General features: G+C 44.2%; 1 protein-coding gene across 6 annotated transcripts; it reads right to left on the bottom strand.

Moving 5' to 3' along the window:
* Window positions 1–2520: 2520 nt before the first annotated feature.
* On the bottom strand, window positions 2521–45919 carry LOC308471022 (glycoprotein-N-acetylgalactosamine 3-beta-galactosyltransferase 1-A-like). Of its 6 annotated transcripts, none has more exons than XM_080994884.1 (5): window positions 45627–45919; window positions 29937–30035; window positions 11085–11348; window positions 8708–9372; window positions 2521–2868 (listed from the first exon to the last, which is right to left on the bottom strand). In XM_080994884.1, the coding sequence occupies exons 3-5, from the start codon at window positions 11287–11289 to the stop codon at window positions 2647–2649; spliced, it is 1092 nt and encodes a 363-aa protein (XP_080851010.1). In that variant the 5' UTR covers window positions 11290–11348; window positions 29937–30035; window positions 45627–45919; the 3' UTR covers window positions 2521–2646. The 6 variants fall into 6 exon arrangements, with proteins under 6 accessions (XP_080851010.1, XP_080851011.1, XP_080851012.1 ...); XM_080994885.1 differs by having other exon boundaries at window positions 29941–30035; XM_080994886.1 differs by lacking the exon at window positions 29937–30035.
* Window positions 45920–121896: the final 75977 nt, after the last annotated feature.

Raw genomic sequence — 121896 nt, 5'->3', positions numbered from 1 at the left:
AAGATGGCTGTGACTCTTAACCATTCTATCCCCAGATTAAACCACAACCAGCTCCTTCAATCTTTCCACCATGGAATTGGTCTCCTGCCATGCTCCTCATCTTTGTTGCCCTCTTCTGGACAAAAAAGCAAGCAAAACAAAACGTCTGGAAGGAGGACAGTCAGATAGTCAACATACAAGCCAGCAAAACTCTTATCAGCAAGTGAGCACAGTATGTCTTGGCAACTGCTCACCCCTTAAGGTTCAGGATTTGGTCACCATCGAATCCCCAACGTGCTGCCTTCCAGATGCTGGAAGTCCCATTATCCTTGACCACTGGCCATGATGGCTGGGGATGATCTGAGATAAAGGCAAACAACATCTGCAAGCTACCTCTACTCCAAGCTTTTGCAACAGACCACAAAAAGGATGCTTAGCTGTTTCTTTCACCCAGCTATGCTGTTTTATGGAGGCAGATCGTTGTGAACTGCACAAGTGCTTTGGCTTTAACTCTTGATCAAAACAAAGGCTGTACTTTCGGTTATTAAATTGGGCCTCTCTTTCCTCTCCTCATAAACTGAAAATGCATCTGCCTTTCCATTCCATCTGGCAAAGAGCTCTGAACAATTCAAAGGTCTGCCTACATCTTCAACAAATTACCGTATTTTTTGCTCTATAAGACTCACTTTTCCCCTCCTAAAAAGTAAGGGGAAATGTGTGTGCGTCTTATGGAGCAAATGCAGGCTGCGCAGCTATTCCAGAAGCCAGAACAGCAAGAGGGATTGCTGCTATCATTGCACAGCGATCCCTCTTGCTGTTCTGGCTTCTGAGATTCAGAATTTTTTTTTTTCTTGTTTTCCTCCTCCAAAAATTAGGTGCGTCTTGTGGTCTGGTGCATCTTATAGAGCGAAAAATACAGTAGATTGGTTCGGTAAAAAGTCTTACCGTAACTATAAAATGGCATGTAATAGCCACCAGGGGGCACTTGGGACCATCAAATGATTAAGAGACTAACCCACCAGGCAAAAAACACAAGAACGTTCAAATCCAGTGACACAGCAAGGAGCAATAACGCTTTCAGGCTTTCTCACACTGCCTGACTTTTGCTTGTTCTTCTGCCTGCAAACCAGGGCTGTCCTGTCCTGTTTCACCCACCAACCCACACAGAGGCAAAATGGGAAGGTGCCACCCACCTCACAGCTGCTGTCCCTCCACCGAAGTCTCGTTCACTGAGGTTGAGCGGCTGCTTCTGGCAAGATCTCGTGAGAAGTCCACAAGATCTCACCAGAACTCAGAAGCTGAGGCCACTTCTCCTTGCTTCTCTGGCAGTCGCAGCAGCGGACAGTCCTGCCAAGATTTTCCCACCTGATACAACTGCCTCAGTCCAACTCATGGGCGGGCAAGCCCTGCCCCAAACCTATTGGTTCTGGCACAAAACATCACTTTTTGACTGCAAAATGGCCATAATACAACAGCATCTTTATTCATGTGAATGTTGAGGACCATGCACAGTTAGGGTGTCTCATACAAGGAGTGGTGAAGCTGTTGCGTTCCAGATGTTGCAGAACCACAACTCCCATCTGCACCAGCCAGCACGGCCAATGGTCAAGGATGATGGGAGGTGCAGTTGAGAAACAACTGCAGGCTCACAGGTCTTTAGCCTTTCCGGATTTGGGACCTGCCTTAAGCCACAAACTGCCACTTTAAAAAACCCACAAACATTCCCCTACCATTTTAATTGCTTACCTGCCAGCTCTCTGTTCTTCCTATTCTCTCCTTCTCTTTCCCTTAAACAACAAGGCTATGTTGGCTGGGACTGATGGGACTCGTGGTCCAACAACATCTGGGGACCCAAGGATGAAGAACCCCGACTTGGAACGTGTTGACATTAAAGGCAGATGGCCTAATTATTAGGCTCTGGTATCAAGAAACCTAATAATGGGGGAAATTGCAGGCACAGGAGATACAAGCACTTCATCCTATAATATCAACTGTGAGACCCCAAACACAGCTTGCAAGGGTGCAAACAGACCGCGTGTCCCCCTCTTGTAGTGCTGGGTCCCTCTTACCACAATGGCACCAACCACTGACCAGCCAGGACTTTCTCCAGTGGTAAAACCCTAGCCCTACTCTGTGGTGCTCTCCTTGCTCAGTCTATGGCCATGCAGTTGTGCATCATTCTTGTGATGGCAGCAGGCACACACACACACCCCTTGTGAGTTCGGCTCTCCCTTCCGGGTCCCATAAGAGCCCCTCTATCCCCTCCTCTTCCCCACCACCCAGGGACCAGTCTCCCCACCCCAGTGCATCAAGAGCACTTACTAAGCATTAAACCGCTTCACAGCACATGGAAGGCTTGGGCCTCTCCAGTTTGCAGTAGGAAAACGAGCGAGCATAGGATAGGCCAAGTGGGGCCATAGTAGGCCAGGCATTTGCTTCTCAGCACACAAGTAAGAATGGCTCCTCTGCCATGTGCAAGACCCCTTGTGTGGCAAGTAGGCGTGCACACACACCTTTAGGAATTAAAAGAAATCTCTCGGCTTGTGGCCTGCTCAGCTCTTGTTGCTTTTTCCTGCGTAGATGGCCCCATAACAGGGGCACTGGTCTTGTCCAAGGATGGCTGGGCCGGGCCGCTCTGCTCAAGGGTCACGTGCCAAGGATCCGCCCCTACACCTTCTTCTCGGTCTGCAGTGTAGTACTATTGGTCCTCTCTGGGGCTTCCCCCCGAGGGCGGGGCTGGAGATGAGCAGCATTCTCAGGCAAAGGCGGGTGGTAGCGATACCTGTAGCCGTAAGCGCGAAGGTGGTAGCACAGGTATTCTAAGGTGTACATCAACTCTGAGCTCACGTAGTGAAAGGAGACGGCCAAGTCGGAGCAACACTGGGGACCCTAGGAGGAGCAAAGGAAAACCAGGGTTAACTGTGGACCACGAAGCATGCGAGGAAAGCCATTCCCTTCACTATTGCTTCACTAGCTGAACAGCTGTCCTTTTTCCATAAAGGCAAAGGTAAAGGGCCCCTGGAAAAGGGACGCGGGTGGCGCTGTGGGTTAAACCACAGAGCCTAGGACTTGCCGATCAGAAGGTCGGCGGTTCGAATCCCCGTGATAGGGTGAGCTCCCGTTGCTCGGTCCCTGCTCCTGCCCACCTAGCAGTTCGAAAGAACGTTAAAGTGCAAGTAGATAAATACAGTGGTGCCCCGCAAGACGAATGCCTCGCAAGATGAAAAACCCGCTAGACGAAAGGGTTTTCCGTTTTTTGATGCGCTTCGCAAGACGAATTTCCCTATGGGCTTGCTTCGCAAAACGAAAAAGTCTTGCGATTTTTTTCGCTCCCCCCATTTTTCTAAGCCGCTAAGCCGCTAATAGCCTTTTAGCCGCTAAGCCGCTAAGCCTTTAATAGCCGCTAAACCGCTAATAGTGCTAATCCGCTAAGCCGCTAATAGAGTTGCTTCGCAAGCCAAAAAACCCGCTAGACGAAGAGACTCGCGGAACGGATTATTTTCGTCTTGCGAGGCACCACTGTAGGTACCGCTCCGGCGGGAAGGTAAACGGCGTTTCTGTGCGCTGCTCTGGTTCGCCGGAAGCGGCTTAGTCATGCTGGCCACATGACCCGGAAGCTGTATGCCGGCTCCCTCAGCCAATAAAGCGAGATGAGTGCCGCAACCCCAGAGTCGGTCATGACTGGACCTAACAGTCAGGGGTCCCTTTACCTTTAAAGGACCCCTGGATGGATAAGTCCTGTCAAAGGCGACTATGGGGTTGCGGCGCTCATCTTGCTTTCAGGCTGAGGTAGCCAGCATTTGTCCACAGGCAGCTTTCCAGGTCATGGGGCTAGCAGGACTAAACCACAACAGAACATTGTGACGGAAGCCAGAGCACACAAAAATGCCATTTACCTTCCAGCCACAGCGGTACCTATTTATCTACTTGCACTGGCGTGCTTTCAAACTGCTAGGTTGGTAGAAGCTGGGGCAGAGCAACGTGAGCTCACCCCATTGTGGGGATTGAAACCGCCGACCTTCTGATCCCCAAGTCCAAGAGGCTCAGTGGTTTAGACCACAGCGCCACCCACATCCTTTTTCTTTCCATATGCCACAAGAAGCAGAAGTGACAACCACAGAGAACGGCAGAAGCCGCAGACAAATCTGAGGATGCTCTCACCGGAAAACTTGTGGTGCAATGGAGGACCCTGCCTGCTTACCTATCCATCAGGGCAGCCTACAATATTGGTTTGTGACACAGCCACAGATGTAACAAAGCTGCCAATCTGATTGCTGCTTGCCCAGTTCATCCTCCCTGCAATAACTCTGGAACAACCTGCACGTTGATCAAGAATCCGGTTTTGCGATCAAACTACGCATCCTTGATTCTAAGCTGCAGTTTTGTTATCCGAGGACCGATTACACAATGGGTAAAGGGCTAATCCCCCTGTGCTGAATCAGGACTCCAAGTTCATCCCACGTGTTGGTCGAGCACACAGGCTGGTTTGCAGGTCAGGTGTGGTCGAGGACATGGGGTGACATGAGTCCTTCTGCTGAGACAGGTCTAGTGTTCCAATGGCCTGCTCCTTCCTCTTTCCCTTACATCCATCTCAGCAAGCATAGCCTTTTGTTTTGCTGTGCACTCCTACCATCTATGTATGTCGCAAGAAACCTTCATCCCATTACAGACTAAAGCAACAGCCTTAGTTGGATTAAGGAAAAGGGGCATAATAAGCTTCAGGAAACATGAGGTTGGGGGTTGGGTGGAACTGGTAAACGGCCTCCCAAAAGGGTCAGGCAACGCAAAGCTCAGTACCAATCATTCCTTTATAAGAACCCCACATGCAGAAATGCATGCTTATCAGAAATGCCAGGCATTCTCTAAGTCAGGAATGGAGAAGCTGAGGCCCTCTAGATTTTGTGGGGCTCCAGCTCCCATCACCCTTAGCCAACATGGTCAACCGTCAGGGGTAATGGGAATTTGAATCCATCATCCACGACCCCCGGCCATGCCAGCTGCACGATCCAATGAGAATAGGGCTGGGTGTGCACTCTGTATAATCAAGAAAGAAGTAAAAATTGTGATTCTGCAACATTTAGCAAGCTGAACTAATTATGCAAATAAATAAGTACATACCGTATTTTTCACTCCATAGGGCGCACCGGACCATAGGGCGCACCTAGTTTTTAGGGGGGGGGAATCAAGGGGGAAAAATCTTATTTCCCCCCCAGCCCCTAAGAGCAGCGTACAGGCTGCGCGCAACCTCTCCCTGCCGGAGGATGGATCCCGCTGGCTGTTTTGGCTTCCTCTTTAGCCCCACGCAACCTCTCCTTCCCAGGAGAAGCTGCGCGGGGCTAAAGAAGCCATAGCCACGTGCAGCCTCTCCCTGTTGGAGGGGCTGCGCACGGCTATCCCTGAAGCCTGGAGAGCGAGAGGGGTCGGTGCGCACCGACGTCTCTCGCACTCCAGGCTTCAGCGAAAGCAATGCGAAGCCTTTGGAGCACGGAGGGAGTGCTCCCTCTGCCCTTCGGAGGCTTAGCGTTGCTATGGCTGAAGCCAAGGAGCCTGCATTCGCTCCATAGGACGCACACACATTTCCCCTCAATTTTAGGAGGGGGAAAAGTGCGTCCTATAGAGCGAAAAATACGGTACTTGCTTATTTTGCAGAAGGTATTCTGCACCGGACAGCAACTCTCCAAAGAATCTGGGTGTGTTTGGCAATGGACTCGGGAATTAAAAAAAATTTAATTCATTTATTAAATCAGGATTGGGGAAGCTGTGGCCCTCTAGATGCTGTTAGACTGCAACTCTCATCTTCCCTGACCACTGACCATGCTTTCTGGGGATGATCGGAGTTGTGGCGATCACACACAGGGCCCCCGGACGTTTGACGGTCTATTGACCCTGTGCCGCCACTGCGATTGCTTTTTTCGCTGCCACCACCCCGTATCTCACGGGGACACACGGAGTCCAGTCAGTTGTTAACATAAACAAATAAGCAAGTTTATTTTAAAATGCAGGAACAAGCTTATGGTTTCAGTTAATTTTTCTCTTGTCAGTTTCTTATTCTTAGTTCCTAACAACTCCAAACTGATTATTCCAACTATCTATCTGACTCCACCTAACAATTCCTCTCACTCTCACAATACAAGTCTACCAACCCACACCTAAACCTCCCTCTTCCTTCTTCAACTCCCAAACCTCAACCCTCAACTCCCAAACCTCAACTGACTTTCAAAACCTCCCACTCTAACTTTTATTCCCCCCTTGCATTCTCACTGGCCAATCACATCACACCTATTTTAACCCTTTCCTTACGACCCATCCTAGGAGGCAACCGCCACAAGAGTTGTAGTCTACCAATATCTGGGTTGCATTTATGTCCTCCCAACTTTCTTCCACGATGGAGCTCAAGGTTCCACGTGTTCTCCCATTCAGCTATTGGCCAGTCCTAGGTCTGCTTAGTTTCAGCAGAGCAGCCACTTCACGCCCCTTCCATTTGGTCTATGAAAAATGGAAGATGGTGAAAGACAGGCTAGAACAGGCTTCCTCAACCTTGGCCCTCCAGATGTTTTTGGCCTACAACTCCCATGATCCCTAGCTAGCAGGACCAGTGGTCAGGGATGATGGGAATTGTAGTCTCAAAAACATCTGGAGGGCCAAGGTTGAGGAAACCTGGGCTAGAAAAACAGAATGATGTCAGGTGACTGGCAGGTGGGTGGCCACACCCACCTGTAAAACTTGGCCCACAGTGCGCCATGGAGATAAGGACCCCACCCACTGGTCAGATCCAGTTCCTTATCCCTGGTATTGGGGCCTGTCTGCCATGAGGTGGGCTGAGGTAGCTACCTCAGGCAGCAGAAGCCTTAGGGTAGCATCTCTGAGGGCAACCTGCCTACCCCAGCACCACTGGTGAAGAAGCAGTGCTGGTTTCCAGTGAGATCTTGCAAGAACGTGCCGCCCCTGACTGCCTGGTATAAATGAAGTTTCCAGAGAACAAACAGCCCAGACTCACACTAGGCAAAAAAACAAAAAAACAAAAAAGGTCTCCCTGAAGCAGAGCAATCCTGTTGGCTCTCTTTCATGCATCTCACAGCTAAACACAAGTTAACCTAATTACTTAATCCCCTCGGTCTTCTCAGTTCTCAGGCCACTCATATTTCGGGCAACTTTACCTTCCGTATTCCGAACATTCCCCTTTTCTGACTAAGTACCTGTTAGTACCCAGTATATATGCCACTCAGATTAAAAAAAGGAAAACCAAAGGTGGGATGGGGTGCCTCTTTGCTTCTTCCCTTGCTACATCCTCCTGCATGAAGCAGGGCAAAGTGCCTAATGCTATTAACTCTATCACCTTATCCACAGGGGTGCCACAAATTGCTGCCGTCACAGAGAAACTTCCAACTGCTGAAAGCTCAGGGTGGAAAAACACGCCTCAGGAAAGGAATGAAACCAGGTTTCCTGAAGAAGTGAGCACCACTCACTGGGTAAAATCCACACATCACCGATAGCTGGAGGGAAATGCTTTGGGAATGGCTGGAGGACACAGACCTCTTGCCTCTGTTAGAAAACCACATGAATCTGGGATCATACCTCCAGAATCTTTCATCAATGAAAGGCAAAGACACTCTCCCTAACCAAAGAGCAAAGTCTCACCCCTGTCCCTATTGTTGAAGGTGCTTCTCCTAGCCATGGCATGCACAGAATTTATCAGAGGAGACTTCTGATTTGGGAAACGTAAGGCCAGCTGCCTGCCAGGAACTACCATGCCCCACTAAGGACAACAGGCACCAGGATTGAATGCAAGTCCTGCACTGATGTAGCAAAGAGGATGTTTGTTGTTCTGGTTAAATAAATACCGGGAGTAGGTGAGAGCAGCAAATATTGCCCTATTAAAACGTTATCAGCTCTGACAGCTGCAATGCGTGAAGGAGCAGGCTGGGCCTTGATTATAGGTCACTTTGGCCTATTGCCATACACACACTTAAAAAGGTAAAGGGACCCCTGACCATTAGGTCCAGTTGTGGCTGACTGGGGTTGCGGCGCTCATCTCGCTTTATTGGCCGAGGGAGCCAGCGTACAGCTTCCGGGCCATGTGGCCAGCATGACTAAGCTGCTTCTGGCGAACCAGAGCAGTGCATGAAAACGCCGTTTACCTTTCCTCCACAGTGGTACCTATTTATCTACTTGCACTTTGACGTGCTTTCGAACTGCTAGGTTGGCAGGAGCTGGGACCGAGCAACGGGAGCCCACCCTGTCGCGGGGATTCGAACCAGCAGCCTTCTGATCGGCAAGTCCTAGGCTCTGTGGTTTAACCCACAGCGCCACCCGCATCCCCATACACGCACTTACTTGGGGTAAAACCCATTGAAGTTGGACGGGACTTAACCTCAGAGCTAACATGAATAGGAGCTCAGGCTGTTTCAGGTAGATAAACTCTCATCCATGCACACGAACTAAAGCTGAGAGGCAGCTGCTGCCTGTTTGGAGGTCTAACTTCAACTCTCTTCAGTCCTAGCCAGCACAGCACTGTGTTTTTCTCTGATTACTGACCTACTCCCTGACTCCAGCTCCTGACAGTTCAGCACTGTGAGACAGGGCTGTGAAAGATGATTTTCTTCCTGATACACTGCCCCAGAGCACAGGGCTTGGTCCCAGGTTCAACCCCAGCATCTCTCCTTTCCAAAACCCAGGAGAGCCACTCCACCTTCCCTGCCCCTTCCCAAAACAGGATACGGCCACCTACCTCCACAATGGGGTAATAGCAATAGTTCCAGTACCAGAAGCTTTTCGAGAACTTCTCCGTCAGGTGAGATTCCGGCACGAAAGGATGGAAGGTCTCTCTCCCCTCTGTGTCCCGCGAGTCCCCAGCCTCCACGCCCATCTTCTCCATGCACTGGCCCAGGGCAAGGTCCTCCACCGAAGTCGTGTGGCTGCACACCTTGGATTCAAAGCCAGCCACAAAGCGCCGCAGGGCCTCTTTGCTGAGGACGTAGCCGGCTCCCCCGCTCATGTAGCCTTGCTTGGCAAAGGGCCGGAAGCGCTTGCCAAAGTAGATGGGTCTGTCGGCGGTGTAGTTGGAGAGCAGCCACCGGAGGTTGTCCACCACCACAAAGGTGTCGTCGTCGGCCTTGAGGAACCAGTCCGCCTGCTCCAAGTGGTGCTGATGCACGTACTGGAAAGCCCGGATGGTTTTCCAGTAGAGCTGGTCCCGGCCTTCCTTGGTTCCCAGCCCGACAGTGGGGAAGTTGTCGTCCTGCACAGAGCTCATGAAGAGGACCACGTTGCAGTGGCGCGACCAGGTGGCCTTGACGTGGCGAGCCTTCATCTCCAAGTTACTGGGGCCTGTCATCACCCAGCACAGGATCCGCACCTTGTCATACAGTTCGTCAGCCACGCTGCTCTCCTCACCTGAGAAAGAGGAGGCCACAGAGTTAGCATATTCCACAGTAGACGCTTCCGGTTATTGGGCTTGTACCACGCACTTTGTTTATTTATTAAAGTATTTATAGACTTCCCACTCACAAAACATCAGGGCTTCATATATCAACACAAAATTGTTAATTGAAAGTGGAGACAGTAGAGGAACCTTCCCTGTTTATCTGTCTGTTTGGCCACTCCTTGCAAGGCCCTTTCTACCTGGCCTGGGAAGCGGGGCCCAGGACATTGCCCCGCTGTGAGTCCTGAAGAGCCCAGACTCACTGGAACAAACTCTGGGGTTGGGGCAAATGTTGAAAATGCTTTTAAATGTTTTTAAATAGTTTTTAATCTGTGGCTTTTGAAATTTTGGTTTTTTGTTTTGTTTTTGCTCTGTTGGGGCTGGGGATTAGTTTAACTTTAGTATAATTGTCATTTTTTAATTATTATTAGTTTCTACTGTTTTATTGGTTTATTGTATAGTTTGCATTCTGTTCTGAAGGGAAGAAGATCAGGCTCCCTGGGAGTGAGCCCCAGCCAACAGAATGGCTGGGGCAGGTTCCACGGGGGAGTGGGGAGGGGATGAACTGGGACACCTGATCTCAGTTATCATGGGTAGGAGGCCCTCGAAGATGGACCTCAGTGCCCAGGCTGAACGATGGGAGCGGAGACACTCCTTCAGGTATACAGGACCGAGGCCATTTAGGGCTTTAAAGGTCAGAACCAACACGTTGAATTCTGTTCAGAAAGGTACTGGGAGCCAATGCAGATCTCTCAAGACCGGTGTTATATGGTCCCGGTGGCTACTCCCATGCAGCCGCATTCTGAATTAGTTGTAGTTTCTGAGTCACCTTCAAAGGTAACCCCAAACAGAGTGGAAGACATACTTCCAGCCAGTGCTTTTTTCTGGGGGTATGCAGGGGTACACATACCCTTAAATGTTTTGTGAATCTTTGTACTTTTGTCCATTTACTGTGTTTATTTTTCCCAATTTGAACTATAAAATGGTGATTTTCTTGAGTCAAAATGAGAGGACCCCTAAACATTTTTGTTTAGAAAAAAAGCACTGCTCCTACCTAAAGGCCCCTATTTAGATTTCTCTGTTGCACCGCTAAGGAACCTGCATCCTTCCTGACATTGTTGCATTCCCAGCTCCCATCAACCCCATTCAACGTGGCCAGTGACTGGAGACCAATGGAGTGGTAGTCCAACAGAGATTCCTCCCACCCTTTTGTTATAGGAATTCTAAGGCCATATACACACGTGTGTGTGTGTGTGTGTGTGTGTGTGTGTGTGTTCATAAATGTACAAGGCAAACACATACATAAGTATATAAATATAAGTATATAAACCACGTGCCTGAAAATAGTACAGGAGAACAATCCTGAAGCCATTCTTAAGGAAATCAGCCCTGAGTCCTCACTGGAAGGACAGATCCTGAAGCTGAGGCTCCAATACTTTGGCCACCTCATGAGAAGAGAAGACTCCCTGGAAAAGACCCTGATGTTGGGAAAGATGGAGGGCGCAAGGAGAAGGGGACAACAGAGGACGAGATGGTTGGACGGTGTTCTCGAAGCTACCAGCATGAGTTTGACCAAACTGCGGGAGGCAGTGGAAGACAGGAGTGCCTGGCGTGCTCTGGTCCAGGGGGTCACGAAGAGTCAGACACGACTAAACGACTAAACAACAACCCCTCCAGCCCTTACCTTCCTGGTGCGGGTGTGCCACGCTAAAGAGAGCTGATCTATCAACAATCCACTCCGGGTCCTTGTAGCCACGCGGCAGCTGGGAGCCAAGGCGTGGGGGCCCTTCCCACGTCAGGTTGCCCATGAGGTAGAAGGTGCTGACAAAGCCAGCGATGAGGCCCAGGTGGAACGCCAACAAGGAGCTCTTGGAGCCTAGGAACCCCATGGCCACCTGTGGCCGGTGTCAGGGGTGGAGGGCGGGAAGAGCAGAGTGCTTCATGTGGCCTGTAGCGGAGGGAAGGGAAGACAGAAGAATAAGAGTGAGGGACCTTGCCTATAGATATGGCCACTCTGCTCCCAGTGACAGCCAAGGAGTTAATAGATAAAGTCTGGTCTAGCGGCTCAGATCCTCATAGAAACCACATTGGCTGGAAACTATTTATTTATTGGATTTTGCTGTTACCTGGTGCTCTCAGAGGCCTCCCTATCTAAGGGAAAGGTCAGGTCCACATCAGCTTAGCTTTAGCAATGCTGTAGAACCAGTGTGCAGAGGGTCTCAGGTTCAATCCCTGGTATCTTCAGGTATGGCAGGGAGAGACTGTAATCTAAAAATTCTAGAGAGAGCGCTGGCAGCGATGGCACCTTAAACCTGGGCTGCAGTCACCACAATGGGCTGTCTAGCTCTGTTCCACCCCCTCCAGGAATAAAATAATAAATAATAATAATAATAATACCTATACTGTTTTATATATTTTAAAAAAAAAACCTCAAAGCAGTTTAAGGTAAAGGTAAAGGGACCCCTGACCATTAGATCCAGTCGTGGCCAACTCAGGGGTTGTGGCACTCATCTCGCTTTATTGGCCGAGCGAGCTGCTAGGTTGACAGGAGCAGGGACCGAACAACGGGAGCTCACCCTGTTGAGGGGATTCGAACCGCCGACCTTCTGATCGGCAAGTCCTAGGCTCTGTGGTTTACAGCACATTAAAACATCACATAAAGCAATCCAGAATTTAACTGATTCAGGCTTTAAGGAAAATATTTCAGATCCTTCTCTAAGTGACATTTTGCTTTCCCCAGCCGCCAACCTGGCATCCTGGCCGCTGCCCGTCAGTGTAAACAGTACTGAGCTAGACTACTGCTTTGGCTGCTGTGGGTTAAACCACTGAGCCTACGGCTTGCCAATCAGAAGGTCGGCGGTTCAAATCCCTGCGACGGGGTGTGCTCCCGTTGCTCGGTCCCAGCTCCTGTCAACCTAGCAGTTTGAAAGCACATCAAAGTGCAAGTAGATAAATAGGTACCACTCTGGCAGGAAGGTAAACGGCGTTTCCGTGTGCTGCTCTGGTTCGCCAGAAGCAGCTTAGTCTTGCTGGCCACATGACCCGGAAGCTGTACGCCGGCTCCCTCGGCCAATAAAGTGAGATGAGCGCCGCAACCCCAGTCGTCTGTGACTGGACCTAATGGTCAGAGGCCCCTTTACCTTTATGTTCCTAAGAGAGCACGTCTATTGATTTATTTTAATTTCCTGCATTGATAGCCACCTGTGTTCTCCAAGGAGCTCAAAGTGGCAGACGTGCTTCTCTCTCTACCCCCTCCTCATTTAATCCCCACAACAAGCCTGTGAGGTAGATCAGGCTGAGAGGCAGTGACATGTCCAAGGTCATCCAGAGAGCTTCACGGTTGTGTGGGGATTCGAACCCTGGTCTCCCGGGTCCTTGTGCAACACTCTAACGTAACCACTATGCGACATGCACCTCGTTCTTTTCCCCTTTTATTTTGACTTGCTTAGCCACGCTCCACGCTCCACTCCAGGAGGCCTGCAGGATGCACTGCACCAAGGGTTGCTGTTTTAATGAATTGCTTAGTAGCTGGCTGCTGGCAGCGGTTACAAACCCAGCTCCATCTATTATTAATCAGTTCAAAGTGACTGCTAATTAATCCCTTGGCCCCAGAGGACTTAACGAACTAATTGCCCAAAGAGTTGGCAGAAGCGGCGGCCCTCGAGGCAGGAAAAGGCAGATGGCACCATGGAAAACTCTTGTACGCTGGGGGATAAATATTAGGGCTGGAGGCTAGATTCCAGGGAGGGTTTTGCCAAACTGGGGCCCTCCAGATATTTTGGACTACAATTGGACTACAATTTGGACTACAATCAGCCACCACAGCTGGGCCCAGATATTTTGGACTACAATTCCCATCAGCCACCACAGCTGGGCCCAGATTTTTGGACTACAACTCCCATCAGCCACCACAGCTGTCCTAGTTTGTTATGTGCCACGTATAGTTGAGGGAGTATTATTATTATTATTATTTGAATTTATATACCGCCCTATGCCCGGAGGTCTCAGGGCAGTTCACAATGTAAAACCACAAAATATATAATCAAAATTAAAAACAACAACCCAATTAACCCCCCTTGTAGCAGGCTTGCAAGGGGTGGCCGAGAAGAACAATTTAGGAAAGCAGCCTCAATAGACAAAATGTGACAGATTCTTCTTTTACTCCTCCTGATCTCATTAAAAAATGGAATGCAGGAGGGGGGACATGAAAAAATGAAAGGGGTGGGGGATTTGTTACAAGCGCTGGGCAGAAGTCAAGCACACCAGAAGGAAAATGTTCCCTTCGTGCTTCCCTGGGTCAAAATATGGGTCAGACTCCCAAATTTATTTTATACCCTGGCACATGAGCGTAGCTGGGAGGGCAGGGTGCCAGCTGCCACCCCCCCCAATCAAGTAAATAAATAAAAATACTTAACTGACTAATTGTGTTGCAGATAGCTTGGTTCTGCTCCCCCCACATAAAGCCTGCTCGGCCCAAAAATAAATCCTGGCTGTGGCCATGCCCTGACATATCGGCCTCAAACCCAACAGTTTCCAGGGCAGTATTGTTCCAGTATAACACGAACAATTTTTTAAAAATCATTTTTATCACTTATTTTATGTTTTTATATTGCGATTTTTATCTTGTGAACCGTCCCAAGACCTGCAGGCATAGGGCGGTATACAAATTTAATAAATAATAATAATAATAACAAATCACCTTACAATCGTTACAATGGCATCAAATAGGAAATGTGCCCTAGTTAGAAGGAAACTGAGCCAATACGAGCAAGGGATTTTATTTATTATTTATAATTATTATTAATATTATTATTATGGGGGGAGAACACCTCATGAAATGATTTGTCTCTGTCTGCAGACAGGGCCACAGGTCTTCATGACCAAAGCTCATCTGTCTGGAACCTGAAGCCTCTTCCCCACCAGACATTTAAAGCACTGTTATATTGCTTTATGGCTTCCTCCAAAGAATCCTGGAATGGTAGTTTGTTAAGGCTGCCAAGATTTGTTAGAAGACCCCAGTCCGCTTCTTGGAGCTACAATTCTCAAAGTGGCTTAACCCCTCTTCCCAGGGAACTCTGGGGAATGAGGGCCTTCTCATGACACTCCGCACCCTTAATGAACTACACTTCCCAGAATGCTTTGGGGGAAGCCATGATTGTTCAAGTGGTATAACAGTGTGACGGGGTGAGTTCCCATTGCTCTGTCCCAGCCTTCTGCCAACCCAGCAGTTCGAAAGCACGCCAGTGCAAGTAGATAAATAGGTACCACTGCAGCGGGAAGGTAAATGGCGTTTCTGTGCGCTCTGGTTTCCGTCACAGTGCTCCATTGCGCCAGAAGCGGTTTAGTCATGCTGGCCACATGACCCGGAAAGCTGTCTGTGGACAAACACCGGCTCCCTCGGCCTTAAAAGCGAGATGAGCGTTACAACCCCATAGTTGCTTTTGACTGGATTTAACCGTCCAGGGGTCCTTTACCTTTTAGCCCTAATAGTGCTTTAAATGTCTGGTGCAGATGTGGCCTGAATTTATTCTCCCCTGCTGTCCAAGGTGACCTATAGGTTGGTTGCTAGGTGGACAATGCAAGAATCAAGCCAAGTGGCCATTTTCCCCCATGGTCAGTACAGTGTTTTTGGCTGAAAGCCCAGTAATGTATTTAGTGGGAGCACAATCAGTTATATGGCAGTGAAATGGGGAGATAATCTGACACCTTTCTCTCTCTCTCTCTCTCTCTCTCTCACACACACACACACACACACACACATTTTACCCTTGTCTTACACATGAGATAGATTCTCCTCAAAACCATCACTAACCGAAAGGGAGAAACATCTGATCAGACCCAAACATCCTCTTGTTGGGGGTAGGGAGGAGAGTGTGAATGTTTAGTAACAATCTAGGTTTTATCCACACCCCCAAACTGCTTCTCCCCAGCCCCCAGCTACTGAAATTCTACGGAGAGCCAGTGGTTTGCCAAAACACATCACTGGGAGAGGTTTCCATAGCAACAGAAGGGACATCTCTCAGCCCAACGGAAAGCCAGGCCCAAGCGACAGAGGATGGAGAGGAGCCCCCTCTTCTGCATGCTAAAAGGACACTTTATGCAGACTAATCACTCTTTCATATCTCTACCACCTTATAGAACAGCCATCAGGGACAGATAAAAGGACAGATCGTTTTCTCTTTCTCCATTCTTTCAATGCATCCACGCTTAAGAACAGAGTAAAAATTGGATTCCATGTTCATGGCTGAAGGACCGTCAGTCCAGATGAAGGCTGCAATCCTAAACATACTTTATTTAAGAACCTAAGAAGAGCCCTGCTGGGTCATCTTGTCCAGCATTCTGTTTTTACTGTGGCCACCCAGATGCCTATGGAAAACCTCAAGCAGGACCTCACTCCTGCCCCTTTCTAGATATTGCTGGACTACAATTGCCTTTGTCTCTAACCAATAAGCATGTTGGATGAGACTGATGGGACTTGGAGGCCCACAACATCTGAAGAGCCACAGGCTTCCCAGCCTAGCCCAAGGACCTTCAACCTAACATGCCCCATGTGGGTGCCTAAAATTCATACCTACAAACCTCAGCAAGATACCTCAACTCTTGGAAGGTGAACTTGTGGGTGCCTCCCAAAGTCCTGCCCAGCTCTTCATGTGGGTCCATGAGTACCTCAGGCCAGGAATGGACTAGAATAGTTTTGCTTAACCGGCCCACTCCCATTTCCATGGTATTTGACAAAGGATAACCCAGCTGAGGGGATGCGGGTGGCGCTGTGGGTTAAACCACAGAGCCTAGGACTTGCCGATCAGAAGGTCGGTGGTTCGAATCCCCGCAATGGGGTGAGCTCCTGCCAACCTAGCAGTTCGAAAGCATGTCAAAGTGCAAGTAGATAAATAGGTACCGCTCCGGCTGGAAGGTAAATGGCGTTTCCGTGCGCTGCTCTGGTTGGCCAGAAGCGGCTTAGTCATGCTGGCCACATGACCCGGAAGCTGCACGCCGGCTCCCTCGGCCAATAAAGCGAGATGAGCGCCGCAACCCCAGAGTCGGCCACGACTAGACCTAATGGTCAGGGGTCCCTTTACCTTTACCCAGCTGAGGTCTATACACAAACACACACACATGCTTGAAACCACTTTCAAATCACAATACATAAAACCAAAAGAGGTAGCAGTTCAGTCAGTTGTCAGGACAGATTCAATGCCCAACATGAATTGGCTTTCGAGTTTATCACCATTCACCTAGCCCATGTCAACCTGCCGGCAACAGGACACAGGTCATGTTAGTGGCCAGTCTACAAAGACTGGCTTCAACAAGTCTCCCAGCATTGGAGTGACCATGCCTGGCTCCATTTACGCACTCGGCAATTGCATGGATAACATTTTGAAATCAAATAGAGCTTGTTGGGCTTTAACCCTTCACCACTGCTGTGCTCCTGGGATTTCAGGTGGAAGACACTCCTAGTCCTACCTGGAAATGCCAGAGATTGAATCTGAGACCTTCTGCTTGCAAACCAGAGGCTCAACCACTGAAGGCAAGCAGGCCCTGGGACAGCAGCTCCACAGTAGACTGCTGTGTACGTTGTGTGTGGCAAACTGGTATACAACCAATGTTAAACCCATCCGGGTGCCCAATTCAGCATTCTAGCACATCGACACTGGGACTAGGAAGGCCAACTCAAGGTTGCCTTTGGCTCTTCCAATGTGTAAAAGTACTTGCTGCATTGTGCATTCAACATTGCTTTATGCTTTCATTGCATCACCGTTATAATGTTAAAATAGTTTCCATTTAACTTCTTATGCATGACTTAGAGAAGTTCTTTTATGGGTTGAAAGGTAAATAACTAAGCCAAGTTCCTTGCATTCACCGTGGAAAGCCAATGAGCACATAGCAAAGGTTGCTCCTCAACAGCTGCCAGGGGTCAGTGGAACCAGACCCACCCTGTCCTTGCATATCGCAGAGCCCAGGATCAGTTGCCCCAAAGCAGCACATTCAACCCCATTTTATAGTTTTACAGGGCCAGTGCAAGGAATAAGCCGCTATTGGCAGTGGATAGGCTCACTCAGGGAGCTTGTGCTACACACCACAGGTGTGGCAAGTAGCTGTGATCAAAAGGGATCTCTTAGTAATCCAGGGATCTAGGGGGAAAAAACAGCTCTCTAGAATTAAAGGGACTAACATATTGTTTTCTGCCCACCGTCCCTGTTGCTAGGACCAGAAGGAACTGTGAAGAAGGAACAAGGGTTGCAAAGACAGAACTAATTTTGATTCTCACGGCCCCCCCAAAAGCAGGTATCTGGGAGGGAGGGAGATAGAGAAGTGGAGCTTCTTTCTCCCCCACCTAAGCAACAATGAGAATGGAAAAGGGGGAGGGAGAGTTACAGTGCAGCTGATGGCATGCCTGCTCAGAAGTCTGCACCCTTGAGATCAATGGGACTTACTTCCATGTAAGTGCGTATAGGTTGCAGCCTTACAACAGACACACAAGCCTTGCACCCTTGATCCACCCAGCTCACCACTCTGACCCGCAGCGCCTCTCCGGGGTATTTTTTGCTTTAGGAGAGGGGGGCGTCATTCCCTGCCCTGGCGAAGCCGGGGGTCTAACCTGAGACCATCTGCATGCCTGGCAGTCGGCGCTCCCCGACGCTGAGCTAGGCTCCTCCAGAGGGATTACAGGAGATAAGAGGGGAGTGATGGGAGCCGATTGGGAAGGCTATGGGGACTGGAAATACAAAAGGCGGAGGCACGAAGAGGAATAGGGTGCTGCAAGAGGGTTTGCTGCACCTCTGAGCATCTCCGATTGGGAGCTACAAGGTTAAGGGGGGCGGGGGATGAATTAGGATGCTGAGATGGGCGGCGTGGGAAACCCTGGAGCATGCAGGAAATTGCTCGGCGTTACCTTTTTTTGCACCCCCCAGATGCACCGATTAGGAGAGGGTGGAAATCAGCCGACAACTCCGGCTACGCTCTTTCTTCACGATGCCTCTGCGCGGTCATTGAGGAGCCACGGCGCTTCTGCCCTGGGCTACCCGAGCCGGCCTCCGGGTTCGCCCATTGGCTGACAGGTCGCAACTCCTCACCCGATTGGCGCGCTTGCTCCTCCCAAGAAAGCATGCAGACGCTAAAGCGGCCGAGCCCGGGGAGGGGAGGGGAGGGGAGGGGAGGGGGCGTGGCTACGGCTGCTTTGCCCGCTTGTCTGGAGATGACGCGCTGCCTGGGGGGTGGTCCGGGGTGGGGGTGGGGGGCCAGGTTTGGGGATTGCAAGCCAGGATGGACGCAAGGCCCCTTGCCCTCTGTTATGTACTGAGTTGAATAGGATCCAAACTGTAGCAGTCTGATTGGTCCTAGAACAATAGGATCCAAAAGGCAGCAGTCTGATTGGTCCTAGAACAATAGGATTCAGAATGCAGCAGTCTGATTGGTCCTAGAACAATGCAGCAGTATGATTGGTTGGCAGGAACCACCCAATCCTGCTCCAGATAGAAGTGAATCCACAACCTGATTGGCTTACAGTAGAATTCCAGAATTAGCCAATCATGTGCAGCCCATTGTGTAAATAATGTATATAAAGCAGATACTGTGAGGGGACATTTATTCATTCCTCCTCACCACTATGAGCTGAATAAAGAGCATGAAATCACTTTGCGACTCTGAGTATATTTCACTGGCGACGAGGATGGGATCCCGCTGAGCTGACTGCCACACACAGCACCGCAGCACCGCCAACTGCCGCACCGCTGCCTCGCACCGTGTATCCAGGCTTCAGCTCCGGGGCACAAGGAACTCAGAATGGCAGCCAACAGCAGCTTCTCGCCATTCAACCCAGCATCTGGAGACTGGGAAGCGTACGCCTCCCGTTTCACCTTCCTCCTAGAAGCCAAAGGGGTCACCGACGAAGAAGACGCCAAGAAGAGGGCGATATTCTTCAGCGTCTGCGGAGAGGAGACGTTTGAAATCGCCCGGGCTCTCCTTGCGCCTGAAGACGTCGCTACTGTTCCATACAAAACAATAATGGAACAGCTGAAGGGGCACTTTTCGCCACAGCCCTCAGTGGTGGCTCGTCGAAATGCCTTCTACGCAAAGCGGCAAGCCCCTGGGGAAACCATAACTGGGTTTGTGACCTCTCTCCGCCAAGCCGCCCGGTTCTGCAACTTCTCAGAGCTGGAGAACATGCTTCGTGACCGCCTCGTCGGTGGCCTGAAGGATGAGAAGCTGCAACGACGCCTCTACGCTAAGAAGGACCTAACGTTCCAGGTCGCTCTGGAGGAGGCCCTGGCAACAGAAGCTGCCGAGAGGTCGACCCAAGAGGCACGGCCGAGCCTGCCATCCCAACCGAGGGTCCACCATGAAGACCTCACCGACGACTCAGGATCCGACAGGGAGGAGGTGCACCGAGTACAGCAGCGCACTCAAGCAGCGCACAGACCACAGCTGCCTCGACGAGAAGGAGGGAACTGCGGGAACTGCGCAAGCTGCGGGGAGAGTCACGAGAGGAGGACCTGCCGTTTCCGCAACGCAGAGTGCAGGCAAGTGCAGAAAATCGGGACACATCGCCCGGGTGTGTCGGGCTCGGCCCACCCGACACCAGGCATCAGATGACCAATCCAAGAGCCCCAGGTCCCGGGGCCCAACGCACCAAGGCAACTCGACGGAGCTCACGGACTTCCAGGTATACCAGTTGCCCCACCCCAACGTAGAGAAAATTTATGTAGAGGTACAGATAGAGGGGGCCCCATGCCGCATGGAGCTTGACACGGGTTCAACTCTATCCATAATCTCGGCAAGGACCTTAAGGAAACTGTGTCCCACTGGGGGTCCCAAACTCAGGCCGGCCCCATTCACCCTCCGGGACTTCCAGAAACGTAAGGTCCCCACAATGGGGGTGGGGACCTTCAGGGTGCAATACCGAGGGCGGACGCGGCAACTGGACTTGCTTGTGGTCAAGGGCCCCTACATTAGCTTACTGGGATTGGCATGGTTTGGACCACTGGGGCTAGCTGTCACCGGGGTGAACCACACTAGCTTACAAGTGGACGTGGACGCCATATGCAAGGAATTTCCAGGGGTTTTCGATGGGAAATTGGGACAGTATACGGGCCCCCCCATTGCGCTACAGCTTGACCCCGCAGTACGACCGGTCAGGCTCAAGGCCCGCCGGGTCCCGTTCGCCTTGAAACCCCGTATAGACGAGGAATTGGACCGACTCGTAGAGCAAGGAGTGCTGGAGCCGGTGCCTAATGCTCCCTGGGAAACCCCAATCGTCACACCCGTCAAGCCTAATGGTTCGGTCCGCATCTGCGCAGACTACAAATGTACCATAAACAAGGCCCTCACGGCCCACGCATACCCAGTGCCAGTGGTCAGCCATGTCCTTGCCACCCTGGCTGGGTCGAAAATTTTTGGCAAGCTGGACTTGGCCCAAGCATATCAACAGCTGCCAGTAGATGAGGCCACAGCAGAGGCACAGACGATTGTGACGCACAGAGGAGCGTTCAGGGTAAAGCGGCTGCAATTCGGTGTCAGCGTGGCACCAGGCATATTCCAGAATATAATGGACTCTCTCCTTAAAGGGATTCCTGGCGTCACCCCCTTCTTCGATGATGTGTTGATTGCCGGCCCCACACCAGAGGAGTTTGAGGACCGCCTCCGCACCGTTCTGCACCGTTTCCAGACGGCGGGTCTCAAGGTGAAGCGGGAAAAATGTCTACTAGGAGTGCCTCAGGTGGACTTTCTGGGATTTATGGTGGACGCAGAAGGGGTCCACCCGACTGGGGACAAGGTACGGGCCATTTGTGATGCCCCAGCGCCCAAGAGCAAGACTGAACTTCAGGCCTTCTTGGGACTATTGAACTTTTACCATTCCTTCCTTCCCCACAAGGCGGCGGTAGCGGAGCCCCTACACAGACTCCTGGACAAGCGGGCCCCTTGGGTGTGGGGCCAGCGCCAGGAGGCCGCATTCCAGGCAGTCAAGGACTTGCTTGTCTCAAACTCGGTCTTGGCACACTTCGACGAGAGGCTGCCGGTGGTGCTAGCATGCGACGCCTCACCCTATGGCATTGGAGCTGTCCTGGGGCACCAACTCCCGGATGGAAGAGAGGTACCGGTGGCGTACTTTTCCCAGACACTCAACACAACCGAGCGGAACTACTCGCAAATCGACAAGGAGGGTCTGGCAATCGTAAAGGGAGTAAAAAAATTCCATGATTTCTTGTACGGGCGGCCCTTCACCGTGGTGACTGACCACAAGCCGTTGCTTGGCTTGTTTGCCCCCGAAAAGCAGACCCCCCAAGTGCTGTCTCCTCGCGTCCTCAGGTGGTCAATTTTCCTTGCCAGCTACCAGTATGCACTGATTCACCGACCTGGGAAGGCGATGGGCCATGCGGACGCCCTCAGCAGGCTACCACTACCGGAAACAGGCCCTGACCCAGCACCTGCACAAGAGGTTATGAGCCTGGAGCTGCTTCCCGACCGCCCCATTCAGGCACAAGAAGTTGCACACCATTCCAAGAAAGATAGGGTCATCTCCCGGGTCCTGGACTGGGTGTGGAGGGGATGGCCCAGCAGCAGCCCCGGGCCAGAATTTGCCGGCTACACAACCCGCAAACATGAACTGTCGGCCCACAAGGGGTGCCTGTTATGGGGAAGCAGAGTCGTTGTTCCCCAGCCCCTCTGCAAAAGGGTCCTCACAGCCCTACACGAGACACATCCAGGGGTAGTAAGAATGAAGGCCCTTGCCAGGAGTTATGTGTGGTGGCCGGGGATCGATGGAGAGATAGAGGCCTGGGTCAAACACTGCCAGGCCTGCCAAGAATCCCGCCCAGATCCCCCAAGGGCCCCAGTCCAGTCCTGGGAGTCCGCCCGAGCACCATGGTCACGCCTGCATGTGGATTTCGCTGGCCCCTTTCAGGGGAAAACATTCTTCATAGTGGTGGACTCCTACACCAAATGGCTGGAAGTCGCACTGGTACCGTCCACTTCCACGTCCGCAGCCATCCGGGTACTACGCAGGCTGTTTGCAACCCACGGGCTCCCTGACACTCTCGTCTCAGACAACGGGACTGCATTTACGTCAGGAGAATTCCAAACCTTCACAGCGCAGAACGCCATCCGCCACATCCGTTCGGCGCCGTTCCACCCTGCCACCAATGGCCAAGCAGAACGCATGGTGCGGACCACCAAGGACACCCTTCGCCGCATGACGCAAGGGGACTGGGAGTACCGCCTTGCCACATTCCTTCTAGCACAGCACAGCACCCCCAGCTCAACGACTGGCCGGAGCCCCGCTGAACTACTAATGGGTCGGCGCCTTGCAATCAGATTGGACCGCCTTCACCCCGATAGAGCTCAGGATGAGGTAGTGGTGGGGGAAGGCAGGAACCCCCGGACCTTCGAGGCCCAGGACCCAGTGTACGCAAAGAATTTTGGGGCAGGCCCAGCATGGGTACCCGCCACAATCACCAGGGTCACTGGCCCCGTGTCGTACGAGGTGCTAACGGATGGGGGGCAATGCTGGCGCCGCCACTGCGACCAGATACGGCGACGATTCCCGGGAGAAAACCAGGAGGAGGACAGGTCAGAGGAGTCCCAAGGGAACAGCGGGGCAGTGAGGCCCATAGAGCAGGAGGGGCCAGCAGGAGAGGCAGAATCAGTAAATACAGAGAGGACCCGTGAGGCCGAAAGGACACCGGAACCAGAACCACGACTGAGCGAGCCGGTTGCACCAGACCAAACAGCCGCATCACAGCCAGCATCCTTGGAACACGAGCCAGAACCCGGAGCCCGGACCAGGGAACACCCCAGGCCACAACGCACACGTAGGCCGCCGGCATACCTTGAGGACTATGAATGCGACCTCCCGGGCAGGACTGGAACTTAGAGGGGAGGGGTGTTATGTACTGAGTTGAATAGGATCCAAACTGTAGCAGTCTGATTGGTCCTAGAACAATAGGATCCAAAAGGCAGCAGTCTGATTGGTCCTAGAACAATAGGATTCAGAATGCAGCAGTCTGATTGGTCCTAGAACAATGCAGCAGTATGATTGGTTGGCAGGAACCACCCAATCCTGCTCCAGATAGAAGTGAATCCACAACCTGATTGGCTTACAGTAGAATTCCAGAATTAGCCAATCATGTGCAGCCCATTGTGTAAATAATGTATATAAAGCAGATACTGTGAGGGGACATTTATTCATTCCTCCTCACCACTATGAGCTGAATAAAGAGCATGAAATCACTTTGCGACTCTGAGTATATTTCACCCTCGATTTTTGCGCCTGTGCTTCTGTAGCTTTGTTGTTGTTGTTAGTCGTGTCCGACTCTTCGTGACCCCATGGACCAGAGCACGCCAGGCACTCCTGTCTTCCACTGCCTCCCGCAGTTTGGTCAAACTCATGCTGGTAGCTTCGAGAACACAGTCCAACCATCTCATCCTCTGTCGTCCCCTTCTCCTTGTGCCCTCCATCTTTCCCAACATCAGGGTCTTTTCCAGGGAGTCTTCTCTTCTCATGAGGTGGCCAAAGTATTGGAGCCTCAGTTTCAGGATCTGTCCTTCCAGTGAGCACTCAGGGCTGATTTCCTTCAGAATGGATAGGCTTGATCTTCTTGCAGTCCATGGGACTCTCAGGCGTCTCCTCCAGCACCATAATCCAAAAGCATCAATTCTTCAGCGATCAGCCTTCTTTATGGTCCAGCTCTCACTTCCATACATAATTACTGGGAAAACCATGGCTTTAACTATACGGACCTTTGTTGGCAAGGTGATGTCTCTGCTTTTTTCAGATGCTGTCTAGGTTTGCCATCGCCTTTCTCCCAAGAAGCAGGCGTCTTTTAGTTTCGTGACTGCTGTCACCATCTGCAGTGATCATGGAGCCCAAGAAAATAAAATCTCTCACTGCCTCCATTTCTTCCCCTTCTATTTGCCAGGAGGTGATGGGCCCAGTGGCCATGATCTTTGTTTTTTTGATGTTGAGCTTCAAACCATATTTTGCACTCTTCTCTTTCACCGTCTTTAAAAGGTTCTTTAATTCCTCCTCACTTTCTGCCATCAGTGTTGTGTCATCTGCAGCTTCTGTAGCTTAGTTCAACACAATGGCTCAGCCCTGTAGAATAATAATAATAATAATAATAGCAGAGAGCGCTCTTCCGATCATGTGCAGAGCGCTTTCCCCTGGACGCGGATGAGAATCCTGCAAGCACGTCGGCCTTTTCTTAACTTCAGTATCAGGCTCAATCCACAGTGAACGGGGGGGGGGGGGCATGTTTCGTTCTTGCATTTACATCCTGCCATTTCTCCAAAGAGATCAAGGTCACGCATCACCACCATTTTATCCTCTCAACAACACTGTATACAGTACACGGTGGCTGCGATCCATACCACACATTGAAAGCACATGACTTTCCCAAAAGAATCCTAGTTTGCCACTCGCAGATCTACCATTCCCAGCACCCTAAACCAGACATCCCCAGCCTTCAGCCCTCCAGATGTTTTGGACTACAATTCCCATCATCCCTGACCACTGGTCCTGTCAGCTAGGGATCATGGGAGTTGTAGGCCAGGGGTCGGAAAGGTTTACCTTGCTTGGGCCAGTTCACTCCAGCGGAGATCCCTTTGTGGGCTGGATCGCACGCATGCGATTTCTGGCATCTGCACAGATGCGATTTCTGGTGCCTGAGCATGTGCAGACGCGATTTCTGACACTGTGGAAGCGAGTCCCTGTGCTGGTTTAGCGCAGCGCATGGGGACTTGCCGAGTGTGCGGCTCGGTTCGGGGTTGGCTCGTGGGCTAGTTAAACAACCCCCATGAGCCGCTTATGGCCCATGGGCCTTAGGTTGCCTACCCCTGTTGTAGGCCAAAACATCTGAAGGGCCGCAGGTTGGGAGTGCCTGCCCTAAACCAACTACAGTTCCCATAATTCATTGGGAGAAGTCATGTGCTTTAAATGTATGAGTTGGAATTCAACATGGCACTAAGCGGGACACATGTGTGAGGTCGGCTTGCGCAATGGGACTTGCCCCATATCCTCCCCCAGCATGCCCCCCCCCGGCCTCCTAAACCTGTTCTGTGGTTTCCCTCAGTCTCCCCAGAGCAGATTTAGGGGGCACAGAGGTGTGCAGGGGAGAAGTCCCATTGCACCAGTGAACCTCAGTGTGCTCATGTAACAACTTACTTGAATCCCACTCATGATGTCTGTGCAGTCACTGGGAGACAGCAAACAGGCTGACAGATAAGTGACTCTCGCAAGTTCACTCAGTGAGTTTCACAGCTGAGTGGAAATTTGAACCCTGGTCCTAATCCAACACTCTCCTAACAACTACTGCGTACCTCCAACATTTCTCAGATGAAAACAGGGACATTCTGTTCTACAACCAGAAGCTTCTCCCATGCTTGATCTCCCTCACACATGCGAGGGAAGGGATCGCGTACAACACCTTCAACAGATAAATGGGATGAAATAAAATTTTAGCTGTAAGTTGCCTTGAGTCCCTGTCAGGGGGAAAAGGCAGGATATAGTAATACTAATAATAACGGAAACTGTGAGAATGACCAGGAACATACCAAAGAGTAAACTCAGTGGGTCTTAGTTTTGAGTAAAAATGCTTAGGATTGCAGTGTAAGGCTGTACAGTGGTACCTCGGGTTAAGAACTTAATTTGTTCTGGAGGTCTGTTCTTAACCTGAAACTGTTCTTAATCTGAGGTACCACTTTAGCTAATGGGGCCTCCCGCTGCCGCTGCGCCGCCACCGCGTGATTTCTGTTCTCATCCTGAAGCAAAGTTCTTAAGCCGAGGTACTGTTTCTGGGTTAGCAGAGTCTGTAACCTGAAGCATCTGTAACCCGAGTTACCACTGTACAGTCTTTACCCAGTTATCTGGGAGTAAGCTCCATTGAATATAGTGGGATTTACTTCTGAGTAGACATATAAGGGCTTGCGGTGTAAGGCTCAATTTACAATAAAGGAATAAACACACCATGTGTTCCCTAAAAAAAATAAATGGCTGGCTGCTGAAGCATTGCAATTAAATAATTTTAAATGGATTGGTGACATTTTCCTTCAAAATTACGTATAGGAAGGGCTTCGTATGCCAGCTTCACCTTTCCTTTATTTGGTGCACTTTATTTTCAGTATGAGGGATGCAGGTGGTGCTGTGGGTTAAACCACAGAGCCTAGGGCTTGCCGATCAGAAGGCTGGCGGTTCGAATCCCCACAACGGAGTGAGCTCCCATTGCTCGGTCCCTGCTGCTGCCAACCTAGCAGTTCGAAAGCACGTCAAAGTGCAAGTAGATAAATAGGCACCGCTCTGGTGGGAAGGTAAACGGCGTTTCCGTGCGCTGCTCTGGTTCGCCAGAAGCGGCTTAGTCATGCTGGCCACATGACCCGGAAGCTGTACGCCGGCTCCCTTCGCCTATAGAGTGAGATGAGCGCCGCAACCCCAGAGTTGTCCGCGACTGGACCTAATGGTCAGGGGTCCCTTTACCTTTACCTTATTTTCAGTATAATCAGGACTTCATTTTTGCACCACACACACACACAACCCCACACAGAGCAAAGGCTTCTGTTTCCAAAAAGAATGTGTGTGCATGTTTCTGATCTCTCCACCACTTTTGATTGTTCTCAGAGATATAGAAGGGAGGAAAAATGAAAACCAGGACATTCTGGGATCAAATCAGTAACCTGGATGGCTTCTGTCCCTGGAAAATCAGGACACTGCTGCTCCATACTGAACCAGGGTGCAAAAGGGAAAACAAATGAGCCTGCTTAGTTGGCGGAGTCTGTGGCAACATTTGCTCTGAGATGCCTGAATTCAGAATCTCTGCTTCCAGGCTTTCAGGCCTATAGAATGAGGAACTGTATCCTGGAGAGCAATGACGCAGAAAAAGGAAGCAGATATTTTATGGAACAAGTATGACATCAATATATTTGCTAAGTGTGGCAAGAAAAACTAGCTTTTCAGCTAGTTCAGGTACAGAGAGCAAATAACACAAGAATTTTCATCTCCTTCCCCCACCTCAACAAACGGGGAAACGGGGACATCTTAGGACTTGTAAAACTAAACAGTTACTCAAGAGTTAGAACAGAAGTAGCTTTAAGCACAGGGAAAGCATCTTTACATCTCATTATTTTGAGCTAGCATTGAAAGATATGGGACTGATTTGTAATGGATGAACTTACCAAAGCAAATAATTTTCTTCAGGGTAAAGCCAAAACACAAATATTTTCTAGGTTGCTCTGTATCTATTGTTGTAAACAAAAATTGCCGTTTTCCCTTATGGGGTATTCAAGAGCCCATATAGAGTCCTTACATAGGTTCCCTATTGGTAGGAGAGAATAACAGAGGCCAACCAGAGAATATTGAGAAGGAAAGCAGCTAGTAAGCTTGATCTTTATTGAACTGTTGCAACAGGGTGCTCCCCTCACCCGCAGGACGTTTTGGAACTTGAACGCCGTAAACCCAGAAGTAATTGCTTCGGTTTTCGAACGCGCCTTGGAAGTTCAACCAGAAACGCGACTTCTGTATTGAGTTTTCCGTATTGAGATTTCCGTTTTGAGTTTTCGGTTTACGAACGTTTCGGAACTCGAACAGTCTTCCGGAACGAATTACATTCGAAAACTGAGGTACCACCGTATATCTTTTTTGTTTGCTAAGCGACATTATATGTTGCTATGTATTCGTGAAAACTTCTCGGTATTGACGAAGAGTTTAAAAAAAGGAGTTAGGGCAACATGAGCTAGAAAGAGCATGGGAGGGGAGAGGAGAGAAGAGAAAGATAATGTTTTTGTTGCCATGGGAACAGCCAAAAATACACATGAGCCTTGAGCCTTATTCACTTATTTACTCCACACATAAGAGGAGCCTGCTGTTTCAGGCCAGTGGTCCATCTACTGCAGCATCCTGTTCTCACAGGGGCCAACAATATTCCTGTGGGAAGCCCTCAAGCATAGTGTTGCCATACATCAAGGAATTCCCAGACATGCCCTCTTTTGGGAGTCCTATGGTTTCTTTTTATTATTATTATTATTTTATTCAAAATTATAACAAGACACATTATCCAAAAACATATCATCCTTGTCCCCCCCCATTTTTCCTCCCTCCCCCCTCCCACACAAACCCCTCCCCCCGACTTCCCTCAGTTCCAGTCTTTGGTTTCTCTAAGAATGCTGTTTTCTGCATGTTACAAATTTCTATAGATCCTCAAACTATTTAGCTGGTTATTATCAATAAAAAGTTTGTGAATGTTTATTCAAAACCTGCCAAGGAGTCCAGTTCGCTTTGTTGTGTCTTCAGATACTTTGTAAAGGGTTCCCATTCATCCTTAAAGTCACAGTTATCCTTGTCCCGTAGCTTGTATGTCAGTTTTGCCAGTTCTGCATAGTCCATCAATTTTTCTTGCCATGATTCTTTATTTGGGGTTTCTTCAGTCTTCCATCCTTGTGCTACCAGAACTCTTGTGGCCGTTGTCGCATACATGAAGATGTTTTTCAACTTTTTTGGCAGGTCTTTCCCTACAATCCCCAACAAAAATGCCTCGGGTTTTTTAACAAATGTTAAATGGAACATTTTCTTCAATTCGTTGTATATCATTTCCCAATTTTTTAAAATTACCTTACAATCCCACCACATGTGATAAAATGTCCCCTCCTTTTCCTTCCACTTCCAACATATATTTGAACTATATATTCACTTCGGCAGCACATATACTAAAAAAAAAAATTGGAACGATACAGAGATTAGCATGGGAGTCCTACGGTTTCCATCAACTGGCATTCAGAATCATACTGCCAACAGTGAAGGACAGGCAGGGAGAGGAGGTGCAATATACTGCCAGCTCAAAAAGTTTGAAACTGGTATCGCAGCTGAACTTCAATTTAAATGCCGGCCAGCTCTAGTGGCAACTCCAACAAACACACTTAAATTCCTGATACTATTTGATCTACTTTCTGGGAAGAGTACATATGTGCCAGATATAGTGAGGTTGGTGCTGTGAGCTTTTACTGAATCCAGAAACTATGCGGCCCACAAGCATCGTTCAGGAAGCTGGCAGCTCACAAGGAAAAGATTAACAGCACTGGTAGCTCTCGGATATTAAATTATTTTACACCCAGATCCAGGGGAGTCTGTGGCACCAAGCCACACCTGGGACAGGTGTGTCATTTAATAATTTATAGATCCAGGAAATAGGATATGAAAAATTGATGGGGAAAGAAAAGAGGCCATGGGTCATACTTTACTGGTTTCAGAACCATTTCCTGCTTCTTCTTAAAAGAAGAAACAGCCACACCCACCCAAATCACTGAGTTAAACAAATCTCCCCCCCCCTTTATATATTTTTATTGAATTTAACATAATTATAAAATGTACCACAAAACTTATCACTTATACAATCTTTTTAGACTTCAATCAGCACCTCTGATGATCCACCGTTTTAACCACTTCTTATGCATTTCTTAACTTTATATTGCCTTTACATCTCTTAACAAATCATCCTTCCCCTTCTCCATTTGTGCAATACTTCCAATAATACTCCTCACAAAACTTCTTGCAAACCTACAAACGTTGTCTGATCTTCACAAATACTTTTCAAGTAGTCTGTAAATTTACTCCAGTCTTCCGTGAATTTCTGGTCCCGCCGGTTTCGAATCCTTCCTGTTAGTGAGTTAAACAAATCTTAATTGGCAGCATAAGTTGCACGGCTATGCTAGGCCAGATCGGGTGATGCTTCCTATGCAACTGGGCTCATCACAAAGAGCACAGCATGAGCAGACCTCCCAACTCCAGCGACAGAGCACACAACTGTCCTGATTTTCCCGAGACATTCCAGAATTACAGAAGCCATCCCACCTTCTGATTGGATTCCGGAATATCCCTTTCCCCCTCTCTACTGAGCTCAGCAGTGAGGATGAACTTGCAGCCGGCGCTGTTGCTTGCAGTGGTGCCCTGATTATGCAACTGGTTTCCGCAAGAGTGCGACACCAAACTATGTGCATCCCGATTTTGTTCAACGGAATATTGGAGGGTTTGCACAGGCTCTGCCTCTGCTTATCCCTACTGGAATGGAAAGCTGTGGATGTTCCACTATCTATTAAACCCAACATATACAGGCTGTAATGTATGTATTATCAATTAAATATCTACCATGTGGTCCTTTTAAGAGAAACAGGTTTGACCCAGCTCCTAGAGAGCCAACTCAGAGGTGTGGCATGGTTGGAGAGGTTAGTTTGTGCAGGCTTAATTTAACATTAGACTACAATACGGCTTAATTTACTGTTAGCTCAGCTTGTAGCGTGCTTATTCAAAACAGCAGAAAAGAAGACCCAGGCCAGAATTGCACACTCAAGTTACTTGATCAGTAAAACTGTACTTCACAATTTTGACCTACATGGGCTAGATGTAATTCACAGAGGTCATATGCAGGTATCTCAAGGTTCTGTGGAGAGAACAGCTGTCACGATTATGCCATGCCACAACTGAATGATTAAAATAAGTACCATATTACAGTGGTACCTCGGGTTAAGAACTTAATTCGTTCTGGAGGTCCGTTCTTAACCAGAAACTGTTCTTAACCTGAAGCACCACTTTAGCTAATGGGGCCTCCTGCTGCTGCCACGCTGCCAGAGCACAATTTCTTTTCTCGTCCTGAAGCAAAGTTCTTAACCCGAGGTACTATTTCTGGGTTAGTGGAGTCTGTAACCTGAAGCGTCTGTAACCCACTGTACTATTATTAATATATTTTCATTATCTCCGACGCAAGGGAGATAAACTTGGGAGATGTGAAACAGATATAGCAAACAGCCCTGGAGCCCAGTGATCCCTGTTTTGAAGAGAAACCCCTCCTTCAATATATAAGAAAATGGTAGCAACCCAAGCCAAACAATATAGTGTAAACTTTCCCAGACCATGAGCAGGGTGACTCACCTTGTGAGGTCCCATGTCGGGTACAAGTAGAGTGTAGAGTCCTGTTTGCTACAGGTCCGCCACTCCCAATAATTCCCTTGCATCAGACATAATGAAAATATATTATTAATTGTAATATTGTACTTATTTTGATGATTCTGGAGTACCACTTGCATGTGCTGCATGTCTTTTAATAGTGGGTACATTGTGACATTGGGATGTGGGTGGCACTGTGGGTTAAACCACTGAGCTGATCAGACTTGCTGATCAGAAGGTTGGCGGTTCGAATCCCCGTGACGGGGTGAGCTCCCGTTGCTCGGTCCCTGTTCCTGCCCACCTAGCAGTTCAAAAGCACGTCAAAGTGCAAATAGATAAATAGGTACCGCTCCAGCAGGAAGGTAAACGGTGTTTCCGTTCGCTGCTCTGGTTTTGCCAGAAGCGGCTTAGTCATGCTGGCCACACGACCCGGAAAGCCAGTAAAGTGAGATGAGCGCTGCAACCCCAGAGTCGGCCACGACTGGACCTAATGGTCGGGGTCCCTTTACCTTTACATTGCGACAAAAACATTCATTGCACTTTGCTTGCCATATATTGTGTCTTTGTCAAAAAGGTAAAGCACCCCTGGATGGTTAACTCCAGTCAAAGGTGGCTACAGTCGTACCTCGGAAGTTGAACGGAATCTGTTCCGGTTCCAAAACATTCGAAAACCAAGGCATGGCTTCCAATTGGTTGCCGATTGTGCAGGCGCGCTAGAAACAATAGTGGAAGCTGCGCTGGATGTTCAGCTTCCAAAAAAAGTTTTAAAACCGAACACTCACTTCCGGTTTTTGATCGTCCAGGAGCCATAACGTTCGACTTCCAAGGCATTTGGCAGCCGAGGTACGACTGTATGGGGTTGCGGCACTCATCTCGCTTTCAAGCCGAGGAAGCCGGCGTTTGTCCACAGACAGCTTTCCAGGTCATGTGGCCAGCATGACTAAACTGCTTCTGGCGCAACGGAACACCATGGCAGAAACCAGAGCACACGGAAACGCCTTTTGGACCACAGCACCACCCGCCACCCATTGAGCCTCTTGGGCTTGCCGATCAGGAGGTTGGTGGTTTGAATCCCTGCAACGGATTGAGCTCCTGTTGCTCTGTCCCAGCTCCTGCCATCCTAGCAGTTTGAAAGCACACCAGTGCAAGTAGATAAATAGATACCACTGCAGCAGGAAGGTATACAGCATTTCTGTGCACTCTGGTTTCCATCACAGTGTTCCATTGCACCAGAAGCAGTTTAGTCCTGCTGCCCACATGACCCGGAAAGCTGTCTGTGGACAAACACTGGCTCCTTCGGCCTGAAAGTGAGATGAGCACCGCAACCCCAGAGTCGCCTTTGACTGGACTTAACTGTCCAGGGGTCCTTTACCTTTTACTTGTGTCTTTCTATGCTGGCCTGTTTTTTCCTGTTGGTGTATGTTCCTATACAGTGGGTTCCTTATTTTTCTGTTTACAGCTGAATAATTGGGCAAAAGGTGTTGCCTGACGCATTTTCTCACACCACCCCATTCTGATTCTCAACATGGTATACCAAAATTGTTATTATTCATTAAATTGGTTAGCTGCTTTTTCTTGCCATGCCAACTCAAAGCGACTTTCAACCAAATTCAAACAGAACCATCTGGGAATTGCAATTACTTTAGTGAGGGAGTAAAGGCTTCTATCATAATTGTTCAGGGTTGCACAATAAGGTTTACGTACACTATAGGCAGTTCTCAATTGAACTTTAAATTCAACTCAGCCCACAGAGCAGCAAGGCTTTGACAATGACAAGGCCCCTAGGCCATGGCAACAGCACAGCATTGACTGGGACACAAGCCACATTTAAATTTCCATTCCATCGATTAATAATGTTGGAAATAGAAGCTTTCTTCCAAAGCTGAGGCAAAAGCCAGCCTAATACCCCTACAAACTGTTTTTGAATTTTACATTTGCTGCTTCAGATGAAAAACTAGTCTGCCTGAAGATTTACAATTTTATATGTTTTTCGGCATCTTTGGAAATATTAAGAATGATGGACCCAAACAAATATAGACAAGAATTTCAGAATAAGCTTAATAATAATAGTCATGGGCTCTACTTAGAACGGAACACAAATCATAGAATTGGAAGGGAGCAAAAGGATAATCTAGTTCAGGCATGGTCAAACTTGGCCCTCCAGCTGTTTTGGGACTACAACTCCCATCATCCCTAGCTAACTGGACCAGTCCAGTGGTCAGGGATGATGGGAATTGTAGTCCCAAAACAGCTGGAGGGCCAAGTTTGGCTATGCTTGATAATAATAATAATAATAATAATAATAATAATAATAATAATTTATTATTTGTACCCCGCCCATCTGGCTGGGTTTCCCCAGCCACTCTGGGCGGCTTCCATAGAAATATCACAGATTAAAAACTTCCCTGAACAGGGCTGCCTCAAGATGTCTTCTGAATGTCAGGTAGTTATTTATCGCTTTGACATCTGATGGGAGGGCGTTCCACAGGGCGGGCGCCACTACCGAGGAGGCCCTCTGCCTGGTTCCCTGTAGCTTTGCTTCTCGCAATGAGGGAACCGCCAGAAGGCCCTCGGCGCTGGACCTCAGTGTCCAGGCAGAATGATGGGGGTGGAGACGCTCCTTCAGGTATACTGGGCCGAGGCCGTTTAGGGCTTTAAAGGTCAACACCAGCACTTTGAATTGTGCTCAGAAACGTACTGGGAGCCAATGTAGGTCTTTCAAGACCGGTGTTATGTGGTCTCGGCGGCCGCCCCCAGTCACCAGTCTAGCTGCCACATTCTGGATTAGTTGTAGTTTCCGAGTCACCTTCAAAGGTAGCCCCACGTAGAGCGCATTGCAGTAGTCCAAGCGAGAGATAACCAGAGCATGCACCACTCTGGCGAGACAGTCCGTGGGCAGGTAGGGTCTCAGCCTGCGTACCAGGTGGAGTTGGTAGACAGCTGCCCTGGATACAGAATTGACCTGCGCCTCCATGGATAGCTGTGAGTCCAAAATGACTCCCAGGCTGCGCACCTGGTCCTTCAGGGGCACAGTTACCCTATTCAGGACCAGGGAGCCCTCTACACCACCCCCCCTGTCCCCCAAAAACAGTACTTCTGTCTTGTCAGGATTCAACTTCAATCCATTAGCCGCCATCCATCCTCCAACCACCTCCAGGCACTCACACAGGACCTTCACCGCCTTCACTGGTTCTGATTTGAAAGAGAGGTAGAGCTGGGTATCATCTGCATATTGATGGACACCCAGTCCAAACCCCCTGATGATCTCTCCCAGCGGCTTCATATAGATGTTAAAAAGCATGGGGGAGAGGACGGAACCCTGAGGCACCCCACAAGTGAGGGCCCAGGGGTCTGAACACTCATCCCCCCCCCACCACTTTCTGAACACGGCCCAGGAGGAAGGAGCGAAACCACTGTATAACAGTGCCCCCAGCTCCCAGCCCCTCTAGACGGTCCAGAAGGATGTTATGGTCGATTGTATCAAAGGCCGCTGAGAGATCCAGCAGAACTAGGAAACAATTCTCACCTTTGTCCCTAGCTCACCGGAGATCATCAACCAGCGCGACCAAGGCAGTTTCAGTCCCATGATGAGGCCTGAATCCCGATTGGAAGGGATCCAAATGGTCCGCATCCTCCAGGCGTGCCTGGAGTTGCTCAGCAACCACGCGCTCAATCACCTTGCCCAAGAATGGAAGATTTGAGACTGGGCGATAGTTGGCCATACTGGCCTGGTCTAAAGATGTTTTTTTAAGAAGCGGTTTAATGACCGCCTCTTTCAGCGGATCTGGGAATGTTCCCTCACAGAGGGAAGCATTCACCACCCCGCAGAGCCCATCGCCCAGCCCTTCCCGGCTTGCTTTTATTAGCCAGGATGGGCAAGGATCAAGGAGACAGGTGGTTGGTTTCACGCGTCCAAGCAGCCTGTCCACATCCTCGGGGGTAATGGATTGAAATTGATTCCATGCAACTTGACCAGACAGGGCTCTAGCACTCTCCCGCCCCAGCCCTGCTCCCACGGTGGTGTCTAACTCCTTCCGAATATGAGTGATTTTATCTGCAAAAAACTTTGCAAAATCATTGCAGGAGATCTTGGGGTCTTTACAAGGCCCCGGTGGTAAAGGTGGTTCCGTTAAATTGCAAACCACCTGAAAGAGTCTCCTGCTACTATTTTCTGCAGATGCAATAGAGGCGGTGAAGAAAGTCTTCTTCGCCGTCGCTATCGCCACTTGGTAGGCTCGACGTTGAGCTCTAACCTGTGTCCGGTCAGATTCGGAGTGAGTTTTCTGCCACCGACGCTCTAGCCGTCTCAGCGATTGTTTCATCGCCCTCAGCTCCGAAGAAAACCACGGGGCTGTCTGGGCTCCATGCAATTGGAGAGGGCGCGTCGGAGCCAGACAGTCGATAGCCCTGGTTAACTCCGCATTCCAGCGGGCCACCAGGGAATCAGCTGAAAGGCCAAACTATACAGAACCAATAAAACAACAACAACAATGAAGGAACAGAACAATTATACTAAAATTAATCCCCAATCAAATATCCATCCCACCCACCCACCCTTGATCTAGTCTAACCCCCTGCAATGCAAGAATCTTTTGCCCACCGTGGGGCTCAAACCCACAACCCTGAGATTGAGTCTCGTGCTTTACCAACAAAGCTATACTGGACTACGCTGAACATCTAGGAGGGTTTTACATGTACCCCTGTGGGGTTGGCCAGGTTTTCATACTATACAGTACCTTATTTACTGGTAAACAGTAAGCAAACTAGAAGTCTGCTGTTTTAAGCCCCATGTTTTCACAAAGCAAGAATCTTTTCTCAAATTGTAGTCTAATGTCTGTCTCCGGTGCTGTTCTCCAACTACAGTACAGTGGTACCTCGGGTTACATACACTTCAGGTTACAGACTCTGCTAACCCAGAAATAGTGCTTCAGGTTAAGAACTTGCTTCAGGATGAGAACAGAAATTGTGCTCCGGTGGCGCGGCGGCAGCCGGAGGCCCCATTAGCTAAAGTGGTGCTTCAGGTTAAGAACAGTTTCAGGTTAAGTACGGACCCCCGGAACGAATTAAGTACTTAACCCGAGTTACCAGTGTACTGGCTTTCCAAAAGGTCAGCACATGCAGAAATGTCTATGTTGTCCTGAATCGATGTTACATATTTTTCTCTTTTATTGGGGAAACCCAGCCAGATGGGCAGGGTATTATTATTATTATTATTATTATTATTATTATTATTATTGCAGTAGTTCAGATGTTCATTGCTATGATGCTTATAATGTACATGCCAGAAACAAGAGACAATGCATTGTTTTCCCCCTTTCCTCCCTTTCTTTAGATTTTTCTCTCTTCTTTCTTGCCATGTGCTTGATGCTGCTTTTTCGTGATGTCACTGTTTAAAAACCAAACACTTGGTTTTTAAATTTATATTGTAGTATCAAAGCAAAGGCATATATCTCTGTTTCCCCCTACTTTATCATGGAAGGATCTTAGGATTAAATGGTATTCTATCAACTTTTAAATCAACAAGTTTTAGAAGTTTTAGAAACCTTCTCTGAAGCAGGGGAAGAGCAGCGGAAAAGAATTACCGTAAGCAGGTAACGTACTGAGATTATCAGCTCAGGATCAGGGTGATCATAACTCTGTGTCATTAAGAGCCCTCCAGCGACTTTGTGTCCCTGACTGCTCTCTCTTAAGTATCTCTTCCTAACACAACCTTGCTGCAACCAGTCCATCTCAGGTTGCAGGATCGCTCCGAGAATTGTGCCTGGATAGCTGTTCGATACAAAACTGAGACTCTCCAACAACTTCTGCTGCTATCTCCTGTGGGAATTTTAGGAATGCAAGAAAGGATAAGTAATGAAAAAGCCGTCTCACCAACAGGTAGTTCAGAGGGGTCTCCCTGTCTAGCTGCCTCTACAATTTTCCTCGTTTACACCACTACTTTCTAGTCACCTGCTCTCAAATTTATTTGATAAATCCAAATCAGCATGTGCAAACAACCTTCATATGCTATTTATGGCAAAGGAGTTCCCTCTGCTGGCTAATCCAGAAATAATCCTCAAATTTACTAACTGAAAAGCATTAAGTCAGTCTCATTTCCTGTACTGGAACTTCCCAGTTGCTGGGTTGGGCTGCATCTTCTTTTGTTGTTCTTGTTTAGTTGTTTAGTCGTGTCCAACTCTCTCATGCTGGTAGCCTCAAGAACACTATCCAACCATCTCGTTCTCTGTCGTCCCCTTCTCCTTGTGCCCTCCATCTTTCCCAACATCAGGGTCTTTTCCAGGGAGTCTTCGCTTCTCATGAGGTGGCCAAAGTATTGGAGCCTCAGCTTCAGGATCTGTCCTTCCAGCCCTGATTTCCTTCAGAATGGAGAGGTTTGATCTTCTTCTTTAGCAGCTTCTCAATCTGCCACCCTGTCTTCTTCCTACCCTCTTCTGGCTGCTGTTCCTTATCTCCTTTGCGTGAGGCTTTGTCAGGATCCAGTTTGTAAATAAGTTTGTTGAAGGAAGGAGCTTGGATAGCTTAGCGGCCAGTGGTGGCCAAACTCAGCCCTCCAGATGTTTCGGGACTACAACTCCCATCATCCCTAGCTAACAGAATCAGTGGTCAGGGATGATAGGAATTGTAGTCCCAAAACATCTGGAGGGCCGAATTTGGCCACCGCTGCTGTTTAGAGCATGGTGCTGATAATGCCAAGGTTGCAGGTTCGATCCCTGTATGGGACAGCAGCATATTCGGTTGGGTTATATGATAATCAGGGTCCCTTCTAACTCTACAATTCTAAGATTTCCTAATAATAATGATAATAATAATAGTAATAATAATAATTTATTTATACCCCGCTCATCTGGCTGAGTTTCCCCAGCCATTTCCCCACATTAGACTTGGAGACTTGCTTTTGATCAAACTCAAATTTTAACTCTTATCAATCAATGGAAATTCTGAACTGCACCCTTTCAAGATTTTACCAGATGCTGTTCAATGGAGCTTCAGATCTATTTCCCCCAATCATAAGGACTAAAACCTTCCTGTAAAAACTTAACTGTAAATGAGAGAAAGAAATTTCAGGAAGAGACAGGACTAACATTGGTTAAGAAAGTGAAATATCTAGGGGTTAATATGACTGCTAAAAATGTAAATTTATTTAAGGATAATTATGAAAAATGTTGGATTGAAGTGAAAAAAGACTTAGAAATATGGTCAAATTTGAAGTTATCATTATTAGGCCGAATTGCTGTGATAAAAATGGATGTGCTGCCAAGGATGTTGTTCTTGTTTCAAACATTACAAATTTTGGATAAGATGGATTGTTTTAAGAAGTGGCAGAAAGATATTTCCAGATTTGTCTGGCAGGGCAAGAAGCCTCGAATAAAATTTAAGATATTAACTGATGCTAAAGAAAGAGGTGGATTTGCCCTGCTAGACCTAAAACTCTATTATGAATCAGCTGCTTTTTGTTGGCTGAGAGAATGGCTGCTACTTGAAGACACTGATGTGTTGGACCTAGAAGGTTTTAACAACATATTTGGTTGGCATGCATATTTGTGGTATGATAAGGTAAAAGCACATAAAGCGTTTAAAAATCATATTGTTAGAAAAGCATTGTTTAATGTATGGATAAGATATAAAGATTTGTTAGAAAAGAAAACCCCAAGATGGTTGTCACCAATGGAAGTGAAGGCACAGAAAAAACTCAATATGGAGGCCAAATGGCCGAAATATTGGGAAATTCTGGAACAAGAGGGAGACAGACTAAAATTGCAGAGCTTTGAAAAATTGAAAAATAAAGTGCGAGATTGGCTCCATTATTATCAAATAAGTTGGTTTCCAGGTGGAAAAATCAAAATTGGAAACAGAACTGTTATACTCCAAAATCAAGAATTTGTCAAAAATGTATAACTTGCTGTTGAAATGGAACACCCAGGATGAAACGGTGAAATCAGCTATGATTAAATGGGCACAAGATGTCGGACATAATATAATGATGGCTGACTGGGAACAGTTACGAAATTTACGGCATGTAATGCCCTAAGAGAAAACTTAATGAAAATGATTTATAGGTGGTACATGACACCAGTCAAGCTTGCAACAATTTACCATTTGCCCAAAAATAAATGTTGGAAATGTAATGAGACTGAAGGCACATTCTTTCACCTTTGGTGGACATGCCCAAGGATTAAGACATTCTGGGAGATGATTTATAATGAAATGAAAAAGGTATTTAAATATACCTTTCTGAAGAAACCAGAGGCCTTTCTCCTGGGCATGGTCGGCCAATTGGTGCCAAAGAAGGATAGAACTTTTTTTATGTATGCTACAACAGCAGCAAGAATACTCATCGCGAAGTATTGGAAGTGTCAGGGAACTGCCATCGGAAGGAAGGGAAGTGAAAGGGCTCACACAGGTTGGGAGAGACTCAGCAGCTGAAGAGGGAACCAGTAGGGGGAGAGGAGCTGAGCTGAGGGAAAGGGAGCTGGAGGGATGGCTCAGAGACACTTCCAGCGAAAACAGTGGGGAGGTTTCAGGACCTCCTGTAGGGACACCCACTCCTCGCCGGAAACTGTCACGCAGAGAGTCCAGAAGACGTGTTTCCGTTAAGGAGCTTTTATGTTGGAAGCGATTCCGAAAGCAACCACTGTCGGAATCTGCCAGCGACTGACGGAGCCATGTTTAAGGGGCTCCGTTACAGACAGAGGTTTGCAAACTTGACCAAACTCTGAGGGACTAGGATTTTACACACAAGCAGCTCATCGTCCCATCACAGCATTCCGACAGTCTTCGTGAGCAGCTTGTGCAGGAGAAGGCATCATGAGCAACCCAGCCGGAACCGGAGAAGCAGGAGCTGGAGCGGGTCCAAGCCTGGAAGAAAGGTACCGGGTGTTGGAGGTCCAGCTAGCGCTGCAGACGGCGAGGCTTGAGGAGAGGAGGGCTCAGGATGCAGACAAAAAGGGGAAAGACACCCAGCTCGTCAGAAAGGTACCAGGATTGGTGCAGAAGTTTGGGGGGGAGCCCAAAGACTATCATGGCTTTCGGACAGAGATGCAATATGCCCTCAATCTGCAGTTTGATGAATTCCCTGACGAGGAATCACGAGTGGCTTTCGTGATTGGGCATCTTGAAAAGGGGGCGAGAGACTGGGTTAGACCCCTGATGGCAGCGAATAGTGACGTCCTAAAGGACACGATGAAGTTCTTTCGCGCCATGGATCTGATGTTTTCCAGCGATATTGAACAGGGAGTGGTCCGCAGACAGTTAATGGCTTGCAAACAGGGGAGCCGATCTGTCCGTGAGTACTGGACTGAGTTCACCATGTTGATCCATAAATTGGGGTGGGATCTATCGGCGGAACCCATTCAAATGCTCTTTGAAGAAGGGCTTTCTTCGGCTGTGAAAGACGAACTTTCCCGGGCGCCCAGGGCGGAGTCTATGGACCAGCTGACCAAATCAGCGCTGACCATAGGAGCGCGCCAGGAGGCGAGAGCATTGGAGAGGCGGGAAGGGAAGGGGGAACGTTGGAAGGAGTTCCGCATTCCAGACATTCCAGAGCCAACTTTCCCGCCGGCAGAGCCGATGGAAATCGGAACAGCGCGCGCGCGCGCAGTTTCAAAGCCCAGTGAGGGGGGAAAGAAGGAGGGAAAAGGCGCCCGGAAATGCTATCTCTGCCAACAGCCAGGTCACTTTGCCAGAGTCTGCCCCCAGAGGAAGGAATGGCAAGGGATGGTAGGAGCTGTGGAGGGAAGAGAGGAAGAAATACCGAAGCAAGTAAAAGCCAACGCCTGGCTGCCACCGTCGGGGCACAGCAGCCAGGCCAAAGAGCAGTGAAAGTGCCCACGCCAGAACCTCCTAAACCCGCCCTAGTGATAGAAGTGGCGCTAGAGCTGCCAAACGGACACCCTCTAAAGATAAAGGCGCTGTTGGACTCAGGCAGCTCCTGCAATTTCATGAGCAAAGAGTTTGCAGCTGAACACCAGATACAGACGATCCCTTTAAGCAACCCCCTGCAGGTGACCACGATCGATGGCAGGGAGCTGTTGGGAGGAGAAGTCAGCTTGCAGACCGTCCCAATGATAATGAAGGTGGCAAGGCACACCGAACTGATAGCGTTTAATGTGGCCACCTTGGGAGGAGCTCCCATTATATTGGGGATGAGCTGGCTAGCGTTACATGATCCGCTGGTGGGCTGGCATCAGAGAGTGGTTTCTTTTGGTTCAGCACATTGCTTAGAACACTGCAAAGAGGGAAAGGGTTTGGCAGGGGCCCAAGCCACCCTAGCAGGGACTGAAGTAACGGAGAACGTGAAGGTACCACGACAATACGCAGATCTCCGCGACGTCTTCAGCGAAAGGGAAGCTGACCAACTACCCCCGCATAGACCCTTTGACTGTCAAATCAATTTACTCCCTGGGGTATCGCCTGTCAGACAAGGGATTGGCCATGGATCCCGGCAAGGTCCAGGCGGTGCTGGAATGGAAAACACCCAAAACAAGGAAGGATGTGCAGAGGTTCCTAGGATTTGGGAACTTCTATCGTAAGTTCATCCGAAACTTTGCCCACCTGACGGCGCCCATTACGGACTGTCTCAGCAGTAAGAAGAAGTTCGTTTGGACTGAGGAGGCGGAGCGAGCATTTGAGGAACTAAAAAGGGCCTTCGCCTCGGAACAACAACTCCTGCATGTGGATTTACAAAAACCGATGAGAGTGGAAACTGACGCATCAGACAGAGCTATTGGGGCGGTGCTTCTGCAGCCAGGGAAGGAGGAGTCAGAGTGGAGACCGTGTGCCTTTTTTTCGCGAAAGCTGAACAAATCCGAGAGGAACTACACGGTGTATGACCGAGAACTACTAGCCATTCATGAGGCGTTCCGGAGATGGAGGCACCTGCTAATTGGCGCACAACATAAGGTGCAAGTGTGCACTGACCACAAGAACCTAGAGTATTGGAGGACGGCACGAGTGCTCAACCAACGGCAAGTGAGATGGGCCCAGGAGTTCTCCAAATTTAACTTTGAGATTTGTTACGTGCCAGGCCCAGAGAACATTAGGGCGGACGCTCTCTCACGCAAACCTGAATATTTGGAGGGGGAGGGAGCACCCGAAGAGAGACATGTCATTCCAGAGGACCGCTGGGTGTGTGGGGCGGCATTGGTGGGACAAAGAGAACTGGTAGAGGAAACAGAGAATGATGAATACGCCCAGAATAAGCTCAGAGGTCTTAGGGGTGAGGGAGAGGAACCAGGGGGTTTCGAGGAAAGAAATGGAGCTTTGTATTACAAAGGGGCACTGTATATCCCTGAAGGAGACTTAAGGGGGAGGGTACTCAAGCAGTTGCACGACAGCCCCACGGCGGGGCATTTTGGACAACACAAAACCATGTGGTTGGTCACCAGGGAATTTTGGTGGCCTAAGGTGAGGGAAGATGTACGGGAGTATGTAAGAGGGTGTGAGCAATGCCAGCGAGCCAAAGGGGAGAGGCGGGCACCGGCGGGGCTATTAGAACCCTTACCAACCCCAGAACGACCTTGGGAGGCAGTGTCGATAGATTTTATGACTGATCTGCCGAAGTCCAAGGGGAAAACAGCCATCATGGTGGTGGTAGACCTACTAACAAAGATGTGCCACTTTGTAGCCTGCTCGCATGCAGTCACGGCGGAAGAGACAGCGAAGTTATTTGTAGAACACATTTTTAGGTTGCACGGGGTGCCATTGAGGGTGGTCTCAGACCGAGGAAAACAATTTACTTCCAGGTTCTGGAGGAAGCTCATGAGCTTACTGCAGGTGGAGGTCAACTTTTCGACTGCCCGGCACCCTGAAACCAACGGGCAGGCGGAAAGAGCAAACGGGGTCCTCCAGCAATACCTGAGGTGTTATGTCAATGACAGAGAGAATGACTGGGTAGAAAAGTTGGCGCTGGCGGAATTTGCCTACAACAATGCCGAGAATGTGTCCACAGGGATGAGCCCCTTCTTGGCTAATTATGGGTGTCATCCCAGGGCTTTCCCAGGGGGAGAAGGGGAGAGATGGGGTGTCCCGGCAGCCGAGCATTTTGTAGAAGAAATGGAAGCAATCCATCGTCAGCTCCAACTCAACTTAGAAAGGGCGAAGGAAGAATACAAGAGGCAGGCAGACAAGAACCGAAGGGAAGGTGAAACCATAAGGGTGGGAGATAGGGTGTGGCTGTCAACCCAAGGGTTGCCGTTCAAAGGAGGTTGTAAGAAATTAAGACCCAGGAGATTGGGTCCCTTTGAGGTCATTCAACAGGTCAACCCAGTGGCTTTCAGGCTCCGGTTACCCAACCACATGAAACTGCACCCAGTATTTCACAGGTCGTTACTGTCACCGTATGAGGGGGGACGAGAAGGGATGGCCACTCGGGGACCGGTCATAGAAGAAAGGGAATGCAGCAGCCATGTGGCAGAAATCCTCGACGCCAGATGGAAGGGGGATCAGGTGGAGTATTTGGTAGCGTGGGAAGGAGAACCGGAGTCAGAAAACACTTGGGTAATGGCAGAAGATATCAATGACGAGGTATTGATAGAAACGTTCCATCAAAGGTTCCCAAGGAAACTTCAGCCTGTGGAGAGGTTCCGGAGGGAATACTTTGGGACCACCGATGAGGAGGAGGAGTTGGAAGGATTCTCGGAATCGGAAGGGGAAGGGGAGATGGACTCTGAGGAGGAGGAGTACTTCGAGACCAGGAACCGCAACAGGTGGAGAGAAGTGTTCGGGACATCGGAAGATGAAGGAAGTTCATTCCGGGGTTTTGCCTCCTCACCGCCCGTAGAGGAGGGGGCGAGAGGGGATGAAGGGGGCCCTGGAGGGGAGGTGGATGTCAGGGAACTGCCATCGGAAGGAAGGGAAGTGAAAGGGCTCACACAGGTTGGGAGAGACTCAGCAGCTGAAGAGGGAACCAGTAGGGGGAGAGGAGCTGAGCTGAGGGAAAGGGAGCTGGAGGGATGGCTCAGAGACACTTCCAGCGAAAACAGTGGGGAGGTTTCAGGACCTCCTGTAGGGACACCCACTCCTCGCCGGAAACTGTCACGCAGAGAGTCCAGAAGACGTGTTTCCGTTAAGGAGCTTTTATGTTGGAAGCGATTCCGAAAGCAACCACTGTCGGAATCTGCCAGCGACTGACGGAGCCATGTTTAAGGGGCTCCGTTACAGACAGAGGTTTGCAAACTTGACCAAACTCTGAGGGACTAGGATTTTACACACAAGCAGCTCATCGTCCCATCACAGCAAGACACAAGATTTACCCACCCAGGAAGAATGGCAGATGAAGTTGATGGACTATATGGAACTGGCGGAAATGACTGGCAGAATCCGAGACCAGGGAGAAGAGTCGGTGGAAGAAGATTGGAAAAAGTTTAAAGACTATTTACAGAAATATTGTAAAATTAATGAATGTTAGAAAAATGTTGGAATGAAGTTATATGGCTTCAGTAGAAATGTTATAAGGAATTAAGTATAAATAGATTAATAGAGATTTAAAGGGAAAAATAAGGTTAAAATGTGTTAAGATAATTATAGGATAGAAAGCAGAGGAAGATGGAAAGGAATTGCTGAAACAACTAATAGAAGTGGAATACAAAAAGGGAGGTGTGAGGAGGTCATGGAAATAAGTGAATGAAAGACTGAAATTATTTGATGTGTTTTAAATTGTTTTTGTTTTGTTTTCTTAGTTTAAATTGTTTTTGTTAGTTTAGTGTTAGGTATTGTTTTTGTATTGTATTGTATTGTATTGTTTATTTTCTTTTTCTATGTATGTTCAAATTGTTGGAAAGTAATAAATATTATTTTTTTTAAAAAAATAAAACCTTCCTGTAAAAAAGCACGTAAGTACATTAATTGTTTTTAGTATACCTGTGTAAAAAAAAGGTAAAGGATCCCTGGACAGTTAAATCCAGTCAAAGGCGACTATGGGGTTGTGGCGCTCATCTCGCTTTTAGGCCGAGGGAGCCGGCGTTTGTCCACAGACAGCTTTCCAGGTTATATGGCCAGCAGGACTAAACTGCTTCTGGCAGAACAGGACATCATGACAGAAACTAGAGCGCACCGAAATGCCGTTTACCTTTCTGCCGCAGTGGTACCTATTTATCTACTTGCACTGGTGTGCTTTCGAACTGCTAGGTTGGCAGGAGCTGGGACAGAGCAACGGGAGCTCACCCTGTTGCGGGGATTCAAACTGCCGACCTTCTGATCAGTAAGACCAAGAGCTTCAGTGGTTTAGACCAGAGCACCACCCGTGTCCCTTTTCAGTATACATACACATGGCTGTACCAGTCAAAATTATGGCAGCTATATATATTGTACCAATTGAAGTTTCTTGATAATCTTCCATGGCAGCGTTGCCATATACAATGATCAGCAGTAACCTGGGTCTTGGTCCAGTTCATTCATGACTTGAAGGAGAATGCCAGGAAGGTAAGGTGAGTGTCACATGGAACTGTTATCTGGCTGGTATATGGAAACTCCTGGTTCAGAGACGGTATGCCTCTGAATACCATTGCCAATGAACAGCAAAGGAAGGTGGCTGTTGCTAACCCACCCAGCTTGGGACTTTCTGAGAGGCATCTGATTGGCCGCTGCAGAGGCATTGTCTGGCCTTTGTGATGCAAACTCCCATAAGTGGCTGTTGCCTTGAGGCCAGAGATAGCTCAGTTGGTAAAGCATGAGACTCGAAATATCAGGGTTGTGGGTTTGAGTCCAAGGTTGGGCAAAAGATTTCTGCATTGCAGGGGGTTGGACTAGATGACCCTCGTGGTCTCTTCCAACTCTACAATTCTATGATTTAGGCCTGGAAAATAACTAGGACACAAAGCTGGGGCTATTTAGAGTAACTCAAGAGCTGGCATAAATGTCTCCCTTGCAATTCCTTTCCATTGGAAGCTATTTGAAAATCTCCCCAGGGACAGATGTAAGAGCTGCCCAAGGTAATGCCAAATTTAATAATAATAATAATAATAATAATAATAATAATAGTAATAATTTATTATTTGTACCCCGCCCATCTGGCTGGGTTTCCCCAGCCACTCTGGGCAGCTTCCACAAAGACCAATGTGTTATTTCCACAAAAGGGAAAGGAATTTTTATGTGTACTTGTTTTTTATGTTTAATGCATAGTGTCTTATTGCTTACACCCCTATGGAGGATTCTCATGCTCTCTAATGGATCAGGCTATCGTGTAGTCCACTATTTAGATTAGATCACTTTATAACCACTTTTTGTTGTCCCAACTGGCACTCTGCCAACCTTCCCTACCTATTTTTAAAATGTGCTAAAACCTCGTTTTACCAAGGACAGGCTTCTGGATCCATAGCACCACCAGATACATGAAGGTGTATATGCTTTGGTTTAGCAGGACTGATCCCTTATAGAGTTAAATTGATTTATCTGGACAAGTGCCCTTTTAAAGAATGGTCTTGTTTTAACAGATTTGATTTGGAAAGTTGGGAACCATGGGCATATATAAATTCAAATTGGACTCAGTTTGAATTGGGCAAGTGTATCCAGTCTGCAATTAGCTTTTTGGTCCTTTAAGAGCAAGTGAACAATTTCCCATGAGTGCAAGACCAGAGCCTATAATAATAAAATCCCATAGAAAGGCCAAGGCAAAGACATCTCTCTCATGACATGTCCAAAACTGCGCTAGCTATGGTAAGGGCCAGACAAGGCATGGTCGAATGAAAGCCCTTAGGGGATTCACCAGGGACTGTCGCTGCTGTAGCACTATGATGGTATAAGACCAGAGGAGAGCTAGCTTGCCACCTGAGAACACACAAAAACGGCAGAGGACAAACAAACTGCATTTTTCAATCGTTAGTGGACCTTCCAGCTAAGTGTAAAGCATAGACCACTACTGAGTAAATGTTTTTCCCAAGGTATTGGAATGCCACAAGTAATTTAGTAACAAAGTCCTACATGTGTTCTTTTATGTGATAGCCTATGTTTACACAAAGGTATCCATTTACTACTGTGTTATTATTTGATAGCACAGCAATTGGACGAAACCAGATGGAATCTGCTCTAGATTATATCCTCGCCAGACAAGGCGGTCTCTGTGCAACACTTAACTTGACAGGAGATGAATGCTCCTCATATCATGGTAGTCTTCCACAGGAGGACGAGATTCCGCTCTCTGAGCAAAATCTGTCCCAAAATAAGAGTGGGGAGTGTAGGGCCATAAGAAACCCCCACCAAATGGCCTTTCTGAGAAAGGAGAGTTCCGTCAGGAGGACAAGGCTGGCATTGATTGAACAGGCTCAAATGTTTATTATTCAAGGTTGTAAAGAGATAAGCAGACTCAGGAATGCACATTGCCGTGGCGTGGTGGGGCTGGTGGGGCCATTGCAGGAAGGAGGGGGGGCAAGCCCATGTAAGGACATAGGAACTTGCTATAACTTTTGATTTCCCAGAAATCAGGTGGTATTGTATTCTGCAAATGTATAAAAGTGGGCGCACCCTGACTGGGGTATGCAGATTGCGAGCTGATCGCGCTGTGCCTTTGTCCTGCATATGCATTTCAAATAAATCCTGTTGAATCCTGCAAGGTTGTTTGCCACTTCGTGTGAATCTGTGCTCCAGGGACCCAATAGCAGATATGGAAAATGTCTAACACCAAGACCTCCCTTAAAGCAGTAGTGGATCCCCAGATGGATTTCGCCAATGGAAGACAAGCCCCAAAAAAGTTAAATATGGAAAATAAATGGTTGAGATACTCAGACGTACTGATTGAGGATCAGGAAGGTATTAAGTTAAAACCGTTTGATCAAATTAAAGATAAAGTGAATTGGCTTCAATATTACCAAATTAATGAATTATTTAAGACTGACAAGAAAAATGGTTTTGCAACAGAAAAAACCAAATTGGAATCCTGATGTGCAATTTGTGGAATTTCAACAACAACAACACAACAAAATACTTAATAAAAACAAGAACAGAATGAAACCAAACCAATCCCTACCCCTAATTAGGTATTATCTAGATAAAAAGCAAAAACTAAAGGACACAACTAATTTAAATCCATTCATTCCAATAGGCTTACTCTGAGTAGAATCTCACTGCATTGTCACTACAACTCCTTGCATTATAGTGTTTGGGTAATTTTAAAAAAAGAGACATATTTGTTCTGAAATCCACTGGGGAGGCATGTGTTGTTGTTATTTTAAGAACCCAAATAATAATCTTGTTTCTTTTGATTTTTCCATAATATCTATTCTTTCCTTGCACAACTAACTTATCCTCCCAACTATTTTCATCATATAAAAATAAATTATCTCCTTAATCTCGTAAATTCCAATTATGGGTGGGTGGGTCGGTTGGTTGGTTGGTTGGTTGGTTAGTTCTTCAAGGAAATTTTGAAGCTGGGGGGTGTGTGCAGGAGGAAGTTGGGTGGGAAAAGTGCTGAGGCCCCCTTAAATGGAGAGAGAGAGAGAGAGAGAGAGAGAAGCAAAACTGACTTTGCCAGGACTTCTAGGGAGTGTCTCCAAAGAACCAAAAATGTCACATTTTTTTCATGGGCATTTTTCTTTTTGCACAACAAGGGAGAGAAAGGAAGCAGTTGACAATCTCAGAGCCAGAGAACATGGGGCATCTGTGGCCCTCCAGGCTGTTATAGACTCCAATGGGGGGAAGTGTGGTTTAGTAGTTAGAACACTGGACTGGGACTGGAGGTTTCGAATCCTTGCCCCTCCACTGCTCCCTGCTGAGCCCTGAAACTCACCCACGGGGATGTTGGGAGGGTGGGTAGGTGGCCGCCGGTTCTCTCAGCCTTGCCTACCTCACAGGCTCGTTGTGAGGACGGCAGAGATAACCACGTAGGCCGCCTGGAGGAAAGATGGGACATCGTTGCCCCTAACCATTGGCCCTGCTGGCTGCAAGCAGAGCGGTGGCTGGGTCCCAAAAAGTCACCCAGTGAGCTTCATATCTAAGCAGAAGATTTGAACCCCAGTGCCTCCCAGGTCCTAGTCTGGCAGTCTAACCACTAGGCCACACTCCCTCTCCACCTTCCTGCTTAAAGCAGCCCTTAATTGGGGACCTATGTTACTGCTTAAACCAGCTCTCTTTTTAGAACTGTGAAGCTGGCTTTGCATCGCCATTAGCCTCACCGTAAATTTAAGGCGCCCCCACCAAGAATCCTGGGAACTGTAGATTGTTAAAGGTGCTGGGAACTGCAGTATTCTCAGGGTTCTGGAAACCATAGCCTGCCAAGGGGTCTGGGAACTGCAGTTTAAGGGTGCTGGGACCTGTAGCTCCTGGGGTGTGCGTGTGCACCCGTTTGCTTTAAACACAATCCCGCAACCCAAAAGAAGGTTCATCTTGAGGACTACACTCTTGTGCACTGAAATGAAACTGCAAAACCTTCTCTCTCTCTCCTTTCCCAGAGCGGAATTGGGCGATGTCCGCTTGGGGACCCAACCCTCTCCAATGTCTGGGCCCTGATTCAGAGCTTAGGAATTTGCATCTGATTGCTATTTTGTCATCCTAGGATTTGTCTCTCCAGCCTTAGGCACCCAGCGACCCAGCAGGAGGTGGAGGAGGTGGCAAGGAGCCCCAGCCAGTCGCTTGTCAAAAGAAACTTGCAGATGGGAGCCGGAGCAAGGAGGCTGCGCTGAAACCAAAGAAGGGAGGTGCAGCTTCCACATGCGCAGAACAAGGGCAAAAGGCGACAAACACGGAATGACCTCAACCTGGTGGCTCAATAAGGACCGGTCTCTTGGAGAGGGATTTTTTTGGGGGGAGGGGAGCCCGCTTGGATCACCTGTTTGGGCCTGCGTAATTTTTTTATTTCAGCATGGAAGGAAAGAGAGGGGAAATGAAGCTGTTCCAGTCACTGCCTTTTCAAGGTAAGACCTTCTTGGTCTTTTCTGGGTCTGGGTTAAAGGCGGATCTACATGGATCCTCATGGATCCTCCACTTTTTTTAAAATAACTCCAACAAATGCAGTGTCAAATCACACCTGGAAGGCACGCCTACAGACTGGACTATCAAAAACGTGGATCCAACACTTTGCCGCGCTGTAGCACCACAAAAACATGGATCCGAGGCATGGATCCTCATGAATTCATATGATTTTTATATTGAAACAAAATGAAAAACACCATGATACTGTAGACCACATCTTAGTCTGTAGGCAGAACCAAAAAAAATCACGCATCCACTGTTTCTTGGTGCCGCAATGGCCCAGAAAAATGGTTAAAAAACACGGATCCTCATGATTTTTTCACTATATCAGCCCAAAGTCACCATCAGATCAAACATCATGGCCATGTGCACAGCATCCACCACAAAAAGCTCGGATCCACGGCTTCCTGGCCATACCGTGGCCCAAAAACGTGGTTTTGAAGCACGGATCCTCATGGATCCTCAAACCTTTTGCATTGAGCCACCCCTAAATCACTGTCAAATCACGCATCATAGCCAAGAGCACAGCCTACACCACAAAAAACTCGGATCCATGGCTTCCTGGCCATACCGTGGCCCAAAAACGTGGTTTTGAAGCATGGATCCTCATGGATCCTCATGATTTTTGCACTAGATCAGCCCAAAGTCACTGTCAAATCACATGTCATAGCCAGGGGCACAGCCTGCACCACAAAAAACTTGGATCCACGGCTTCCTGGTCATACCATGGCCCAAAAACGTGGTTTTGAAGCACGGATCCTCATGGATCCTCTCCCTTTTTTCATTGGGCCAAACCAAACTCACCATCAACTCACACATCATGTCCAGGGGCACAGCCTGCACCACAAAAAATCTCTGAAGCACGGATCCTCATGGATCCTCATGCTTTTTGCGTTGGGGAACCCCAAATTCACCCTTTATTCAAATATCTTGTACATAACCACAGATCTGACCACAAGCATCATGGATCTACTGCTTCGTGGCCCTGGCCAGATGCTACCCTGGATATATTGGTCAATTTTTAGGTAGGTGTGTTGGGATGGAGGAAACGGAGTCGGCTGAATCTCTATCCAACAAAGATGGGGGTCCAATGGCTGGGTCAGAATGATTTTGGTTCAGTTTGCCAGCTCCCAGCTCTTCATGGGGTGCAAAAGTCACCTGTAGCCGCCATCAGGAGTCCCGGTGTGATCCTGGATGCTTCTGTCTCTATGGAGGCAGTGGTCACAAATGTAGCCAAACTGCCATTTTTTAATCTATGTCAGGCTAGGCGATTGGTACCGTACCTGTCCCTTTCCAACCTAGCCATGGTGATCCATGCAGTAGTCACCTGCAGACTAGACTACTTTAATTTGCTCTACACCTGAGCCGGGGAGGGCAGGGTATAAATGCGAGAGAGAGAGAGAGAGAGAGAGAGAGAGAGAGAGAGATGCAGGGCTACCCTTGAGACTGCTCCAGAAACTCCAAATGGTCTAAAATGCAGGTGCATGAGTTCTTACTTGGACTTTGTGAAGAGCCCACATTCAGCTGGTTGTTCATCAGCTGGATTGGTTCCAGGTGGAGTATCGAATCAGGTTCAAGGTTTTGGTGCTAGTCTTTAAAGCCCTAAACAGTGACCTTTCTTATCTGTGGGAATTATCTTCCAATACACCCCCCATGAGTGTGACGCTCATCTAACAGCAACCTACTGGTGGTCCCTGGCCCAAAACCTATCCAGCTGTCCTCAACCAGAGCCAGAACCTTTTTGGTGGAACGCTTTGTCTAATGAGACCAGGGCTCAGTGCAATCTATCTCAGTTCTCTCACTTGTCATGGTGAGTGGGCTTGCACATTCCTATGACCCTTGTGAGCGAAGCCGTCGGGAATCTCGTACTCCCAGCAGGGTCACCCAAGGCAGTAAGGGCAAAGAAAATTAAATATGCTCAGAGTCCTATAGTGATTTCATGCTCTTTATTGCAGCTTGTAAAACAGTGACTGAATTTTCCCCCAAACCTCAGGCTTTTATATACATTATTTACAGAATGAGTCCCGTCTGATTGGCTGATTCTGCTTCCCTCCTGGAGCCTGATTGGTCTTTTCCTGCAAGCCAATCAGTTATTGCATTCTAGGATCCTACTTGCCTATTCTTCTAGGATCCAAGCTTAGTCCATAACAGGGAAGGAGCTAGACAAAGAATGATCCAAGAAGTCCTCAATGGCAGAACAGGCGGATGATAACAAGTGGTGTGTTACAACAGCTGTGAAGGTGGATGAAGGCTGCAGCAGATAGGATCCACCAGTTCATCGTGACTACTCATGCCATCAGAACAGAGCCCTACTGCGAAGACTGTACGTTGGTCAGCATGCACTGATCTACACACATAAAACAAATTCACGCACAGGCGTCTTCCAAAAACCCAAGCCAAACCCCAACCCCCCCCCCCATGGCAATCAGCAAATGGCTAAGGGGGCAGGAATGTGAAATCTGGAAGCCCCTAGCCATGAACCGACACATGGGCGGTGGATACAAATTCAGTCGTTCTGACTCAAGGAGCGAGGCAGTTGAGCAGCTCAGCAGCTGGATTCCTCCCGTACTCCCTGGCGAGGTCTGTCACACGCATTCCACCGTCGTGCTTCCGGATGATCTCCTTCTTCATTTCCAGAGTAACCTTCTCCTTCTTCCCCTCGCCGGCCTCTGCAGCAGCAGTCTTCTTGGGTCCCATGGCAGCACAGCTCCTACCTGCGCAACCCCCCCCAAAAAATCAGTGCTTCACATCCAAAAAATTCAAAAGCACCCAGCCACCCACCACACAGAAATTCAAACCCAGAACCAAGTCCTTGAATTCCAAACACCCCAACCCAAAATCCAAAAACCCCAAAAATTTTTAAAAGTTTAACTTACCGAATGGCTGCAAAAGAAGTTTTGGGAAAGCTTCAAAAATCACCAAAGTCTTCAAAAACCTCAACTATTCCCCCAGCCACCCACCACACAGAAATTGCAAACCCCTCCCCAACTGTTCCCCCAGTCACCCCCCCACAGAAATTCAAACCCAGATTTTTTTAAAAAAAAACACAGCAGAGTGGCCCAATGGTCACAGAAAATCATAAAAATGCAGAAAAAACCACACAAGCTTCCAGATTCTTGCAAACCCCTCCCCAACTGTTCCCCCAGCCACCCACCACACAGAAATTCAAATCCAGAATTTTTTTTAAAAAAACAGCAGAGTGGCCCAATGGTCACAAAAAATCATAAAAATGCAGGAAAAAAACACAAGCTTCCAGATTCTTGCAAACCCCTCCCCAACACCAAGTCCTTGAATTCCAAACACCCCAACCCAAAATCCAAAAACCCCAAAAAAAGTTTTTAAAGTTTAACTTACCAAATGGCTGCAAAAGAAGTTTTGGAAAAGCTTCAAAAATCACCAAAGTCTTCAAAAACCTCAAAAAAGGCTCCTCGAAGTCAAGTCGCAACTGCACCTCTTCAAGCAATGCACCCTGGGTATTAACGGTTTTACGAAAAAGGAAACAAACTTGCAAGACGTTTTCGTCTTGCGAAGCAAGCCCATAGGGAAATTCGTCTTGCGAAGCACCTCAAAAAACGCAAAACCCTTTCGTCTAGCGAGTTTTTCGTCTTGCGAGGCATTCGTCTTGCGGGGCACCACTGTAGAGATGAGCTTGCTGTATCTCCAAATCTGGGAGAGTTGTGTACAGCTATTAACCAAGTGAAAAACAACAAAGCCAGTGGACCTGATGGGATACCTGCTGAAATCTTCAAAGTGGGTGGAATTGAACTTACACAACAACTTCACAAGTGCATCAAAAAACTCTGGGAGAGAGAAGCGATCCCAGCAGACTTCAGGGATGCCAAAGTTATCAATCTCATTTTAAAAAGGTGACAGAACTGATTGCGGAAACTATCGAGGCATCTCTCTATTAGCTGTGGCCGGCAAAATTCTTGCAAGGATCTTAACAAACCGTCTCTTAACATTATCCGAGGTGACCCTTCCTGAATCCCAAAATGGTTTTCAGCCTTCTAGGGGGACAGTGGACATGATTTTCACAGCTCAGCAACTTCAGGAAAAATGCAGAGAGCAAAACCAACCTTGGTACTCACACCATGCCGCCAGCTCTAGTGGTGCATCCAGCACCTCAGGGGTTCCCCTTGCTTGCTTATGAGAAGAACTGGCTCTGCATTCCATACAAAATGTTGTTGTGCCTGCTGTTTTCTGCAGAGACTGAAGATTCCTTCCCCCAGGTTTTGGCCCTGCTCAAGAACCAGTTAAGCACTTCCATGCCCCATTCATTTAAACTGCTGAATAAACTTGGCCCTTCCATGAATCCCATTGAAATCTATAACATTATTCAGTTGTGTCTCAGCATATTTATGGGAAATGTCACTATTACAAAGAGTTTGGAAGAAGAGTTTGGACTTGATATTCCGCCTTTCACTCCCCTTGAGGAGTCTCAAAGCAGCTAACAATCTCCTTTCCCTTCCTTCCCCACAACAGACACCCTGTGAGGAGCTGCATGTGGAGGAGCGGGGAAGCGAACACAGCTCACCAGATTACGAGTCCACCGCTCTTAACCACTACACCACACTGGCTCAAAGACTAATAGATGGCAGCTATACATAACCTTTAGCTTAAAAAATAGCAACAATATCTATCTAATGGAACAGTGCAGCGTACTAGCTAGTGTCATAGAATCATAAAATCATAGAGCTGGAAGAGACCGCAAAGGCCATCTGGTCCAACCCCCTGCCATGCTGGAATTCCAGACCTTTTACATTTTGGTCACCCTCCTCTGGACATGCTCCAGCTTGACAATATCCTTCTTCAACTGTGGTGCCCAGAACTGGACACAGTATTTCAGGTGTGGTCTGACCAACCAGAATAGTGTGGTAGCATTCCTTCGCTTGATCTAGACACTATACTCCTACTGATGCAGCTCAGAATTGCATTGGCGTTCTTAGCTGCCACATCACACTGTTGACTCATGTTCAGCTTGTGGTCAACTAAGACTCCCGGATCCCTTTCACAGGTACTGCTGTCAAGCCAAGTGTCCCCCACCTGTGCATTTCATTTTTTCTATCCAGGTGTAGTACCTTACATTTCTCCCTACTGAACTCCTTATTGTTGGTTTTGGCCCAGCTCTCTAGGCTATTCAGGTCATTTTGAATTCTGACCCTGCCCTCTGGTGTATTAGCAACCCCTCCCAGTTTGCAGTCATTTGCAAATTTGATTAGCATGCCCTCTATTCCATCATCCAAATCATTTATAAAAATATTGAATAGCACCAGGCCCAGGGCAGAACCTTGTGGAACCCCAATAGTCATTTTTTTCCAGGATGAAGATGAGCCACTGATGAGCACTCTTTGGGTTCAGCCCGTCAACCAGTTACAAATCCACCTAACAGTAGCTTTGTCTAGCCCACATTTTACTAGCTTTTTTGCAATAATATCATGGGGGACCTTTTCAAAGGCCTTACTGAAGTCAAGGTAAGCTGGTACAAGGGAAAGCAGGATTGTAATTACCGTAAAAATTACTGATCACTTTGGATCAGCAGTCTCAACCTAACCCACTATGTGGGGAGAGCCACGTGTTCCTTTGGAAGGCAGGTGGAATACAGTGCGATATACTGACAGCTGTTTTAAAAGATGTAACTGTAACTTAAAACAACCCAGTATCAGGAAAAAATAAAAATAGATGGTCCCTGTGTGGATAGTCAAGTCTGCATGATGGGGCCACCTCCAGTGACCATGTGGCCTGATATAAGAGGGTTCTAAAATCAGTCCTGAAAGTAGACTGATTGAGAATGACACACACATAGCTTTTGCTCTTCCATTAACAGGGTGAGCTGAAGCAATTTCTTGCCTCCCTTTGGGCTTAGCAATACTTCCTACAGCATTCTTGTTGAAGGGCATTGGAGAGTTAGGTGAGGGTCACTTTTCTGTTTTTCCACCAAGTCCCCAGACAAGAATGCTACAGCATCAGCCCCAAACACTCAGTCTCATAACAAAAAATACTCAACGGAGTTAGGGCTGAGGGTAGGGGAAGTACAATCATGATCTTTCCAGTCCTCTAGAAGCTGACCCTTTTGGTCATTTTGATCATGGAGCCAAATATCTGTTCCCAAGTTTAAAGAGTCTAAACAAGTAAAGAACAAGCTTGCCCTTTACATGCAAAAGCCCTGAAATTCAGCCCATTGGGCAACTGATCATGGGGCTGGGAGGAGGGAGGTAAGGACTAGCACCTTCTCTGCCCTTCACCTCCAACAGCTACACCTAAAAGTTTCATGATGGGGTTCGATTTGAGAAGCTGAATGTTTATAAAGGCACTTAGTCGATTTCTGCCATGGAAATTCTGAACAGAAACACTCTGCAGGTTCAGCCCCCAACAGAAACTGCTCTGTGGTCTCTGTGTTGGGAAAGGGAACAGATCTTGCTCATCACCAACCTTCCCTCCGCAAATCAGTATCACTATGAGGCTGAACTGAACAGCTTGCTCCAGAGTTTTAAGAGATACGTTTCTGTGGTGTAGTGGTTAAGAGCGGTGGACTCTAATCTGGTGAGCTGGGTTCGCTTCCCTGCTCCTCTACATGCAGCTGCTGGGTGACCTTGGGCCAGTCACACTTCTCTCTGAACTCTCTCAGCCCCACCTACCTCACAAGGTGTCTGTTGTGGGGGTGGAAGGGAAAGGAGATTTTTAGCCACTTTGAGACTCCTTCAAGTAGAGAAAAGCAGGATATAAAAACCAACTCCATGAATAAGAATTCTATGGAAAAGGACCATCCCTGCCATGATGATGAAAACTATATGTTTGGATTTTGCTGTATTATACCAACCTGTGGAATATGACAGTTCGTAGTTTCAAAATCTATTTGGCCACAGTGGATTGACAGTCTGGACGCATGAAAACCTCTGGAAGATCAATGCCTATGCGAAAGCAGTGGTACCAGTCCTTGCAGTTTCCTTCACAGTAAACCACAGTTAGGTCACCAGTTAGGTCACCACTGGGCCTCCTGCCCCCTTCCTTCAAAAAACATAGTGACCAGCAGCCTTCAAACAAGGAAGGTAAAATATCTGAGCAATAGGTTAGTGTATCCTTCCATCCCTCTGGGCATGATTGAGACACAGTAATGTGACTCTCTTTCAAGATTTGTCTCTTCTTGGGAGGAACAGCATCGATTTCCACTTGAAAATATTTGTCTTGTCCTTCAAAATAGGTTTTCCCACTGTACTGTTTTATTTCTTTTGCAATCCAGGGTCTAATGGCAGCCATATCCTTTTGTATGAACTGTAATTGGGCAGCAGAAGCAATCAGATGGGCGATGGTACATGTGAAAGGACCGTAGTTACTGGAATTACCTTGCCTGGGTATATCAGTTGGTGCAAAAAATGACCAGTCCGCAAAACTATAGGGATATTTTGAATCCATCTCAATCCATGTTTGGAATCTAGGTAGAGCATGGTCTTCCTTTGAAAAATGATTACTATCAGTATCCAGTGGACTTCTCTGTCATTTACTGGAATAATCAAAACATCTTTCTTTAGCACTCCAAATCTCAAACAGTTCTTCAGAGCTTGCATTGGCAATCTTTGACATATCTGCATGAAGTGGCAAGTGAGTGGGGAAATTGTTCCATCGTGACCTAGCTCTTTGGCCATGATCACCCTGGAGGCAAGAAAGGCATCTATTATGCGGTCATTTATCCAGTTTGATCCTTTCAGTGTGTTTATGTCATAGTCATACACACAGATGTTGCCAACTGAACCCACAAGTCTCATTATTCATCTTCTGTATATTTTTCAAAGTTATATACCATTGAAAGAATATTTTTGTACAGTCATACCTCATGTTACGGCCGCTTCAGGTTACGTGTTTTTGGGTTGCGGACCGCGGGAAACCTGGAAGTACCGGAACGGGTTACTTCCGGGTTTCGCCTCTCGCACATGCGCAGAAGCGCCAAATTGCGCCAGCGCCTGTGCAGACATGGTGCTTCAGGATGCGAACGCTGTGGGTTGCGGACGTGCCTCAGTCACGGGTTATGTCTGCAACCCAAGGTTCCACTGTACCAATTTTGTTTTAGGGCTTAACTTGCAGTAAATGTTATTCCATTATTCATAATTGTTCTCATTGTTCCACTGTAAACTGCTCTTAAAATTTTTGCATCCATTTTGTCATATAAGGTTTTGCTTGTTCGGGCTCGGTGTCATATTTGAGTAATAGTTTATAAATTTTACCCAAAAGGTAGAACTCTGTTATGATGGACTTAAATTCTGTCTTTTCACTGATTTAAATGTTTGCCATACAGTCTTTCTTGAATCTGGATATTAGTTGACAGTATGTAAGCAGTTTCATATTTTTTCTCCTCTTTAATACTTTGGCATGTATTTGATCTGTTCTTGAAGATGAACCATATCTTGGTACAATATATAGTCATATATTCTCCTATCAGCTCTAATAATAATGTTCCAGTGGTGACATTAACAGTGCAGGTAAGGGCATTTTTGTGATTTTTGTAGTGCAACTCATGATTTTTGTGGTGCAGGCTGTGCCCCTGGCTATGATGTGTGATTTGACGGTGAGTTTGGGGAGCCCCAATGTGAAAAGAGTGAGGATCCATGAGGATCTGTGCTTCAAAACCACGTTTTTTAGCCATGGAGTGGCCAGAAATCAATGGATCCGAGTTTTTTTGTGGTGCAGGTTGTGACCCTGGGCATAATGTGTGATTTGATAGTGAGTTTGGGTTTGCCCAATGCAAAAAGCATGAGGATCCATGAGGATCCGTGCTTCAAAACCACGTTTTTGGGCCATGGAGTGGCCAGGAAGCCGTGGATCCGAGTTTTTTGTGGTGCAAGCTATGCTCCTGGGCATGATGTGTGATTTGATGGTGATTTAGGGGTGGCCCAGAGCAAAAAAGCGTGAGGATCCATGAGGATCCGTACTTCAAAACCACGTTTTTGGGCTACGGTGTCGCCAGGAAGCTGTGGATCCATGATTTTTGTGTTGCATGCTGTGCCCATGGCCATGATGTTTGATCTGATGGTGACTTTGGGATGATGTAGTGAAAAACTCATGAGGATCCATGAGGATCCGTGTTTTTTAACCATGTTTTTGCGCCATTTCGGCAGCACGAAACAGTGGATGCGTGATTTTTTTGGTTCTGCTTACAGACTAAAAAGTGGTCTACAGTATCATGGTGTTTTTATTTTGTTTCACTATAAAAATCATATGAATGAGGATCCATGTCTCGGATCCATGTTTTTGTGGTGTTGCATCCACGTTTTTGATAGTCCAGTCTGTAGGCGTGCCTTCCAGGTGTGATTTGACACTGCATTTGTTGGAGTTATTTTTAAAAAAGTGGAGGATCCATGAGGATCCGTGTAGATCCGCCTTTAACCCAGACCCAAGTGCACAATTATCAAGAACTGAATCCTACACAGGAGTAGACCCACCGGTTAGGCTTTAGTGGGTCTGCTCTGGAGGAGGCTCTGAAAAACGGGACGAGAGCGTGCATTAAGACCGGCCAAGATCATGCGAACAGAGTCAATATTTTAATTAATATTGGTTTATTAATTGGTTTATTAATTACAAGCAAACAGCAAAGAACCTGCACAAACAATGCTAACACCAAACCCTACGTATAGTAAGTAAAAGAGAAAAATCGCCACCCAACCCCACCCCCACCCATCGTTCCCCCCTCCACCTATTTCCCCTTTTCTTCCTAATGTCTCAACAAATGAAAATGATTTATAAAAATGTTACATGGGGGGAAAAACATGAAAGAGAGACATTGCACACTTTTGTAAATCAACAAAATCTTTAATAAATAAATAAATAACTACTAGTCATAAAAAAGGGCCTCCTCACCTGAAGGACATCAAAGCCCACCTGAAGTCCCAAAACAAAACTATCATATCCTGATCCACGCAGATCCATCCGTGTATGGAGCGATCTGCGTTGATCTGGATCTGATAGTTTACGACTCCCTGTTGTAGGGTATAACATGTATAATAGTATGTTTTGGGACTTCAGGTGGACTTTGATGACCTTCAGGTGAGCTTTGGGGCGTACAGCTTTCCTCCATCTCTACTGCGCAGGATTCCTCGGGAATGACAAGATCTTTTGCACAGCTTTCCTCCATCTCAACTGTGGAGGATTTCTCTTGAATTACCAGATCTAGCAAAGAACCACACTTCGAACAAGTAGTTAGACTCTCGCTGTTCACTGCACTTCCCGGGGTAATCACCACTACAGTTGCTATTAGAGATGTATCTGTTGTGGTGGTCCTGATGCAACATCTCTCAATCCCAACCAATGCTGCACTCAGCAGCTGGAAACCTGCAGCGATATAGCCTAGATAAATAGAAGGTCCAATATGCTGCTCGCTGGGAATTTGAGGCAATTCAAAAGTTTCAGGGAAGTCAATTTCCCCATTTTGTAAGACAGCAGACATGTTCCATACCACAGAAATCAGGACGAGTATCCCTGCAACTAAGTTCAGCAGAGCTCCAAGCCTAAAAAAGCGAAAGAGAAAATCCTTATGTTTTCTGGGCTTGAACACATTGTACAAGGCAAATGAAATTAATCCTAGGGCCACTGAATTCATAATGGAAGCTAATGCCATTAAATCCTGTGCAATAAATATTTCTCTCGGGAGGGTTGGATGTTGCTCATTGAGATCTTCGCAATGCCAAAAAGAGTTGCCATCGTTAGAAGGGTCTTTCCAAAAGCAGACATCCCAGATTCCAATCCAGATGTTTCCAGAGCCAATCCCCTTGATGTTTTCCACACGCCACACTCTCCAGTTGACACCGAGTGTTGACGCAATGCACATCGGCAAGGCCAAAATATCCACCAGGAATGCAGATATCTGGAGGCCGGAAACTAAGCTCAGCCATCTGATTACCAGGGAGCCTTCTTTCACCCGCAGGGGGGGTTTGGAGAGGAGGGGACCAGGGGAGACATTGGCAGACATCCTGGAAACAAAAGAGAAGACAAGATGCAGTGAGAGAGGGAATAACAAGCATGTCAAGTCATTGAAGGACATCCTCCCTCCTGCATTCCATGCACAGAAAGAAGCAGCAAAAGAAAAAGTTCCTGCTCTCTCCCACCCCCTGGTTAGGTAGAGACACCTGATCCAGAGAAGCCGACACTCATACTTTCTTCCAGCACATTGCTACTGATTTAATCTACTGTTGCATTGTTCCTGTGAAAATGGCCAGAACCTCAGCAACCTGTTGTGGATGGGAAGCTGCTCATGATTTTGCTGTTTTGTGGGTTAAACCACAGAGCCTAGGACTTGCCGATCAGAAGGTTGGCGGTTCGAATCCCCGTGACGGGGTGACCTCCCGTTGTTCGGTCCCTGCTCCTGCCAACCTAGCAGTTCGAAAGCACGTCAAAGTGCAAGTAGATAAATAGGTACCGCTCCGACGGGAAGGCAAACAGCGTTTCTGTGCGCTGCTCTGGTTCGCCAGAAGCGGCTTAATAATGACCCGGAAGCTGTATGCCGGCTCCCTCGGCCAATAAAGCGAGATGAGCGCCGCAACCCCAGAGTCGGTCACAACTGGACCTAATGGTCAGGGGTCCCTTTACCTTTACTGCACCTATCTTTTCCCACTGAGCATAAACACAGCTGATGGCATAGTGAGGAATGTTTAATCCATAAACTTACGTGAAATGCCTTCCTCAGCTACAGTCTAGCGTGCCAGGAACAGCGCAGGTATTTGAGCTGACGTTCGCCTGAGCAGCCAGCCAGCCACAGCAGCAACTGCTCTGCAGAATTCTTAGGTCAGTTACAGTCCAGTTAGAATCCTGACAACAACACAAATCATAACTCCAGGGTACTGGTCATTTGGAACATCAGGAAGTGGAAAATGGGAGGGAACTCAGTTCCCTTCTTTCCCAAAACAGAGTGTCTATTCCAGGACACTGTGCAGTTAAAACGCGTTCTTCCTGAAGTCAGATTCAGAGCAGTTCCAGCAGTAAAAATGGTGATACAGTATGTGTATCTCAGTACAGATTTGTTTGATGGGCCTGAATGCATTTCATAAAGGATCTCCATGTACAAGAAAGGCTAATAGCATGAGGCCCTGAACAATAAGAATCTCCTTGGCAAAATTATTGAAGACTCCTTACAAACCTATCATTCTTCTTCCCCATCCCATCTTGTTTGGACATTATAGTAAGGGAGAAGATCTTAGCTCTTTTCCTTTGCACTGGGACCACATGGAATGTGTGCCATGGGACCCCATCACTCACACCAATACAGGCAATACCATTTTCAGAACCTAGGTGTCCATGATTTAAAATCGCTTTCCTAAGACACTTCCGTCAAAATATTTGTGTTGCTTTCTTTCTGTTCCTTTCTGTGTTGATGCTCCGAATGTGAGCTGCTCAGCTGCGTGCAGTTTCCACTGAAGTGTGTGTGTGTGATTAACATTCGGCCAAGCAATAGGCCTAAATAACTTTGGGAGCCAGCCTTTAAAAATCTAAAGGAGATATCAAATTCAGAGGAATTAACAGCTGTCATCTTTTTGACTATTTTAAACATCTTAGAACATACACAAATGTTAATGTTTGAAGGAAGGCAGCAAATGGAGCATTGGAGCCATCCATTCATTTCAGGAGTTGTGCCCATTGATAAGATGAAGCACTTTCACATCGCATGGCAGTGTGCAGTGCTTTTAAAATGGTAAAGGTAAAGGACCCCGGACACTTAAGTCCAGTCACGAGCAACTTGGGGGGGGGGTGCCACTCATCTGGCTTTACTGGCCGTGGCAGCCGACGTTGGTCCGCAGACAGTTTTTCCGGGTCATGTGGCCAACATGACTAAGCCACTTCTGGCGAAACCAGAACAGCACACAGAAACGCCGTTTACCGTCCCTCCAGAGCAGTACCTATTTATCTACTTGCACTTTGACATGGTTTGGAACTGCTAGGTTGGCAGGAGCTGGGACCGAGCAATGGGAGCTCACCCCGTCAAAGATGCAAGTCCAGTTCTGTATCTGCATGACATCATCCACACCCAAATGCTCTCCCATTCTGTTTCCCCCACTTAATCCGGATACACCATCTCCATTGAAAACTCTGCTCAGTGACACCCATCCAATAGAAAAATGCTGACCGTCTTCATGCAGATACACTTCCGTGCAGGGGTTTGGCCGACAAGTTCTTCCCGAGTGGGGGGATGTTTTCAGGGGCTCTTTGCTTTTCCCTGCCTCCCCTTTCATCCTCACCTGAGGAGATCTTGGCCATTCTCTTGACAGGGACTTCCGTTCTCAGGCCGGATTTCTGTTTTCCTTCATTCCTCCTTCTCCCGGTCTGGTTCACTGAGCAAATAAGAGAGAGGAGGTTTCATGCAAGTCAAGGTGTGCAATGGATCTTCAGGGCATTTGGAAGGAAGAAAAGGTTCAGGAACAAGCAACGCAGCAGCCCCCCAAGCGTAAAAACAGATTTGGACACATCGCTCATGAGATCCCCCCCCCCCCCCGCGGATATAAATGCAGAACATCCCGTGCTCCTATTAATATACAAAGTGGGGTATTTCATATGATAAGAACAGAGGCAGCTGCCTTATATGGAGCCAGACCAATTTTGGGAAAGTGCTACATGGGCCAGTCCACCAATTGGCTACCAATGAGAACATAGCAAAAGACAAAATGGCTGCCATATGCTGTGGTATGAAATAAATTTGCCTGGGTGTGGGGCGTGACGGCCGCACCCTGCAAGACCCTTTCCACGTGGCCTAGGTCCAGACTCGCTAGCCCCACAAAAGAGGCTCCTCATGAGGCTGGAGGAACATGGCCTGGCTGTGGGGCATGATTCGAAACCTCCAGTCCCAGTCCAGTGCTCTAACCACAAAACCACACTGCCCCCCATTGCAGTCTATAACAGCCTGGAGGGGCCACATATTCTCTGGCTCTGAGATTGTCCAAAGTTTCCTTTCTCTCCCTTGTTGTGCAAAAAGAAAAATGCCCATGACAAAATGTGACATTTTTGGTTCTTTGGAGACAGTTCTGCTTCCCTCTCTCTCTCTCTCTCTCTCTCTTTTCATTTAAAGGAGTCTCATCCCTTTTCCCACCCAACTTCCCCACCCAACTTCCTCCTGCACCCCCCCCAGCTTCAAGATTTCCATGAAGAACTAACTAACTAACCAACCAACCAGCCAACCAACCAACCCATAACTGGAATTTACGAGATGAAGGAGATAATTTATTTTTATATAATGGAAACAGATGGGAAGATAAATTAATTGCGCAAGGCAAGAATATATAGGATGGCAAAAATCAAAAGAAGCAAAGATTATGATTTGGGTTCTTAAAATAACAACAACACATGCCTCCTCAGTGGATTTCAGAACAAATATGTCTTTTTTAAAATAACCCAAACACTGTAATGCAAGGAGTTGTAGTGAAAATGCAGTGACATTCTACTCAGAGTAAGCCTATTGGAATGAATGGGTTTGAATTAGTTGTGTCCTTTAGTTTTTGCCTTTTATCTGCATAATACCTAATTAGGGGTAGGGATTGGTTTGGTTTCTTTCTGTTCTTGTTTTTATTAAGTATTTTGTTGAGTTCTTGTTGTTGTTGAAATTCCACAAATTGCACATCAGGATTCATTACATAGTAAGTTTCCCCCCCTTTTTCTATTTTCATTTTTCAAAAGAAGATTGTCTTGTTTTATAGCATAGCAATGTGCCACTTTCGCCTCCACTACTTCAGGAGGCTTCGGCCTATTCTGACTAGCTTGACTCTCCTCAGCTTTGATGCAATACGTTGTTTTTTTTCTGAGTGCTAATATTACCAGACTTTTCTCCTCCAGCTCTACAATTAAAACTTTTGTGGCCAAATTTTCCACATCCCCAGCATTGAACATCTTTGGGATTTGTATAATTTGTTTTCCACCCTTTCTCCTCAGTGAGACTGGTGTTGGCTTGGGCCTTGTCATTTTGCCCTTTTGACAATGGCCTACTTCCCTTGTCTTTCTCTGAAGAGGGGTTTCCCTTTGCTGGTTGGAATTTATTTCTGTTAGTCCCCCACACTTTCCCGCCAAAACTTGGTTCATCAAACCTATGGTCCCTTATTTCATTTATTTGGTCAGCCAAGTTAGCGGCTTCTTGAAGTTATTGAGGGTGTCTTTCCTTTATAAGATATTTTAATTGGTCGTTTATTGTTTCATAAAATTGTTCCAGAGCAAAACACTTCTCTGATTTTTGGAACGGAGTCTGCCCTCTCCTGTTCTAACCATTCTGTGAGGTAGTTTGAGATTTTCGCCCCAAGCTGAGCAGATGTCTCCTCCCTCACTTTAGTCACACTTCTAAATTTCTTTCTTAGTTGTTCTGAGGTAATCCCAAACCTGGTGTATATTAGTTGCTTAAATATATCAACATTTTGGGAACCGTTCTCCAACATTTGGGCATAAATTTGTGCTAATGACTCACTGATCCTGCCTCTAAGGATCGTCATCTTATCGTCATCTTTCACTTGAAAGTCTTGACAAGCTCTTTCAAATGATATAATGAAAGCCTCAGGGCAATCTTTTTCCTTAAACTCAGGAAAACGCTTTAAATCTACCTTCACTTGAGTTGGACTACTGGTGTTATTACTATTATTTTGATTCTCCATAGCTGCTAATTCCAGTTTCTTCATCTCCAACTGAAATTGCATTCTTTCTAATTCCTGTGCAGATTTAATCTTTTCCAATTCCAGTCTATATTCTTCCACTTTTCAAATTCTTCAGAGAATTTTGGACCTCCTGCCTCAGGCTGAATATTAGTTATATTTTCTAAACTCTCCTCTTCCCTCTGAGGATTTCCATTCTCCTCTCCTTCAGAGCTTTCATAAGTTGTTTCCCTCACAGGGTTTCTTATCTTTTTGGGTGGCATATTGTGTGAGTGAGAATTATCAATAAATCAACAAAATAAGAGAAATTTCCTCTTAGTTCTGTTTCTTCTGGCTAGGCTTCCCCCAAGACTCTGGTCCCAAAGTTCTGCTATGGGTTTTCTCTCTAACCCTTCAAGCTCTCCTTCCTCTGACCACGAGCCGAAACCCTCTACCAGAACACACTTTGAGCTCTCTTTCTCTTTGTTATCTTGGCTTTGCGGCTTATCTTGGGTACCTCACAACTACACCCCCCCCACTAGGTAATCCCTTCACAGATTTACCCTCCCCCCTCCAGGTGTATTGTTTTCCCCACCGAAACCCACCACTTGTCTACCACTTCTGTGATGACAGGTAGTGATGTTATGCCACCGCAGGTACGGTTGTGATCCCACCTATGGTTGTTATCCCACCGCTGCCACCACTTTTGTGGCGACCACACAGGGCCCCCGGACGTTTGATGATCTATTGACCCTGTGTCACCACTGCGATTGCTTTTTTTGTTTGCAAATGCTTTTTATTGAGTTTTTTCATAAACAAAATAAAACAATCTTTTACAGTCATCATTTTATGTCATCATATTTACACTGTGTATATTCACGCCCAGACTCCCTTAATTCCCAGCTGCAGTTTTCTTAATATAGATCTTCTCTTACAGATCCTTATTCACTTCTATACACATCACAGGATTTATGTTAACCCTGCTGTAGTTTTTAAACTTCTACAGTTAATTCTTATGTATGCCACAAATTTACCCCATTCTTCTTCAAACTTTGTCCCTTTTTGGTCCCGGATTTTATACATCATTTTAGCTAATTCTGTGAATTCAAAAAATTTAGCCTGCCATTCCATAACCGTTGAGCTACAAGGATCCTAGTGTCGCGACTTCCTCGCAGCTCCTTTAGCGAAACGCTCAGAGTCCCAGGTTTCTTTTTTAGTGCAGTCTTTTTAATGTGAGCTATATACAAGTATTTACAAAAGCAGTTCATACAGAGTACCTGCACCTTAAGGCAAACGAATATTCTCCACCACAGCACCACCACACCACAGCACAACCACACCACAACCACAATTACTGTTGAACAGGCTTTCCTTTTAAAACAGGTGATAGCCAATCACATCCCTGCTGAGTCACTCTGACCCAGCACTTCACAGAGTATTGCATCAGCCTGTTGAAGCCTGCAGACTTACTCAACATCCTGCGAATCCCAACACCTAGCTGCTCCTGGAGCATATTGGATTAATTTATGATCCTCCTTTTTTACTTCCTCCCCTATTATCCCTAATAAAAAAGCCTCCAGTTTTTTTGGGAATGTATACTTAAAAAGTTTATTCAGTTCATTATATATAAAGTCCCAATTTTTTTTTCATCTTTTCACACTCCCGCCACATGTGGCCACCACTGTGATTGCTTTCTTGGCTGCCACCACCCCGTTTCTCATGGGGACACACGGAGTCCAGACAGTTGTTAACATTAACAAATAATCAAGTTTATTTTTAAATGCAGGAACAAGCATGTGGTTTCAGTTTATATTTCTCTTGTCACTTTCTTAATCTTAGTTCCTAACAACTCCAAACTGATTATTCCAACTATCTATCTGACTCAACCTAACAATTCCTCTCACAATACAACTTGACCAACCCACTTCCTATTCCTCCCTCTTCCTTCTCCAACTCCCAAACCTCAACTGACTTTCAAAACCTCCCACTCTAACTTTTATTCCCCCCTTGCATCCTCACTGGCCAATCACATCACACCCATTTTAAGCCTTTCCTTATGACCCATCCTAGGAGGCAAACGCCACAGCCATACACCCCAAAGCTCACCTGAAGGACATCAGAGCCCACCTGATGTCCCCAAACATACGATTATACATGTGATTCCTTTCAACCGTAAAGACTAAACTGATAGTTTTGTTTTGGGACTTCAGGTGGGCTTTGATGTCCTTCAGGTGACGAGGCCTCTTTTTTTATAACTAGTATTTATTTATTTATTTATTTATTTATTTATTAAAGATTTTGTTGATTTACAAAAGTGTGCAATTTCTCTCTCTCATGTTCCCCCCCCCCCCATATGACACATTTACAAATCATTTTCATTTGTTGAGACATTAGGAAGAAAAGGGGAAAGAGGTGGAGGGGGGGAAAGATGGGTGGGGGTGGGGTTGGGTGGCAATTTTTCTATTTTACTTACTATATATGTAGGGTTTGGTGTCAGCGTTGTTTGTGCAGGTTCTTTGCTGTTTGCTTGTGTTCCTTTGGTAGTGAGAGAGGTTGGGGTTGGCCTAGGGTGTGGTTATTCATTTGTAGTTGGCTGTGGTGGTCTTTGTTTTCATGTGTGAGTGTGGTGGGTGGGTGTTTTGGATCAGCAACAAATCTACTTACTCCAAGACCTCCCTGAAAGCAGTAGTGGATCACCATGAAGAAGGCGCCACCACCCAGAAGGCCTCTGCCTGGTTCCCTGTAACTTGGCTTCTCGCAGGCGTCTCCTTCATTTTTCCGTTTAGAGCCTGCTGAAAACCTTTGATTTCACCCCCCAGAGGCGCACTCCATTGCCTCTCAAAGGAGATGCCCACAGCTTCCCAGGGAACTCTGGGAATGGTAGTTCTGGGAGGGGCATAGGGGGTCTCCAAACGGCTCTCAGCACTACAGCGCTCAGAATCCTTTTGGGGGAAACGTTTCAGGGTACCTTATGGCTTTTAAGTGGATGTTGGGAGTGTAACATCAGCTGTCGTGCATTCCCCATCCACTGGATGTCAGGATTTCCTAACGAAAACCTCCAAAACAAAGCCACACTCCTTTCTACCCCCTAAAAAAAATACTATCAACTGGAGAAAATGCGGTTTATCTGCTGGTATGATTGGTACAACCTGAAGTGGGTGTCAGAATTGTAGGCGAGAGAATCGTAGAACAGAAGAGTTGGAAGGGACCCCATGGGTCATCTAGTCCAACCCCCAGGAATGATGGAATCAAGAAGGGTCAGAAGTGAGAGAATGGACCCAATATTTGAAGAATAGACCCAATAATAATAGAAAAGATGCTTTTAAAAGAATAGATTTGAATGCCAACTCATTCATTCCATGCACATTTTTGAAATGGGGGTAGGTGGGTGGAAAGAGGGAATTCATCACCAGGGGGCTTCCAAGTCCTGGCAATTCACTGCTTGGATTTATTTAACATTTGAAGATGACTTTGGGTTTTTTGGGTCTTTATCTTTTATACAAAATAAAAACACACACAAAAAATAATACAACAACAATAATAATTTAGTTAGACCCTGCCCATCTGGCTGGGTTTTCCCCTCTTTTAATTCTAATAAAGCATTAGAGTTCTGATATAAAAGAGGGAAGATAAGTTGCAGCTAAGGGTGGAAAAGAACAAAACATCCTAGAAAATGTCCTAGAACTTACTATCTAACGAATCCTGATGTGCTATCCTATCTAACGAATCCTGATGTGCAATTTGTGGAATTTCAACAACAACAACACAACAAAATACTTAATAAATACCAGAACAGAAATAACCCAAACCAATCCCTACCCCTAATTAGGTATTATCGAGATAAAAAGCAAAAACGAAAGGAAACAACTAATTCAAGTCCCATTCATTCCAATAGGCTTACTCTGAGTAGAATCTCACTACATTGTCACTGCAACTCCTTGCATTACACTGTTTGGGTAATTTTAAAAAATCCCGAAATCATGCCGTCACAATTTCAGAAAAAAACTGACATTCCGCAAATCACTCAAAAATGGTGCCAACCTGTTGCAAACGATCCCCTGAAAGGTTTTTCGGTGGAAACAGATGGGTCTTTATCATCGGAAACAGAATTAGCCATCGAGGTCTCAACAACATATTTGAAAAAATCCCTAAGTCTCGCGGTCCCAATTTAAGTAAAAATCTGGCGTTCTGCAATTCACTCAAAAATTGTGCCAAACTGTTGCAAACGATCCCCTGAAAGGTTTTTCGGTGGAAACAGATGGGTTTTTATCATCGGAAACAGAATTAGCCATCGTCGTCTCAAGAACTTTTTTTAAAAAATTCCCAAAGCCGCGTGGTCACAAGTTCATCGAAAATCTGGCCTCGTGCAATTCACTGAAAAATGGTGCCAAAGTGTTGGAAAGATCCCCTGAAAGGTTTTTCGGGGGAAACAGATGGGTTTTTATCATCGGAAACAGAATTAACCCTCGACGTCTGAACAACTTTTTTTTGAAAAAATCCCTAAGCCGCGCCGTCACAATTTCAGCAGAAATCTGACGTTCTGGAATTTCCTCAAAAATGGTGCCAAAGTGTTGCAAACGACCCCCTGAAAGGTTTTTCGGTGGAAACAGATGGGTTTTTATCATCGGAAACAGAATTAGCCCTCGGCGTCTCAATAACTTTTTTTAAAAAATTCCCAAAGCCGCGCGGTCACAAGTTCATCAAAAATCTGGCCTCGTGCAGTTCACTGAAAAATGGTGCCAAAGTGTTGGAAAGATCCCCTGAAAGGTTTTTCGGGGGAAACAGATGGGTTTTTATCATCGGGAACAGAATTAGCCATCGTCGTCTCAAGAAATTTATTAAAAATTCTCTAAGCCGCGCGGTCACAATTTCAGCAAAAATCTGACGTTGTGCAATTCACTGAAAAATGGTGCCAAAGTGTTGCAAACGATCCCCTGAAAGGTTTTTCGGTGGAAACAGATGGGATTTTATCATCGGAAACAGAATTAGCTCTCGACGTCTCAACAACTTTTTTTTGAAAAATTCCCTAAGCCGTGCGGCCACAATTTCAGCAAAAATCTGACGTTCTGCAATTCACTCAAAAATGGTGCCAAACTGTTGCAAAGGATCCCCTGAAAGGTTTTTCGGTGGAAACAGATGGGTTTTTATCATCGGAAACAGAATTAGCCCTCGAGGTCTGAACAATTTTTTTTAAAAAAAAACCCTAAGCTGCGCGGTCACAATTTCAGCAAGAATCTGACCTCGTGCAATTCACAGAAAAATGGTGCCAAACTATTGCAAACGATCCCCTGAAAGGTTTTTCGGTGGAAACAGATGGGGTTTTATCATCGGAAACAGAATTAGCCATCGTCGTCTCAAGAACTTTTTTTAAAAAATTCCCAAAGCCGCGCAGTCACAAGTTCATCAAAAATCTGGCCTCGTGCAGTTCACTGAAAAATGGTGCCAAAGTGTTGGAAAGATCCCCTGAAAGGTTTTTCGGGGGAAACAGATGGGTTTTTATCATCGGAAACAGAATTAGCCATCGTCGTCTCAAGAAAATTATTAAAAATTCTCTAAGCCGCGCGGTCACAATTTCAGCAAAAATCTGACGTTGTGCAATTCACTGAAAAATGGTGCCAAAGTGTTGCAAACGATCCCCTGAAAGGTTTTTCGGTGGAAACAGATGGGATTTTATCATCGGAAACAGAATTAGCTCTCGACGTCTCAACAACTTTTTTTTGAAAAATTCCCTAAGCCGCGCGGCCACAATTTCAGTAAAAATCTGACGTTCTGAAATTCACTCAAAAATGGCACCAAAGTGTTGGAAACGATCCCCTGAAAGGTTTTTCGGTGGAAACAGATGGGTTTTTATCATCGGAAACAGAATTAACCCTCGACGTCTGAACAACTTTTTTTTGAAAAAATCCCTAAGCCGCGCGGTCACAATTTCAGCAGAAATCTGACGTTCTGCAATTCACTCAAAAATGGTGCCAAAGTGTTGCAAACGATCCCCTGAAAGCTTTTTCGGTGGAAACAGATGGGTTTTTATCATCGGAAACAGAATTAGCCATCGTCGTCTCAAGAACTTTTTTAAAAAAATTCCCAAAGCCGCGCGGTCACAAGTTCATCAAAAATCTGACGTTGTGCAAATCACTGAAAAATGGTGCCAAAGTGTTGGAAACGATCCCCTGAAAGGTTTTTCGGTGGAAACAGATGGGATTTTATCATCGGAAACAGAATTAGCCCTCGACGTCTCAACAACTTTTTTTTGAAAAATTCCCTAAGCCGCGCGGCCACAATTTCAGTAAAAATCTGACGTTCTGCAATTCACTGAAAAATGGCGCCAAAGTGTTGGAAATGATCCCCTGAAAGGTTTTTCGGTGGAAACAGATGGTTTTTTATCATCGGAAACAGAATTAACCCTCGACGTCTGAACACCTTTTTTTTGAAAAATTCCCTAAGCCGCGCGGTCACAATTTCATCAAAAATCTGGCATTCTACAATTCACTCAAAAATGGTGCCAAAGTGTTGGAAACGATTCCCTGAAAGGTTTTTCGGTGGAAACAATTGTGTTTTTATCATCAGAAACAGAATCAGCCCTCGAGGTCTGAACAAATTTTTTTTGAAAAAATCCCCAAAGCCGCGCGGCCACAATTTCAGTAAAAATCTGACGTTCTGCAATTCACTCAAAAATGGCGCCAAAGTGTTGGAAACGATCCCATCAAAGGTTTTTCGGTGGAAACAGATGGGTTTTTATCATCGGAAACAGAATTAGCCATCGTCGTCGCAAGAACTTTTTTTTAAAAATTCCCTAAGCCGTGCGGTCACAATTTCATCAAAAATCTGATGTTCTGCAATTCACTCAAAAATGGTGCCAAAGTGTTGGAAGCAATCCCCTAAAAGGTTTTTCGGTGGAAACAGATGGGTTTTTATCATCGGAAACATAATTAACCATCATCGTCTCAAGAACTTTTTTTTTTAAATTCCCTAAGCCGCGCGGCCACAATTTCAGTAAAAATTTGACGTTCTGCAATTCACTCAAAAATGGCGCCAAAGTGTTCGAAACGATCCCCTCAAAGGTTTTTCGGTGGAAACAGATGGGTTTTTACCATCGGAAACAGAAATAGCCATCGTCGTCTCAACAACTTTTTTTTGAAAAAATCCCTAAGCCGCGCCGTCACAATTTCAGCAGAAATCTGACGTTCTGAAATTTACTCAAAAATGGTGCCAAAGTGTTGCAAACGATCCCCTGAAAGCTTTTTCGGTGGAAACAGATGGGTTTTTATCATCGGAAACAGAATTAGCCATCGTCGTCTCAAGAACTTTTTTTAAAAAATTCCCTAAGCCGCGCGGTCACAATTTCATCAAAAATCTGGAATTCTGCAATTCACCTAAAAATGGTGCCAAACTGTTGCAAACGATCCCCTGAAAGGTTTTTCGGTGGAAACAGATGGGTTTTTATCATCGGAAACAGAATTCGCCATCGTCGTCTCAAGAACTTTTTTTTTAAAAAATTCCCTAAGCCGTGCGGTCACAATTTCATCAAAAATCTAATGTTCTGCAATTCACTCAAAAATAGTGCCAAAGTGTTGGAAACGATTCCCTGAAAGGTTTTTCGGTGGAAACAGATGTGTTTTTATCATCGGAAACAGAATCAGCCCTCGAGGTCTGAACAAATTTTTTTTAAAAAAATCCCTAAGCCGCGCGGCCACAATTTCAGTAAAAATCTGACGTTCTGCAATTCACTCAAAAATGGCGCCAAAGTGTTGGAAACGATCCCATCAAAGGTTTTTCGGTGGAAACAGATGGGTTTTTATCATCGGAAACAGAATTAGCCATCGTCGTCGCAAGAACTTTTTTTTAAAAATTCCCTAAGCCGTGCGGTCACAATTTCATCAAAAATCTGATGTTCTGCAATTCACTCAAAAATGGTGCCAAAGTGTTGGAAGCGATCCCCTAAAAGGTTTTTCGGTGGAAACAGATGGGTTTTTATCATCGGAAACATAATTAACCATCGTCGTCTCAAGAACTTTTTTTTTAAAATTCCCTAAGCCGCGCGGCCACAATTTCAGTAAAAATCTGACGTTCTGCAATTCACTCAAAAATGGCGCCAAAGTGTTGGAAACGATCCCCTCAAAGGTTTTTCGGTGGAAACAGATGGGTTTTTACCATTGGAAACAGAAATAGCCATCGTCGTCTCAACAACTTTTTTTTGAAAAAATCCCTAAGCCGCGCCGTCACAATTTCAGCAGAAATCTGACGTTCTGAAATTTACTCAAAAATGGTGCCAAAGTGTTGCAAACGATCCCCTGAAAGCTTTTTCGGTGGAAACAGATGGGTTTTTATCATCGGAAACAGAATTAGCCATCGTCGTCTCAAGAACTTTTTTTTAAAAATTCCCAAAGCCGCGTGGTCACAAGTTCATCGAAAATCTGGCCTCGTGCAATTCACTGAAAAATGGTGCCAAAGTGTTGGAAAGATCCCCTGAAAGGTTTTTCGGGGGAAACAGATGGGTTTTTATCATCGGAAACAGAATTAACCCTCGACGTCTGAACAACTTTTTTTTGAAAAAATCCCTAAGCCGCGCCGTCACAATTTCAGCAGAAATCTGACGTTCTGGAATTTCCTCAAAAATGGTGCCAAAGTGTTGCAAACGACCCCCTGAAAGGTTTTTCGGTGGAAACAGATGGGTTTTTATCATCGGAAACAGAATTAGCCCTCGGCGTCTCAATAACTTTTTTTAAAAAATTCCCAAAGCCGCGCGGTCACAAGTTCATCAAAAATCTGGCCTCGTGCAGTTCACTGAAAAATGGTGCCAAAGTGTTGGAAAGATCCCCTGAAAGGTTTTTCGGGGGAAACAGATGGGTTTTTATCATCGGGAACAGAATTAGCCATCGTCGTCTCAAGAAATTTATTAAAAATTCTCTAAGCCGCGCGGTCACAATTTCAGCAAAAATCTGACGTTGTGCAATTCACTGAAAAATGATGCCAAAGTGTTGCAAACGATCCCCTGAAAGGTTTTTCGGTGGAAACAGATGGGATTTTATCATCGGAAACAGAATTAGCTCTCGACGTCTCAACAACTTTTTTTTGAAAAATTCCCTAAGCCGTGCGGCCACAATTTCAGCAAAAATCTGACGTTCTGCAATTCACTCAAAAATGGTGCCAAACTGTTGCAAAGGATCGCCTGAAAGGTTTTTCGGTGGAAACAGATGGGTTTTTATCATCGGAAACAGAATTAGCCCTCGAGGTCTGAACAATTTTTTTAAAAAAAAAACCCTAAGCTGCGCGGTCACAATTTCAGCAAGAATCTGACCTCGTGCAATTCACAGAAAAATGGTGCCAAACTATTGCAAACGATCCCCTGAAAGGTTTTTCGGTGGAAACAGATGGGGTTTTATCATCGGAAACAGAATTAGCCATCGTCGTCTCAAGAACTTTTTTTAAAAAATTCCCAAAGCCGCGCAGTCACAAGTTCATCAAAAATCTGGCCTCGTGCAGTTCACTGAAAAATGGTGCCAAAGTGTTGGAAAGATCCCCTGAAAGGTTTTTCGGGGGAAACAGATGGGTTTTTATCATCGGAAACAGAATTAGCCATCGTCGTCTCAAGAAAATTATTAAAAATTCTCTAAGCCGCGCGGTCACAATTTCAGCAAAAATCTGACGTTGTGCAATTCACTGAAAAATGGTGCCAAAGTGTTGCAAACGATCCCCTGAAAGGTTTTTCGGTGGAAACAGATGGGATTTTATCATCGGAAACAGAATTAGCTCTCGACGTCTCAACAACTTTTTTTTGAAAAATTCCCTAAGCCGCGCGGCCACAATTTCAGTAAAAATCTGACGTTCTGAAATTCACTCAAAAATGGCACCAAAGTGTTGGAAACGATCCCCTGAAAGGTTTTTCGGTGGAAACAGATGGGTTTTTATCATCGGAAACAGAATTAACCCTCGACGTCTGAACAACTTTTTTTTGAAAAAATCCCTAAGCCGCGCGGTCACAATTTCAGCAGAAATCTGACGTTCTGCAATTCACTCAAAAATGGTGCCAAAGTGTTGCAAACGATCCCCTGAAAGCTTTTTCGGTGGAAACAGATGGGTTTTTATCATCGGAAACAGAATTAGCCATCGTCGTCTCAAGAACTTTTTTAAAAAAATTCCCAAAGCCGCGCGGTCACAAGTTCATCAAAAATCTGACGTTGTGCAAATCACTGAAAAATGGTGCCAAAGTGTTGGAAACGATCCCCTGAAAGGTTTTTCGGTGGAAACAGATGGGATTTTATCATCGGAAACAGAATTAGCCCTCGACGTCTCAACAACTTTTTTTTGAAAAATTCCCTAAGCCGCGCGGCCACAATTTCAGTAAAAATCTGACGTTCTGCAATTCACTGAAAAATGGCGCCAAAGTGTTGGAAATGATCCCCTGAAAGGTTTTTCGGTGGAAACAGATGGTTTTTTATCATCGGAAACAGAATTAACCCTCGACGTCTGAACACCTTTTTTTTGAAAAATTCCCTAAGCCGCGCGGTCACAATTTCATCAAAAATCTGGCATTCTACAATTCACTCAAAAATGGTGCCAAAGTGTTGGAAACGATTCCCTGAAAGGTTTTTCGGTGGAAACAATTGTGTTTTTATCATCAGAAACAGAATCAGCCCTCGAGGTCTGAACAAATTTTTTTTGAAAAAATCCCCAAAGCCGCGCGGCCACAATTTCAGTAAAAATCTGACGTTCTGCAATTCACTCAAAAATGGCGCCAAAGTGTTGGAAACGATCCCATCAAAGGTTTTTCGGTGGAAACAGATGGGTTTTTATCATCGGAAACAGAATTAGCCATCGTCGTCGCAAGAACTTTTTTTTAAAAATTCCCTAAGCCGTGCGGTCACAATTTCATCAAAAATCTGATGTTCTGCAATTCACTCAAAAATGGTGCCAAAGTGTTGGAAGCAATCCCCTAAAAGGTTTTTCGGTGGAAACAGATGGGTTTTTATCATCGGAAACATAATTAACCATCATCGTCTCAAGAACTTTTTTTTTTAAATTCCCTAAGCCGCGCGGCCACAATTTCAGTAAAAATCTGACGTTCTGCAATTCACTCAAAAATGGCGCCAAAGTGTTCGAAACGATCCCCTCAAAGGTTTTTCGGTGGAAACAGATGGGTTTTTACCATCGGAAACAGAAATAGCCATCGTCGTCTCAACAACTTTTTTTTGAAAAAATCCCTAAGCCGCGCCGTCACAATTTCAGCAGAAATCTGACGTTCTGAAATTTACTCAAAAATGGTGCCAAAGTGTTGCAAACGATCCCCTGAAAGATTTTTCGGTGGAAACAGATGGGTTTTTATCATCGGAAACAGAATTAGCCATCGTCGTCTCAAGAACTTTTTTTAAAAAATTCCCTAAGCCGCGCGGTCACAATTTCATCAAAAATCTGGAATTCTGCAATTCACCTAAAAATGGTGCCAAACTGTTGCAAACGATCCCCTGAAAGGTTTTTCGGTGGAAACAGATGGGTTTTTATCATCGGAAACAGAATTCGCCATCGTCGTCTCAAGAACTTTTTTTTTAAAAAATTCCCTAAGCCGTGCGGTCACAATTTCATCAAAAATCTAATGTTCTGCAATTCACTCAAAAATAGTGCCAAAGTGTTGGAAACGATTCCCTGAAAGGTTTTTCGGTGGAAACAGATGTGTTTTTATCATCGGAAACAGAATCAGCCCTCGAGGTCTGAACAAATTTTTTTTAAAAAAATCCCTAAGCCGCGCGGCCACAATTTCAGTAAAAATCTGACGTTCTGCAATTCACTCAAAAATGGCGCCAAAGTGTTGGAAACGATCCCATCAAAGGTTTTTCGGTGGAAACAGATGGGTTTTTATCATCGGAAACAGAATTAGCCATCGTCGTCGCAAGAACTTTTTTTTAAAAATTCCCTAAGCCGTGCGGTCACAATTTCATCAAAAATCTGATGTTCTGCAATTCACTCAAAAATGGTGCCAAAGTGTTGGAAGCGATCCCCTAAAAGGTTTTTCGGTGGAAACAGATGGGTTTTTATCATCGGAAACATAATTAACCATCGTCGTCTCAAGAACTTTTTTTTTAAAATTCCCTAAGCCGCGCGGCCACAATTTCAGTAAAAATCTGACGTTCTGCAATTCACTCAAAAATGGCGCCAAAGTGTTGGAAACGATCCCCTCAAAGGTTTTTCGGTGGAAACAGATGGGTTTTTACCATTGGAAACAGAAATAGCCATCGTCGTCTCAACAACTTTTTTTTGAAAAAATCCCTAAGCCGCGCCGTCACAATTTCAGCAGAAATCTGACGTTCTGAAATTTACTCAAAAATGGTGCCAAAGTGTTGCAAACGATCCCCTGAAAGCTTTTTCGGTGGAAACAGATGGGTTTTTATCATCGGAAACAGAATTAGCCATCGTCGTCTCAAGAACTTTTTTTTAAAAATTCCCTAAGCCGCGCGGTCACAATTTCATGAAAAATCTGGCGTTCTACAATTCACTCAAAAATGGTGCCAAAGTGTTCCAAACGATCCCCTGAAAGGTTTTTCAGTGGAAACAGATGGGTTTTTATCGTCGGAAACAGAATTAGCCATCGTCGTCTCAAGAAATTTTTTTAAAAATTCCCTAAGCCGTGCGGTCACAATTTCATCAAAAATCTATCGTTCTACAATTCACTCAAAAATGGTGCCAAAGTGTTGGAAACGATCCCCTGAAAGGTTTTTCGGTGGAAACAGATGGGTTTTTATCATCGGAAACAGAATTAGCCATCGTCGTCTCAAGAACTTTTTTCAAAAAATTCCCAAAGCCGTGCGGTCACAATTTCATCAAGAATCTGACGTTCTGCAATTCACTCAAAAATGGTGCCAAAGTGTTGGAAACGATCCCCTGAAAGGTTTTTCGGTGGAAACAGATGGGTTTTTATCATAGGAAACAGAATTAGGCATCGTCGGCTCAAGAACTTTTTTTAAAAAATTCCCAAAGCCGCGCGGACACAATTTCATCAAAAATCCGGCGTTCTACAATTCACTCAAAAATGGTACCAAAGTGTTGGAAACGATCCCCTGAAAGGTTTTTCGGTGGAAACAGATGGGTTTTTATCATCGGAAATAGAATTAGCTCCCGATGTCTGAACAACTTTTTTTTAAAAATTCCCTAAGCCGCGCGGTCACAATTTCATCAAAAATCTGGAATTCTGCAATTCACTCAAAAATGGTGCCAAACTGTTGCAAACGATCCCCTGAAAGGTTTTTCGGTGGAAACAGATGGGTTTTTATCATCGGAAACAGAATTACCCTTCGACGTCTCAACAACTTTTTTTAAAAAATTCCCTAAGCCGCGCGGTCACAATTTCAGCAAACATCTGGCGTTCTGCGATTCACTCAAAAATGGTGCAAAACTGTTGGAAACGATCCCCTGAAAGGTTTTTCGGTGGAAACAGATGGGTTTTTATCATCGGAAATAGAATTAGCTCCCGATGTCTGAACAACTTTTTTTTAAAAATTCCCTAAGCCGCGCGGTCACAATTTCATCAAAAATCTGGAATTCTGCAATTCACTCAAAAATGGTGCCAAACTGTTGCAAACGATCCCCTGAAAGGTTTTTCGGTGGAAACAGATGGGTTTTTATCATCGGAAACAGAATTACCCTTCGACGTCTCAACAACTTTTTTTAAAAAATTCCCTAAGCCGCGCGGTCACAATTTCAGCAAACATCTGGCGTTCTGCGATTCACTCAAAAATGGTGCAAAACTGTTGCAAACGATCCCCTGAAACGTTTTTCGGTGGAAACAGATGGTCTTTTATCATCGGAAACAGAATTAGGCCTTGACATCTGAACAATTTTTTTTGGAAATAAGCCCTAAGCCGCGCGGTCAAAATTTCAGCAAAAATCTGACGTTGTGAAATTCACTCAAAAGTGGTGCCAAACTGTTTCAAACGATCCCCTGAAAGGTTTTTCGGTGGAAACAGATGGGTTTTTATCATCGGAAACTGAATTAGTCCTCGACGTCTGAAAAACATTTTTTGAAAAATTCCGCGCGGCTTAGGGATTTTTTCAGAAAAAAAGTTGTTGAGACGTCGAGTGCTAATTCTGTTTCCCATGATAAAAACCCATCTGTTTCCAACGAAAAACCTTTCAGCAGATCGTATGCAACAGTTTGGCACCATTTTTGAGTGAATTGCACAACGCCAGATTTTTGATGAAATTGTGACCGCGCGGCTTACGGAACTTTTGAACAAAAGTTGTTGAGATGTCGAGGGCTAATTTTGTTTCCGATGATAAAAACCCATCTGTTTCCACCGAAAAACCTTTCAGGGGATCGTTTGCAACAGTTTGGCACCATTTTTGAGTGAATTGCAGAACGCCAGATTTTTGATGAAATTGTGACCGCACGGCTTAGGGAATTTTTCAAAAAAATGTTGTTGAGACTTCGAGGGCTAATACTGTTTCCGATGATAAAAACCTATCTGTTTCCACCGAAAAACGTTTCAGCGGATCGTATGCAACAATTTGGCACCATTTTTGAGTGAATTGCAGAACGGCAGATTTTTGATGAAATTGTGACCGCGCGGCTTAGGGAATTTTTCAAAAAAAGTTCTTGAGACGACGAGGGATAATTCTGTTTCCGATGATAAAAACCCATCTGTTTCCAACCAAAAACCTTTCAGCGGATCGTATGCAACAGTTTGGCACCATTTTTGAGTGAATTGCAGAACGCCAGATTTTTGATGAAATTGTGACCGCGCGGCTTATGGAACTTTTGAAGAAAAGTTGTTGAGACGTCGAGGGCTAATTTTGTTTCCGATGATAAAAACCCATCTGTTTCCACCGAAAAACCTTTCAGGGGATCGTTTTCAACAGTTTGGCACGATTTTTGAGTGAATTGCACAACGTCAGATTTTTGCTGAAATTGTGACCGCGCGGCTTAGGGATTTTTTTTTTTTTAAAGTTGTTCAAACGTCGAGGGCTAATTCTGTTTCGGATGATAAAAACCCATCTGTTTCCAGCGAAAAATCTTTCAGGGGATTGTTTGCAACAGTTTGGCACCATTTTTGACTGAATTGCAGAAAGCCAGATTTTTGATGAAATTGTGACAGCGCGGCTTAGGGAATTTTTCGAAAAAAGTTCTTGAGACGACGATGGCTAATTCTGTTTCCGATGATAAAAACCCATCTGTTTCCACCAAAAAACCTTTCGGGGGATCGTTTGCAACAGTTTGGCACCATTTTTGAGTGAATTGCACAACGTCAGATTTTTGATGAAATTGTGACCGCACGGCTTAGGGAATTTTTCAAAAAAATGTTGTTGAGACTTCGAGGGCTAATACTGTTTCCGATGATAAAAACCCATCAGTTTCCACCAAAAAACCTTTCATGGGATCGTTTGCAACAGTTTGCCACCATTTTTGAGTGAATTGTACAACGTCAGATTTTTGATGAAATTGTGACCGCGCGGCTTAGGGATTTTTTCAATAAAAAGTTGTTGAGACTTCGAGGGCTAATACTGTTTCCGATGATAAAAACCCATCAGTTTCCACCGAAAAACCTTTCAGGGGATCGTTTTCAACAGTTTGGCACCATTTTTGAGTGAATTGCACAACGTCAGATTTTTGCTGAAATTGTGACTGCGCGGCTTCGGGAATTTTTCAAAAAACCCGTGTTCAGACGTTGAGGGCTAACTCTGTTTCCGATGTTAAAAAGCCATCTGTTTCCAGCGAAAAAATCTTTCAGGGGATTGTTTGCAACAGTTTGGCACCATTTTTGACTGAATTGCAGAAAGCCAGATTTTTGATGAAATTGTGACCGCGCGGCTTAGGGAATTTTTCGAAAAAATTTCTTGAGACGACGATCGCTAATTCTGTTTCCGATGATAAAAACCCATCTGTTTCCACCAAAAAACCTTTCGGGGGATCGTTTGCAACAGTTTGGCACCATTTTTGAGTGAATTGCACAACGTCAGATTTTTGATGAAATTGTGACCGCGCGGCTTAGGTTTTTTTTTCAAAAAAAGTTGTTCAGACTTCGAGGGCTAATTCTGTTTCCGATGATAAAAACCTATCTGTTTCCACCGAAAAACGTTTCAGCGGATCGTATGCAACAGTTTGGCACCATTTTTGAGTGAATTGCAGAAAGCCACATTTTTGATGAAATTGTGACCGCGCGGCTTAGGGAATTTTTCAAAAAAAGTTCTTGAGACGACGAGGGATAATTCTGTTTCCGATGATAAAAACCCATCTGTTTCCAACGAGAAACCTTTCAGCGGATCGTATGCAACAGTTTGGCACCATTTTTGAGTGAATTGCAGAACGCCAGATTTTTGATGAAATTGTGACCGCGCGGCTTATGGAACTTTTGAAGAAAAGTTGTTGAGACGTCGAGGGCTAATTTTGTTTCCGATGATAAAAACCCATCTGTTTCCACCGAAAAACCTTTCAGGGGATCGTTTGCAACAGTTTGGCACGATTTTTGAGTGAATTGCACAACGTCAGATTTTTGCTGAAATTGTGACCGCGCGGCTTAGGGATTTTTTTTTTTTAAAAGTTGTTCAAACGTCGAGGGCTAATTCTGTTTCGGATGATAAAAACCCATCTGTTTCCAGCGAAAAATCTTTCAGGGGATTATTTGCAACAGTTTGGCACCATTTTTGACTGAATTGCAGAAAGCCAGATTTTTGATGAAATTGTGACTGCGCGGCTTAGGGAATTTTTCGAAAAAAGTTCTTGAGACGACGATGGCTAATTCTGTTTCCGATGATAAAAACCCATCTGTTTCCACCAAAAAACCTTTCGGGGGATCGTTTGCAACAGTTTGGCACCATTTTTGAGTGAATTGCACAACGTCAGATTTTTGATGAAATTGTGACCGCGCGGCTTAGGGATTTTTTTCAAAAAAAGTTGTTCAGACTTCGAGGGCTAATTCTGTTTCCGATGATAAAAACCTATCTATTTACACCGAAAAACCTTTCAGCGGATCGTTTGCAACAGTTTGGCACCATTTTCGAGTGAATTGCAGAACGCTAGATTTGTGATGAAATTGTGACCGCGCGGCTTAGGGAATTTTTCAAAAAAGTTGTTCAGACATTGAGGGCTAATTTTGTTTCCGATGATAAAAACCCATCTGTTTCCACCGAAAAACCTTTCAGGGGATTGTTTGCAACAGTTTGGCACCATTTTTGAGTGAATTGCAGAACACCAGATTTTTGATGAAATTGTGACCGCACGGCTTAGGGAATTTTTCGAAAAAAGTTCTTGAGACGACGATCGCTAATTCTGTTTCCGATGATAAAAACCCATCTGTTTCCACCAAAAAACCTTTCGGGGGATCGTTTGCAACAGTTTGGCACCATTTTTGAGTGAATTGCACAACGTCAGATTTTTGATGAAATTGTGACCGCACGGCTTAGGGAATTTTTCAAAAAAATGTTGTTGAGACTTCGAGGGCTAATACTGTTTCCGATGATAAAAACCCATCAGTTTCCACCAAAAAACCTTTCATGGGATCGTTTGCAACAGTTTGCCACCATTTTTGAGTGAATTGTACAACGTCAGATTTTTGATGAAATTGTGACCGCGCGGCTTAGGGATTTTTTCAATAAAAAGTTGTTGAGACTTCGAGGGCTAATACTGTTTCCGATGATAAAAACCCATCAGTTTCCACCGAAAAACCTTTCAGGGGATCGTTTGCAACAGTTTGGCACCATTTTTGAGTGAATTGCACAACGTCAGATTTTTGCTGAAATTGTGACTGCGCGGCTTCGGGAATTTTTCAAAAAACCCGTGTTCAGACGTTGAGGGCTAACTCTGTTTCCGATGTTAAAAAGCCATCTGTTTCCAGCGAAAAAATCTTTCAGGGGATTGTTTGCAACAGTTTGGCACCATTTTTGACTGAATTGCAGAAAGCCAGATTTTTGATGAAATTGTGACCGCGCGGCTTAGGGAATTTTTCGAAAAAATTTCTTGAGACGACGATCGCTAATTCTGTTTCCGATGATAAAAACCCATCTGTTTCCACCAAAAAACCTTTCGGGGGATCGTTTGCAACAGTTTGGCACCATTTTTGAGTGAATTGCACAACGTCAGATTTTTGATGAAATTGTGACCGCGCGGCTTAGGGTTTTTTTTCAAAAAAAGTTGTTCAGACTTCGAGGGCTAATTCTGTTTCCGATGATAAAAACCTATCTGTTTCCACCGAAAAACGTTTCAGCGGATCGTATGCAACAGTTTGGCACCATTTTTGAGTGAATTGCAGAACGGCAGATTTTTGATGAAATTGTGACCGCGCGGCTTAGGGAATTTTTCAAAAAAAGTTCTTGAGACGACGAGGGATAATTCTGTTTCCGATGATAAAAACCCATCTGTTTCCAACCAAAAACCTTTCAGCGGATCGTATGCAACAGTTTGGCACCATTTTTGAGTGAATTGCAGAACGCCAGATTTTTGATGAAATTGTGACCGCGCGGCTTATGGAACTTTTGAAGAAAAGTTGTTGAGACGTCGAGGGCTAATTTTGTTTCCGATGATAAAAACCCATCTGTTTCCACCGAAAAACCTTTCAGGGGATCGTTTTCAACAGTTTGGCACGATTTTTGAGTGAATTGCACAACGTCAGATTTTTGCTGAAATTGTGACCGCGCGGCTTAGGGATTTTTTTTTTTTTAAAGTTGTTCAAACGTCGAGGGCTAATTCTGTTTCGGATGATAAAAACCCATCTGTTTCCAGCGAAAAATCTTTCAGGGGATTGTTTGCAACAGTTTGGCACCATTTTTGACTGAATTGCAGAAAGCCAGATTTTTGATGAAATTGTGACAGCGCGGCTTAGGGAATTTTTCGAAAAAAGTTCTTGAGACGACGATGGCTAATTCTGTTTCCGATGATAAAAACCCATCTGTTTCCACCAAAAAACCTTTCGGGGGATCGTTTGCAACAGTTTGGCACCATTTTTGAGTGAATTGCACAACGTCAGATTTTTGATGAAATTGTGACCGCACGGCTTAGGGAATTTTTCAAAAAAATGTTGTTGAGACTTCGAGGGCTAATACTGTTTCCGATGATAAAAACCCATCAGTTTCCACCAAAAAACCTTTCATGGGATCGTTTGCAACAGTTTGCCACCATTTTTGAGTGAATTGTACAACGTCAGATTTTTGATGAAATTGTGACCGCGCGGCTTAGGGATTTTTTCAATAAAAAGTTGTTGAGACTTCGAGGGCTAATACTGTTTCCGATGATAAAAACCCATCAGTTTCCACCGAAAAACCTTTCAGGGGATCGTTTTCAACAGTTTGGCACCATTTTTGAGTGAATTGCACAACGTCAGATTTTTGCTGAAATTGTGACTGCGCGGCTTCGGGAATTTTTCAAAAAACCCGTGTTCAGACGTTGAGGGCTAACTCTGTTTCCGATGTTAAAAAGCCATCTGTTTCCAGCGAAAAAATCTTTCAGGGGATTGTTTGCAACAGTTTGGCACCATTTTTGACTGAATTGCAGAAAGCCAGATTTTTGATGAAATTGTGACCGCGCGGCTTAGGGAATTTTTCGAAAAAATTTCTTGAGACGACGATCGCTAATTCTGTTTCCGATGATAAAAACCCATCTGTTTCCACCAAAAAACCTTTCGGGGGATCGTTTGCAACAGTTTGGCACCATTTTTGAGTGAATTGCACAACGTCAGATTTTTGATGAAATTGTGACCGCGCGGCTTAGGTTTTTTTTTCAAAAAAAGTTGTTCAGACTTCGAGGGCTAATTCTGTTTCCGATGATAAAAACCTATCTGTTTCCACCGAAAAACGTTTCAGCGGATCGTATGCAACAGTTTGGCACCATTTTTGAGTGAATTGCAGAAAGCCACATTTTTGATGAAATTGTGACCGCGCGGCTTAGGGAATTTTTCAAAAAAAGTTCTTGAGACGACGAGGGATAATTCTGTTTCCGATGATAAAAACCCATCTGTTTCCAACGAGAAACCTTTCAGCGGATCGTATGCAACAGTTTGGCACCATTTTTGAGTGAATTGCAGAACGCCAGATTTTTGATGAAATTGTGACCGCGCGGCTTATGGAACTTTTGAAGAAAAGTTGTTGAGACGTCGAGGGCTAATTTTGTTTCCGATGATAAAAACCCATCTGTTTCCACCGAAAAACCTTTCAGGGGATCGTTTGCAACAGTTTGGCACGATTTTTGAGTGAATTGCACAACGTCAGATTTTTGCTGAAATTGTGACCGCGCGGCTTAGGGATTTTTTTTTTTTAAAAGTTGTTCAAACGTCGAGGGCTAATTCTGTTTCGGATGATAAAAACCCATCTGTTTCCAGCGAAAAATCTTTCAGGGGATTATTTGCAACAGTTTGGCACCATTTTTGACTGAATTGCAGAAAGCCAGATTTTTGATGAAATTGTGACTGCGCGGCTTAGGGAATTTTTCGAAAAAAGTTCTTGAGACGAAGATGGCTAATTCTGTTTCCGATGATAAAAACCCATCTGTTTCCACTAAAAAACCTTTCGGGGGATCGTTTGCAACAGTTTGGCACCATTTTTGAGTGAATTGCACAACGTCAGATTTTTGATGAAATTGTGACCGCGCGGCTTAGGGATTTTTTTCAAAAAAAGTTGTTCAGACTTCGAGGGCTAATTCTGTTTCCGATGATAAAAACCTATCTATTTACACCGAAAAACCTTTCAGCGGATCGTTTGCAACAGTTTGGCACCATTTTCGAGTGAATTGCAGAACGCTAGATTTGTGATGAAATTGTGACCGCGCGGCTTAGGGAATTTTTCAAAAAAGTTGTTCAGACATTGAGGGCTAATTTTGTTTCCGATGATAAAAACCCATCTGTTTCCACCGAAAAACCTTTCAGGGGATCGTTTGCAACAGTTTGGCACCATTTTTGAGTGAATTGCAGAACACCAGATTTTTGATGAAATTGTGACCGCACGGCTTAGGGAATTTTTCAAAAAAATGTTGTTGAGACTTCGAGGGCTAATACTGTTTCCGATGATAAAAACCCATCAGTTTCCACCAAAAAAACTTTCAGGGGATCGTTTGCAACAGTTTGCCACCATTTTTGAGTGAATTGTACAACGTCAGATTTTTGATGAAATTGTGACCGCGCGGCTTAGGGATTTTTTCAATAAAAAGTTGTTGAGACTTCGAGGGCTAATACTGTTTCCGATGATAAAAAACCATCAGTTTCCACTGAAAAACCTTTCAGGGGATCGTTTGCAACAGTTTGGCACCATTTTTGAGTGAATTGCACAACGTCAGATTTTTGCTGAAATTGTGACTGCGCGGCTTCGGGAATTTTTCAAAAAACCCGTGTTCAGACGTTGAGGGCTAACTCTGTTTCCGATGTTAAAAAGCCATCTGTTTCCAGCGAAAAAATCTTTCAGGGGATTGTTTGCAACAGTTTGGCACCATTTTTGACTGAATTGCAGAAAGCCAGATTTTTGATGAAATTGTGACCGCGCGGCTTAGGGAATTTTTCGAAAAAATTTCTTGAGACGACGATCGCTAATTCTGTTTCTGATGATAAAAACCCATCTGTTTCCACCAAAAAACCTTTCGGGGGATCGTTTGCAACAGTTTGGCACCATTTTTGAGTGAATTGCACAACGTCAGATTTTTGATGAAATTGTGACCGCGCGGCTTAGGGATTTTTTCAATAAAAAGTTGTTGAGACTTCGAGGGCTAATACTGTTTCCGATGATAAAAACCCATCAGTTTGCACCGAAAAACCTTTCAGGGGATCGTTTGCAACAGTTTGGCACCATTTTTGAGTGAATTGCACAACGTCAGATTTTTGCTGAAATTGTGACTGCGCGGCTTTGGGAATTTTTCAAAAAACCCGTGTTCAGACGTTGAGGGCTAACTCTGTTTCCGATGTTAAAAAGCCATCTGTTTCCAGCGAAAAAATCTTTCAGGGGATTGTTTGCAACAGTTTGGCACCATTTTTGAGTGAATTGCACAACGTCAGATTTTTTATGAAATTGTGACCGCGCGGCTTAGGGATTTTTTTCAAAAAAAGTTGTTCAGACTTCGAGGGCTAATTCTGTTTCCGATGATAAAAACCTATCTATTTCCACCGAAAAACCTTTCAGGGGATCGTTTGCAACAGTTTGGCACCATTTTCGAGTGAATTGCGGAACGCTAGATTTGTGATGAAATTGTGACCGCGCGGCTTAGGGAATTTTTCAAAAAAGTTGTTCAGACATTGAGGGCTAATTCTGTTTCCGATGATAAAAACCCATCTGTTTCCACCGAAAAATGTTTCAGCGGATCGTATGCAACAGTTTGGCACCATTTTTGAGTGAATTGCAGAACGCCAGATTTTTGATGAAATTGTGACCGCACGGCTTAGGGAATTTTTCAAAAAAATGTTGTTGAGACTTCGAGGGCTAATACTGTTTCCGATGATAAAAACCCATCAGTTTCCACCGAAAAACCTTTCAGGGGATCGTTTGCAACAGTTTGGCACCATTTTTGAGTGAATTGCACAACGCCAGATTTTTGCTTTAATTGTGACTGCGCGGCTTCGGGAATTTTTCAAAAAACCCGTGTTCAGACGTTGAGGGCTAATTCTGTTTCCGATGTTAAAAAGCCATCTGTTTCCAGCGAAAAAATCTTTCAGGGGATTGTTTGCAACAGTTTGGCACCATTTTTGACTGAATTGCAGAAAGCCAGATTTTTGATGAAATTGTGACCGCGCGGCTTAGGGAATTTTTCGAAAAAAGTTCTTGAGACGACGATGGCTAATTCTGTTTCCGATGATAAAAACCCATCTGTTTCCACCGAAAAACGTTTCAGCGGATCGTATGCAACAGTTTGGCACCATTTTTGAGTGAATTGCAGAACGGCAGATTTTTGATGAAATTGTGACCGCACGGCTTAGGGAATTTTTCAAAAAAAGTACTTGAGATGTCGAGGGCTAATTTTGTTACCGATGATAAAAACCCATCTGTTTCCACTGAAAAACCTTTCAGTGGATCGTTTGCAACAGTTTGGCACCTTTTTTGAGTGAATTGCAGAAAGCCAGATTTTTAATGAAATTGTGACCGCGCGGCTTAGGGAATTTTTCAAAAAAAGTTCTTGAGACGACGAGGGATAATTCTGTTTCCGATGATAAAAACCCATCTGTTTCCAACGAAAAACCTTTCAGCGGATCGTATGCAACAGTTTGGCACCATTTCTGAGTGAATTGCAGAACGCCAGATTTTTGATGAAATTGTGACCGCGCGGCTTATGGAACTTTTGAAGAAAAGTTGTTGAGACGTCGAGGACTAATTTTGTTTCCGATGATAAAAACCCATCTGTTTCCACCGAAAAACCTTTCAGGGGATCGTTTGCAACAGTTTGGTACGATTTTTGAGTGAATTGCACAACGTCAGATTTTTGCTGAAATTGTGACCGCGCGGCTTAGGGATTTTTTTTTTAAAAAAGTTGTTCAAACGTCGAGGGCTAATTCTGTTTCGGATGATAAAAACCCATCTGTTTCCAGCGAAAAATCTTTCAGGGGATTGTTTGCAACAGTTTGGCACCATTTTTGACTGAATTGCAGAAAGCCAGATTTTTGATGAAATTGTGACCGCGCGGCTTAGGGAATTTTTCGAAAAAAGTTCTTGAGACGACGATGGCTAATTCTGTTTCCGATGATAAAAACCCATCTGTTTCCACCAAAAAACCTTTCGGGGGATCGTTTGCAACAGTTTGGCACCATTTTTGTGTGAATTGCACAACGTCAGATTTTTGATGAAATTGTGACCGCGCGGCTTAGGGATTTTTTTCAAAAAAAGTTGTTCAGACTTCGAGGGCTAATTCTGTTTCCGATGATAAAAACCTATCTATTTCCACCGAAAAACCTTTCAGGGGATCGTTTGCAACAGTTTGGCACCATTTTCGAGTGAATTGCAGAACGCTAGATTTGTGATGAAATTGTGACCGCGCGGCTTAGGGAATTTTTCAAAAAAGTTGTTCAGACATTGAGGGCTAATTCTGTTTCCGATGATAAAAACCCATCTGTTTCCACCGAAAAATGTTTCAGCGGATCGTATGCAACAGTTTGGCACCATTTTTGAGTGATTTGCAGAACGCCAGATTTTTGATGAAATTGTGACCGCGCGGCTTATGGAACTTTTGAACAAAAGTTGTTGAGACGTCGAGGGCTAATTCTGTTACCGATGATAAAAACCCATCTGTTTCCACTGAAAAACCTTTCAGGGGATCGTTTGGAACAGTTTGGCACCATTTTTGAGTGAATTGCAGAAAGCCAGATTTTTGATGAAATTGTGACCGCGCGGCTTAGGGAATTTTTCAAAAAAAGTTCTTGAGACGAGGCATAATTCTGTTTCCGATGATAAAAACCCATCTGTTTCCAACGAAAAACCTTTCAGCGGATCGTATGCAACAGTTTGGCAACATTTTTGAGTGAATTGCAGAACGCCAGATTTTTGATGAAATTGTGACCGCGCGGCTTATGGAACTTTTGAACAAAAGTTGTTGAGACGTCGAGGGCTAATACTGTTTCCGATGATAAAAACCCATCAGTTTCCACCGTAAAACCTTTCAGGGGATCGTTTACAACAGTTTGGCACCATTTTTGAGTGAATTGCACAACGTCAGATTTTTACTGAAATTGTGACCGCGCGGCTTAGGGATTTTTTCAAAAAAAAGTTCTTCAGACGTCGAGGGCTAACTCTGTTTCCGATGTTTAAAAGCCATCTGTTTCCAAAAAAAAACCTTTCAGGGGATCGTTTGCAACAGTTTGGCACCATTTTTGAGTGAATTGCAGAACGCCAGATTTTTGATGAAATTGTGACCGCGCGGCTTAGGGATTTTTTTTTTTAAAAAGTTGTTCAAACGTCGAGGGCTAATTCTGTTTCCGATGATAAAAACCCATCTGTTTCCACCGAAAAACCCTTAAGGGGATCGTTTGCAACAGTTTGGCACCATTTTTGAGTGAATTGCAGAACGCCAGATTTTTGCTGAAATTGTGACCTCGCGGTTTATGGAACTTTTAAAAAAAAGTTCTTGAGACGTTCAGTACTAATTCTGTTTCCAAAGATAAAAACCCATCTGTTTCCACCGAAAAACCTTTCAGGGGATCGTTTTCAACAGTTTGGCACCATTTTTGAATGAATTGTAGAACGCCAGATTTTTGCTGAAATTGTGACTGCGAGGCTTAGGGTTTTTTTCAAAAATAAGTTGTTCAGACGTTGAGGGCTAATTTTGTTTCCGATGAGAAAAACCCATCTGTTTCCACCGAAAAACCTTTCAGGGGATCGTTTGCAACAGTTTGGCACCATTTTTGAGTGAATTGCAGAATGCCAGATTTTTTATGAAATTGTGACCGCGCGGCTTAGGGATTTTTTCAAAAACTGTTTTTGAGTCGTCGAGTGCTAATTCTGTTTCCGATGATAAAAACCCATCTGTTTCCACCGAAAAACCTTTCAGGGGATCGTTTTCAACAGTTTGGCACCATTTTTGAATGAATTGTAGAACGCCAGATTTTTTATGAAATTGTGACCGCGCGGTTTAGGGATTTTTTCAAAAAAAAGTTGTTGAGACGTCGAGGGCTAATTCTGTTTCCGATGATAAAAACCCATCTGTTTCCACCGAAAAACCTTTCAGGGGATCGTCTGCAAAAGTTTGGCACCATTTTTGAGTGAATTGCAGAAAGCCGGATTTTTGATGAAATTGTGACCGCGCGGCTTAGGGATTTTTTCAAAAACTGTTTTTGAGACGTCAAGAGGTAATTCTGTTTCCGATGGTAAAACCCCATCTGTTTCCACCGAAAAACCTTTCAGGGGATCGTTTGCAACAGTTTGGCAACATTTTTCAGTGAATTGCACAACGTCAGATTTTTGCTGAAATTGTGACCGCGTGGCTTAGGGTTTTTTTCCCAAAAAAGTTGTTAAGACGTCGAGGGCTAATTCTGTTTCCGATGTTTAAAAGCCATCTATTTCCAGCGAAAAATCTTTCAGGGGATTGTTTGCAACAGTTTGGCATAAATTTTTGACTGAATTGCAGAAAGCCAGATTTTTGATGAAATTGTGACAGCGCGGCTTAGGGATTTTTTTTAAAAAAAGTTGTTCAGACGTTGAGGGCTAATTCTGTTTCCGATGATAAAAACCCATCTGTTTCCACCGAAAAACGTTTCAGGGGATCGTTTGCAACAGTTTGTCACCATTTTTGAGTGAATTGCAGAACGCCAGATTTTTGATGAAATTGTGACCGCACGGCTTAGGGAATTTTTCAAAAAAAGTTGTTGATACGTCGAGGGCTAATTCTGTTTACCCATGATAAAAACCCATCTGTTTCCACTGAAAAACCTTTCAGGGGATCGTTTGCAACAGTTTGGCACCATTTTTGAGTGAATTGCAGAAAGCCAGATTTTTGATGAAATTGTGACCGCGCGGCTTAGGGAATTTTTCAAAAAAGTTCTTGAGACGACGAGGGCTAATTCTGTTTCCGATGATAAAAACCCATCTGTTTCCAACGAAAAACCTTTCAGCGGATCGTATGCAACAGTTTGGCACCATTTTTGAGTGAATGGCAGAACGCCAGATTTTTGATGAAATTGTGACCGCGCGGCTTATGGAACTTTTGAACAAAAGTTGTTGAGATGTCGAGGGCTAATTTTGTTTCCGATGACAAAAACCCATCTGTTTCCACCGAAAAACCTTTCAGGGGATCGTTCGCAACAGTTTGGCACCATTTTTGAGTGAATTGCAGAACGCCTGATTTTTGATGAAATTGTGACCGCAAGGCTTAGGGAATTTTTCAAAAAAAGTTGTTGAGACGTCGAGGGCTAATTTTGTTTCCGATGATAAAACCCCATCTGTTTCCACCGAAAAACGTTTCAGGGGATCGTTTGCAACAGTTTGGCACCATTTTTGAGTGAATTGCACAACGTCAGATTTTTGATGAAATTGTGGCCGCGCGGCTTAGGGAATTTTTCAAAAAAAGTTGTTGAGACGTCGAGGGCTAATTCTGTTTCCGAAGACAAAAACCCATCTGTTTCCACCGAAAAACCTTTCAGGGGATCGTTTGCAACAGTTTGGCACCATTTTTGAGTGAATTGCACAACCTCAGATTTTTGCTGAAATTTTGACTGCGCGGCTTAGGGATTTTTTCCAAAAAAAGTTGTACAGACGTCGAGGGCTAATTCTGTTTCCGATGATAAAAACCCATCTGTTTCCACTGAAAAACCTTTCAGGGAATTGTTTCCAACACTTTGGCACCATTTTTGAGTGAATTGCAGAACGCCAGATTTTTGATGAAATTGTGACCGCGCGGCTTAGGGATTTTTTTTTAAAAAAAGTTGTTCAAACGTCGAGGGCTAATTCTGTTTCCGATGATAAAAACCCATCTGTTTCCACCGAAAAACCCTTAAGGGGATCGTTTGCAACAGTTTGGCACCATTTTTGAGTGAATTGCAGAACGCCAGATTTTTGATGAAATTGTGACCGCGCGGTTTATGGAACTTTTAAAAAAAAGTTCTTGAGACGTCCAGTGCTAATTCTGTTTCCAAAGATAAAAACCCATCTGTTTCCACCGAAAAACCTTTCAGGGGATCGTTTTCAACAGTTTGGCACCATTTTTGAGTAAATTGTAAAACGTCAGATTTTTGCTGAAATTGTGACTGCGAGGCTTAGGGTTTTTTTCAAAAATAAGTTGTTCAGACGTTGAGGGCTAATTTTGTTTCCGATGAGAAAAACCCATCTGTTTCCACCGAAAAACCTTTCAGGGGATCGTTTGCAACAGTTTGGCACCATTTTTGAGTGAATTGCAGAATGCCAGATTTTTTATGAAATTGTGACCGCGCGGCTTAGGGATTTTTTCAAAAACTGTTTTTGAGACGTCGAGTGCTAATTCTGTTTCCGATGATAAAAACCCATCTGTTTCCACCGAAAAACCTTTCAGGGGATCGTTTTCAACAGTTTGGCACCATTTTTGAGTGAATTGCAGAACGCCAGATTTTTGATGAAATTGTGACCGCGCGGCTTAGGGATTTTTTAAAAAAAAAAGTAGTTCAAACGTCGAGGGCTAATTCTGTTTCCGATGATAAAAACCCATCTGTTTCCACCGAAAAACCCTTAAGGGGATCGTTTGCAACAGTTTGGCACCATTTTTGAGTGAATTGCAGAACGCCAGATTTTTGATGAAATTGTGACCGTGCGGCTGAGGGATTTTTTCAAAAAAAAGTTGTTGAGACTTCGAGGGCTAATACTGTTTCCGATGATAAAAACCCATCAGTTTCCACCAAAAACCTTTCAGGGTATCGTTTGCAACAGTTTGGCACCATTTTTGAGTGAATTGCACAACGTCAGATTTTTGCTGAAATTGTGACCGCGCGGCTTGGGAATTTTTTTAAAAAAAGTTCTTCAGACGTCGAGGGCTAATTCTGTTTCTGATGCTAAAAACCCATTTGTTTGCACCAAAAAACCTTTCAGGGGATTGTTTGCAACAGTTTGGCACCATTTTTGAGTGAATTGCACAACGTCAGATTTTCGCTGAAATTGTGACTGCGCGGCTTCGGGAATTTTTCAAAAAAAGTTGTTCAGACGTCGAGGGCTAACTCTGTTTCCGATGTTTAAAAGCCATCTATTTCCAGCGAAAAACCTTTCAGGGGATCGTTTGCAAAAGTTTGGCACCATTTTTGAGTGAATTGCAGAAAGCCGGATTTTTGATGAAATTGTGACTGCGCGGCTTAGGAATTTTTTCAAAAAAAGTTGTTCAGACGTCGAGGGCTAATTCTGTTTCCGATGATAAAAATCCATCTGTTTCCACCGAAAAACCTTTCAGGGGATCGTTTGCAACAGTTTGGCACCATTTTTGAGTGAATTGCAGAAAGCCGGATTTTTGATGAAATTGTGACCGCGCAGCTTAGGGATATTTTCAAAAAATGTTTTTGGAACGTCGACTGCTAATTCTGTTTCCGATGATAAAAACCCATCTGTTTCCACCGAAAAACCTTTCAGGGGATCGTTTTCAACAGTTTGGCACCATTTTTGAGTGAATTGTAAAACGTCAGATTTTTGCTGAAATTGTGACTGCGAGGCTTAGGGTTTTTTTCAAAAATAAGTTGTTCAGACGTTGAGGGCTAATTTTGTTTCCGATGAGAAAAACCCATCTGTTTCCACCGAAAAACCTTTCAGGGGATCGTTTGCAACAGTTTGGCACCATTTTTGAGTGAATTGCAGAATGCCAGATTTTTTATGAAATTGTGACCGCGCGGCTTAGGGATTTTTTCAAAAACTGTTTTTGAGATGTCGAGTGCTAATTCTGTTTCCGATGATAAAAACCCATCTGTTTCCACTGAAAAACCTTTCAGGGAATTGTTTCCAACACTTTGGCACCATTTTTGAGTGAATTGCAGAACGCCAGATTTTTGATGAAATTGTGACCGCGCGGCTTAGGGATTTTTTTTTAAAAAAAGTTGTTCAAACGTCGAGGGCTAATTCTGTTTCCGATGATAAAAACCCATCTGTTTCCACCGAAAAACCCTTAAGGGGATCGTTTGCAACAGTTTGGCACCATTTTTGAGTGAATTGCAGAACGCCAGATTTTTGATGAAATTGTGACCGCGCGGTTTATGGAACTTTTAAAAAAAAGTTCTTGAGACGTCCAGTGCTAATTCTGTTTCCAAAGATAAAAACCCATCTGTTTCCACCGAAAAACCTTTCAGGGGATCGTTTTCAACAGTTTGGCACCATTTTTGAGTAAATTGTAAAACGTCAGATTTTTGCTGAAATTGTGACTGCGAGGCTTAGGGTTTTTTTCAAAAATAAGTTGTTCAGACGTTGAGGGCTAATTTTGTTTCCGATGAGAAAAACCCATCTGTTTCCACCGAAAAACCTTTCAGGGGATCGTTTGCAACAGTTTGGCACCATTTTTGAGTGAATTGCAGAATGCCAGATTTTTTATGAAATTGTGACCGCGCGGCTTAGGGATTTTTTCAAAAACTGTTTTTGAGACGTCGAGTGCTAATTCTGTTTCCGATGATAAAAACCCATCTGTTTCCACCGAAAAACCTTTCAGGGGATCGTTTTCAACAGTTTGGCACCATTTTTGAGTGAATTGCAGAACGCCAGATTTTTGATGAAATTGTGACCGCGCGGCTTAGGGATTTTTTAAAAAAAAAAGTAGTTCAAACGTCGAGGGCTAATTCTGTTTCCGATGATAAAAACCCATCTGTTTCCACCGAAAAACCCTTAAGGGGATCGTTTGCAACAGTTTGGCACCATTTTTGAGTGAATTGCAGAACGCCAGATTTTTGATGAAATTGTGACCGTGCGGCTGAGGGATTTTTTCAAAAAAAAGTTGTTGAGACTTCGAGGGCTAATACTGTTTCCGATGATAAAAACCCATCAGTTTCCACCAAAAACCTTTCAGGGTATCGTTTGCAACAGTTTGGCACCATTTTTGAGTGAATTGCACAACGTCAGATTTTTGCTGAAATTGTGACCGCGCGGCTTGGGAATTTTTTTAAAAAAAGTTCTTCAGACGTCGAGGGCTAATTCTGTTTCTGATGCTAAAAACCCATTTGTTTGCACCAAAAAACCTTTCAGGGGATTGTTTGCAACAGTTTGGCACCATTTTTGAGTGAATTGCACAACGTCAGATTTTCGCTGAAATTGTGACTGCGCGGCTTCGGGAATTTTTCAAAAAAAGTTGTTCAGACGTCGAGGGCTAACTCTGTTTCCGATGTTTAAAAGCCATCTATTTCCAGCGAAAAACCTTTCAGGGGATCGTTTGCAAAAGTTTGGCACCATTTTTGAGTGAATTGCAGAAAGCCGGATTTTTGATGAAATTGTGACTGCGCGGCTTAGGAATTTTTTCAAAAAAAGTTGTTCAGACGTCGAGGGCTAATTCTGTTTCCGATGATAAAAATCCATCTGTTTCCACCGAAAAACCTTTCAGGGGATCGTTTGCAACAGTTTGGCACCATTTTTGAGTGAATTGCAGAAAGCCGGATTTTTGATGAAATTGTGACCGCGCAGCTTAGGGATATTTTCAAAAAATGTTTTTGGAACGTCGACTGCTAATTCTGTTTCCGATGATAAAAACCCATCTGTTTCCACCGAAAAACCTTTCAGGGGATCGTTTTCAACAGTTTGGCACCATTTTTGAGTGAATTGTAAAACGTCAGATTTTTGCTGAAATTGTGACTGCGAGGCTTAGGGTTTTTTTCAAAAATAAGTTGTTCAGACGTTGAGGGCTAATTTTGTTTCCGATGAGAAAAACCCATCTGTTTCCACCGAAAAACCTTTCAGGGGATCGTTTGCAACAGTTTGGCACCATTTTTGAGTGAATTGCAGAATGCCAGATTTTTTATGAAATTGTGACCGCGCGGCTTAGGGATTTTTTCAAAAACTGTTTTTGAGATGTCGAGTGCTAATTCTGTTTCCGATGATAAAAACCCATCTGTTTCCACCGAAAAACCTTTCAGGGGATCGTTTTCAACAGTTTGGCACCATTTTTGAGTGAATTGCACAACGTCAGATTTTTGCTGAAATTGTGACTGCGAGGCTTAGGGTTTTTTTCAAAAATAAGTTGTTCAGACGTTGAGGGCTAATTTTGTTTCCGATGAGAAAAACCCATCTGTTTCCACCGAAAAACCTTTCAGCGGATCGTATGCAACAGTTTGGCACCATTTTTGAGTGAATTGCAGAACGCCAGATTTTTGATGAAATTGTGACCGCGTGGCTTAGGGAACTTTTGAACAAAAGTTGTTGAGACGTCGAGGGCTAATTTTGTTTCCGATGATGAAAACCCATCTGTTTCCACCGAAAAACCTTTCAGGGGATCGTTTGCAACAGTTTTGCACCATTTTTGAGTGAATTGCAGAACGCCAGATTTTTGATGAAATTCTGACAGCGCGGCTTAGGGAATTTTTCAAAAAAAGTTTTTGAGACGTCGAGGGCTAATTCTGTTTCCGATGATAAAAGCCCATCTGTTTCCACCAAAAAACCTTTCAGTAGATCGTTTGCAACAGTTTGGCACCATTTTTGAGTGAATTGCTGAACGCCAGATTTTTGCTGAAATTGTGACCTCGCGGCTTAGGGATTTTTTAAAAAAAAAGTTCTTCAGACGTCGAGGGCTAATTCTGTTTCCGATGATAAAAACCCATCTGTTTCCACTGAAAAACCTTTCAGGGGATCGTTTGCAACAGTTTGGCACCATTTTTGAGTGAATTGCAGAAAGCCAGATTTTTGATGAAATTGTGACCGCGCGTCTTAGGGAATTTTTCAAAAAAAGTTGTTGAGACGTCGAGGGCTAATTCTGTTTCCGATGATAAAAACCCACCTGTTTCCACCGAAAAACCTTTCAGCGGATCGTATGCAACAGTTTGGCACCATTTTTGAGTGAATTGCAGAACGCCAGATTTTTGATGAAATTGTGACCGCGTGGCTTAGGGAACTTTTGAACAAAAGTTGTTGAGACGTCGAGGGCTAATTTTGTTTCCGATGATAAAACCCCATCTGTTTCCACCGAAAAACGTTTCAGGGGATCGTTTGCAACAGTTTGGCACCATTTTTGAGTGAATTGCACAACGTCAGATTTTTGCTGAAATTGTGGCCGCGCGGCTTAGGGAATTTTTCAAAAAAAGTTGTTGAGACGTCGAGGGCTAATTCTGTTTCCGAAGACAAAAACCCATCTGTTTCCACCGAAAAACCTTTCAGGGGATCGTTTGCAACAGTTTGGCACCATTTTTGAGTGAATTGCACAACGTCAGATTTTTGCTGAAATTTTGACCGCGCGGCTTAGGGATTTTTTCCAAAAAAAGTTGTACAGACGTCGAGGGCGAATTCTGTTTCCGATGATAAAAACCCATCTGTTTCCACTGAAAAACCTTTCAGGGAATTGTTTCCAACACTTTGGCACCATTTTTGAGTGAATTGCAGAACGCCAGATTTTTGATGAAATTGTGACCGCGCGGCTTAGGGATTTTTTTTTTTTAAAAGTTGTTCAAACGTCGAGGGCTAATTCTGTTTCCGATGATAAAAACCCATCTGTTTCCACCGAAAAACCCTTAAGGGGATCGTTTGCAACAGTTTGGCACCATTTTTGAGTGAATTGCAGAATGCCAGATTTTTTATGAAATTGTGACCGCGCGGCTTAGGGATTTTTTCAAAAACTGTTTTTGAGACGTCGAGTGCTAATTCTGTTTCCGATGATAAAAACCCATCTGTTTCCACCGAAAAACCTTTCAGGGGATCGTTTTCAACAGTTTGGCACCATTTTTGAATGAATTGTAGAACGCCAGATTTTTTATGAAATTGTGACCGCGCGGCTTAGGGATTTTTTCAAAAAAAAGTTGTTGAGACGTCGAGGGCTAATTCTGTTTCCGATGATAAAAACCCATCTGTTTCCACCGAAAAACCTTTCAGGGGATCGTTTGCAACAGTTTGGCACCATTTTTGAGTGAATTGCAGAACGCCAGATTTTTGATGAAATTCTGACAGCGCGGCTTAGGGAATTTTTCAAAAAAAGTTTTTGAGACGTCGAGGGCTAATTCTGTTTCCGATGATAAAAGCCCATCTGTTTCCACCAAAAAACCTTTCAGTAGATCGTTTGCAACAGTTTGGCACCATTTTTGAGTGAATTGCTGAACGCCAGATTTTTGCTGAAATTGTGACCTCGCGGCTTAGGGATTTTTTAAAAAAAAAGTTCTTCAGACGTCGAGGGCTAATTCTGTTTCCGATGATAAAAACCCATCTGTTTCCACTGAAAAACCTTTCAGGGGATCGTTTGCAACAGTTTGGCACCATTTTTGAGTGAATTGCAGAAAGCCAGATTTTTGATGAAATTGTGACCGCGCGTCTTAGGGAATTTTTCAAAAAAAGTTGTTGAGACGTCGAGGGCTAATTCTGTTTCCGATGATAAAAACCCACCTGTTTCCACCGAAAAACCTTTCAGCGGATCGTATGCAACAGTTTGGCACCATTTTTGAGTGAATTGCAGAACGCCAGATTTTTGATGAAATTGTGACCGCGTGGCTTAGGGAACTTTTGAACAAAAGTTGTTGAGACGTCGAGGGCTAATTTTGTTTCCGATGATAAAACCCCATCTGTTTCCACCGAAAAACGTTTCAGGGGATCGTTTGCAACAGTTTGGCACCATTTTTGAGTGAATTGCACAACGTCAGATTTTTGCTGAAATTGTGGCCGCGCGGCTTAGGGAATTTTTCAAAAAAAGTTGTTGAGACGTCGAGGGCTAATTCTGTTTCCGAAGACAAAAACCCATCTGTTTCCACCGAAAAACCTTTCAGGGGATCGTTTGCAACAGTTTGGCACCATTTTTGAGTGAATTGCACAACGTCAGATTTTTGCTGAAATTTTGACCGCGCGGCTTAGGGATTTTTTCCAAAAAAAGTTGTACAGACGTCGAGGGCTAATTCTGTTTCCGATGATAAAAACCCATCTGTTTCCACTGAAAAACCTTTCAGGGAATTGTTTCCAACACTTTGGCACCATTTTTGAGTGAATTGCAGAACGCCAGATTTTTGATGAAATTGTGACCGCGCGGCTTAGGGATTTTTTTTTTTTAAAAGTTGTTCAAACGTCGAGGGCTAATTCTGTTTCCGATGATAAAAACCCATCTGTTTCCACCGAAAAACCCTTAAGGGGATCGTTTGCAACAGTTTGGCACCATTTTTGAGTGAATTGCAGAATGCCAGATTTTTTATGAAATTGTGACCGCGCGGCTTAGGGATTTTTTCAAAAACTGTTTTTGAGACGTCGAGTGCTAATTCTGTTTCCGATGATAAAAACCCATCTGTTTCCACCGAAAAACCTTTCAGGGGATCGTTTTCAACAGTTTGGCACCATTTTTGAATGAATTGTAGAACGCCAGATTTTTTATGAAATTGTGACCGCGCGGCTTAGGGATTTTTTCAAAAAAAAGTTGTTGAGACGTCGAGGGCTAATTCTGTTTCTGATGATAAAAACCCATCTGTTTCCACCGAAAAACCTTTCAGGGGATCGTTTGCAACAGTTTGGCACCATTTTTGAGTGAATTGCTGAACGCCAGATTTTTGCTGAAATTGTGACCTCGCGGCTTAGGGATTTTTTTAAAAAAAAGTTCTTCAGACGTCGAGGGCTAATTCTGTTTCCGATGATAAAAACCCATCTGTTTCCACCGAAAAACCTTTCAGGGGATCGTTTGCAACAGTTTGGCAACATTTTTCAGTGAATTGCACAACGTCAGATTTTTGCTGAAATTGTGACCGCGCGGCTTAGGGTTTTTTTCCCAAAAAAGTTGTTAAGACGTCGAGGGCTAATTCTGTTTCCGATGATAAAAACCCATCTGTTTCCACCGAAAAACCTTTCAGGGGATCGTTTGCAACAGTTTGGCACCATTTTTGTTTTTTTGTTTTTTATAAATATTTTATTGAAATTTTTAAGTTACAATATAATAATCAAACAAAATTATAACAAAACATAACATACTTTCGTATCTTCTTGTGACCTCCTCACATCTCCCGCCCCTACCTTCCATGTTAAAAAAATTTTTATCCAGCAAATTATCACCTTACTTCCATCCTCACTGTCTAATTATCAATTAAATTTATCCAACTGTTTGTCCAAAATAAAAATTGTTTTTTCTTACATTTTCTTATCTTCCTACTTCTCTTCATCTATTTTGATGGTGCCAAATTGTTTATGATCAAGCATCCTGCTTAGCATTCATACAATTTGCAATGTTTTTGCAAATAAATCTTAAATTTTTTCCAATCTTCTTCTACCGTCTCCTCTCCCAGGTCTCGGATTCTGCCGGTCATTTCAGCCAATTGCATATAGTCCATCAGTTGCATCTGCCATTCTTCCAGTGTGGGTAGATCTTGAGTTTTCCAGTGCTTTGCGAGAAGTATCCTTGCTGCTGTTGTGGCATACATAAAGAATATTCGATCCTTCTTTACCACCCCTTGGCCCACCATACCCAGAAGAAAGGCCTCTGGTTTCTTAGAGAAGGTATACTTAAATACCTTTTTCAGTTCATTATATATCATTTCCCAGAAAGCCTTCACTTTAGGGCAGGTCCACCAGAGGTGAAAGAATGTTCCTTCCTTTTCTTTACATTTCCAACACTTATTATCAGACAAGTGGTATATTTTTGCAAGTTTGACTGGTGTCATATACCATCTATATATCATTTTCATTACATTTTCTTTCAAAGCATTACAAGCAGTGAAGTTTAGCCCAGTAGTCCACAACCTTTCCCAGTCCTCAAACATGATATTATACCCAATGTCCTGTGCCCACTTTATCATGGCTGATTTTACCGTTTCATCTTGTGTGTTCCATTTTAACAGCAAGTTATACATTCTTGAAAGTACCTTAGTCTTAGGCTCTAACAATTCCGTTTCCAACTTCGATTTCTCCACCTGGAACCCTAACTTTTTGTCAAGTTTAAAAACTTCCTTAATCTGAGCGTAATGTAACCAATCTCGCACTTTATCTCTCATTTTCTCCATACTCTGCAGTTTCCAATTATCTCCATCCTTTTCTAGTATTTCCCAATACTTTGGCCAATTGGCCTCCATGTTGGGTCTTTTTCGGGCCTTAGCTTCCAATGGTGAAAGCCACCTTGGTGTTTTATTCTCCAGTAAGTCTTTATATTTTGTCCAGACATTAAACACTGCTTTTCTGACAATATGATTCTTGAAAACCTTGTTAATCTTAACCTTGTCATACCATAAATATGCATGCCAACCAAAAGCATTATTAAAACCTTCCAAATCCAGCACATCAGTGTCCTCGAGAAGTAGCCAGTCTTTTAACCAGCAGAAAGCTGCTGATTCATAGTAGAGCCTTAAGTCTGGCAGGGCAAAGCCCCCTCTTTCTTTCGCATCTGTTAGTATCTTAAACTTAATTCTGGGCTTTTTGCCCTGCCAGACAAATTTAGAAATATCTCTCTGCCACTTCCGAAAGCACTCTGTCTTATCCACAATCTGTAATGTTTGGAACAGAAACAACATCCTTGGCAATACATTCATCTTGATAGCAGCAATTCGGCCTAACAAGGAAAGTTTCAGTCTTGACCAGCTGTCTAAATCTCTCTTAATTTCTGACCAACATTTCTCATAGTTATCCTTAAATAAACTCAGATTTTTTGCTGTTATGTTTACCCCTAGGTATTTAACTTTCTTAACCACATTTAACTCTGTCTCTCTCTGAAACCGTTCTGACTCTGCATCTGTCAGGTTTTTCCCCACTACCTTAGTTTTCTGCTTGTTTAATTTAAATCCCGCTACCCGACCAAAGTCTTGAATTATTTGTAATGCTCTTTTCGTACTAGATTCTGGCTCCTGCAGGGTCAAAACTAGGTCATCTGCAAAAACTTTAAGTTTATATTGTTTCACTCCGACCTGTATTCCTTCCACCAACCGGTCTCCTCTAATCATATTCAAGAGCACCTCCAGAACTGAGATAAATAACAATGGGGAAATAGGGCAACCTTGTCGTGTTCCTTTTTCAATTTTAAACTCTTCTGTAACCACATTGTTAACTATCAATTTGGCCTTTTGTTCTGAATAAATTGCGTCAATCCCATTTTCAAAACCCCGTCCCACTCCCATCCCTTCTAAGTTCCCTTTCATAAATTTCCAAGAGATGTTGTCAAAGGCCTTCTCCGCATCTATAAAAATTAGCACTGCTTTTATGTTGACATCTGTTTGCAAGAGTTCCAAAATATCGATAATGTTCCTTGTGTTAGCAAACAAATGTCTACCTGGGAGAAAGCCTGCCTGATCTTTATGGATTACTTCATTTAGAACTTTTTTAAATCTACTTGCTAAAATGTCTGCAAATATTTTGTAATCCACATTTAAGAGGGAGATGGGACGGTAGTTCTTGAGTTGTGTCTTTTCAGCTTCCGATTTTGGTATCAATGTGATAAAAGCTTCTTTCCACGATTCCGGCGCCTTCTTCCCCTCCATAATTTCATTGCTGACCTCCATCAATGGTTGTATCAGATAGTCCTTCAATATCTTGTAATACTTGGAGGTCAGCCCATCTGGCCCTGGAGATTTGCCCAATTTCATGTTCTGAATGGCAAGCTCAATCTCTTGTGGTGTTATTTTACAGTTCAGGATTGATCTATTTTCTTGTGACAATTTTGGTAGTCCATTCTTTTCCAAAAATTGTTTAATCTCAGCCTCGTCTTGCGGCCCTTGTGTATATAGTTTTTTAAAGTATTTCTGGAAGCATTTTCTAATATCCACGGGGTTCTGAATGTTTCTTCCTTCAATCTCTAAATTAGTAACTGTGTTTAGTTTTTGTCTTTTCTTCAACTGCCAAGCTAGCAGTTTCCCACATTTATTTGCAGATTCAAATGTTTTTTGTTTCATTAGTTTAACTTTCCACTCTATTTCCTGGTTTATCAATTTAGAATATTGTGCTTGGTATAGTTTAATTTCTCTCAGAATCGGCTGTGACTTCGGTTTAGATCTTAACTTCTTCTCTAGTTCTTTAATTTTCTCCAAAATCTTGTCTTTTTTCTCATTTTGTGTCCTTTTCTTTACAGCATTCTGTTGTATCAAGAACCCCCTCATCACGGCCTTACTTGCGTCCCAGATAATTCTTTTTTCCACCGAAGTGTTCAAATTTATCTCAAAATAGTCCTTCAAAGCTTTTTGGGCCTTCTTAATGATTTCCTGGTCTCTAAACAAGTTGTCATTCATTTTCCATCTAAAGGAGCCGGTTGGTAATAGTGTCATATCCATCTTTACTACGTTATGGTCGGAGCAGGTCTTTGGGCAGATTTCCACCTTTCTGGTCTTAGGTGCCAGACCTCTAGATATCCATATTTGGTCGATTCTTGTCCATGTCAGTTGGGCTTCCGAGAAGAATGTTCCTTCTCTTCCCAAGGGGTTCTTTATCCTCCAAATGTCAATCAAGTCCATATTGTCAGTCAGTTCAAAAAAAGTCTTAGGTAGTCTGCCATCTTTTGTCACATTTTGATTTTGAGACTTATCCATATTAGTTGAAACCACGCCGTTCATATCTCCCATCATAATGATGTTGTCATAGTCCAGATAGTCCAGGACACTCTCATGCAACTTCTTATAAAATTCTGATTTCCCCTCATTTGGTGCATAAATTCCTAATATCAAAAACTTCTCTCCTTGGTGTTGTATCTCAATTGCCAAAATTCTTCCATGTTCATCTTTAAAAAGAAATTTAGGTGACAGGCTCTCTTTTGCATAGATCACCACTCCTCTCTTCTTCACTCGGTCCGAGGATATAAATTCTTGGCCTAATCTTTTATTTATTAGCACTTTTCTGTGTAGCCTAGTCACATGTGTTTCTTGCAAACAAATAATGTCCAATTGTTCTTTTTTCAAAATATGGAATATTTTTTTCCTTTTCTCCGGAATGTTAGCGCCATTTATGTTCCAACTCAGAAGTTGCAGAGACATCCTGAATAAATCTGTTATTTTTCAAGGGGTGGTTCCTTTTTTTCTGAATCTTCAGTGTCCAGGGGTGTAGGTACAGCAGATGCTCCAGGCCCAAATGGTGTTTCAATTCCTTTCTGTAGGTCCTCTCCGTAAGCAGTCAAAAATTTATCTCTGTCTTCCAATGTTTTGATTTTGACCTTCTTCCCTCTAAAGGTAAAAGATAATCCCTGAGGAAATTCCCACCTAAAGCTGATTGCGTTGCTCCTCAACAATCTAGCCAATTCGGAGTATTCAGATCTCAGGTCCAGCAGTTGTCTCGGGATATCTTTATAAATTTCAATTCTTCTACCCAAAATGTCCAGTGACTTTCCGTAGTGCAAGCCCAAAATCTTATCCCTTTCCTCCTTCGATCGCAAGGTTATCAAACAGTCTCTGGGCTTATCTTTCCTTGCAAATTTCCCAAGTCTAAAGGCTGACACAATTTTAAAGTCCTTCTCATCTATAAGCCAAAACTTGGAAAACTCTTTGGTCAGGAACTCAGTTAGATTCCCTTCCTCAGCTTCTGGAATTGACCTTATCCTTAGATTATTTTCCAGATTCCGAAGTTCTATCATAGATAGATACATCTGTTGCTCTCCAACCTGTTTGCAGAGTGGCTTTACCTCTTGTTCTAATTTTTCAACTTTAGGGATTTTTTCAAAAAATGTTTTTGAGACGAGGAGTGCTAATTCTGTTTCCGATGATAAAAACCCATCTGCTTCCACCGAAAAACCTTTCAGGGGATCGTTTGCAACAGTTTGGAACCATTTTTGAGTGAATTGCACAACATCAGATTTTTGCTGAGAATGTGACCGCGCGGCTTAGGGATTTTTTCCAAAAAAAAGTTGTTGAGACGTCGAGGGCTAATTCTGTTTCCGATGATAAAAACCCATCTGTTTCCACGGAAAAACCTTTCAGGGGATCGTTTGCAACAGTTTGGCAGCATTTTTGAGTAAATTGCAGAACGCCAGATTTTTGATGAAATTGTGACCGCGCGGCTTAGGGATTTTTCTAAAAAAGTTCTTCAGACGCCGATGGCTAATTCTGTTTCCGATGATAAAAATCCATCTGTTTCCACCGAAAAACCTTTCAGGGGATCGTTTGCAACGGTTTGGCACCATTTTTGAGTGAATTGCAGAATGCCAGATTTTTGATGAAATTGTGACCGTGCGGCTTAGGGAATGTTTCAAAAAAAGTTGTTGAGACGTCGAGGACTAATTCTGTTTCCGATGATAAAAACCCATCTGTTTCCACCGAAAAACCTTTCAGGGGATCGTTTGCAACAGTTTGGCACCATTTTTGAGTGAATTGCAGAACCCCAGATTTTTGATGAAATTGTGACCGCGCGGCTTAGGGATTTTTTCCAGAAAAAGTTGTTGAGACGTCGAGGGCTAATTCTGTTTCTGATGATAAAAACCCATCTTTTTCCACCGAAAAACGTTTCAGGGGATCGTTTGCAACAGTTTGGCACCATTTTTGAGTCAATTGCACAACGTCAGATTTTTGCTGAAAATGTGACCGCGCGGCTTAGGGATTTTTTCCAAAAAAATTTTGTTCAAACGTCGAAGGCTAATTCTGTTTCCGATGATAAAAACCCATCTGTTTCCACTGAAAAACCTTTCAGGGGATCGTTTCCAAAACTTTGGCACCATTTTTGAGTGAACTGCACAACGTCAGATTTTTGCTGAAATTGTGACCGCGCGGCTTAGGGATTTTTTCAAAAAAATGTTGTTCAGACGTCGAGGGCTAATTCTGTTTCCGATGATAAAAACCCATCTGTTTCCACCGAAAAACCTTTCAGGGGATCGTTTGCAGCAGTTTGGCACCATTTTTGAGTGAATTGCAGAAAGCCAGATTTTTGATGAAATTGTGACCCCCGCGGCTTAGGGAATTTTTCAAAAATTTGTTGAGACGTCGAGGGCTAATTCTGTTTCCGATGATAAAAACCTATCTGCTTCAACCGAAAAACCTTTCAGGGGATCGTTTGCAACAGTTTGGCACCATTATTGAGTGAATTGCACAACGTCAGATTTTTGCTGAAATAGTGACCGCGCGGCATAGGGATTTTTTTCAAAAAAAAGTTGTTCAGACGTCGAGGGCTAATTCTGTTTCCGATGATAAAAACCCATCTGTTTCCACCGAAAAACCTTTCAGGGGATCCTTTGCAACAGTTTGGCACCATTTTTGAGTGAATTGCACAACGTCAGATTTTTGCAGAAATTGTGACCGCGTGGCTTAGGGACTTTTTCCAAAAAAATTTGTTCAGACGTCGAGGGGTAATTCTGTTTCCGATGATAAAAACCCATCTGTTTCCACTGAAAAACCTTTCAGGGGATCGTTTGCAACAGTTTGGCTCCATTTTTGAGTGAATTTCAGAAAGCCAGATTTTTGATGAAATTGTGACCACGCGGCTTAGGGAATTTTTCAAAAAAAGTTGTTGAGACGTCGAGGACTAATTCTGTTTCCGATGATAAAAACCCATCTGTTTCCACCAAAAAACCTTTCAGGGGATCGTTTGCAACAGTTTAGAACCATTTTTGAGTGAATTGCACAACATCAGATTTTTGATGAAAATGTGACCGCGCGGCTTAGGGATTTTATCCAAAAAAAAGTTGTTGAGACGTCGAGGGCTAATTCTGTTTCCGATGATAAAAATCCATCTGTTTCCACCGAAAAACCTTTCAGGGGATCGTTTCCAAAACTTTGGCACCATTTTTGAGTGAATTGCAGAATGCCAGATTTTTTATGAAATTGTGACCGCGCGGCTTAGGGAATTTTTCTAAAAAAGTTGTTGAGACGTCAAGGACTAATTCTGTTTCCGATGATAAAAACCCATCTGTTTCCACCGAAAAACCTTTCAGGGGATCGTTTGCAGCAGTTTGGCACCATTTTTGAGTGAATTGCAGAAAGCCAGATTTTTGATGAAATTGTGACCCCCGCGGCTTAGGGAATTTTTCAAAAATTTGTTGAGACGTCGAGGGCTAATTCTGTTTCCGATGATAAAAACCTATCTGCTTCAACCGAAAAACCTTTCAGGGGATCGTTTGCAACAGTTTGGCACCATTATTGAGTGAATTGCACAACATCAGATTTTTGCTGAAATAGTGACCGCGCGGCATAGGGATTTTTTTCAAAAAAAAGTTGTTCAGACGTCGAGGGCTAATTCTGTTTCCGATGATAAAAACCCATCTGTTTCCACCGAAAAACCTTTCAGGGGATCGTTTGCAACAGTTTGGCACCATTTTTGAGTGAATTGCAGAACCCCAGATTTTTGATGAAATTGTGACCGCGCGGCTTAGGGATTTTTTCCAGAAAAAGTTGTTGAGACGTCGAGGGCTAATTCTGTTTCTGATGATAAAAACCCATCTTTTTCCACCGAAAAACGTTTCAGGGGATCGTTTGCAACAGTTTGGCACCATTTTTGAGTCAATTGCACAACGTCAGATTTTTGCTGAAAATGTGACCGCGCGGCTTAGGGATTTTTTCCCAAAAAATTTTGTTCAAACGTCGAAGGCTAATTCTGTTTCCGATGATAAAAACCCATCTGTTTCCACTGAAAAACCTTTCAGGGGATCGTTTCCAAAACTTTGGCACCATTTTTGAGTGAACTGCACAACGTCAGATTTTTGCTGAAATTGTGACCGCGCGGCTTAGGGATTTTTTCAAAAAAATGTTGTTCAGACGTCGAGGGCTAATTCTGTTTCCGATGATAAAAACCCATCTGTTTCCACCGAAAAACCTTTCAGGGGATCGTTTGCAGCAGTTTGGCACCATTTTTGAGTGAATTGCAGAAAGCCAGATTTTTGATGAAATTGTGACCCCCGCGGCTTAGGGAATTTTTCAAAAATTTGTTGAGACGTCGAGGGCTAATTCTGTTTCCGATGATAAAAACCTATCTGCTTCAACCGAAAAACCTTTCAGGGGATCGTTTGCAACAGTTTGGCACCATTATTGAGTGAATTGCACAACGTCAGATTTTTGCTGAAATAGTGACCGCGCGGCATAGGGATTTTTTTCAAAAAAAAGTTGTTCAGACGTCGAGGGCTAATTCTGTTTCCGATGATAAAAACCCATCTGTTTCCACCGAAAAACCTTTCAGGGGATCCTTTGCAACAGTTTGGCACCATTTTTGAGTGAATTGCACAACGTCAGATTTTTGCAGAAATTGTGACCGCGTGGCTTAGGGACTTTTTCCAAAAAAATTTGTTCAGACGTCGAGGGGTAATTCTGTTTCCGATGATAAAAACCCATCTGTTTCCACTGAAAAACCTTTCAGGGGATCGTTTGCAACAGTTTGGCTCCATTTTTGAGTGAATTTCAGAAAGCCAGATTTTTTATGAAATTGTGACCACGCGGCTTAGAGAATTTTTCAAAAAAAGTTGTTGAGACGTCGAGGACTAATTCTGTTTCCGATGATAAAAACCCATCTGTTTCCACCGAAAAACCTTTCAGGGGATCGTTTGCAACAGTTTAGAACCATTTTTGAGTGAATTGCACAACATCAGATTTTTGATGAAAATGTGACCGCGCGGCTTAGGGATTTTATCCAAAAAAAAGTTGTTGAGACGTCGAGGGCTAATTCTGTTTCCGATGATAAAAATCCATCTGTTTCCACCGAAAAACCTTTCAGGGGATCGTTTCCAAAACTTTGGCACCATTTTTGAGTGAATTGCAGAATGCCAGATTTTTTATGAAATTGTGACCGCGCGGCTTAGGGAATTTTTCTAAAAAAGTTGTTGAGACGTCAAGGACTAATTCTGTTTCCGATGATAAAAACCCATCTGTTTCCACCGAAAAACCTTTCAGGGGATCGTTTGCAGCAGTTTGGCACCATTTTTGAGTGAATTGCAGAAAGCCAGATTTTTGATGAAATTGTGACCCCCGCGGCTTAGGGAATTTTTCAAAAATTTGTTGAGACGTCGAGGGCTAATTCTGTTTCCGATGATAAAAACCTATCTGCTTCAACCGAAAAACCTTTCAGGGGATCGTTTGCAACAGTTTGGCACCATTATTGAGTGAATTGCACAACGTCAGATTTTTGCTGAAATAGTGACCGCGCGGCATAGGGATTTTTTTCAAAAAAAAGTTGTTCAGACGTCGAGGGCTAATTCTGTTTCCGATGATAAAAACCCATCTGTTTCCACCGAAAAACCTTTCAGGGGATCCTTTGCAACAGTTTGGCACCATTTTTGAGTGAATTGCACAACGTCAGATTTTTGCAGAAATTGTGACCGCGTGGCTTAGGGACTTTTTCCAAAAAAAGTTGTTCAGACGTCGAGGGGTAATTCTGTTTCCGATGATAAAAACCCATCTGTTTCCACTGAAAAACCTTTCAGGGGATCGTTTGCAACAGTTTGGCTCCATTTTTGAGTGAATTTCAGAAAGCCAGATTTTTGATGAAATTGTGACCACGCGGCTTAGGGAATTTTTCAAAAAAAGTTGTTGAGACGTCGAGGAGTAATTCTGTTTCCGATGATAAAAACCCATCTGTTTCCACCGAAAAACCTTTCAGGGGATCGTTTGCAACAGTTTGGCACCATTTTTGAGTGAATTGTAAAACGTCAGATTTTTGCTGAAATTGTGACTGCGAGGCTTAGGGTTTTTTTCAAAAATAAGTTGTTCAGACGTTGAGGGCTAATTTTGTTTCCGATGAGAAAAACCCATCTGTTTCCACCGAAAAACCTTTCAGGGGATCGTTTGCAACAGTTTGGCACCATTTTTGAGTGAATTGCAGAATGCCAGATTTTTTATGAAATTGTGACCGCGCGGCTTAGGGATTTTTTCAAAAACTGTTTTTGAGACGTCGAGTGCTAATTCTGTTTCCGATGATAAAAACCCATCTGTTTCCACCGAAAAACCTTTCAGGGGATCGTTTTCAACAGTTTGGCACCATTTTTGAGTGAATTGCACAACGTCAGATTTTTGCTGAAATTGTGACTGCGAGGCTTAGGGTTTTTTTCAAAAATAAGTTGTTCAGACGTTGAGGGCTAATTTTGTTTCCGATGAGAAAAACCCATCTGTTTCCACCGAAAAACCTTTCAGCGGATCGTATGCAACAGTTTGGCACCATTTTTGAGTGAATTGCAGAACGCCAGATTTTTGATGAAATTGTGACCGCGTGGCTTAGGGAACTTTTGAACAAAAGTTGTTGAGACGTCGAGGGCTAATTTTGTTTCCGATGATGAAAACCCATCTGTTTCCACCGAAAAACCTTTCAGGGGATCGTTTGCAACAGTTTTGCACCATTTTTGAGTGAATTGCAGAACGCCAGATTTTTGATGAAATTCTGACAGCGCGGCTTAGGGAATTTTTCAAAAAAAGTTTTTGAGACGTCGAGGGCTAATTCTGTTTCCGATGATAAAAGCCCATCTGTTTCCACCAAAAAACCTTTCAGTAGATCGTTTGCAACAGTTTGGCACCATTTTTGAGTGAATTCCTGAACGCCAGATTTTTGCTGAAATTGTGACCTCGCGGCTTAGGGATTTTTTTAAAAAAAAGTTCTTCAGACGTCGAGGGCTAATTCTGTTTCCGATGATAAAAACCCATCTGTTTCCACTGAAAAACCTTTCAGGGGATCGTTTGCAACAGTTTGGCACCATTTTTGAGTGAATTGCAGAAAGCCAGATTTTTGATGAAATTGTGACCGCGCGTCTTAGGGAATTTTTCAAAAAAAGTTGTTGAGACGTCGAGGGCTAATTCTGTTTCCGATGATAAAAACCCACCTGTTTCCACCGAAAAACCTTTCAGCGGATCGTATGCAACAGTTTGGCACCATTTTTGAGTGAATTGCAGAACGCCAGATTTTTGATGAAATTGTGACCGCGTGGCTTAGGGAACTTTTGAACAAAAGTTGTTGAGACGTCGAGGGCTAATTTTGTTTCCGATGATAAAACCCCATCTGTTTCCACCGAAAAACGTTTCAGGGGATCGTTTGCAACAGTTTGGCACCATTTTTGAGTGAATTGCACAACGTCAGATTTTTGCTGAAATTGTGGCCGCGCGGCTTAGGGAATTTTTCAAAAAAAGTTGTTGAGACGTCGAGGGCTAATTCTGTTTCCGAAGACAAAAACCCATCTGTTTCCACCGAAAAACCTTTCAGGGGATCGTTTGCAACAGTTTGGCACCATTTTTGAGTGAATTGCACAACGTCAGATTTTTGCTGAAATTTTGACCGCGCGGCTTAGGGATTTTTTCCAAAAAAAGTTGTACAGACGTCGAGGGCTAATTCTGTTTCCGATGATAAAAACCCATCTGTTTCCACTGAAAAACCTTTCAGGGAATTGTTTCCAACACTTTGGCACCATTTTTGAGTGAATTGCAGAACGCCAGATTTTTGATGAAATTGTGACCGCGCGGCTTAGGGATTTTTTTTTTTTAAAAGTTGTTCAAACGTCGAGGGCTAATTCTGTTTCCGATGATAAAAACCCATCTGTTTCCACCGAAAAACCCTTAAGGGGATCGTTTGCAACAGTTTGGCACCATTTTTGAGTGAATTGCAGAACGCCAGATTTTTGATGAAATTGTGACCGCGCGGTTTATGGAACTTTTAAAAAAAAGTTCTTGAGACGTCCAGTGCTAATTCTGTTTCCAAAGATAAAAACCCATCTGTTTCCACCGAAAAACCTTTCAGGGGATCGTTTTCAACAGTTTGGCACCATTTTTGAGTGAATTCTAAAACGTCAGATTTTTGCTGAAATTGTGACTGCGAGGCTTAGGGTTTTTTTCAAAAATAAGTTGTTCAGACGTTGAGGGCTAATTTTGTTTCCGATGAGAAAAATCCATCTGTTTCCACCGAAAAACCTTTCAGGGGATCGTTTGCAACAGTTTGGCACCATTTTTGAGTGAATTGCAGAATGCCAGATTTTTTATGAAATTGTGACCGCGCGGCTTAGGGATTTTTTCAAAAACTGTTTTTGAGACGTCGAGTGCTAATTCTGTTTCCGATGATAAAAACCCATCTGTTTCCACCGAAAAACCTTTCAGGGGATCGTTTTCAACAGTTTGGCACCATTTTTGAATGAATTGTAGAACGCCAGATTTTTTATGAAATTGTGACCGCGCGGCTTAGGGATTTTTTCAAAAAAAAGTTGTTGAGACGTCGAGGGCTAATTCTGTTTCCGATGATAAAAACCCATCTGTTTCCACCGAAAAACCTTTCAGGGGATCGTTTGCAACAGTTTGGCACCATTTTTGAGTGAATTGCTGAACGCCAGATTTTTGCTGAAATTGTGACCTCGCGGCTTAGGGATTTTTTTAAAAAAAAGTTCTTCAGACGTCGAGGGCTAATTCTGTTTCCGATGATAAAAACCCATCTGTTTCCACCGAAAAACCTTTCAGGGGATCGTTTGCAACAGTTTGGCAACATTTTTCAGTGAATTGCACAACGTCAGATTTTTGCTGAAATTGTGACCGCGCGGCTTAGGGTTTTTTTCCCAAAAAAGTTGTTAAGACGTCGAGGGCTAATTCTGTTTCCGATGATAAAAACCCATCTGTTTCCACCGAAAAACCTTTCAGGGGATCGTTTGCAACAGTTTGGCACCATTTTTGTTTTTTTGTTTTTTATAAATATTTTATTGAAATTTTTAAGTTACAATATAATAATCAAACAAAATTATAACAAAACATAACATACTTTCGTATCTTCTTGTGACCTCCTCACATCTCCCGCCCCTACCTTCCATGTTAAAAAAAATTTTATCCAGCAAATTATCACCTTACTTCCATCCTCACTGTCTAATTATCAATTAAATTTATCCAACTGTTTGTCCAAAATAAAAATTGTTTTTTCTTACATTTTCTTATCTTCCTACTTCTCTTCATCTATTTTGATGGTGCCAAATTGTTTATGATCAAGCATCCTGCTTAGCATTCATACAATTTGCAATGTTTTTGCAAATAAATCTTAAATTTTTTCCAATCTTCTTCTACCGTCTCCTCTCCCAGGTCTCGGATTCTGCCGGTCATTTCAGCCAATTGCATATAGTCCATCAGTTGCATCTGCCATTCTTCCAGTGTGGGTAGATCTTGAGTTTTCCAGTGCTTTGCGAGAAGTATCCTTGCTGCTGTTGTGGCATACATAAAGAATATTCGATCCTTCTTTACCACCCCTTGGCCCACCATACCCAGAAGAAAGGCCTCTGGTTTCTTAGAGAAGGTATACTTAAATACCTTTTTCAGTTCATTATATATCATTTCCCAGAAAGCCTTCACTTTAGGGCAGGTCCACCAGAGGTGAAAGAATGTTCCTTCCTTTTCTTTACATTTCCAACACTTATTATCAGACAAGTGGTATATTTTTGCAAGTTTGACTGGTGTCATATACCATCTATATATCATTTTCATTACATTTTCTTTCAAAGCATTACAAGCAGTGAAGTTTAGCCCAGTAGTCCACAACCTTTCCCAGTCCTCAAACATGATATTATACCCAATGTCCTGTGCCCACTTTATCATGGCTGATTTTACCGTTTCATCTTGTGTGTTCCATTTTAACAGCAAGTTATACATTCTTGAAAGTACCTTAGTCTTAGGCTCTAACAATTCCGTTTCCAACTTCGATTTCTCCACCTGGAACCCTAACTTTTTGTCAAGTTTAAAAACTTCCTTAATCTGAGCGTAATGTAACCAATCTCGCACTTTATCTCTCATTTTCTCCATACTCTGCAGTTTCCAATTATCTCCATCCTTTTCTAGTATTTCCCAATACTTTGGCCAATTGGCCTCCATGTTGGGTCTTTTTCGGGCCTTAGCTTCCAATGGTGAAAGCCACCTTGGTGTTTTATTCTCCAGTAAGTCTTTATATTTTGTCCAGACATTAAACACTGCTTTTCTGACAATATGATTCTTGAAAACCTTGTTAATCTTAACCTTGTCATACCATAAATATGCATGCCAACCAAAAGCATTATTAAAACCTTCCAAATCCAGCACATCAGTGTCCTCGAGAAGTAGCCAGTCTTTTAACCAGCAGAAAGCTGCTGATTCATAGTAGAGCCTTAAGTCTGGCAGGGCAAAGCCCCCTCTTTCTTTCGCATCTGTTAGTATCTTAAACTTAATTCTGGGCTTTTTGCCCTGCCAGACAAATTTAGAAATATCTCTCTGCCACTTCCGAAAGCACTCTGTCTTATCCACAATCTGTAATGTTTGGAACAGAAACAACATCCTTGGCAATACATTCATCTTGATAGCAGCAATTCGGCCTAACAAGGAAAGTTTCAGTCTTGACCAGCTGTCTAAATCTCTCTTAATTTCTGACCAACATTTCTCATAGTTATCCTTAAATAAACTCAGATTTTTTGCTGTTATGTTTACCCCTAGGTATTTAACTTTCTTAACCACATTTAACTCTGTCTCTCTCTGAAACCGTTCTGACTCTGCATCTGTCAGGTTTTTCCCCACTACCTTAGTTTTCTGCTTGTTTAATTTAAATCCCGCCACCCGACCAAAGTCTTGAATTATTTGTAATGCTCTTTTCGTACTAGATTCTGGCTCCTGCAGGGTCAAAACTAGGTCATCTGCAAAAACTTTGAGTTTATATTGTTTCACTCCGACCTGTATTCCTTCCACCAACCGGTCTCCTCTAATCATATTCAAGAGCACCTCCAGAACTGAGATAAATAACAATGGGGAAATAGGGCAACCTTGTCGTGTTCCTTTTTCAATTTTAAACTCTTCTGTAACCACATTGTTAACTATCAATTTGGCCTTTTGTTCTGAATAAATTGCGTCAATCCCATTTTCAAAACCCCGTCCCACTCCCATCCCTTCTAAGTTCCCTTTCATAAATTTCCAAGAGATGTTGTCAAAGGCCTTCTCCGCATCTATAAAAATTAGCACTGCTTTTATGTTGACATCTGTTTGCAAGAGTTCCAAAATATCGATAATGTTCCTTGTGTTAGCAAACAAATGTCTACCTGGGAGAAAGCCTGCCTGATCTTTATGGATTACTTCATTTAGAACTTTTTTAAATCTACTTGCTAAAATGTCTGCAAATATTTTGTAATCCACATTTAAGAGGGAGATGGGACGGTAGTTCTTGAGTTGTGTCTTTTCAGCTTCCGATTTTGGTATCAATGTGATAAAAGCTTCTTTCCACGATTCCGGCGCCTTCTTCCCCTCCATAATTTCATTGCTGACCTCCATCAATGGTTGTATCAGATAGTCCTTCAATATCTTGTAATACTTGGAGGTCAGCCCATCTGGCCCTGGAGATTTGCCCAATTTCATGTTCTGAATGGCAAGCTCAATCTCTTGTGGTGTTATTTTACAGTTCAGGATTGATCTATTTTCTTGTGACAATTTTGGTAGTCCATTCTTTTCCAAAAATTGTTTAATCTCAGCCTCGTCTTGCGGCCCTTGTGTATATAGTTTTTTAAAGTATTTCTGGAAGCATTTTCTAATATCCACGGGGTTCTGAATGTTTCTTCCTTCAATCTCTAAATTAGTAACTGTGTTTAGTTTTTGTCTTTTCTTCAACTGCCAAGCTAGCAGTTTCCCACATTTATTTGCAGATTCAAATGTTTTTTGTTTCATTAGTTTAACTTTCCACTCTATTTCCTGGTTTATCAATTTAGAATATTGTGCTTGGTATAGTTTAATTTCTCTCAGAATCGGCTGTGACTTCGGTTTAGATCTTAACTTCTTCTCTAGTTCTTTAATTTTCTCCAAAATCTTGTCTTTTTTCTCATTTTGTGTCCTTTTCTTTACAGCATTCTGTTGTATCAAGAACCCCCTCATCACGGCCTTACTTGCGTCCCAGATAATTCTTTTTTCCACCGAAGTGTTCAAATTTATCTCAAAATAGTCCTTCAAAGCTTTTTGGGCCTTCTTAATGATTTCCTGGTCTCTAAACAAGTTGTCATTCATTTTCCATCTAAAGGAGCCGGTTGGTAATAGTGTCATATCCATCTTTACTACGTTATGGTCGGAGCAGGTCTTTGGGCAGATTTCCACCTTTCTGGTCTTAGGTGCCAGACCTCTAGATATCCATATTTGGTCGATTCTTGTCCATGTCAGTTGGGCTTCCGAGAAGAATGTTCCTTCTCTTCCCAAGGGGTTCTTTATCCTCCAAATGTCAATCAAGTCCATATTGTCAGTCAGTTCAAAAAAAGTCTTAGGTAGTCTGCCATCTTTTGTCACATTTTGATTTTGAGACTTATCCATATTAGTTGAAACCACGCCGTTCATATCTCCCATCATAATGATGTTGTCATAGTCCAGATAGTCCAGGACACTCTCATGCAACTTCTTATAAAATTCTGATTTCCCCTCATTTGGTGCATAAATTCCTAATATCAAAAACTTCTCTCCTTGGTGTTGTATCTCAATTGCCAAAATTCTTCCATGTTCATCTTTAAAAAGAAATTTAGGTGACAGGCTCTCTTTTGCATAGATCACCACTCCTCTCTTCTTCACTCGGTCCGAGGATATAAATTCTTGGCCTAATCTTTTATTTATTAGCACTTTTCTGTGTAGCCTAGTCACATGTGTTTCTTGCAAACAAATAATGTCCAATTGTTCTTTTTTCAAAATATGGAATATTTTTTTCCTTTTCTCCGGAATGTTAGCGCCATTTATGTTCCAACTCAGAAGTTGCAGAGACATCCTGAATAAATCTGTTATTTTTCAAGGGGTGGTTCCTTTTTTTCTGAATCTTCAGTGTCCAGGGGTGTAGGTACAGCAGATGCTCCAGGCCCAAATGGTGTTTCAATTCCTTTCTGTAGGTCCTCTCCGTAAGCAGTCAAAAATTTATCTCTGTCTTCCAATGTTTTGATTTTGACCTTCTTCCCTCTAAAGGTAAAAGATAATCCCTGAGGAAATTCCCACCTAAAGCTGATTGCGTTGCTCCTCAACAATCTAGCCAATTCGGAGTATTCAGATCTCAGGTCCAGCAGTTGTCTCGGGATATCTTTATAAATTTCAATTCTTCTACCCAAAATGTCCAGTGACTTTCCGTAGTGCAAGCCCAAAATCTTATCCCTTTCCTCCTTCGATCGCAAGGTTATCAAACAGTCTCTGGGCTTATCTTTCCTTGCAAATTTCCCAAGTCTAAAGGCTGACACAATTTTAAAGTCCTTCTCATCTATAAGCCAAAACTTGGAAAACTCTTTGGTCAGGAACTCAGTTAGATTCCCTTCCTCAGCTTCTGGAATTGACCTTATCCTTAGATTATTTTCCAGATTCCGAAGTTCTATCATAGATAGATACATCTGTTGCTCTCCAACCTGTTTGCAGAGTGGCTTTACCTCTTGTTCTAATTTTTCAACTTTAGGGATTTTTTCAAAAAATGTTTTTGAGACGAGGAGTGCTAATTCTGTTTCCGATGATAAAAACCCATCTGCTTCCACCGAAAAACCTTTCAGGGGATCGTTTGCAACAGTTTGGAACCATTTTTGAGTGAATTGCACAACATCAGATTTTTGCTGAGAATGTGACCGCGCGGCTTAGGGATTTTTTCCAAAAAAAAGTTGTTGAGACGTCGAGGGCTAATTCTGTTTCCGATGATAAAAACCCATCTGTTTCCACGGAAAAACCTTTCAGGGGATCGTTTGCAACAGTTTGGCAGCATTTTTGAGTAAATTGCAGAACGCCAGATTTTTGATGAAATTGTGACCGCGCGGCTTAGGGATTTTTCTAAAAAAGTTCTTCAGACGCCGATGGCTAATTCTGTTTCCGATGATAAAAATCCATCTGTTTCCACCGAAAAACCTTTCAGGGGATCGTTTGCAACGGTTTGGCACCATTTTTGAGTGAATTGCAGAATGCCAGATTTTTGATGAAATTGTGACCGTGCGGCTTAGGGAATGTTTCAAAAAAAGTTGTTGAGACGTCGAGGACTAATTCTGTTTCCGATGATGAAAACCCATCTGTTTCCACCGAAAAACCTTTCAGGGGATCGTTTGCAACAGTTTGGCACCATTTTTGAGTGAATTGCAGAACCCCAGATTTTTGATGAAATTGTGACCGCGCGGCTTAGGGATTTTTTCCAGAAAAAGTTGTTGAGACGTCGAGGGCTAATTCTGTTTCTGATGATAAAAACCCATCTTTTTCCACCGAAAAACGTTTCAGGGGATCGTTTGCAACAGTTTGGCACCATTTTTGAGTCAATTGCACAACGTCAGATTTTTGCTGAAAATGTGACCGCGCGGCTTAGGGATTTTTTCCAAAAAAATTTTGTTCAAACGTCGAAGGCTAATTCTGTTTCCGATGATAAAAACCCATCTGTTTCCACCGAAAAACCTTTCAGGGGATCGTTTGCAGCAGTTTGGCACCATTTTTGAGTGAATTGCAGAAAGCCAGATTTTTGATGAAATTGTGACCCCCGCGGCTTAGGGAATTTTTCAAAAATTTGTTGAGACGTCGAGGGCTAATTCTGTTTCCGATGATAAAAACCTATCTGCTTCAACCGAAAAACCTTTCAGGGGATCGTTTGCAACAGTTTGGCACCATTATTGAGTGAATTGCACAACGTCAGATTTTTGCTGAAATAGTGACCGCGCGGCATAGGGATTTTTTTCAAAAAAAAGTTGTTCAGACGTCGAGGGCTAATTCTGTTTCCGATGATAAAAACCCATCTGTTTCCACCGAAAAACCTTTCAGGGGATCCTTTGCAACAGTTTGGCACCATTTTTGAGTGAATTGCACAACGTCAGATTTTTGCAGAAATTGTGACCGCGTGGCTTAGGGACTTTTTCCAAAAAAAGTTGTTCAGACGTCGAGGGCTAATTCTGTTTCCGATGATAAAAATCCATCTGTTTCCACCGAAAAACCTTTCAGGGGATCGTTTGCAACAGTTTGGCACCATTTTTGAGTGAATTGCAGAATGCCAGATTTTTGATGAAATTGTGACCGCGCGGCTTAGGGAATTTTTCTAAAAAAGTTGTTGAGACGTCAAGGACTAATTCTGTTTCCGATGATAAAAACCCATCTGTTTCCACCGAAAAACCTTTCAGGGGATCGTTTGCAGCAGTTTGGCACCATTTTTGAGTGAATTGCAGAAAGCCAGATTTTTGATGAAATTGTGACCCCCGCGGCTTAGGGAATTTTTCAAAAATTTGTTGAGACGTCGAGGGCTAATTCTGTTTCCGATGATAAAAACCTATCTGCTTCAACCGAAAAACCTTTCAGGGGATCGTTTGCAACAGTTTGGCACCATTATTGAGTGAATTGCACAACGTCAGATTTTTGCAGAAATTGTGACCGCGTGGCTTAGGGACTTTTTCCAAAAAAAGTTGTTCAGACGTCGAGGGGTAATTCTGTTTCCGATGATAAAAACCCATCTGTTTCCACTGAAAAACCTTTCAGGGGATCGTTTGCAACAGTTTGGCTCCATTTTTGAGTGAATTTCAGAAAGCCAGATTTTTGATGAAATTGTGACCACGCGGCTTAGGGAATTTTTCAAAAAAAGTTGTTGAGACGTCGAGGACTAATTCTGTTTCCGATGATAAAAACCCATCTGTTTCCACCGAAAAACCTTTCAGGGGATCGTTTGCAACAGTTTAGAACCATTTTTGAGTGAATTGCACAACATCAGATTTTTGATGAAAATGTGACCGCGCGGCTTAGGGATTTTATCCAAAAAAAAGTTGTTGAGACGTCGAGGGCTAATTCTGTTTCCGATGATAAAAATCCATCTGTTTCCACCGAAAAACCTTTCAGGGGATCGTTTGCAACAGTTTGGCACCATTTTTGAGTGAATTGCAGAATGCCAGATTTTTGATGAAATTGTGACCGCGCGGCTTAGGGAATTTTTCTAAAAAAGTTGTTGAGACGTCAAGGACTAATTCTGTTTCCGATGATAAAAACCCATCTGTTTCCACCGAAAAACCTTTCAGGGGATCGTTTGCAACAGTTTGGCACCATTTTTGAGTGAATTGCAGAACCCCAGATTTTTGATGAAATTGTGACCGCGCGGCTTAGGGATTTTTTCCAGAAAAAGTTGTTGAGACGTCGAGGGCTAATTCTGTTTCCGATGATAAAAACCCATCTGTTTCAACGGAAAAAACTTTCAGGGGATTGTTTGCAACAGTTTGGCACCATTTTTGAGTGAACTGCAGAAAGCCAGATTTTTGATGAAATTGTGACCGCGCGGCTTAGGGAATTTTTCAAAAAAACTTGTTGAGACGTCGAGGGCTAATTTTGTTTCCGATGATAAAAACCCATCTGTTTCCACCGAAAAACCTTTCAAGGGATCGTTTGCAACATTTTTTCACCATTTTTGAGTGAATTGCAGAAAGCCAGATTTTTGATGAAATTGTGACCGCGCGGGTTAGGGAATTTTTCAAAAAAAGTTGTTGAGACGTCGAGGGCTAATTCTGTTTCCGATGATAAAAACCCATCTGTTTCCACCGAAAAACCTTTCAGGGGATCGTTTGCAACAGTTTGGCACCATTTTTGAGTGAATTGCAGAAAGTCAGATTTTTGATGAAATTGTGACCGCGCGGCTTTGGGAATTTTTCAAAAAAAGTTGTTGAGACGTCGAGGACTAATTCTGTTTCCGATGATAAAAACCCATCTGTTTCCACCGAAAAACCTTTCAGGGGATCGTTTGCAACAGTTTAGAACCATTTTTGAGTGAATTGCACAACATCAGATTTTTGATGAAAATGTGACCGCGCGGCTTAGGGATTTTATCCAAAAAAAAGTTGTTGAGACGTCGAGGGCTAATTCTGTTTCCGATGATAAAAA

This window comes from Podarcis pityusensis (assembly GCF_964106645.2).
Source record: "Podarcis pityusensis genome assembly, chromosome: 2".
NCBI classification, from domain to species: Eukaryota; Metazoa; Chordata; class Lepidosauria; order Squamata; family Lacertidae; genus Podarcis; species Podarcis pityusensis.
This window is presented reverse-complemented; position numbering and strand designations above follow the sequence as displayed.

What these genes read in the sequence shown, in the direction of transcription:
- LOC308471022 (XM_080994884.1), bottom strand. Translation starts at nt 11,289, where the DNA reads ATGGGGTTCCTAGGCTCCAAGAGCTCCTTGTTGGCGTTCCACCTGGGC. An exon ending in GGCACACCCGCACCAGGAAG is followed by an intron (nt 9,373 to 11,084) that starts GTAAGGGCTGGA and finishes CCTCTTTCTCAG; the next exon opens with GTGAGGAGAGCAGCGTGGCT. An exon ending in GCTATTACCCCATTGTGGAG is followed by an intron (nt 2,869 to 8,707) that starts GTAGGTGGCCGT and finishes TGCTCCTCCTAG; the next exon opens with GGTCCCCAGTGTTGCTCCGA.